Source organism: Candoia aspera, chromosome 3 (assembly GCF_035149785.1).
Source record: "Candoia aspera isolate rCanAsp1 chromosome 3, rCanAsp1.hap2, whole genome shotgun sequence".
Taxonomy (NCBI): Eukaryota; Metazoa; Chordata; class Lepidosauria; order Squamata; family Boidae; genus Candoia; species Candoia aspera.
In genome coordinates, this window is record NC_086155.1 from 121,118,073 (window position 1) to 121,244,144 (window position 126,072).

General features: G+C 40.1%; 3 protein-coding genes across 3 annotated transcripts; 2 read left to right on the forward strand and 1 right to left on the reverse strand.

The window, feature by feature from the left end:
• Positions 1-12,249: 12,249 nt before the first annotated feature.
• Positions 12,250-37,139, forward strand: SLC39A6 (solute carrier family 39 member 6). Its single transcript, XM_063298737.1, has 11 exons — positions 12,250-12,370; positions 14,299-14,371; positions 14,699-15,316; positions 17,959-18,139; positions 18,453-18,622; positions 19,425-19,637; positions 20,077-20,173; positions 27,113-27,490; positions 28,776-28,856; positions 35,032-35,222; positions 36,298-37,139. The coding sequence occupies exons 3-11, from the start codon at positions 14,708-14,710 to the stop codon at positions 36,448-36,450; spliced, it is 2,073 nt and encodes a 690-aa protein (XP_063154807.1). The 5' UTR covers positions 12,250-12,370; positions 14,299-14,371; positions 14,699-14,707; the 3' UTR covers positions 36,451-37,139.
• Positions 37,140-39,914: 2,775 nt separating this feature from the next.
• On the forward strand, positions 39,915-45,579 carry ABITRAM (actin binding transcription modulator). The gene is made up of 6 exons (XM_063298736.1): positions 39,915-40,084; positions 41,198-41,249; positions 43,208-43,337; positions 44,857-44,933; positions 45,006-45,075; positions 45,175-45,579. The coding sequence occupies exons 1-6, from the start codon at positions 39,934-39,936 to the stop codon at positions 45,334-45,336; spliced, it is 642 nt and encodes a 213-aa protein (XP_063154806.1). The 5' UTR covers positions 39,915-39,933; the 3' UTR covers positions 45,337-45,579.
• Positions 45,580-46,704: 1,125 nt separating this feature from the next.
• CTNNAL1 (catenin alpha like 1) lies at positions 46,705-105,179 on the reverse strand. Its single transcript, XM_063298735.1, has 19 exons — positions 104,906-105,179; positions 83,266-83,455; positions 81,723-81,910; positions 80,724-80,843; positions 79,186-79,275; positions 78,695-78,865; positions 77,111-77,311; positions 75,876-75,962; positions 73,206-73,364; positions 65,431-65,523; positions 64,540-64,690; positions 56,291-56,328; positions 54,555-54,605; positions 54,301-54,455; positions 50,451-50,499; positions 49,705-49,761; positions 49,421-49,540; positions 47,418-47,501; positions 46,705-47,330 (listed from the first exon to the last, which is right to left on the reverse strand). The coding sequence occupies exons 1-19, from the start codon at positions 105,050-105,052 to the stop codon at positions 47,172-47,174; spliced, it is 2,310 nt and encodes a 769-aa protein (XP_063154805.1). The 5' UTR covers positions 105,053-105,179; the 3' UTR covers positions 46,705-47,171.
• Positions 105,180-126,072: the final 20,893 nt, after the last annotated feature.

Below are 126,072 nucleotides of genomic sequence, written 5' to 3' on the forward strand. Positions count from 1 at the left end.
TGACCTTGGGCCAGTCACTCTCTCTCAGCCCTAGGAAGCAGGCAATGGTGAATCACTTCTGAAAATCTTGCCAAGAAAACTGCAGGGACTTGTCCAGGCAGTTGCCAGAAGTGAAGACTGACTCGAAGGCACACACACAGGCAATGCATAGCAATTCAAATGTTGTTCACCTAAAAAGGCAAAGATAACCTCAAGCTGAGCTCAGCTCTGGTGACTTCATGGGAGCATTCTTGTAGATTTCTTGTCAACAATACATGAACAGTTTGCAGTTGCTTTCTTTTGACATATTTGGGTTTTTCTGGCTTCCCAGTCTAGCCAATAGCTCTTGTCTTCTTTGAAGGCCTCCCATCCACTTATCAACCATGGCTGCCCCAGGTTAGCTTTGAAATCCAGATTAGATCTGCCCCTTGCTGCTACCATTTCTACCACAATTCCTTCCTAGTAGACATGATGAATGATGGTGATGGAAGTTGGAATTTAACAATAGAACGTATACTCTCCAATGCTTACCTAAATGGAAAATTAAGCACACTGTTGTTAGATATCCACTGTGGCTATCAGAGTTAATAGCTTTCACAACAGCAACAAGTTTTCTTTGAATGTGGTACTCAGAAATCTTCTTTTCAGATATACAGTTCTTCAGTGGTCAGACCTATTGAAAAGCTCCTCTTCCATAATGAAGCATCATTAAAATGTTGGGAAGGAAAAGGTGAAGTGTGAGCTTAAAACAGTAACCTTGAAAAGCAACATTGTTTCTAAGTGGCAAAGACTACACACACAGACACAGACACACAGATTCATGAAGCACACATTTGAGAATGATCCGGTCTGAGATTTTACTGACTGACAAAAATAAGTACAGCAGGATTCATTTTATACAAGTAAGCCATAACATATTTGAACATTTCCCACTGCCTTCTGGAGCTATGTTTCATTCCCCCCCACCCACCCCCGCATAAGCTTAGTAAACCCCAAGCAAAATTGGACCTGAGAGCTGACAAACTTCAGATTGAACTGGTTGCAGCAATTACTTCTTCTGACAAGGGAATGGGAAGCTGCTGACTTATGGTTCCATGGCAGCATTTATTATGGTCATGCAACATCTGGCAAGCCCTAAGTCTGATATTCCAGGGTTTGGGAAAGCTGGAGGGCAGGAAGGGATAATACAAGACTTGCAGTACTGGAATGTTCTGCAGAATTATGGACCGAGCCTTGGCTTTGCTGTTAATCACAACTGAAAGTATAAAAGGAATTATTAATAATAACTGCAACTGACAGAATAGAAGTGTGTGTGTGTGTCTACATATGCGTACACAGAAGCTAAGAGCAATGATGCATATTGATAATTAACATACTTCAATGCCAATTGTCTCTTGGTGCGAGTGAACTAGTTAAGCTTAATGTGCTTATTATAACTAGCAGCCGATCCTCAGAACTCCAGAATTGGTTCCCAGCAGTGTGGTTAATGGAACTGAGCAGAAAATACAATGAACACTGAAAATATTCACAACCATTCATGAGAAAGGCATGATAGGCAAAATATCTTGTTAGGCCACTCTTTTAAACAAGACAGGAGATTGCTCCTTGGTACAGCATTTAGCTATGGTTGCAGATGCTGCAGTAGAATGCATGCCCAGTATAAAAGCTGCCCTAATTATAACTGATCATCAAGTCTGAGAGTGCGGTGATTAAGAATGTGCTAGGAGAGCGGATAATAATTTTTCCAACAAGTATCATTAGGTTATGATGATCTGATTCCAACTTTGCTTGGAACTTTGTTTATAATTAGGATGTGGTAATAATTAGGAAGACAAGTATCCAAGAGAAACTACCTGTTTATTTAATAAGGACATGCTAATGAAGTAAAGGAATCATCCAAGTTGAAATTTTGGTAATTTGTCTCCAAAATGAGATGTAATTCTGCTGAAGATTCCCTTCCTTATACAGTATGAGAAGCATGTTATTGTGAATGCTGGCTATTCTGTGCCAGTGAGGCATTTTACTAGACTGTTAATCCTGCTAAAATAGTAAAATATTTGCTTTAATCCAAAGGAAATTTAGCATTCTTCAGCTAATATACACACAAAGCTTAGACCTTACCAGAGATTGTAAACATAATGAAGCCTCTAGATGAGGCTTTAAAAGTTTTAATCAGCCAACTGAAAAGCTGAAACAAGCTAGTCCCTGGTCTTTAAGCACTTTCAAAGTCATCCAGGGAGCTTCATAGAAGTGAAACTCTGAGATGGCAAAGAGTTTTTTTTAATTCTCAACAAGACAACTCTGTGAGCAGAATTACTATAAATTAATGTCCACATTTTTAATGACAGATGGTCATTCAACAGTAAACAGAAGTATCAAGGTTACTGATCATTATCCAGTCATAACTGATTCAGGACTGTCATCTGTGGCCCCTTCTAATCTGCAGTGGAAATAAGTGATGCAAGAGCATTTAGGGATTGCCCTTGGAAATGACTTTAAAGAAAATACCATGGAGAAGGTCTTGAGTCAATTCTATGGGAGGCATCAAAGGCTGCCACAAGGGATCGATGCATGAAAGAATTGGCTTCTTTGAAATCTAGAAGTAGAGTTCAAATAGTTAAATTAGAAGACCAGATCAACATTTGCAAAGAAAGACTTCTGGGGAAGAAATAGCGAACTGAAGACAGCTCTGCTAAAACCGGGAAAGTACTTTTGTTTTGGATTCTTTTAAAAGAAACATGATAGGATGGGACTTTGAAGGTTGGATGCTAGAGGAAACTAGAAGGAACTAAAGATTACAATTAAAGAAGAACACTTAAATTTGACTTATTAATACAGAATGGAGCAAAATATTTTAACATTGGACATATTGAAGGATATTTTTGAACAATGGACTCAGAGGTTGATTTTAAGAGTGTCTGCCTCTATAGATAGACTGTATGTAAAAGATGTTATGGAAGAGGAACAAGTTTGACCAGGCAAGACTGAGATTGATCTGAAAGTGGATTTAAAAATGACAGACTACAAGAATGACATGGAAAAAGATGTTACACTGGACTTACAAAAGAAACCGGCTGATGTCTTAATAATTAACAGGGATATACAAATAACAAACCAAGACAGTGACCTGGATAATCTTCCTATACTGGATTTACAAAAAGGCTTGTTAAAGCTTTGAAGAATTTTGTGAGAAAGGATAAAGGAAAAAATGAAAAGAAATAAAGTTTTAGGAGATTATTTGAAAAGACTAAAGATCAAGATCGTTACAAGTGAAAGGAAGGAATATAAAGTTGGTTTATTTGATCAAGGTTAAAATAGATACGTTGTTATCTCTGGCAACCTTAATGGACTTTTGCTGATCAGGACTGAAATGACAAAGCTTTTAAGGATTTGTTTATAGATAAGAGATGGGATATGGGAAGAAGAGATCATTTGTTGTGTTTTAAGAGAAGGTGATAAATTACTAAAATTGTTTATACTTGTGATAAAGGGGGAAGTCATTTCTTTATTTCTTTTCTTTTCTTTACTATATTCTTATTTTTTCCTTCTTTTCTATTTTTTTATTTTCTGCAACTTCTATTTTTTCCTTTTCCTTTTTCCTTTTTTTAATTTGTATTGGATTTTTAATTACAATTGGAGTTGTAATTTTTAATAAAATTACTATTTTTAAAAAATTGCAAAGAAAAGTGCAAAAAGGACAAACTGTTATGAAATCCTTAAACTGAAAATAAAAGGAAAATACCAGAGCCATGGAAATGATTTCTACTGTAGTAAATATTTCCTCTATTAAGCAGTACTAACCCAAGTCTGACAATGAATGTTCTAGACTTTTAGCTATCATATTAAAAATAAACATAAAAATAAAAATGCAGCTCATGGCAGGGTTCAGATGGCTTTAAAACTTTTAATCCAATCGTAGTTCATGAGGTGTTTAAATATTATTATGTGGCCCTATATAAAGTACAATCATCACGGAAAGATAAAACAAGAACTTATCACTTGTTATAGTACCTTGTCTTCCATTTCTAAGCAACAGAAAGAAATATAGAATGAGCCAATATTATCACAGGAACTGAAAGAGATAAGGTTTAAAAGGTAACAAAGCCACTAGCCTGCAAAGAATTGTGTAAGTCATGTGCTGATTTACTGATTTTTCATTTACACATACCTGTAACAAAATTATGGAATATGATCCACTCAAACTCCATCTAGTATTATATTAATTCCAAACAGAAGGAAGGAGCCATTGATTCCAGAATCATATAAGCTGATCTCTCTTTTGAACCAAGTCTTTAGAATATTTTCTTCAGTTTTAGCTATACAACTCAAGCAAATAATAGGCAGTATTGTCTATGTAAATTAATCTAGCTTAACTCTGGGGCCTTTCATTTTCAAACCCACCAACAATTACTTAGTAAAATTCAGATAGTAAATCTAGCATTTTCCTGTAACAGTGTTCTCTTTTGATATACAGTTTAAATTGTATCCCCAATTGTTTAAATTGGGCTTTGGTAAAAAAATAATTTTGACTATGCTAATGCAGCCATCTTATGACTTACTTAGGATAAATTAACTTAGCTCATATCTCTGTCATATAAGTCAGGGAACAAAACCTGGATGTGCCTTGTCCTTATTATTATTTATTCTGACATCAGAACCGCTGGCATATTCTTTGAGACTAAATACTAATATTTTATCTGCCAGATATAAATATAAAGATGACTTCTTCGATATGTATGCATGCAATATATTTCTGATGACTTGTAATGTCACCAAGGCAGCAGTAAAAGTTTTAAGAAATGCTTCTAAGATCTGGAGAGATCACATGATTTTAGGGGAGCAGCAAGGGCAAATTAAAAAAAAACCCCTAAGGTTGGCCTTGATAAAAATTTTTGATGGAACAATTATTTACTTATTCATTTATGATGTTTATATATTGCCAAACCTAAATGAGTCATGGAGTTTTACAGTGCAATACATCATTAAAATTAAATTTTACAATTCTAAGACCATAAAACCATAATCACAATATAACCAATGAAATCCAATGAAATCAATGTGCTTAAGGCAACCATAACTTTTAAAGGCCTTGCAGATGAAGTCCATTTTGGCAGCCTTACAGAATAATGCCAAGGTGGGTGCAAGTCAGACCTCCGTGGTGGGAGGCTGTTTCACAAGGTGGGGGCCACCACAGAAAAACTCTGTAAGCCCCCACTCCCTCACTTCTTTTATGTGGGGAACATAAAGCATCACCAATTGGAATGAACATATAAGACAGACAAGTTCTACATGAAAGAGGTAGTCCTGAAGATGCCTACTGTATGTGTTAAGCTGTGCAAGGCTTCATAAGTTAAAACCAGCACTTCAGGTGTTACCTATTGGGTAACTAATACAGCAATGTAATAGAGATATTACATGTTTGTTACAAGTCTCAGCTGCCAGGATGCAGGCTATTGTACTTTGTACCAATTGCACTTCTCAGGAGACTTCAAAGACAGTCCCAAATAAGGCACACTGCAGTAGTCAGAGTGGTGATGAGGGCATGAGTTGCTGTTACCAGAGTTGGGTGAGGGCTTTTCTGGGCATGGTGTCCAACTGCAAATTCACTACTAACTGTAAATCTAGGAGGACTCCCAGGTCATGGACCTGCTCCAGAGTTAAAAGCAGAGCAAAAAGGGAACCAGAAATTCCATCTTGTTAGGGTTCAACTTCAACCTGTTTTGACCCAATTGGCTCCCACAGCCTGTGGACATCAGTTCAAGATTTCCACAGCCTGAACCTGGGCATCATTAGCATGCTGATAATTCCTCACCCCAAACTGACAGATAACCTCTCCTAGCAGTTTCATGTAGTTGTTGAAATGCAGAGCTGAACAGTGCAGGACCTACTTCTTTTCTCTGACCACCACCACCAGGTTTTGCCTACTTAGAAAGGAGCAGAACTACAGTAGAACAGTAATACACCCACCCCATTTTCAGTCCTAGTGGGCAGTTGAGAAGGATACCATTGTTGATGGTACTGAATGTCACTCAGAGGTTGAGTAGAACCAAGAGGGGCACATTCTTCCCATACACATCCCAACACAGGTTATTCCCCGGTGATTAATGTAATTTTTAAAATATAGCCTACCTGTTTATATGGTTATTGCTTGATATTGGTGCGATCTATTTATATATATTGGTATGGTATTGGTTATCTATTAATAGCTGGTTTGAAAAGTCTGACTTATTGCAATAATGAAAAAACTAACCTCCAAACTTCACTTTTTACATAATATTATAAATTCAGGTATCGTCTAGATAGCATGGTTTTCTTTCATTAAATTATAAAAGTCAACTGAAATTATATATGATGGCTACTGTGACCTTGGATAAATTTAATTGGTAGAACATTTACTGACAATTTTTATCATTATACTCCTTTCTTTCTAATAGTTTAAATTAATGTATTTAAATAGTATTTTCTAAGATTATAATTACTTGATACCCTCTAATATGTGTCTATCATGATAAAGCAGAAAGTGTTCTAATTGGGGTCCTTTTGGTAATCATTTTGTATTGTTTTGGTAATTCTTATGTTACTATTCTTAATACATTTGTCAGGTATATTAAAAAGCTGCAATTAAGAATTGAGTATCCCAATTCCTATTTAACATTACTCACAGTACCACACTACGTCTAGGTCATTAGTCTTCCATTAGTGAGCTAGAACCCTCTACTGAGTTAGTCTCATCTATCACTGATCTCAGGAACAGCACTACTGTCATACTAATACAATGTAAAAAAAAAATTAAGAAGTGGATCCTTAAGTACATCTAGGCCCAGAAAACAGATTCTAAATCTAAAAAGGGGGAAGATTACTACTCTAGTTTAATCCATACTCTCCCTTTCTATATTATAACACTTCTTTAAAATGATGAATTTGGTTAGTTGAGTACCTATCTGTCTAGAAGTAAAATAAGGCCATCCAAAAACAAGGTAATTTTTTTAAAAAAATATTTGCACAACTCCTTATATCCATAGAAGTATATATAAAGTTTAAAATTAAAAGAAATGTATTTATCCAAAGGTCAATGAAATACTGGTGAGTTTTTAGCTAGTATGGAATATGGAGCAGTCGGGTTACTGAAGGTTGTGGAGAGAAGAATAAATTAATCTGTATAAACCTCTTACTTATTTATTTAAATTTATTGGCTGCCCAACTCCAGTGGACTCTGGGTAGCATATAAAACTAAAAAACCCAACAACATTGAGAAAAGGGCAGCTTGGAGTAAAATACTCTGCTAACAAAACTCACAAAACAAAACAGGGGCCATTAAACAATGACAAACATCAACCCCAGGCCTGGGACCAGAGCCAGGTTTTCAAGGCTTTCCATGAACCTAGGAGAGAGGGTGCCATACTTATAGTTTATAATAAGTATTTTGGGAGAGAATTTGGAGTTGGGATTAGATACATATTATTTCAGCAGTTCAAAACCTTTTATTTTATGGTGATCACTGAATATTTTTGAGGGCCACCACATAAGCCAGGGTCTGGCATTAAAGTAACAGTGGGCATCATGTCACAAGTGACTTCTTCTAAATGACGTCTGTGGGACCCCCAAATTAACAAGGAGTTTTTAATATTTAAAAATTTTAAGCCTGTCCACCCAAATATCTAAGTCTTGGACCCTCTGCTTAAATTATCAGGGCCTATGGTAAGTAAGACTGGTTTTGACAAACCACAATATATCAGATCTTGCTCAATTTGTCTTTGCAGAATGGATTCAGATCTAATGTTCAGGCCATGGGAAACCAAAGAAGTCCCCAAAAGTGTTTGCTTTGCTCAAGACTTTAAGTGGCCTAATCTTGTGTGAACCTTAAAAGAGATGCAGCCCAATTCTAATTGCATTAGGGCATTAGAAGTGGAATGAGTGATGCATGCTACTGTATTGGTTTAAGAAATTTAGACTGTATGGAATTTAAGACTGAGATTTTCTTATAGATAGACAACTGAGCCCCATAAAGCAAATTAACCAGAACTTTGACCTTGAATAACTTAATGGCAGCCAGGTCAAAATTATTCCCACGTCAGCTTGCAAATTTAGTAGTAGCTAGAAATACTTTTGGGGCCTTTGTAGATAATGCCTTTGCTTGATTTCCCCAACAGGTAGAAGATTGAAAATAAATGCCTAAATCTTTAAAGGATTTCACCTACTCAATAATTCTACTGGAGGAAGAAACATCAATTATCTGTGTTACTCTGTTGACACTACTCTGATAGCTGAAAATGCAAATGATCTGCAAGCTCTAGTAATGAAGATCAAGGAGCAAGGAGCACAGTGAAAAAATAGGACTACAATTAAATAGAAGACCAAGTTTTAAGACGTTCAGCAGTAAGCCTTAGAAGTAACAATAAATATATTGAACTGGTGGATAGCTTCTGTCTTTTAGGATTGATTATCAACCATAACAGAACCAGCAGTCAAGAGACATGCCACAGGCTAGCTTATGGTAGAACAGCAATGAAGGACTTGGAAAAGATCTCAGATGCCATGATGTGTCTATATCTACAAAGATCAGAATTGTGTAGGCAATGGTTTTCCCCATGACACTTTATGGAAGTGACAGTTGGACTGCGAAGAAGCAGGATAAAAAGAATATTGATCCTTTTGAACTTTGATGTTAGAGAAGTTTCCTGAAAATACCATGGATTGTGAGGAAAACAAATGGATAATAGAACACATAAATCCAGTGTTCTTATTTAAGACACAAATGACCAGGCTCAAATTATCATATTTTGGACACACTATGCAAAGACCTAGCTCTCTAGAGGAATCTACAATGCTGGGAAAGATGGAAGGAAAAAGAAGAAAAGGATGATCAACAGTAAAGTGGATCGACTAGATTACAGCGACAATAGCTGTACCACTGGAAGAACTGAAAGCTCAGATCTGAGACAGATCATCCTGAAGAAGTGCTATCGATGTGGTCACTAAGAGTCAAACCAACTTGACAAGTTATAATCAGAAATCAAAACATCCTTGACAAAACTCTTTCTCTTGGTTGTATATATAAGCTTCAATATCAAGGGGAAAAAAGGGGGAAACAAGGACACTTTTACCCTTTCCAACTCTCTAATATTCTCCAAAGATGTTCCACCTCAATTGCATCCTTTTATTTCATCAGAAGATGGCATGAGATCTGTTTGTGTTCATGTGTGTGTGTGTGATGTGGAGAAAGGAATATTATTTTTCTTTCCTGAAAAACTACAGCTCATGTTCCTCACTACTGCCAATTCTACAGGGACATCAGCCATCAGTTGATCACTCTTATTTTATCTAAATCTCCAGGCCTTCTAATTTGTATTATTTGCACTACGTACTAGTCAATAAAGATAATTATATTTCCTTAAATGTCACAAAATTCTGTTACCTTGTTTGCGCACAGATGGATAGTAAGTCAGTGATTGTAGCTGGAGAATTTTTTTGCTGTCTTATGGTCCATGACTTTAATAAAGTAATTCAGTTATTCAGTTCTAAAACACCCCACCCTGGAGTTTAAGGCAAGAATAGCTGGAGCACTGAAGAACAATATTCTTCTAAAGGGATTAGGGTATTACAGCAATATTTTGTTTTGTGTTCAAGTTTTTCCATTTCCATTATTAGTTTAGAAGTAAGCCACCCAAAAGGAAGACAATGTTTTCAGCATACCCCTTAATTATTAAAAGAATGTACATTTATATATACAAAGCATGGAAGCTGTTTTACAAAATAATATTAATCATCATTATTATCCCTCCCAAACAAAATGCCATATGTCCCCCCCTCCCCACTAGCTTTGAATCCCCAGGATCTATGGAAGGCTTAGGGAATAAAGCAAACAAAATATCCAAGTAATCCGTCTCATTATCTGGAGAGGAAATGTCTAGATTCTACCGAAACATTGCTTGATCTTCTCCAAGACACCTATACAAAACAATGAAAGAAATCTAGTGATTTCTTGACCTAATGAAATCAAGTGAGAGACACCTATACAAAACAATGAAAGAAATCTAGAAGTTCAGAAGAGCAGTGTGAAAGGATATCAACCAGGAAAATTATAACATATCATACATCTGATGGCAAGGGGACCAAAGAAGGAGAAGTAGCATTTTGATCAACACAACATGATAGGACATCTGTCTGTTGCTCCTAACTAGCTGCTCCCTCCCAGTGTCCCGACAGGCTTGAGGTACAGAAGATGGAAGTTGGCACAAGCCAGGTGGAGAACAGTTACTGGTCTGCAGTTGTTTTTTCTCATCCATGACTGCTGGTTACCCAGGGACTGTTAGAGAAGACTCACTTGTGTAGATGGATGCCTGGTGGCAGGGTACCCTCAAGGGGATTTGTCACTTCATAGAGGTCTTGGAGATGGGATGCCCTATTCTATTCAGTCACTGACATAGTCTCTCATCTTTCTAGGTTGAAGCCAGGTGGCAGCTGTGGGAAAGCTCTTCTAGAGTGGAAGTCAAGTCTGGGAACACTGCCAATCTCTTGGAGGTATCCTTAGTGAGAGAAAGCACCACACTGAAGGGAAATGTGGCCTTGAGTTCCTGGTAAGAGCAGGATTTGGAGAAGGAGGGATGATGTGTCCTGTAATTGGCTGTGAGAATAACCTTGGGAGATAGGAGGAAGAGCCATAATCTAGGCAACGGTCTGATAAATAAAATCGGAGTGCAAAGAAGGGATGGGGTGGAGAAAGCATCTCAGAATTGAACCTCCCTAGTTCTCTGGAAAGTAGGTGGTGGTGGGGAGTGCTTTCAGACTTGCAAGATTCTGCTACCGTAACCTTACAATAAAAGTAGTGTTAGTACTTTTGGTTTCCTGTCTGGACTACCTCGAAGGGTTGACATGACAGAGCCTTACTAAGTTCTTTGTCCATATTTTTAGTATCACAATCCACCTTCTTGCTTAGGAAAACTGTAAAAGATGAATTGCTGTAGGCTGGGTAAAATGTGCAATTTTCTTGTATGCTTTGCATCTGAATGAATGGGGGATGAGGGAAGGAATCCAAGGATGCTACCATGACCAGAGCTGTGGGAAAGGATAGGGATTAAAATCGGGGCAGGGAAGTAGGGCAACCTAGATGTAGAGGTGTGAGGTAGTTGATGGGTTGCTGTGACAACTTCCCCTTTCATCTGGTGGTGCTGTTGATCAATGCCAGCTCAGTCTGGAATAAGACAGCATTCGTTTGGTGTGATGATCAAGGACAGAAGGCCTGACCTAGTTTCGTTTCACTGACATTTGGCTGAGTGAGTGTGTGCATGTGCATATCTGACTCAGTCCTGCTCAGCTGAGTATTTGGTGCAGCACTAGGTATGACAGTGCCAAAAATAGTCAGATTCAGGTCAGGTCATTCTAAAGAAGCTCACGAGAAATGAGAATCCATGCTTTGGATCATATTTGGGACAAACCAACAATTGTCAGATTCCCAACCGTTTTGGCTGCTTTTATGTAGATGGTTGTGATTTGTCCGAGGTTTCTGGTTTCATGTCAAAGCCAACGAAGATTTATGCTTTGGATTCCTGCTCAGTATCAAGGGGCTGCCCAGAAAGTGTCAGATCCATGATCGTAATTGCTCATTCTAGGCAGATAGATGTGATCGGTTACAGGGAGGCTTTCAGATACTGTAGATCCAATGTAAGTATCGTGAGGGCTGATTGGATCTGGCTTACGGGGTTAGTTCAAACACCGAAACTGTACAGATCTCTCTCACTTCCGTGGAGGAAAAAAGTTTAATTGGTGTTAAACGTTATGTCGCCAGCTGGATGGAAAGCCCGTTTCTATACATATCTAAAAGTGAGGACTGGCGCAAAGAAAAGTTCAGCAAGCCTCAAATATAAAGCGACCAATTTGCCCACTAAATTCCTGCTAAGGAATTACTTCATTCGCTAACTTTAAAGCGCCTCCCAGCTCACGCATGCGCAAGAGGCCACCGTCCTCCCACGTGGGCCGCCCAGTATACGCTTTTGTCTTGCTTTTTCGCCTTCAAGGAAGGCCCTCCTCCTTTCTGAGGAGGAAACGCGATTGAATATTAAATGCTTATTCGTTCTTAGTAGCCCAGCTGACCAGAAACCCCATTCTGATTGGCTGCTCTGAGGGATGGCATCCGTCTTCGTTCAGAGGCCGGCTTGCTGCTCCCCTGCTCTGGGTGGTGAGTGAAGGCGGTTCCGCGCGGGGGGTGACCGAAGTAGTTGGTGAGGAGGCATGACTTCGGGGTTGGTGCTCTAGGTTGGGGAGGCGTTTTTGTCTGCGGAATCAGCCCGGCAGCGCGGTTGCCCGGCAGCCGCTCATTTGATGGCGGAGGGTCTTCAAGGATCAGCAGTGATCAGTGAACTTTTCTTTTCATCAGCCTCTCTCAAGGGAATGGGTGAGAACGTGGCTTTAGTTGGGTAGTAGTAGTTCAAGCTTCAAAAACATCCATGTCTTGTGGTAGTCCGTCTGGGTGATATATGCTGGCGAAGGAGGAAGGAGAGGGCTATTGTTGCTTGTGGCCTTTCCTTGGGGCCATCAGTCTGAATAAACAGGCTCTTCTTTGGTTTTAAACAGCGATGCAATTCTTGCATAATAGAGGGCAGCATATCTTTCTAATAGTTGAGAAGGAGGAATGTGTAGGAGAGGAATTTTGCCAGGTGCAGGATTTGTCCACTCATGGCATGGTGTAATTGCCAGAATATTATATTCTTGGAAATCGTTGAAGGAGGTCTAGGTGCCTTCCACCTGCTCCCACTGGGACTAGACTAGAATCATGAACTAGTAGGATGCTAACTGTGATATGCCTACCATCATATACATATTTTTTAACTATGAGCAAACTGAATTGTATAATTTGATAAAATAAGTTTCTAACAGCTGTTGAAAAAGTATGTGAAAAAAAAGCAAATACACGAACTACTGGTGAGAAATGAATTTACAAAATGGTGAAATCACATCTTTCAAGTAGTAAATCTAAATGGTAGATTGCACAGAATGTAAGTTACAACCAGGGAGACCTAAATTCAGTCTCCACTTTGCCATGAAACGTACTGGATGAGTGTGGGCCAATTATGAACTCTGCCTAGTTCACAGGATGGATGTCAGGAATAAATGAGAGGGATGAGGATGTATGTTAACTTGGAAGGTTTGGAAAATCAAAGATGGGAAATCTGGAAGAAAGAAAAAGGAAGAAATTAACCCAGAAGTGATAAACTACTCTTGCCTCAGTCTTTTAATGAGGGTTCATAAAGATTATAGATGGATAATAGATACATAGATAGTATTTATGTATCTGCAAATAGGTCACACACAGTGTGGGATATATTCCTTTTATCTGAGTGATGTAGCATTACCAAACAGGAAGTGTTTGCAAAAGTCCTAATGTATTCCCAGTACAGTGGTGCTAAGTTACTACTCAGTAGCTGTTACAAGTTCTATTTAAAATATTGAAATTCTTATTTGAGTCATATGCCACTTTATTATTGGTGGAAAGTAACTATGAAATGCTTATTACTGTTGGACTTAAATACTTGCATTTACTTGTGACTGTCCTATCTCGTCTCTAACCCTTCCCCCAAATTATTACAAGTTGTGTATACATTTATGCTTCATCTTCCCAAGACATTAGATTGTTCAGAGTGCAGGAGAGTGTTTTGAGTATCATAAAACTGAAACCTTGTTATTTAAAGTAAAATTGATAGAAAGGGATTAAATAAATATTTGAAAGTATTAGACAAAAATTCAAAATGATTTTTATTCAGGCTATTTTTGGTGGTGTCATGCTCCCCAATCAAACATTCCCAGAACATCTGATTGGACTCACATGCATGAATGGACTTGACACGTGTTGGGACTTGCGGGTCAGTAGAGTTGGGAGGGGGAACATGCCAGGAGTGTGAAAATATCTTGTTTGGACTATCCCTGGTATCCAAGGTCAAGCTACTGAGCTGTTAGAGACATCTGCGTAGAGTTGAGCTGGCTGGCACAAAGAGATGGGCTGCATGCTTGTGAGAGGGAGGGGGCTTGTACTCATTGGGTCGTTTAACTTGGGGAGAACGCGGGAACTTTCATTCGCAACTTTTTCACTTATCTGTGTGCTACTTTCCATTAAAGAGATTTCTACTAGAATCATGTATGAATCGAACTTAATGGTAAATTGAGTAACACAGTCATTACAGGTGGTGTGTTTCTTTTGGAAATCTTGAATATCTATGCTGATAATAGAGGAGATCTGTATGTAATAGTGAGTTGGAATAAATAATTTCCTCAGTGTCTTACCCTTTCCAATAATATTGATTTTTTTTTTTTTTGGTCTTTAAGCAGCAGTATCCATGTACAAGATATCTACAAACCCCAGAACCCCAGGCTTCTGAAAATAAAAAATAGAATTGTTCAGGTATGGTGTTAGAAAACAAAATAGTGAAGTTTATGCATGTTCAGTGGACACAGAATGCTCATTGACAGTTCAGAAACTGGGAAATAGAAAATTGAGGATGGGAGAGGAATGGAGTAGGAATTCCAAAGTAGGAATACTATATTATGCAACTTTTTTTCTCAAGTTTCCTTGTAATTACGTAACTTTCATATAGTAAAAAGTGTGCAATTTACTATTTTAAATTTGCAGTAGTTTCTTTTAAATGTTCATTTTATTTTCTATTGAATTAATTGAATAGCATATTTGAGCAGTTTTTAAAATTAATTTTATGTCATTCTCTTCTTACAGGACCTTACTATGGCAAACAAGCTTTATATAAGTTTTTTTCACCTACTTTCCACATTCTTGTTTTGTGATGCTTCCTACCCTAGCTTGGAACCAGCCACAATTTCTCAAACTACAGAGAAACTCATTCCCGAGAAGACAGCTGGTATCAATATTAGCTTAGCTTTATGTAGGCAGAGATATCATCTTCAGGAGCTCTTCTCTCGTTATGGGGAGAACAATACATTGAATATTGAAGGGTTTAAAAAATTGCTACGCAATATAGGCATTGAGAAAGTGAAAAGACTTTCTCTAGATCACAATCATTACCACCATCATCACAATCATGCTACGCTCAGGACAAACTCTGACAAAACCCATTGTCATAGTGATGAATCTGGTAGTGGTAACAAAGATTTTTGGAATAATCCAGCAAAAGATGTGCCTAGAACAGAGAATATGGAGCACCACCAGCAAGAATCCATGAATAACAAGAACACAACAGTTGCTATAACAACATCAGCCTACACCACGACTACAGAGGGCAACCCTCTGCTACAACACTCAGAAATTGCAGAATTGTCAGCACGCATAGGCTTTGCCAGCCCCAATCCCAACATTGTTCTAGGAAGCAGCAGCAATGTGAGTTTGCTTGCAAATGGAAAAGCAAATGAATTACTTGTTTTTGTGAGGGAGTCTGAAACAGGAGACTAAATATGTTCTAAAATTAGAAAACAAATTTCACAGAAGATACTTGGAAATAGGCTTTCATTTAAAAAAAAACCCTGACATTTGATATACTTAGATTTTATTCTTTTAAAACCTCTTTGGTTATTGAATTACCTCTTTAATTTCTGGGTGTTCTGCACTGTGTTGTACCGCTTCCAAAGAAATACCATCTAAGAGTTGGTTCAGATGCTTTCACACAGGATTGTTTTGCCTAGAGCTGCATGCTGAAGTTCCCTTTGTCATAAGCCTGGTTAAGTGTTCTGGATTTCTCAAAGGCGTAGATATTCTATCAAGATACCCATAATTTAAAACAATTATTTTAGAAAAATGGGATAATACCTTCATCCTGATATGAATATTATAACTAATACATTTTTAATGGTAAATCAGCCAAGAAATTAGCAATTTGCTCTTTCTTGATTGCTAGAAGATTTTCAGCTTGGTCACCTTTACAGTATATAAATCTGACAATAATGCTTTTATTATTTTTTAAAGATTTTCATGGTCATGAATAGGAGACAAGATTAATTTCAGAATAAGCTAAAATGCAAAAGGTTCTTATACTTTGTAAAATAAAACATGATAAAATAGTATTGTAATCCATAGCTGGAAAGCCTACTATATTACCTACTCTCTGTCAGTAAACCAACGTAACACAATATTTCACTTTCAGAGTTAACTGTAATCTCATTCAGGCATTCTAAATAAGTATGCACTTCATCACTTAAGTAACAGTGAACAAACCATCCCCTCTATAAAATTTTTCTGTTGTTGATAACAAAAAACAAAAACAAAAAAACATTTTCAGCCCAAGGTAGCTTACAAAGAGGAGGGATTACTACTATTATGATGAATTGTACAATCCTCTGTAATGACAGAAGTGGGCTTCTAAGTATTATAATTCCTTGTAAAATATTACCTGCCAGAATTCTGTAAAAATACTTGTATTTCCCTGGGTCTCATCTAACTGTATGGTGTTTCGGATGTATCAAAATCTTGACTGAATAAGCTTTCGCTCTCCCCTAAAATATTTAAAATGCTGATGAAATGGAAGAAGAGGCTTATTATAAAAGTTATGTGGCCTAAAACATGATATTTGGCCAAGGCATTTGAGGTCTGAGCCATTAAAAATAAGAGTAAAGCTTATTAAGTATTAATAATATTCAACATTTTAACCTTGCTCTTTGAGAGAACAAAGTTCTCGACCACTGGATTTTTTTCCTTGCAATATATCTCTGAAGTATTTCAAATTGATAAAATTTGGTGAATTCGAGGCTGCACTATGATTGAGATTTGATCTGATCCTGACCTAATGAATAGCTTTCTACAACCTTTTCATGCTCACATATAAATGTACTAAGTATATTAATGCTTATGTGCCAACAATTGGTGATCTTGATGAGTATTGAGATGTTTAGACAACCACAGGTTCACCAGTATATAGAAAAAAAATACTCTTAAACTCCATAACTGATTTATCAGCTCATGGAGACAAGAACTTATTTGGCCTGCTTTGCTTATATTTCAGGAGAGAAACTTAAAATATGGTTCTTTTGGGAATGTTATAGCTTGAATAAGAACATTTATTATATCACTACCATTAAAAAAGTATGAGAGCTTTCCAGTTGCATAGGTCACCTAAACAGGCAAAGGATGGTTAATTGCTGTATTAAATAGCTTTGCCAGTCCCACCCTTGACTTCTGAAAGTTATTGGTCTTCTAAATTTTGAAGACCATATACCTATATTAGAAATTTTTGACATACTGGCCCATGATGGAGGAAAAAACCCTGTATCCATCCATTTTGCAAAATCTTACCTGATGCTTGTTGAATAAATTATTTATTTGCCTGGAGATCAGCTGAATTTATAAAGCTAGTTTGGCAGATTTTTTAAAAAAGCATTTTAGTTCACACTTTTCCTATGCTGCGAGCCATGTTTTAAAAGATGGTTGTAATATCCTTGATTGTTAAGCACATTATTACATTATTTCTGACATACAAATGAATTGGCTCTATAGAACTAGGCTGCCTTATTACTTCCTATGATGCTATGAAATGATCAAATATACATAATCCAATACTGGCACATCTATAACCATCTATAACCCACTTTTTAAAATCGCTTGTGTCTTGTTTCTGGACTTCCTAGTATTTCTGGCATCAACAGTGGACATTAAACAGCTTGTTTGACTATAGTCCAGTAGATTTTTTCTAGTCCAGTAGATTTTTTTTCAAAGCTGTCACTCTCAGCAGTTTGCCACGTGTAGGAAGTGATGGGGAGGGGAAGAGTGGGGATTGGGGAGGAAATAATATTCAAGTATCACTTTGGGCTTAAAGAATAGATTGTGCAGTTCTTTCTTACATGGGCCGTTAATGCTTGATATAGGAAACCAATTTATTTTCTTTGCTTTTCCATGACAACCTTGCATTATGCTTGTTTTTATTTGCTTTTCTGAGGAAAAACATGAAGTTTATCAGTTAGTGGAGAGAAGAGCTGCTACGTTTTAAAATTATATCTCTTAATGTGTGTCTTTTTCTAACACTTCTTTTATAGTGCTTTAATGCATCAGAAATGATGCTTTTCCATGGAATAAGTACTCAAGTGTCCTTGACAGCCACAGAATTTAGCTATCTTTGTCCAGCCATAATTAACCAGATTGATGGTAGAAACTGTATAATTCATGCAACAAGTGAAAAGGCTGAAACGGCTCCAAAAACATATTCATTGCAAGTGGGTAAGTTTGATGGTGGAATCAGATTTCCCATTTAATGCTTCCACTTTCTCTTGTCTATGATGATGTAATACGTTCTTATTCAAGAATTGGCTTTATTGTGGATGATTTATCTGAAACAAAATATTTGTACTTTTTGTCTCAAAGAATAGGTCTTTTTATAAACAGCAACAATGAATATACAAAATGCTGTATGTAATCTTTTAGGTTAGAAAATTCTTTTAGCTAGTTACCAAAATGGAAGGAAGAAGTATGTTATTCAATAAAGAATGTATGTTTGAATCATTTGATAGAAAAAAGTTCTTCTTCTTTTCAGCTTGGATTGGTGGCTTTATATCCATTTCCATTATCAGTTTTCTTTCGTTACTGGGTGTTATTCTGGTGCCACTTATGAATCGTGTATTTTTCAAGTTCCTCTTAAGTTTCCTGGTGGCATTAGCAGTTGGAACACTAAGCGGAGATGCTCTTTTACATCTCCTTCCACATGTAAGTACAATGGTTTGTCTATTAATAGTGTATATGTCTCTTTGAAGCAGAGTAGTGCACTGACACAGTGCACATCCCCAGCTGCTAGGAAGACTATGGGGAAAGGGGAGTTTAGCCAGCTCAGGTCCTGTTGAAAAACCACTATTCACTCCCAGTGGAAATACTGCTTGGGGGGCATCCTTACTATTTACATTTTAAAAGTCGCATTAATTCATCCGTCCCTTGGTGGGTTAGACCACAGGTATGGAGCAAGAGAAATATACTTGCTTCAATTTTATTTCCTTCTCTCCCCTGAAGTCACTCTGATTCTACAGTTTTCCCCCTTGTGTAGTTGATCTTATGCTATTAAAACTCAGAAGGTCCCACTGTGCCTGGCTCTCCTCAATTCTGTCTTGTCTCCCTGGTTCTGCTGCCTCTTTGTTCAACCTGTAAGCATTTACGGTAATACAAAACCTGTCAGTTACTTTGTAAACTGTAGGGTTGGTGCACTTTGTACAAGGAAGCATTTGACTATAGTCTCATCTATTTCCATATTCTTATCTATATTCTGAAATTATACAGTTTACTGTTTTATGTTCATCTCTCTTAATCTTCTGTATTTGTGGTCAAGGCCTTAGTTTGTCAGTTTTACTTGTGGCTGGTCACCAATTGCAATAAAGTTATGCAAGTTTCACTTTTTCTATCTTGTTGTCTATATATAGTTCTGGGGCTGACAGACCTCACTATTTCTCTACTCATCCTATCTCATCTTCTTCTATACAGAATGTTATCTAAACTTGTTTTTTTTAATTTCCAAATTCAGTCTCATGGAAATCACCATCATCATCATGAAAAACCTTTAACGGAACACAGTAAAGATCTCCCTTTTAAGCATCTAGTTTTCCAAAGTTCAGAAGAAAGTGCTTATTTGGATTCTACATGGAAAGGCCTCACGGCCCTGGGAGGACTATATTTTATGTTTCTTGTTGAGCACTTGATCACATTAATTAAACAGTTTAAGGATAAGAAAAAAAAGGTAGGACACCACTGGTTTCCTAGGAATTTTTTTTGCTTAATTTTCCTCTATTGAAATGTTTGAAAGTAATGCTTATAACGAATTTGTAAAATGCTACTTTCATTGGATATTGCTTTTCTGTAATCATTTACATGGATTTTACTAATACAGAAGGGTTTTTTTAAAAGAAAAAACTGATACGTCCTTAAGTATTTGAGATTAATAGCGAATTTTAAGTCTTAGCTGATGTAAGATTTTAAAACTAAATGAAATATTACAATTGCAAAAAAAATGAATTGTGTTTTTTCTAACCAATCTGCTATTGGGATTTCTCATGTATTTCAACATTTTTCTATTCCACATTCTATATTGATACTTTCTATATTCTGTTGATGCATGTATCCATTCAGGAGGTATAGCCAAAATGTTAACTACTTCAATGTATTTTTTTTGGAGCCAGAAAAAAAATGATGATGATGAATTAGAAATCAAGAAACAGCTGTCTAAATATGACTCTCAGCTTTCAGCAAATGAAGACAAAATAGATGCAGATGATAGTAAGTTTCAGTGAAGTTTGTTTAAATATCTTACAAAGTTTTTGTGAATTGTATTTATGGCAATATAAAAGGGATGTGAGCTTATCCAGTACACCAGTTTGAAACTTTCAGAGTTTAAATAGCAGGAACTGACACAAATCCCTGTATACAAACATGCCTCTAGGATGGATAAATACTGTCTTTCAGTTGTCTTCTTAAGCATCAGCAGTGTCAAGAGCCTTCCTCTTGCTTTGAAGTTTTGAGAAGCTTTTTATTTAGCTTTATATTTAGTAATAGTTGATGGTTACCAGGCCTTCATCCGCCACTTGTACAGAAATGTACCTGTATTTACAAAAATGAACAAATATGTGGCAGAGTAAATCTAGGAATGAAGAGATTTTTCTCTGAGGTGAGATGCATGTTCAGTTTGTGCACTGAACTTAAACAAAATGGGGAAGAGCTGCTTTACATGGGGAAAATCAGTTTGAAAAATTGTTCACAATATTTCAAAGTTTATTTAATCTTCAATAGAGAAACTGTTTGAGCAATTTTCCTGCCACTTTCATATCTGGCATTTTTCTCCTTCTTAAATAATTATTTAACATAGCCTGCCAATGTTTCCTTTCTTGGCTATGGCTTCCATATCTTGACTGCAAAAATCCACATGATTTCTAGATGGCAACAGAGATGTAATTTTTGGTATCTCTCTGGTACCATCTAGTGGTTGTCTTTTTTTAAGCTCATGTATGTTAGCCATATTCTTGACAGCAACAATAAATAGATATGTAAGCTTTAAACACCTGAATGCCAAAATCTAGCTTTCAATAAACAAGCAGCAATTATTGTTTCAACCAGAGTGAATAGTTAAAAGCATGGCTAGAAGATCTGAGGTGCAAAACTCTGGATGACCCCAAGATGGCAGCAAAGAGGTATGGAAGCCCCCAAACTCTTTGCTAATGGTCATCTTGAGGTTTGTAGCCTGGATTTGGTACCTGTAGTTAAAAGGTAAATTAGTTGCTTGATACATTCAAACAGAAGTTCTTGTATGTATGGCTACTGTGTGCCTTCTTTTAGTTACTTACAAACCTTTACATCATTTTAAGTTCACCTTTTCAAATACTGCATTTACTTATTCCTCCTGTTTCCTGAATTCATCAAGTCTTTTCCTCTGTCCTTTCCTAACTTTTTTTTAGCCACTCACTAAAAACAGCTTTGACTACCTTGCAAATATTCTTCTAGATCTTAACCCCTCAATTGTGAACTCTCCCTACTTGCATCTTTCACAGTCTCCTAAACTGACTGCAGCTGACCAGAGTATTAAATTCTGGGTTCCTCTGTTTAAACAATGTCATCTACCGGGACTCCAGAAGCGCATCTTCTCTGTAGCAGCGCCTGCCCTCTGGAATGAGGTTCCCCCCGAGATCTGGATGGCCCCCACTCTGTTATTATTTAGAAGAGCCGTAAAGACCTGGCTCCTCACCCAGGCCTTTGGTGAGGGAGAGTGCCATCCTTGCTTCATCACGCTTGCCATCTTTTATCTTTATTTTTTTTGTTTTATTAAAATTTCTTTGTTGTGAGCTACCCAGAGTCATTGAGAGTTGGATGCTATACAAGATGATGATGGTGGTGATGATAATTCTTTGAAGATTTCAGCTGATGTACAGATTTCCACATTAAAACAATGTTTTGCTGGCTTCTGGTCATAAAGATTTAATATTATTACACATTAAAACAGAATAATTATGTATAAACCCTTCACATATTTTTACTTTTCTACTTGCATAGCACTGTCGTCCATTTCTGGATGTAGTTAGTTAGACACATCATATCTGAGGAACGCAAAATTTTCCAAGTTTTGATTCCAGTGTTCCTCCTAGAAAATGTATCTTCTGCCTCCCTGGAAGAAATCATTGATTAGAAATTTAGTCTTCCTTTATTGTGGAAATGGTTGAACCAGTATGCACTATCCCTGAAATAATAGCATCTTTTACCACAACTGTTTGTCTAATTTTTTCATTAATTTTCTATCAGTTATTCTAAAAACACAAATATATTTGTTCCTTCTTTCACCTTATACAGTTCATACTTTGTGGTACAAAGTCCATAAAGGATTGCCTTTTAAAGGACACTGAGTTCAGTAACCTCACTTTCTAATCACTTTCTAAACTATTCCCCCCTGCCCCTTGCCCTCAGGACTATTCCTAGGTATTTCTTCAACATCTTGCATACCCCATACAGGAGATCTTTTTCCCTGGCCCAAGTTGATACATTACCTGTTAGGGTGACAGTGGGCAGGTACAGCAGCCCTCCCTTATGAAAACTGCATTTGTGTATGTTCAGATACAGGTACAGAATCTGTATCACATGTGCTGCTAAAGTGCCTACTGGTGAAGGGATCTTGATAACACCCACTGTCAGACAGTTGAACTTCTCTTAGGATCTAGAGCAGGCCTGTACAACCTACAAGCTGTGGGCCACATACAGCAACTAAAACCCCATAAATCCACTGCCGCCAAATGTCACTGCCACCCCGAAAGGTGCCAAGCACCTTCAACACCTCCCTGATACCACCAGCTCCATCGCTGCTGCCATGTTGCTAGCCACCGAACAGCTGATCAGCACCAACTATTCCTTTGTGCCCCGTGATTATTTTTAATTTATCACACTGGCTCTTTTCCCCTCTATAAGTTCCCATCTACAAATCTCTAGCAATAGCTAGGACGTATGGAAATAATTTGGTGCCTTCCTTACTTTATTAACTGTTCAGGCTTGCTTTGTAACTTTTCATTTATTATCCATGGTATTTCATGTATTTTTATTACTGTTCTTGGACTGTCGATAAAACAAACTATTTAGGCTCCAGCTAAAACCTTTTAAATACAAGATTTTAAAATTAGCATAGGATGCCTCTGTGGAACTGTCATGACTATTCTCAAGGTTGCCTGAAATAAGGCTGGGATAGATCTCAAAAGTCTTTCTCTTGAAGTTAGCAATTCCATGCTGCTTTCTGAAAGAGTAAAGAAGGAGCTGCTTTGGATTTTATCCTGGAACCAATCTTGCTAGCGTAACCTGTCTACTTGAATAATTTTGCCACAGGGTCAGTTCTTTCACCTTCTGTGATCACTGCTCTTCCAGCTGAAATTTGATCTGAATTCCTACTGCTGGGACTCCTCTTGCAGATGCTGCTCTTCCAATTCTAGCTGACTTTCTTGCTGTAAGTCTCCCGCTTGTAGACACTTGTTTTTCCAGTTGTACAGGTAGTCCCCAGTTAATGACTATAATTGTGACTGGGAACTCTGTCGCTGAGCAACGTGGTCATAAAGTGAAAGATCGTGTGACCCACGCCGACTTACAACGGCAGTTCTGGCAATTCCAGTTGCAGTAGCTAAGCGAATCGTGCTCAGCTGTCAAGTGCAACATCATGTGACTGACTCGCGACTTCCTGCCAGTTTCCCCATTGACTTTGCTTGTCAGAAGCCAGCAGTGAAGGTCTCAAATGTTGATCATGTGACTGCGAGACGCTGCAACGGTCATAACTGTGTGCCGGTTGCCAAGTGCTCTAATCGGGACCACATGACTATTGGGATGCTGTGATGGCCACAGCTTCAAGGACCAGCTGTAAGTCTCATCATTCAGCACTGTCATAACTGCAGAATGTTGCTGAATGAGCGGTCGCTAAATGAAGACTACCTGTAGTTACCTTTCTTGCTGCTGAAAGAAAATCAAGCAGCTAATCCTGACGTTCTCGTTCAGCCTTTCTGTATCAAGCAGCATTCACTCCAATTCTCTTTCCCTAAAATGCAGTATTATAGACTCATCTGTACTGTACAGAACATTTCAGGGACACACTGAATCTCTGTAGACTTTGCCTCCTTTAGATGTTTTGTCCTCAGAAGGCTCGCCTGGATCTGAGCCTCTTTAGCCAGGCTGAATAATTTGTTACTTTCCTAATGCTACTTCATGGAAAGTTCTCAACAATTCTAATAAATTCCTTTGCTGTTTCTTTCATATCTTAGAACTACAACCAAGGCATGTAATGGATCTTTAGTATTGCCATCACAGTTTTTCTGCTGAGTCTGCAGTGTTACTTATGTGGGGCTGGGTAGGCTAGCAGGATTATCAAACCATCTGCTGCCCCAATCAACAGGAAGATGCTGGGAAGATCAGGGTAATGGACTGGTAGAATATGCCATGCTATGTTGGCAGTGACAGCAGTGGAAAATTGGCAGGAATTCTACTGGGGAGATGCTGTCCTTAGCCTCTGTGTGCAATGCACCAGGACACTTTAGGCTCGACTTTTAGGAGATCACACAAGTCTTTCCTGCTCCCATAGAGCCAGTGAACTCATTCCTCTTGGTTGTCTCCACAGCAGCTGAGGTACAAGACAGCAGCTACAGTATTGACTTCTGCCAAAAACCCAATACATGTCAGATTTAACAGACATTTGGGTTTAACTGTCACCCCTTCTCCTTGAATATGCCATTAAGTGGAGATTTTACAGTAGTCCGAGACATTCAAGCTATTCTTGTCTAGTAATGTTCAATCTATTGTGTGAAAGAGATCTAATTTTTCAAGGTATGATTTTCATTGTTGCAGGCAGAATGTTTGTATCTTATGCTAACAGAAGTTACCTTTTTCAGAAAGATGCTGAAAAATCTTTTCCCTGCTTTTAGAACAGGAAAAATGTGCAGTTCATTTTTAGTGTCGTGTGGCTATTGATTAAGGAACAATCATTTCATAGAATTGCCTGTGAAAATATCTTCTAAGTTGTCTTGATATTAGAAAACTTACTTTCAAATGTTGCAGTGTTCGTTTTTCTGTAAAACAGACTGTGTTTGTTCTTTCTTAACTATCTTAACATGCTGCTTTGGTACGCAGGATTTTGTTTTCTATTTTGCATGTGTTTATCTGCAGTTTTAAGAAACCTATGATTTTCCTGGTTAACAGAGCAATAGAGAGTTCCAGCAAACCTGGAATACAAATGGTATTTGTAATTCAAGCCAAGAATGAACAAAAATAAAATACATGATAATTAGTTTCAAGCTTAAATGCATTACAGAGTTCACTTTCTAGTATCTAAAAAAGCATTTACTTTTTCTCATCTAACAGATCTCCCTTGCAGCAGACTTTCCCTGTTGTCCTCCCATCCCTGACAAATAAAGTAAAAGGGAATGAGAATTGTCCTCTCCTTTCTCCGTTAATAGAAATCATTCCATCAGAGAGAGAAATGAATGAGATGCATTTCTTTAAGACACATTTTCTGTTGTCATAAGAGTGTTGTCTTAGCATTGATCCACAGTTTTTTTTTCCAACCCCTTTTAGGTTCCAAATATTAGAGTAGGGAAGATAAATTTGTAGTGTAGCCTACATGCAACTTAGTTCCTGACAGTTTAGAAGCTCCCTTCCCAGTCCCAGGTTTTGAAAAATGGCCCCTACAGTTGTACAGAAAAACCTTACAAAAAGTCTATTCATTGTAGTAGGGAGGGTTGTTTGTAAGTGGCTGCAGGAATTGTTTTGGAATATCCCTGACTATGCTTAATTTCTTAATTTTTCATCATTATGCATTATTACTATAATGATTTAGACTTTATTGGCGGTTTCCTGCATTTTTCCACTAGAAGCTAGTAGAGCCATATTGGCAAACACAATGTTAGTTTTTCTTTATTGCAACCTTTTCTTTATTCCTGCTTTTTGCTCCATAAGAGCTTCTCTCCTTTGTTGTTTGTGTGTGCCTGCGTGTGTGTATTTGTGCCTTTGAGTCAGTTTTTGACTTCTGGAGACTGCCTGGACAATGCCCCTTGGCAGCTTTTTTTGGAAGTGGTTTGCCATTGCCTCCTTCCCAGGGCTAAGAGGGTGTGACTGGCCTGAGGTCACCCAGCTGGCTTTGTGCCTAAGGCAGGATTAGAACTCATGTTCTCCCAGTTTCTAGCCTGATGTCTTAACCACGACATCAAACTGGCTCTTGTGTATGCCGTCTCCTTTTTCTCACCCAGAGTTTTTGCAGATAGAGGATTCATGTTTACTGCCCTCACGGATTGCTAGATTATTCTTTCATGTGGCTCTGGATTCTGATAGTAGCTATATGTGCATGCTCCTAATAAATTATTAGTCAAATAAAAAATGTAGTGAGGCCTACCTGTGCTATGTTGATCCATCAGAAGTTGATGTGGCCTTTATGAGTAAGAGTATGTTTTGAATATGACTGTTCAGGTTGCACCACTTCCAACAGCAGAGGTTTTTCTCAAATTGATTTCTGCATGCTGTTGGACAAGGGTTTAGAACCATTTATGGTGGTGGACATTCTGGGAATTTTGAAATCATGCAATGGGAATTGTTTCTAAATAGTTCCCATTGTAATGGACAACTTTCCTGTTTAAAAAAAAAAGGTTGCCATCATGGTCATGACAAAATCAAGTCATCAGGATGTTCCTGGATGATCCCTATTATCCCCATTTTTATTTCCAGGCATGTGGGCATACCTGCAAATGAAACATGTGGGTTGCAGTCATTGCCATTTTTGTTTTCTAATGAATGCCACTTTTCTTTTTTATGAAGGGAATCTATTTTTTTAAAAATGAGGTGGGACAGGAAACCTGATGGGTATCAAGGGAGTTGTTTGTCTTGATTATTATGGGCACGTGTTGTGAATCCTAACTTTAGATGCATTTATGCATAGCCCAGTTTTTAAACTTACTATGATCCTAAACGTGTGGCATAATGTATGGGTAAAGTGCGCCTGGCTTGCATATATATGTTTGTCCTAAAACATAAAATAGAGCAGAACTCATTTTACCTACCTGCATGGTATACTTCCAATAGAGACATGTGAAAATAGAACAGCTGAAGTCTTTTTAGCTATATAGCTATATAGCTATATATATTATACTAATTATTTCTGAGCTCTTTTTTCTTTAATTGGATAATTACTTGAGTTGTTTTCCTTTTTTCTTTTCCTCCAAGGGCCTGAAACTTATTTGGGGGTACATTCTCAGGAGCCATCCAATTTCCTGTCTCAGAAACCAGTGGTACAAGAAGAAGAAGAGGTCATGATAGCACACACTCACAAAGAAACTGCTGATCATGAATATGCATCCAGAGGATGTAGAAACAAATGCCATTCACACTTGCATGACACTCTAGGGCAGTCAGATCATCTCAGTCATCATCACCACGACTACCATCATATTTTACATCACCATCACCATCAGAACCATCACCCACATAGCCATAGCCAGCGGTATTCACGTGAAGAATTGAAGGATGCTGGTATAGCTACTTTAGCCTGGATGGTAATAATGGGAGATGGCCTGCATAACTTCAGTGATGGTCTTGCTATTGGTGAGTGCATATGTGTAGCCTTCCCTATGACTGTTAGTTCATATGTGTAAATGGAAGCTCCAATTCAGCAACTTTTTATGTAAATGCAGAAGAGGAATAATGAAAGATTTCTGTTAGAATTAAGCCTGTCAGGATTCTCAGTACTTTCCCAGCCAATTATTTATATATATATATATATATATATATATATATATATATATATATATATATATAAAATAAATTGCAAGTTCATTAAAACCTGATATATATATATATATATATATATATATATATATATATATATATATAATAAATTGCAAGTTCATTAAAACCTGTGATTTATTTCTTAAATGTAACTAGCAATTAGGTAGACATCAGTCTTATTGTCTGTCTATCTGCTATAAGCTCTACTAGTAATTGGTTACTTTTTCCTGTTATAGCCAAGAATCAAGATGACTTAGTTTGAAAGTACATAAAATTACAGGTGGTCCTTGCTTAACGACCACTCATTCAGCAATCGTTCGAACTTACGACAGTGTTGAGTGAATGGTAGGTATGACCAGTCCTCATACTTACGTTAGTCGCAGTGTACCCGTGGTCACATGATTGCCATTTGTGACATCATGCTTTACGACCATGTTGCTTAGCGACAGAAATTCTGGTCCTGATTACTGTCATTAAATGAGGACTACCTGTAGTTATGTTGCTAGTGCCTTTGTTCTTTACCTGATTATGTATTATTAAATGCTATCGTTTTGTGATTTTCAAATACCTGTAAACTATTCTTCATTTAAATCTAAATTCTAAACAAGTACACAGATAGGAAGTTGATTCTCCTCACTAAAACTGAAATGGAAATAAGAATGGCCTTTTGGGGCTAGCAGAAAGTATACGGCTTTTGTTCAGTAAGTAAATGGATGTAGTTTTTAAACCTTTGTTTATAGGGAGCATATTCCTTACAACTAGTCATTTCTTTCTTGTTCTTCCTTGTATGTTTTTTTATTCTAATCCATGGTTCTTGCAATGCAGCAATTATACTGTACACTTGAAGTGAATATTTGTAGCTCAGGGTTGAACTGTGGGGTCCTTGGTGTTCTCTGAACCCTGTTGTTTTCTTGCAGACATTTCATTGCCTAGTCTGGCAATGAAACGTCTGCAAGAAAACAACAGGGCTCAGAGAGCACCAGGGACCCCACATACTCTAACTATACTGATTTGAAAGCTTGCTTAATTTCAATGTATTTATGGATTTGACTGCGTTTCCCAATGTTACTGCTTTTTAGTAATGTTGTTTGATTTTTCCTAGGGGCTGCTTTCACTGAAGGTTTATCTAGTGGCTTAAGTACATCTGTTGCAGTCTTTTGCCACGAGTTGCCACATGAACTGGGTAAGACATACGTACTGGGGAGCAGTAGAATATAATTTCATGCTTGAACTGGTACATCAGCTGCAGTGAGATAGTAACATTGACAAAGCCCAAATTCATATTGCTGGCTCATTAGTATTTTAGCTTTGGTTTTTTAAATTATTGAACAGTAATCGACTATTTTGTTTAGATTTATCACAATATAAAAGTGTACTTGGATCAGAGAAAGCACTTGTTTCTTACAGCAACCTGTCAAGCATACACAGTGAACTCACTAAGTATGGTATCACAACAAAAATCTTCCCTGCTCTTGTTCCTTTGCAACTGCTATTCCTCTGATCCTAAATATATAAAGCCCTTGTATCTAGTAGTTGTTGACAAGCTTGGTCTCCATTGATTTTTCTGACCCCCTTCTAAAGCTAGGTTTATGGCCATCATTACTTTCTTTCTTTCTTTCTTTCTTTCTTTCTTTCTTTCTTTCTTTCTTTCTTTCTTTCTTTATTTATTTATTTATTTATTTATTTATTTATTTATTTTTCACATTTCTATCACTGCCCATCTCCCCCTAAAAGGGGGACTCTGGGTGGTTTACAATAAAATTCACCTTAAAACCTCAACGTCATAAAATCACCAAGTCCACACCTACAATACTAAAATAATAAATAAATATAAATATAGAATCCAAGTGAGAGATTTCCATTCAGTAGGGAGAACTCTACATCACCAGCCACCCACAGGAAGAGCTATTGCCCTTCCCATCCCAGGTGAGGCGGCAGAACCAGGTCTTCAAACCCTTCCAGAAGGTCGGGAGCGAAGGGGCCTGCCTCACCTCGGGGGGTAGAATGTTCCACAGGGCGGGCGCCGCTGCAGAGAAGGCCTGCCTCCTGGACCCCGCCAGATGAAATTCTCTTACAGACGGGGTCCACAACATGCCCTCTCTGCATGATTGGGTGGGGCGGGTCGATGTTATGGGGATGAGATGGTCCCTCAGTTAACCTGCCCCCATGCCATGTAGGGCTTTAAAGGTGATAACCAACACCTTGAATTGGACCTGGAAGCAAACTGGAACCTAATGCAGCTCACGCAGTAAAGGTGTTATGTGTGCTGATCTTGGAGCACTCATAACTGTTCACGCAGCCGCATTTTGGACCAACTGAAGCGTCCAGATACTCTTCAAGGGTAGCTCCATGTAGAGCACATTGCAATAGTCTATATGGGAGATGACCAGGGCATGAGTGACTGTCCGGAGGACATCTCGATCCAGGAAAGGGCATAACTGGCGCACAACCTGAAGTTGTGCAAAGGCCCTCCTAGCCACGACTGCCACCTGCTCTTCGAGCAGGAGTCTTAAGTCCAGGAGGACCCCCAAGTTACGCACGGGTTCTGAATGGGGCAGTGCAACCCCATCCAGAAGTAAAGATGACAACTTCCCGGATACCGAGGAGCTGTCAATCCATAGCCACTCCATCTTACCAGGGTTCAGCTGAAGCCTGTTGTTCCCCATCCAGACCCCCACAGCCCCCAGGCACTGAGAGAGGGCAGTGACCGCATCACTTACTTCACCCGGGATGGAGATATATATCTGAGTATCATCAGCATACTGATGGTACCTCATCCCGTGGTGACGGATGATCTCACCCAGTGGTTTCGTGTAGATGTTAAATAGGAGAGGGGAGAGAACGGAACACTGCAGCATCCCGCACAGCAGGGGTCGAGGGTCGGATCTCTCATCTCCTATCACCACTGACTGGGACCGGCCCTGGAGGAAAGAGGTGAACCAGCGCAAAACCACACCGCCCACCCCCAACTCCCTGAGCCGTCCCAGAAGGATACCATGGTCGATGGTATCAAAAGCTGCTGAGAGGTCAAGGAGAGCGAGGATGGATGCACTGCCTCCATCCCGCTCCCGCCAGAGATCATCCATAAGCACGACCAATGCAGTCTCTGTCCCATATCCCGGCCTGAAACCTGACCGAAAGGGGTCCAGATAATCTGTTTCATCCAGAATCTTCTGAAGTTGTAATGCCACCACTTTCTCAACCACTTTCCCCAAAAAGGGGAGGTGGGAGACTGGACGAAAATTGTCCAGAACAGTAGGGTCCAGCGATGGCTTTTTGAGGAGGGGGTGTACCAGTGCCTCTTTAAAGGCAACCGGAACCACTCCCTCCCTCAACCATCGCCTGGACCCAACCATGTGTCACCTCCCGGGCTGCTTTCACAAGCCAGGAAGGGCATGGGTGTAGATGACACGTGGTGGCATTTACAGTCCGGAGGATCCTGTCCACTTCCTCAGGCCCAACAGGATCAAACTGTTCCCAGATAACTGGGTAAGTACGTTCCCTCAGCATCTCCCCAGACTCTGACCCGTGCTTAGAGTCCAACTTGGACTGAATCTGAGTGATTTTACCCTGCAGATGCTCAGCAAACTCCTCCGCACAGCCCTGTAAGTGGGAGACAGAGCCACCCCACCTAATAATGATTGTGTAATTTTAAACAGGGCTGTTGGGCGGCATTCTGCGGATGCAATAAGTGTGGAGAAATATTGATGTTTCGCCACTCTTACCACCACAAGGTAGGCCTTAATAGCGGCTCTAGCTTGTGTTCAGTCACATTCAGTCTTTGTCTTCCTCCAGCAGCGCTCTAGGCGTCTCTTAACCCTCTTCAAAACCTGCAGTTCCTCAGTAAACCACGGGGAGTGCTGGGTTTGAGTGGGCAAGAGAGGCCGCACAGGCGCGATCCTGTTCAAGGCCCTGGCCACTTCTCTATTCCAGGTTGCAGCCAGGACCTCTGTTGGACCGTGCAGCAGATCCCTGGGTATAACCCCCAGCTTCTTCTGAAACCTCACCGGGTCCATCAGTTGCCGGGGGCGGACCAATCGAATGGGTCCTGCCTCCCTGCGGAGGGGGGCAGCACAAGAGAATCTCAGGGCCACCAGGGCGTGGTCTGACCATGACAATGGGGACAGATCTACCTCTCCCCTCAGATCACATTGCCACTGCTCTGACAAGAAAACCAAGTCCAGAGTGAGGCCACTTAGTGTAACTACATGCTGTGGGTGGCTGGTATTGTGAGAGATTGAGAAATACATCTGTGTGTTCGCTTCCTTCATCCACATTCTCCACACATCAAATTGGCCCCTTTTTCTAAACTAATCCTGAAACTTGTTATGTTCTTCATAGGAGAGTTGTATTAGTTCTCAGATTATTCTAGATGTCCTTTCTGTACCCTTGTTACCACATTTTTTTTGGACGTATAGCATTAAGAAGTATGCATGGTATTCCAAGAGTATTCCAAATTCCTAAATTTGTATGAAGTCATTACATTATTGGAAATTAAGTTTCTTTCCATTTTCTAATGATTTTTGTTGAGAAATGAACTTTTTGCTTTTCATGTACTGAACTGTTGTTTTATTAAACGGTCAGTTTCCAGTTCAAGATCCCTTTTACATATACAGGTTGTCCTCAATCTAAGTCCACTCATTCAGCAACCATTCCAGGTTACAAGGGCGTTGAACAAATGGTGGTTACAATTGGTCCTCAGAATTCTGGCTGTCCCAGCACCCCCACATCATGCGATCATAATCTAGGTGCTTGGCAACATGTTTGCACTCTTGCACCCCCTTGCACTTTCCCCAACTTGCAGCACACCCCTCGTGCACCCCCTCACAAATCCCCACACCCTCAACTTGCACAGTGCCTCTCATGCACCCCCTCGCATCTGTGCCGATCCTCCCCGACCTGCATGGCACCCCTTGTGCACCCCTCATGTTCCCTCCCCGACCTGTGTGGCACCTCTCACACATCCCTATGCACCATCCCCAGCCCTCTCACGTACCTACATGTACCCCTGCTTGCTCCCTCCCTCACCTGACAGCAGCCACTTACCTGCTTGCAGGCCTGGGACTTGCAACTTCCTGCCAGCTTCCCCACTGACTTTGGTTGTGGGAAGCTGGCAGAAAGTTGCCTCGCCTAAAGACCATGGGATTCAGTTAATGATGACAACTGGGACTGCAGGGATTGCCATCGCTAAGCGGTGTGGTCATGCTTTACTTGTCCCAATTGCCCAATTCTGGTCCCAATTTCTGCTATAAGTTGAGGATTACCTATATGGCCAACATAGACCCTATTGGTGCACATGTGAAGTTAGGATTTATTAAGTCACCACCCACAGTTTCAAACAATGATCTGGTGATTCAGTTTTAAACAATGCAATAAAAATTATCAATAGAATAAAGCAGAAATAAACATTATTTAATAAAAGACAAATACTCAAATCCATCAACAATCTAATATAATTTTATTGCCTGTCGAAAATGCAGTTGCAATAGAGCTCAATCTCTGTGTTTTATTTAACTGCAAGAGCTAAATAAACTAAAACACAGGTGATAATGCTCTTTTATTTCAAACAAATGAATTGTATCTTGCTTCCAAACTACTAGAGGAAATTAAACCATATGAGTAATACAGAAATTTCCACACTGCATAATGTAAAATAGGAGTCTCTCATCCTTTAATGCGTATTAGCTATGATTGTTTAATTCTGGAACTTATCCATAGTTAATACAATTGGATAAATCATGGCAAATGTCATGTTTGATTTAAATTCACCAGTTTAAATTGATTATAAGATTCAAGTTGGGGTGATTCCATGTTTCAGTATGTTTAGAGCTGCCTGATTTGATTTGGGTCCAGGTCTGGAGCAAGATTCAGGTCTCCCATTGACAAAATTGGAAGGTTGCACAGATGTAAATTATCTTTGCAGTATGTTTTTAAAAGTACAGGCACTGTAGATGCCTCTAAGGAAATTACCCCTTTCCCATTTTAGAAGACTAGATGAGGAAGTTTTAAGAAATCCTAGCTCCAAATGTTATTTGTTTTTAAAAGAAAGTGCCTATAGCTTCATTGTTTTGGGAAAGTATAAGGTAAAAGTTGTAGGCATAACTGCTTCTGTGGGGTTTGGCATCGGGCGAATTGAAATAAATAAATAAATGCATAAATAAGCAAGCAAGTTGTGACTAAGTCCAAAATTGTATTAAAGAACTACTTCAGTAGTTCCTACAATTTTCCAGTGCAGACCTGTCAGTTCCATTAATCTCTTTCTCACCTCTCATTCTGTGCATCGCAAACAAACATAATCTAAATGTAGCCTATGTTACATTGTCTTTTTTTCATAATTTTATTAAAAAGTTTAAGAAAACAAACATACAAACTAATAAAAAATAAGAAAGAAAAAAGAAAAAAAAATCAAAGAAAAAGCTAAAAGTGCAAGAAAGGGAAAAAAGTAAAAGAAAAATAGAAAAGACAGAAAAAAAGATACCAAGAAGTGGCTTTTGATCTTTTTATAGCAGTTATAAGTAAAATTGTAAATTTACCTCTTTCTCTAAGGTTACAACATATCTGTCTTCTTTCTATAATCCATCCTATCTAATCAAAACCATAACTCATAAGTTCATTTTTTATGTTTTCCACAAAAAGTCCATGAGGGGTTTCCTGTTAGCAATAAATGTAGATATTGTCTTTTCTCTAATAAAAGAGAATGTTCATTTTTACAATGTTCGGAAGCACCAAAACTCATACAAACCTAATCTGATTTGGTTCACTTTGTGAGGATTTCACCCAATTCAATTGCACGCTTCTAATTTAAAGGGTTTTAATAGCAAATAATTTCTAAGCGTTTTATTCCACATTAATATAAGTTGTAGGAGTGTCTGTTAGAATAATGGAAAAACTTCTGTTTGAAGAGAAATAGGTCCTTTGCCGTGTCTGTGAATACACAGAAGTGAGCTGCTTCTGAAAGCAACTTTTGTCTTCTTTTTTTGGTTTTGTACACCAGCTGAGGGGGACAATCCTGCAATCTGGGGAAGAGATAACAGTTGTTTTAAGGAGCTGCTGACAGATGCTCTCAAGCTCCCCTGTGGCACATTTTGCCTTTCAAAAGTGAAGCATTGCATAATCCTAGTTTGTATATATCTGTGCATCTGCACGCACATACAGAATTAGAAAATTTGACAAAAGTAATTATGCTTATTCTTGTCTCTACTCTTCTCATGAAGTTTTGAAGTACCTGATTATATGAAAGCAAGTAAGTTTTTTTAAAAAACCCTCACAATTTTGGAAGTGAGTTCCATGTGGAGTGAAATGCTGACATTTTAATATAAATGCTTTGATATAAACATGTTTGTGCCTCTCTTTTGAAGGAGATTTTGCTGTACTTCTCAAAGCCGGTATGACTGTCAAACAAGCTGTTCTTTATAACGCTCTCTCAGCTATGCTGGCATACCTCGGAATGGCTACTGGAATACTTATTGGCCACTATGCTGACAATGTTTCCATGTGGATCTTTGCCCTTACTGCTGGGCTGTTCATGTATGTTGCTCTTGTTGATATGGTAAGTATATGCTTGTTAATAGATATTAATAGATACTAATAGCACCCTGATAAGCCTCATGTGGCACAGAGTGGTAGGCGGCAGTATTGCGACCGAAACTCTCCCCACGACCCGAGTTCAATCCCAGTGGAAGCTGGATTCTTGGGTAGCCGGCTCAGGTCGACTCAGCCTCCCATCCTTCCAAGGTTGGTAAAATGAGCACCCAGCTTGCTGGGGAAGGTGACGACTGGGGAAGGCAATGGCAAACCACCCCGCTATAGTCTGCCAAGAAAACATCACAAAAGCGGCATCCCCCCAAAGGGTCAGACATGACTCAGTGCTTGCACAGGGGACCTTTCACCTTTCTCACAGCACCCTGATACTAAATAGAAACATTTCCTTTGGAATGCCAATGCAATATCCTTGAGGGAACACTAGCCTGGCATTGACTTTAGAATATGCTTATTAACTTCTCTAGCCACTAGAAGTTGTGATTAGAGGAATGGGGGTGGGGAAATAATATTAGGTTAGTAAAAACTTTACCCAAATAATATGCAAATTCATTCATTCCATTGCTGTTATTATTTATTTTTCTGAGGATCATCCTGGATTCATTGTAAGAATGAAGCCTTGGCATGTACATTCTTAAGTAAGATTCCTTCTGATTAACACATGAGGAAAAAGAAAAGAAATAGTATGCTGAGAAGAATCTCAAGATTTGTTGAAGCACAAACTTTTAACTCGTACTTGATCAGGGGCCACCAGCCACAATAGTCTTTTAAGGGTCATAATGATCAGTGGATCCAGGAGGCATAGAAAATTAAGTATTTACTGAAAAACAGAAATAGATATATAAGGAGAAAGAACATGAATTTAGTTCTTTAATTTTCTAGATATAATACATGTTGCTGGCTGGAAGTAAGAATAGGATCATCTTTTATAGATGAGAATATACTGCAATATTTTCTAGCAGGTTTCACATGTATTATAATAGAGGATTGATTAATATTACCAGCATTAATCACTGAATATGTGGAAATATTATTTTTATAATATGCATGACTTAAAAATTATGTATTTGTGTCTTTAAATATAGGTGCCTGAAATGCTTCACAATGATGCTAGTGATCATGGATGTAGCCGCTGGGGATATTTTCTATTACAAAATGCAGGAATTCTATTAGGTTTTGGTATCATGTTACTTATTTCTGTGTTTGAACATAAAATTGTGTTCAGCATAAACTTATAGGGTTGTATTCAGGCTCAGAGCTGCACTTGAGGAGAAATTTTTTTTTGCCAGTTTCTTGTGCCTCCTGAAAAATTGCTGTAGAGGCTCGGTGATCCTCCAGGGAGGTATGAGAGATGCAGAGGTGCAGGGTGATGGAAAAATTTGTGAACCCACCTCCCTTTCTTCATCCAGCGGTGAACCTCTGAAGGATCACAGTTGCTTTCATGAGGTTTCCTTGTTCATTGAGCACACTGCTTCAAATGCATGTTTTATTTTTCATATTATTAAAATTGTCTGTACAGTTTAATTGTAGGCACTTTCCCCCTATGAATTAGTTATAGAGATTTTAATAGTATAAACTTGCACAAATCACAGTGGATTACCAGTAGCAAAGTGAGAAAATTGACTTATTAATTATTGCCTTTTACCAAATATAGTGAAAACTAAAACTATAAACAGTTTGTAACTTGCAATTTCTTTTAAAAAAGAAAGTAATATTGCAAATCTAGTTAGAGCATGCACTGTCAGTCTGTCTTGTATGTGTTAAAGTGGTACAAATGTGTCAACTGTTGTTGCTTTTAATAGGGCTGATGTAGAAAATCCTAAAATTATCACCTTTATTCTTGATAGTGATGGGGGAGAACAGTTATGTTACTGCAACCATGAAGAGATCTAATATTTTGTTTGCAATTAAAATTACATGATCCTTATGTCCAAAGTATGTTGTGTATGTTTTGATACTGGGAAAATTTATTTTGCTTTGGGAATCTAACTATAACCAAATTTCAATATTGAACACACATCTGCAGCTGCTTTTTGGAGTTTGGCATCTTTTTAACAAGTGATGTAAAGATTTAGATGGAAGTGTTGGCAGAATCACAAAACAGGTGGAAAAGTAGTAAAGAATGAGCTAAGTAGATGACCATCTGGAATAAGAAATATATCATAGGATATTGTGTATTTGTATGGTTATAACAGTTGCAGTTCTATCTAAATCTAAGGGTGCATGTGAATCTTCAGCAGCCATTTGGTAGATGATGAATATTTGAATCAGAACAACTTTTTCACACCATGTATGCTCAGAATAGAAGTGACAGAACTTTCTTTGCTTTCTAAGGATCTGCACTCTTGAAAACCTGCTATTATGAAGAACATATGTGATAGAAAACTGCCAGAGCCCTAAGGTAGCTGATAAAAGACGTTTGTTAGCTCAGCTTCATGGACAAAGTACATGTGACTGTACAAAGTAACATGTACAGTCTGATCAGTCTTTTAAGAAGAAAATGCACACAGGCAGATGCAACATGTTACTTAGTTACACAGAAAAAAGTACAGATAACTCCTATGGCCATTGGTGGTAAAGGGGTTGTAAAGAATTTCAGGAATGATGCTCTGAATGCTTTCCCTACCTTGTTATTGTCACAACAGTTACATGACGTAGATTAGGCTGAAAGATTGTAACTAGCCGGAGTCACTCAGTAGGATTCTCCTTGGGCCTTGTCCAACATTGCTAGCCATTACCTCACACAGATAACATGTTTTAAGCAGGCTATTCCTAAGTTACCATGATCATTCAGAACTGAATCCTGGAAATGACTTGCTGCTAAGGATTTTTGCTCCAAACTTGAAAGTGCCATCTTTTGTTTTTTTATTCTTATTCAGAATATTTTAATATTTTATATGTAAAAAGAGAAAGGAAAAACAAATTTAAAATTTGCAAATACTAATAAAAATCAGTCTTACATGTATTTCAAAATTAAGTTATATCAGCATACTTAACATTAGTAAAAATAGGAAGTTAAACATAAAAATTAGTATATGCAGATCAAATTTCTAAAATAGTCAACTCATCATGGCAAAGCATGCATTCAAATATATAAAGTTCTTCAGGCCATTTGTATAACAGAATTTGTATTCCAGCTATGCAGGTTTTTACTTTTTATTTTTAGATCACATTTGGTTCTTATCTACAAAGAAATGAAATAGATTTGTTATGCTGTATAAATGTGAGTTCATTTGCATATTGTAGCTAAATATGCTTTAAAATATGAGATGAAAGATTTTAGAATTGTTGCAAAAAGGCTGCAAGAACTATGCTAGCATTCCAGAAAAGCAATTTATGAAAGAAATCACAATGGCAAAACAAGCTCTTACAATTTTTATTTTATTTTGTTGTTGTTTAGTGGGGAGGGGAAGCTGCCCAAGTCCCAGGAGGACTAGGAAATCTAATTTGCACATTAGAGACAGACCTTTCAAAATATCAACTTGAAAGCCGCGCAGGTAAACCAACCCCATAAGCAGCGTTGGCTGCGGAAGAAAACTGTTGATTGGCTGCAAATCAGAAAAATAGAATATCCCTTGATGCAAGTTCAACTCCTGGCGACTTCACAGTGCGTTTTAGGTCTTCTTGCTGGCTATTTACTGAGCTCTTCGGCTAGAGAGACCGAATACAGGTGTGAACCCTATACACATTTGCTGGCTATCAGTTTATCCAGTAAGGTGCACAAACGCACGTAAATTCAATAAAAATAATCTTTACCGATTCATAAAATGAAACCAGTGACATACTATTATTTAAATCCTAATCTTGAACCCCATTACCTATAATTACTTTTCTAAAAGGCATGAAGCTTCGCAGAAACAGCAAGGTCTGTCTCAAACAAGGCTAGCACCGCGGTTAAGGGGAAGCAGTTCGGAGAGCGCCTACAGCTCAGCTGGGGACGAAGCCTATGCTTATAGAGCCATGAAATAGGTAGACCGACCGACAGAGACTTTACTTTTGGATTGGCAGCATTTTCTCTCCCCCCGTTTTTTTCCCCGAGGGTTTCTCACGAAAGTAAAGGAGATGTTAATTTTACCATCAGCGTGATTAATTGGCCCGGCCCGAAAAGAGAGAAGTAAAAACTGCCATTTGTTTTCAGGGCTTGTTCTATCGTCGTTATTCAAGGATCCAAACATCAAATGGAACAATGCGCCCCCGCTTGTCAACGCGGTGCAATGTTTCCCGTGCCATTTGCTCCGCTTTCGAGAGCGAGTTTAGAGAATCGACCGTTATAGACAGACTTTTTCCTTCCATCAATGCGGCGTTTTTCATGAAAACAACTCTGAAAAGCTTGCAATACTGGAAAAGCCGGACTTAATTTGCAGGGCTGTCGCCAGCCATCATTAATGCATCCTACTCCGTCCTAGTTTTTCAAAATCCTAAAAAATAACACGCGCGACAGAAAAGCATGCATTTCGGTCTTTTGGGAGCCTTAAACCAGTTTTCTTCTGAATAGACGCTGATAGCATTGTATTGACTCCTTGGGGCAGGTCAGTCGGATTTCTTCCTTGATTTCTATGGACAATTCCTACCATGGCCGTAAAGAAAATTTAAACTGGCTTTCTCACATGAACTCGGAAATTCCTACCATAAAATGAGGAGCTTTTTGTCTACATGTATATGTCTACGGCGATGACCTGATTTGCCCCGAGCTTTACGCCAGGCCTCCGACGGCCCACTTGATGCAGGCGTTGCGGGACCGGAGGCGCAAGCGTGGCTCTTTCGCCCCGCCCACGGTTGGAATCATGGCGGCGGTCGTTTCGGAGGTCGGGGCTTCCATGGCAACGGTGCCCGGCGTGACGGAACGGTATTTCACCCGCTGGTACAAGCCAGGTAGTTGATCCCCGACCCAGGCCCGTCTCCCTCGCCTGATAGGAGGCGAGCGAGCTGAGAAACTGGTTTGCATTTTTAAAAAAACGCTTTTTGTAGCACCAGCTATTTCCGCCTCTATCGCACCCTTCCCCGACTGGCTCCCAGCTTTCCCCTCGCATGGGGTTGCTGCTTTTGTTGGGGTTGGGGATGGAATAGAGGTGTTTCTCAACCTTGGCAACTTTCAGATGTGTGGATTTCTGGGACCCTGCAGTTCTGTACCTATTTGCTGGCAGCGAAGTCTTTTATGGCTCATGCCTCTCTTACTGTAGCAACGTGCCTGATAGGTTCTTAGGAAAGATTTAAGCCTGTGGTTTGCATATGTGACCCTCCTGTAAAAGCACCTCATGTAATAACTATTAAAGAATTAAGCACAGCAAGGATTGTTACTTAAGTCACTACGCTGCAGGTATGATGCTACCTATTAAGGCTTCATTATTTATCTCTGGTAATTTGTGAATCGTTTGTGCAAAGGTGGTCTTCGTTTAGCAACTGCCTTGTTTAATGATCATTCACAGTTACAACTGTGATGAAAAAGTAAATTTGTGACCAATCCTCGCATTTATGACCTTCACAGGTCTGTAAAGGAAAGCTGAAGTAAGATCATAAGCACAGTTGCTGGTCCCTATTGTGGTTGCTAAACATGGGCTACCTGTACATTATTTTACCTTAATGTCAGCTCTTATCTCTGTATTTCTTGCATTTTATTCTGTTCTGCCCCTTATAGGCAGGGCCGCAACTAGGGTCTGTGTCACCCGGGGCAAACATGGATTCCATGCCCATTTTGGCACCCCCCAGCATGGCGCCCGGGGCACATGCCCCGATTGCCCCCCCCTAGTTGCGGCCCTGCTTATAGCTAACTTTTTTCTCCCTCTCTACATGCCTATGCTATATTTGCCAGCTGATTCAGCATTTTGTTTATTTAAAGAAGTGGGCTCTGGTCCACACAACTGATGCTAAAATTAAGTTTGTTAGCTATTAAAATGCTACTAGTCTTTTTTGGAGAGAGTTTCACATGCTTTCAGTCAGCCTGAAATCTGAGTAGAAGTTAAGTAATGGCTAACCTTCTTTCCCTAGATGTAAAAGGTAACCCTTGTGAAGATCATTGCATATTGCAACATTCTAATAGGTAAGAATTCAGGTTATATGTCTGTTTATACAAAACTGCCTCTGTATTCAATTAAATTATCATTCAAAAGAACTTAGTATATGTTTTTACAAGCCAGGTGTGGAAACCTATTTTTAAAAGGACACTTTCAAAAGGCAGGTAAAATCTGAGAGCTTTTCACTACTCCAGAGTTAACACGCTATCCTTCTGTTTTGATCTGGCAGAAAATTCTACCAATTTGCTGTTCCCATTTCTGATCCCTATCCTGTGCAGTTGCCTGTTCTGGGCTGCCACCAAATGGTTATGTTCTGATTTATCATGTGCAGACATGTTAAGTAAAGTTACTGGTAGAATCCTTTAGTTTTGTTTCCCACCCCCACTTCTCCAAATACCACCACCCAGCAGGAAGACGTTTAATTAGAACACCCTATGTAGATAATTTTCATAAGGTTATACTTCTAAGTATCTTTGTAGCCTATGTTACTATACAAAATGAAGTCCTAGAACATTCAGTAGGATTTACTCTTGATTAATGTGTAATTGAATAATTTCTCAACATAAGAAATTAATGAGTTTTGTAAAACTAAGGAATATAAAACACCAGCCACATCTTATTTTAAAGACAGAAAACTGTTTGATTTGAAATCTGTTATACCCCTTCATTTTTCAAATAGAGATACAGTGGGGTAGTTGATATTTAATATATGCTACATTATTTTGTATTGATGACTTTTTCCAAATACAGGATTAACTGCTGTTACCTTCTGGAAACCAGAAAAAGGAAAGAACAATTATAGACCAGCTCTCAGATGCGTCTAAAAGTGATTAGCCAAATTTATGAAGAATAGATCAATAGCCATTGGATATATTAACTTCCATGACCTGATATACTGTATCTCTAGATAATTGACACTGGGGATAAGTGGGGTTGACCATTGGCCTGCTTGAGTGCACTCATAGGATCGATTAACCTGATTGCCTAAAACTATAGATAATGCAGTGATAGAAATGCTTTGGCTTGAATTCAGTGAGATAAATCTTGTGATTCTGAGTATTTTAAAATTTGTTCAAAAGAATCTTTACCTGTAACGGGGGCATCTGCAGGGCCTTCAAATTCAAAATGATAGATATCAAAGTCAAAGCCCCATCCCTTTTTATGCATTACACAAGTGAAAAGGGGTGGAGTTCAGTCAGAGTCACATCTGCCATTTTGATGTCATTGACAGCCCCTGCAGATGCCCCCGCCCTGTGGTAAGATCCCTTGGTTGAGGTGGAAAGGAATTCATAAAGTAATACAATATTCATACTTTAGATCAATATTGTCAATCAGATTTTTACATTGTTTGAATTGTAAGTCTTTTGTTTTTAATTGTGTGCACCACCCAGAGTCACAAGTATGAGATGGGTGGCTATATAAATTAAATAAATAAAGTTTAAAATTTAATATTTTCTTTAAAAACCAAGATTTTTTAATACCTGTATTTTGTCCTTGTTTGGTTTTCTTCTATCTTTTTCCTTCCCTCTATATACGAATGCAATTAAAAAGGTGTTTTGCAGTTGATTTCCACACCTAAGCAGACTTGTGGGATTGAGAACTGTAAGCGTAAATGAAATGCACATCTAAATGACAGCAGTTATCTAAATATTATAGCAATGCTACCTTCAGAGAGAGCTTTTTTCTCTTCACTGAAGCAAAACTCTGGCTTTCTTAAAGTAAATTATAATAGAATGATTTTCTAGACTAATATTGGTTACTCTTATATGTGTGTGTTTCTATTCTCTTCCTGCCCTCTGTGCTTCAATTTTACGCTTTGCATTTTTTTTTTTTTTGCTTTATCGAAGGTGTCTATTTTATTAATTCACTTATTTTAAAATTAATTTTAAAATTATAATTTTAAGTGTTGCAGGTGGTTCTGGGAAGTCTTGTTTTGAAAAATATATAAACATGTTTTGAATAAACAGAACTTCTTGTCTTGTAGAATCTGTGTCATCACTATAGCGGATGCCCATCCTCTTCTTCAAAATGGAAAACCAATTAAGAGTATTAGTTATCAGATTAGTGCAAACTGCAGCAGGCTGCAAAATAAAGTTTCTGGAAAGTCTAAACGGGTATGGCTCATTTAATTTTTACCATGACCACAGATCCTAGTTTGTTTTATGTGACAATCTAGATTTTGTTTTAAAATCTGAAAGGATTTTAATATCGAGTTTGGTTATATACTCAAAAGTCTCAAAACTTTTCCTTAACTCTATCAGCATGCGCCTTGTTGGCAAAACACTTTTATCAGCTGACCAATTTTAAAATAAAAGGGGCCAATCTCAAAGGAAAGGCAGATCAGTAAGAGGATGGCCACTTTTTGGCATGTCCAGTCTGTCTGAATTTATTTTGGTGTTCTGGCTAAGAGAAGGGAAACTAAAAATGTCAGCACTTACTTTCCTATGGGCAAGATAGAACAGCAGATTAGGGTCAGGGTAGCAAAATGTGCAACATTCTTCCATTTGTTTTCCGTTTGAAGAGAATGTAAACTAGAACATGTTAGGTAGAAGAGTAATTCTCTTGCATCCATGCCTCATTAACTTTCTACTCATGCTAGCACATACCATTAAAATAGCTGCACACTCGTGTAAGTTGACAGCTTGGAAGGAAGTGCAAATTTGGGCTGTAGAAATTGACAGAACAACTAGATGAGAGCAAAGAAATACAGGAAAGTGCCATCTAGTGCAAATTTTTGCTGTCCCAATGTTCAGTGGGTCCTGTCCCACACTAGACCTAGTATAGTTAGCACCCATTGAAAATAGCCTGACAGCACCTTCTCATTAGTATCTTCTAGCATAAAGTTATTGAAATCTGTGGAATTAGTTAGTTGCATGACTGATACCAGTCTTTTAGTTGTTCAAGGTACTGGGAGGGCCAGATCAGAAATATCAGGACGGATTATAATATGTATTACCCTGCAAGGTAGGTTTTGCTGAGAAACAGTAAGATGCCTAAGGCAGGAGTTGACTATAATTTCAAATATGGGGCACAATCTTCCCTTGGCAATGGTTAACAAGCAGCTGAAATCATGTGATTTCAGCAATTTCATTTATAGCATGTGAAAATGTGAAATCTCAATAAATTTCATTAGTTTTGTGCAAGAGCATCTAAAAATTATTTTTGGAGTTTGAGAAGAGCAACCCCTCAAGAGATTTGAATATCCCAGCTCTGTTCTTTAAACAAGCCTTGAAGACCTTGCTCTTTGGACCAGGGTGGGATGTATGACACGGTTTGTCTGTTCCACCAGAATGACCATTTTTTTTGTTCCCTGGTATTGTTTTACTTCTTTGGTTTTAAATTTGTATACTACCCAGAATCATCAAGAAGTTGGATGGCTTTAGAAATGTGAAAAATAAATAACACTTATGTTACAAGCCTTGTAGATTTCACAAAAGACTAGGTTTTAACATGGGTCTTCCTACATCTAAAAGTAATCAGTTCTGCCTACATTAAAGGAGGAATCATACCGAATAACTAAACACTTATTTCAAATGTTAACATTGTATGTGTTGTTGTTGCACAGTGCTCAGCCTCTTACTACGTTATCATTTTCCAAGAATCCTAATTAAGTTGTATGCTGTTTCCCTCCAGGGTGCTCAGTTTCTAACAGAACTTGCTCCTCTATGTCGAATTCTCTGCTCAGATGGAGAAGAGTACACCATCTATAGGTAAAGAAGTAAGATTTTGTTTATACTGTATTGCTTGTACTGTTCTTTTAATAAACTGCCAATTCTTTGCAGCTGTATAAGAGGAAAATTAATAGAAGTGAATGAAAACATTCTGGACAATCCATCTCTTCTACAAGAAAAGGTCAGGATTTCAAACTGTTATTTGCTTTCTTTTCCTTCTTCCCCTCTTAATTTTCTCACAAATGTGTTTGTATTTGTGTCTTTGTATTTGTTTTCCTAGCCTTCCACAGAGGGTTACATTGCAGTTGTGTTACCAAAATTTGAAGAAAGCAAAAAAGTAACTCAGGGGCTTCTGACAAGGGAAGAATACGAAAAAATTTTGTCAAAGCGTTTTAATTCCAAATTATACAATACAAAGAATGAGAACTTAGCAGAAATATGAAATACATCAGACATCTTCCAGTATAGCCCATAATAAAGTGACTTTATGGATTTTCATGCTTAAAAGTGGAGTGAGAATTGGATGTTGGAACAATTACAATCTTAATTGTTCATTTTCAGCCAACAAAGTCAGTGTTTAAGATCTTCAGAAGTTCTAATCTGTAACTTTACTATTGGATTTAAGGACACAGTGCCAAAATATTGTCCTGTTCTTTATGTCAATAAAAGCCTTTATTTACTTATATTTCATCCATACATTATGTTCACTTTCTACAGATTAAATCCCAATCTGACAAACTTCAATCTGACAATACTTTTATTATTTTGTTTCTTTGAGGATTTTAGTGATGAAGCATAGACTCAGTGCAGTAAGATGGCTGAGCAGCCAACACTAAAACTATAAATTAACTAGCTGATACCCCAGTCCTTACCTGTGTGCCTTAAGGTTTGCAAAGTGAAGGCTCAAGGTTTTATGGGACCAAATGTTAAGATGATGTTTTGACACTTGCGACATTTGTATAAATGTCACAGATAGAAGTGGAGGATAGGACAGGGGTTACAGAAGAAAAAAGAGGTAAGTAAGAAGGTTAGAAGTTTTCTTTTTCTGCCTCCCAGCCTCTACATTGCATGATGCAGTCAAATACGATTGAGAGTCATGTGTTTGCTTCTACCTTCACAGTTGTCATCTTAGAAAAATGCAAAGGACATGGGAGTAATTTACCTTAGCTGTATAATTTTCCAATATAGTCAGCTTATAGCACTTCAGACTGGCAAGGAGTTATTAAGTGAAAACATTACAATCTGAAACATAGGACCAATGTACTCATTAAAATACATACAGATCTTGGAAAAGAACTTAGGAAATAGGTAATGCCCTCTTTGAAATAAGTATTTTTAATAGCTGCAACTTATTTCCAAATAGAATGATCAGGCTTAAGCTTTCCTATCACGTGCTCAAGCTTTATGTTTAAGGCTGTAAATATAATCACATTTATTAGGGAGTTAGGTCCTAATGGCTTTAGAAGAGCTATTTCTGAAAAGATTCTTTAGATAGTGCTATAAAGATTGTAATATAAAAATATTAAGTAAGAGGGAATAAGATAAAAGCAAGCTTTTAAGTATAGCTGATTTTATTAATGCTGTTATTGATCTTTAGTTTTAATTTTAAATATTGCTAAAAGTGTTTTAATGAAAATGAAATTACTATCATCATTAAAATTTTATTGTAACTTAGGCATCCAGTAGCAGCAACGTGGATTTCTTTGACCACCTCTAGCCTGGTTCTTTTCCTCCCCTTCCTTGTCCACCAAGAAAGAAATGTGGTATCTATGGCAACAGAACTTCTTGGCAGGCCACTTTAGGAGGCAAGGACTGAGCGGCTACTCAGCCAGTTAGGCCTTTTTTCAGAGTAGATCTCCACAGCAAATATTATTGGCAAGGGTCAAAGGCTCACATTAGCAAGGGCTGTTAAACAAACAAACAGCAGCAGCAGCAACCACCACCACCAGTAGTTTTCCATGTAGCATATCTGAGATTATCCAGATCATCTGCATGAATATCCAAAGCAGCATCTTTGGGGTTTGAAAAATAAGACATTCATAACGTACTTGATTACAAAAATAGCAGTATTAATAGTGAACCAGAAGTTATTCACCATACAAAAATATGCAGCCATTAAAGCTGACTTCCTTTTGCTAATTGCTAAGTACCATGACATCTATTAGATGTGAAAAGATTACATCAGCTTTTTCTAACCCAGTTTTACCTTTCTCAAAAGAAAGCAATCAGGAGAGACTTAAAATACAAATCCAACATAGAAATGTTTCCATCTTCACATCATTTGTTCTCCAAAACAGTGAGGCTTGCTACGTGTTGTTCCAAGGATCTGATTCCAAAAGTGTCAGTCCTCCCAGCCAGAGCACTGTTTTCTCTTGATGTTGCATGTTGGCCATTCCAAGAGCAATGGGCCATTAGATACCCATTTCCTGCGTTGTGCTGCAAAACAAGCATGGAATAAAATGGAAGTGGCACTCTACCCAGAAATGGTTTATTTTGCCATATTTGTACACATTATCAGCTCACCTTTCTTAGTAACTTGAAGCTAAGTGGCAGAACTTGTGAAAGTATATCCAGAATATGCTTTGCTTTCTGAATACAGGTATCCACCTAAAATCATAGTGCAATGAAGCAAAAATAATTTCACAATTACTGTTGAGAAAAGATAACATTCTTTAACATTTCATCACAACTGTAAAGCAAGGAATATGCTGGGCCCTATGGAGTGAGCTTAATAATGTAAGTGAAATAGCCAGTGCTATGGGTGTATACCACCAAATAGTGCTTTAGCTAAAACACAAAAACAGTGCTTAATACCGTTTTTTATAAGGTGCTAATTATACCTTAATCCTTTGTTTCTTTGTTAATATAGTGGCACATTTTGAGCACAACCAGTTACATACATCTAACTGCATTTTTTTGAGTGGTCCCTTGTGAGTTCGCACTTGGATTTTGTGCCTGTGTAGAACACTATTCAGATCCTTTAAAAACAGGTGGTCCATTCCAAGAAAAACATGTCTACTTGGAGTGTATTCTGCCCTTGCCACAAAAAATAAAATAAAATAAAATAAATAAAATAATAAAATAAAAATCTTCTGTCCATTATGTGAACAGACCAGTCACCTTCTCACTGATTTCATTACATAAGAAATACATTGGTGCCAAAAGTGGCTGAGCTAATAGTCTAAGTCAGTATTGGTTCTAAGCCAATGAATGTCCAGAATGAAGATGAAAAGGTATATAATCTAGTGCCAAATCACAAAGTACAAAAGAGGGAAAGACATTGTGTCACCTTGTTGGTACTCAACTACCAAGGAATTACCCAATATAACCTCAACAGTCTAGCCATGGAGATTGCTTTGGATGGCTCACAGTACCTTTCAAATTCAAGTGATGAGATGCTTTGCACCCAAACATCTTAGATACAGAGAACTTAGAAATGAGTGCCCTATCTGGGCATGCATGTATCAGTGGAAAGTGTCAGCCACAGGGGAGGGATTTTTTTTTTTAAATACAGAACAGAACTGAGGAGTTGTTTTACGTATGTGCCTGGGAAAGTTGAATGGAGGGACCTCTTCCTAACGCAAGGGAGATGTGCCAATTGCTGAAGAAATGTACAGGTGTTCCAGTCCTGCAGTATTTTGCAAACTGCCATTCCCATTCCTAGACTCAGAGAATTCCATTATAAGATACTTGGTTCAAGTACCTAAAGTGTATGCGATCATGGCAATGAGTAGTTTTATATTGTTGCCACAATGAATTGTATAACCTGCAAGACAAGTAAACAAAACTTCATGTAATTGACCCAGAGGCCCAGAGGCTGTAGGAGCAGAAATACTTGAGCTATGTGGTAAGATAGCTTGGCATAGGAAACCTGAATTAGACATCAGTCTTCTAGATAAGGGAACATAATGATACCTTGGAGGAGGAATGCAGTAACAGGAGCCATACATCTAGATAAGTATCTCACAATTATGAAGAAGCCAAACACTAAATACTAAATTGGTAGATAGACCCACCTATTATAAGGTATAGGAAGGAGTGATGGTAGGGTATCATACTGTAGATATGTCAAATTATGCATCCTGCATAATTTAAATTATGTATACTGCTATTGCTTCTCTTAGATATAAGTATTACACTGTGTAATTTTTTTTGTGTTCTATTGTTTTGCTATGGAATAAAGCTTTGATAACCCATACTGGTGTGCTCATTACCTCTGAATCCAAAAATATCCGTAGCCCAAACAAGACACTATGATGAAGAACATTTGTTTTTAATGAGTTGCCTGGTTAGCTGATATGCTATTTTAATCTGTGCTTCAAACCTCACAACACAACTGCAAACTGGCCTCTCATCCAGGACACCAACTAAGTTGAGCTCTCCTTAATTCAGCAACTCAGCACTATTATTCGTGCATTCTGTTCAAGATTTATCACACAGTTACAAGGTTTCATTATCTCACTCTACAAAGATAGGGAAACAAAGTTTACAGAGAATGACTATTAAAATTTTTTTAAATAGCTTACCTTTGAATAAGTTGCAGTTTTGCCCTGCACAGGGGCTTTAGCTGTCACCTGAAGCTGCTGACATGCAGGGACCATCCTCTCAATCTCCTGCAGAAGCAGTGGCTTGTCATCATCTTCCATCTGAAACAGATGTTACTTAGGCATGCTAAACATGATGAAATACATACAGTACAATAAAGTTATGGGAAAAGTTAAGAGCATAGATATCTACTATTGTATTAAAGCATGATGTCTACACATTTTAAAAAGTATCTGTCTTTTAAGATTCAGAAGCTGTACCATACCTGACTGGAAAATATGTGGAGAGCTGAAGTAAGCTTTAATCCTTCTGTAGCAAAGGCCTAAGGGGGAAAAGGATAGAAAATTAAATGCAAAGCCACTAAGGGAAAAAAAAAGCCTTGCTCTTCAAATGTGTGTATGCCCAGTCTGTAATCTGATTAGTCAAATGGAGCTCAGAATAAGTGTAGTTGACAAAACTCCTTTCTTTTCTCCATTTCCCAACAAGAAAGGGTGGTATATCAACCCATGGTGAGTGATCATAAATGGCTTTGGCTGGTGATGAACTGGATTGATTCATATAAATAGTTTACATAAATATTTGGTTTGCTGCCACAGATTAGATAGTTCTGGTATAAGAAATTCAGAGTTCTACAGCATTTTTTAAATTGGTAATAATAACTGTACTGACATATGCAAAATATAATCCCCTTTTATAATCTATCTCAGTTTGCAAGCAAGAATGCAGTCAAGAATAAGTCAAAGGTATAAAACAAAAAATACAGCAACATGTCCACATCCTTCCCCCCAAAACCAAATACAGTGTAATCAGGTAGATGCATGAAATAATCAGATTTTCTTTTATTTCAATTGATTGGTGTGAGAGAGGAGGTTCAAGGAAAAAATAATTCAAGCTCAGAACAGCTGTTTTTAATAAATCAACTATGGGGCTCAAAGTATGCACTCAGAAATAAACTTTTTCTGACAGCAACTTCAAAGTAGTGTATGAATTCTCTTTCTGTTGCTTTATTACCTCTGCCTGATGGAATAAGTCTTGGCTAATTTTCAGCAGTCCTTCCCCTCTAAAAGGCAAAAAAAAGAAAGACGAATAAAATTTCATCAACAACCTACAAATAGTTTACAAGCTGTGTGGCTATGACTTTGGAGTACCGAATAGGTAGAGCAGCATAAAAAATAAAATGATTCTACTGAGAAAAAATACAATATCCTGATGGATGAAGAGGGAAGATTGTCCTAGGTTAAGGTTAAGGATCAGTCTGGCTGAAGATGCTGGAGCACAATGCTTCATTTTGTTGCATCATTTCACTAGGTAACTCCCCCCCTCCCCCCCAAAAGAAAGCTGTTTCTATGGTAACAAAGTTGAGGATCCTTTATTTAGGAAATAATCCTCTGTATCACTGCTTCTCAACCTTGGCAACTTTAAGATGTGCGGACTTCAGCTCCCAGAATTCCCCAGCCTGAAGTTGAGAAACACTATACTACAGTTGTAATCGAAATTATTCAACCCCCGTTGCAAATCAGGTTGATGTCAAAATGTACACTTTCAGCTGTTTGCAATGAACAAATCAAATGCAATTGAAGTAGCTCAACACAACAAATGTTTCAAGTGGTGTCCCCAAATTCAACTGAAAATGCAACTTATAATGACATCTCCAGTCTCAAAATTATTCAACCCCTTCATGGCAAGCATCTTCAGTAGTTAGAGCAACCTTCTGCTGTTATAACTTGCTGCAAACGAGATGCAAAGCCAGACACCAGCTTCTGGCAGAATTCCTGAGAATTCTTAGCCTATTCCTCACGAGCAACGGCCTCCAGTTCAGTAATGCTCTTGGGTTTGCATGCTGCAACCGCCTTCTTCAAATCCCACCAGAGATTTTCTATGGGGTTCAAGTCGGGTAACTGTGATGGCCACTGTAGAATCTTCCAGGACTCCTTCTGCATCCAAGCCGTAGCAGAATTTGAAGTATGCTTGGGATCACTGTCCTATTGGAAGGTCCAATGACGCCTAAGCTTCAGCTTCCTTACAGGTGGCATGAGGTTTTCTCCTAGGATTTCCTGATACTTCAATGAATCCATCTTGCCATCCACACACTGCAGGTTTCCAGCGCCATAAGATGCAAAGCAGCCCCAGAGCATCATCGAGCCACCACCATGCTTAACTGTAGGCAGAGTGTTCTTTTCAGCGTATGCTTCATTCTTCTTCCTCCAGACATACCGCTGATCCATCAGGCCGAAAAGTTCTGGTTTGTTTCATTGCTCCACAGAACAGAATCCCAAAACTTCGTGGCTTATTTATATGATTTTGAGCATATTGGAGCTGACTTTTCTTGTGCTTTTGGGTCAGTAGTGGTGTACATCTTGGAGTTCTGGCATGGAAACCTTCTGTGTTTAGTACGCGCCTTACTGTGCTCACTGAAACCTCAGTGCCTTTTGCCACCAAGTCTTGCTGCAGGTCTTTTGCAGTCACTTGAGGGTTTCTTTCCACCTGCCTTCTCGGAAATCTGGTTGCAGCCATTGACAGCTTCCTTTTTCTGCCCCGTCCAGGTAGCGTAACCACTGTTCCTTTAACTTTGAACTTGTGAACTATGCTTCCAGCAGTGCCTTCGGTATCTTTTTGTATCCTGTTCCTTGTTTGTGAAGGGTGATGATCTCTTACCTTTTTGGACCATTCTTTTGAAGTAGACATACTGTATTTCTAACATGCAGTCAAACGTGACTAACAACCCCCTAGCCAGTTCAGGTATTTCATGTGTTCCAGCTCAAGCACACCTGGGGCAACTAATGAAGCCCTTGATTAGTTGCATCAGGTGTGCTTGAGACAACACCTGTTTTGCATACTGTATGTGTGTTGTTGTGACGGATTCTATTCAGGGGGTTGAATAATTTTGAGACTGGAGAAGTCATTATAAGTTGCATTTTCAGTTGACTTTGGGGACACCACTTGAAGCATTCATTATGTTGAGCTATTTCAATTGCTTTTGTTTGATTTGTTCACTGCAAACAGCTGAAAGTCTGTACATTTTGACAATCAATCTGATTTGCAATGGGGGTTGAATAATTTCGATTACAACTGTATATAACTGGGAATAAACCTACTACGTTATATTCAATGGCATTTAACAAGCAACAGACCAGAGATTCAAGATACATATCTCCAAAGCCCATTCAATTATTTTAACGATAACGAATTTCTTCAATTCATTTAAAATAGGCATTAACAGCAGCAGCAGTAAACACTAAAAACAGACATTAACATCAGCAGCAGTAAAATAGAAGCATACTGCAAAATTTGTAAGAGCACAACGTTATTATCCTTACCCTAGCAAGGAAATGATATGATTTATATACTTCAGTTATTCCAGCAGCAAGCAGAATTCTTAAATGCAACCATCCTTCCCTTATATTCAATATTTGCATGATTTATACTGAATTTTGTACAACTAAGGGGAATTTATAAAATTGAATGGATTTTTTACTTCCGGGGGAGGTATGGTGAACTGAAGACGGCTCTGCAAAAACAGAGCCAACAACCGCAACCAAGACCAAGGAACTGGTGAGTAGACTGGTTCCTTGGAACCTCTTCAGATAAGGAGAGTATGGAAGATGACCCACATGTGCTCTGTATGGCTGCTTCTCGTGAAGGACCACAGGACAGCAGTTTTCCAGTTTGAGCACTGGGAGATGACAGGAGCAGCCATCTAGTTCGCAACTGCGGCGGAGCCTTTTAAAGAAGACTAAATTTGCAAACCTCACTTTCTATCACTTTTGTTATTAGCTATTAGAGACTTATCTATTAATATTAGCTATTACACACTTAACCTATTAGCTATTAGAAACCTTTGGAATAACAAGTTAAAAAGTCTTCATGTGGTGAGTTTATCTACAACTCTGAACAAAAAGAAAAATTAATTACAAGCTTAAGAACTTAAAAGAATTTGAAATAAACAGCAAAGAACTAAATTAGATTTTAATCTAAGAAGGTTATAAATGGAATAAAGGTATAAATTCCAAAGATAAATTTGGAATATTGACTTTAGTATAAGATTTTGGAATTAACTATAAAAAATAAACAACTTCTTGTGCGAAACAGACTTATTTTGGTCATCCTGGCAATTGCAAAGAGATAAGTAATGATTTTAGAAACTGGACACTAGAGGGGACTAAAGATTTTAAGCAGAAGAAAAAAAAATGCAAAGCCTGATGTCACTTACTGGGACTTAACAGAATGATACAAAACATTGTAACACTGGAAATATTAAAGGGTGTATAATTTAAGACATAATACTAATATAAAGTAGGAATGCTTCAAAATTTATAAATGGGGCAGTGTAAGATAAAAAGCAGATTATTGTTTAATTATTTGTACCTTTGTACTCTGATGAGAACTCAAAATAGCTACATTTATTTAAGTTCCTAATGGGTTAAGTAAAGTCTAGTAAAATATATAAAACTATGTTCATATCATGTCCTTGCAAGACCTAAGAATGCTTTTTTATAACATTATGTAGAATCTGCAAAATTTCACAACATCGTGACATTTTTCAAATCCCCTCCCCATTAACCAATAGTCAACATATCTGAAACAGAATGTTGTTATATATATTAGCCACTTGTTCTGTGTGTGTGTACACACACACACACAGAGGAGAGAATAGAATGAAACAGTTTCCATTTTTGGATTTACGCTACATGCTTGAGTAGTATCTAGATGTGGCTTTCATTTAGACAGATTCTAATCATCTAAAGAATATGGTTTAGATTTGATAGAGGAAGGGAAAAGGTACAAGGCCACTTCTACAAACCATTTTGTCTCTCTTTTTTTTAACGTTTTATGTTTCCCCTTCTGCTACTCTTGTTATTACCTTGTAAATAAATACATGGAATAAGCCATACTGGATAGAGCTTGTCCGTATCTTACAATCTCATTTTCTGAGTCTTCCCATTTCTCCATTTCAGAGTCAACGCGCGCTGTTAGCTTATGAAGTTCTAAGCCTAATTTTCCAAGTTTTGTTTGCTCCTGCAAATGATAACAGAAAGTATACCATTTTTGCTCATTATGTAACTCAGATGAATTACTCGAATAAATTGGTACCAATGAATAAAACGAACGTCTTACCTCATTATCAAGTCTGACTGGCTTTAAGGCTTTTAAATTTGCATTATGCTTCTGTAAAAATATTTTTGAAGAACAGAATTTGATTTTAATGTTGTTATAAATCTACCTAAACTAAACACATTTACTAGCAACTTGAGTCAAGAGCAGCATGCCGGAGAAAACAGGATTATTTCTAAGAGGGTTGCTTTTCAAATAAACCCCTCCTTCTAATTCCAAATTCAAGACAACTGAGCACAATGTTAGAATAAAGCAACTGTTCTTCTGCTTATATGAACTTATTTCCTTTTAAAAATTGTGTAGTCCAAGTTACATTACTCCTACACATAACATAGCTTTTACACCTAACATGGCTGTTGCCTGTGTTAAAATTCATCCCACTTCAAAATAAATGAAACAGCCTTACACTATATCAATCATATAGCTCAGTGCTGTGAATTAGCAGTATCTTCCAAAGCCTCAGGAGAGGTCTTTTATATAACCTATTACCAGATTCAATTTTTAAAGATGTTAGGAACAGAGCTGCAATACCATCTAGCTATGCAGCTACAGTGGTTATAGGGATTTGCGCTCAGAATGGCATTATGATGGAAGCTTCCAGTGTCTGCCCTAGGAAATGGGAACACAACAGTGATACTTTCCACATACAATTGATTAATTCCATACAAATGGACATACTGCCATTGATTACATATAGGAGAATAGCAAAAGTAATTTTTGATTTAAAGATGTGTTAATAGGACATAGAAGATCAAGCCACTTAATTTAAAATAGTATTATTTTATCTGCATTGTTTCTAGCTTTTTTCAAGCTTGCAAACAAGCCTGGAAAAAGATCTAGATGCTTTAAAAGTCATTTCAGTAGAAAGACACTGTGCTTATGCAAGGTCCAAGGCACTTTTTCCAAATCATTTTTGAGTTTATACATCCTTATTTATAACATCAATAAAAACCTAACTTACTAATAAGAGACTTCGAATTATCCAGATATTTTCAAACAAGAAAGCTAAACTCTTAGTACAAAAATGTACAAAGCTGGACATTTTTGCATCATAAGCCATTACAAAAAGTAACTGGAAATGGTCCTTTTTCTTTTGCTCAATAACCTATGTGATATTCCATAATAACAGTAGCCATTAGAAAATAAGCTAGATGTATCTTTAAAATTTTGAAGGACTGTCACATATATGAAAGACTAGATCATATATTATTTATCATTGTTGCAGAGAGTTGACATTGCAATAAAGGAAATTTTGACCAACAGAAGGAAGAAATTCTGAGGGATGAAGCAGACTGGAAAAATGTAAAACACTGGATGGAAACTGTAGTTTGGATTTCCTACATTGGTGTTCCAACTCTCTCTCCTTCCAACTCTATGTTTCTGTCATAAACAGAGAATTCAGACATTTCCTCTTACTACTCTTACACAATCCTCAATATGGGAAAGATATTGCAGCAGCATCCAGAAATGTAGTGATGCTTGCAGAATTCAGCCTTATTATTAGTGTTCTAGAAAGATCTGTCTTTCTCTGATAACTTTAGTTCACCTACAATGCTATGCCATTATGTGGTTCATTTACTTTTTGCTTAGTGTGATATACAAACCTACTTACAGTGTTACATATGAACCAGGCCAGTGTAGCTTGTTAACCAAAACATGAGGGCATGAAGGCTCTGTGAAATGAATAATTAACTATGAAAAGTATAAAGACATCACTAGCCCCACAAAAATAAACTTACCGCTGGCCTGGGTAGTGACAAGTATGCACGCTTCTCTCCTAAAAACAATACACCAAAATTGGTTACGTACTGTACTGTACTTGTATCATCTCTCCAGGCTTTGGAAAAATCTTTCTATAAAAAAAATGTACCTACCCTTATTGGTTCCTCTTCATAGATCACACAGGTTTTGTATTCTGCCATGTGTTTCATAATAGAAGGGAAATTCTGCTACTGCTTATATTTGTGTTTATTGGAGACCTTGGCAGATTCATCTAAAACCTTTCCATTTAATTGATAACATTTCTGAAATCTTCCTTTATCTTTCTGAATGCCCAAGATGAACAGCTACGTGGGAATGGGGGTGGGGGAAGCAAAAGTTACATCTAACCATAGATACAGATAAGCTTCCATAACTGCTAGTAATTACTAGTTCTCCTTGTTAACTACCACTACCTAAGGTCATATTATTTGGAGAATTCTGATGGCATCCAGATTTGGTATCTGAGCTTGATATTTAGATTTGAAATAGTTTGGTCTGATATTTAAATATCCATTCTGTAATTGTAGGTGATTAGAAATACAGATAAATTAAAGATCAGACCACCACCCCCACACTTGGTTTCTGTTTGTCAAGAAATGAATTTTATTCTTTGGTCATCATAGAAATGCAAAGGCTGACACTTCTACTTGCCAACTTGAGAGATGGCCATATAAATATGTATTAGGGTGTGTGTGTGTGTGTGTGTATCCCCATCCATCCATCCATCCCCTAATAGGAAGCTAATGCACTATATTTGCATGCTGTCTGGTGGGGAAGGTAGAAAACCTCTCCTATTCATGGCCAGCAGGGAAATGCAGGTGACCGAGCTCTTAGCAGACTATCAATTTTTCTTCTTGCAATCCAGTAAGTTTGTTGGCTTATTTACAAGGCTGATATAATTACATCTCACCTGTGTATTATCATCAAATAGATCTGACAACTGAATGTCTCAAGTTGATTCAAAAATTGCATTTCCACAAGGATTAAGTAATGATTTTTGTTAATACCTACGAAGGTTTACAGAAGATACAAAAAGATTTGCTACCAAAAATCTTTAAATACAACTGCTCTATTGAAACATGTTTACTGGGTGGTGCTCCATCAGCAAAGACAGAGGTTGACATTTTTCCCTTCCCCTTCCCCACAGTATTATTATAGAAATTCACCCTTTTAAAAAAAGGAGGGAAATGCATTATGTTTGACTTTTGATGGAAAAGAAGGCAGTGTATGCCATCTTACTTCTTCCTAATTATTGACTCCAAATGAGGCCACATGCTGATTCCATATAACAAGAAATAGAGTACTCCTTGGTCCAGCCATTCTGTCTTTTACCCCTCCCCAAAATATTCAGAATACCAGAACAAAGATTTTAAGTCTCATGTTTTATGATAAGGAAAAAAGAACAAAAAATCATGGCCTTATTGGACTTGCCAATGACTTGCTCCAGTTAATACCAAATACCAAGTCCTTCAGCAGAAAACACGTAAAAGTAATTGCAGCTATGCATTTCATATCACCTTAATTCATTCCTGGTTTCTGCCAATCAATAAAGGACTGAGAGATCCTGAATATGCTGATGAAGCAATTTAATATATGGGCAAAAGGAAAGTAAGAGAGGCAACATGGATAAGATTGAGAAGAAACTTAAGTATCATTATAGAGGACCAGGGTGGGGCGCAGAAGCAATTCAGAAATAAAGCCATTACATTCCTTTTATTTCCCATGAAGTAGAGAAAACAAACCAAAATGGAGCCAAAACGATTCATTGTAAAACTGCACTTGGTTTATTAGAAAGCGTCCAGCACGTTTGGTTGCTCTTTAGCCATCATCAAAAGCAGAGGGCTATTGTCTCACAAGCATTAAAATATACTTATTTCATCACACTGCCAATGCTAAGCTCAACATTTTAAAGTGGCTATTTAAAATATGACATTACCATAAAAATATAGTATATGTAAATTAAGGGGTGGAGTGGCTAGCTTGGCATAGCGCAAGTTATCAACCTGATATGCTAACTGCATCTATCTCTCAATCAAAACCTTAAAGATATACTTCCCATTATCAAGGAAGCATTCCCATTTTTCCACAGAAAAAGGCAGAATCAATTACTATGATACTGAAATTTAAAAAAATACCTAGGAAAATAATGTGTTTTTATTACTAAAAATATAACCTAATTGACTGCCAAGATACTAGCCAAGTAAACATGTTAAACACAGATTATCTGGACCCATTCAGTCAGGTTTCAGGCCAGGATATGGGGCAGAAACTACACTGGTCGCACTTACGGATGATCTCTGGTGGGAGGGGGATGGAGGGCGTGCATCCATCCTGGCTCTTCTTGACGTCTCAGCGGCTTTCGATACCATCGACCATGGTACCCTTTTGGGACCGCTCAGGGAGTTGGAGGTGGGCGGTGCGGTTCTGCGCTGGTTCACCTCCTTCCTCCAGGGCTGTTCCCAATTGGTGAGAGATCCAACCCTCGGCCCCTCCATTGTGGGGTGCCACAGGATTCGGTTCTCTCTCCTCTCTTATTTAACGTCTACATGAAACCACTGGGTGAGATCATCCGCCACCATGGGATGAGGTATCATCAGTATGCTGATGATACCCAATTATACATCTCCATCCCAGGTGAGGTAAGTGATACGGTGACTGCCCTGTCTCAGTGCCTGGGGGCTGTAGGGCCCTGGATGGGGAACAAAAGGCTTCAGCTGAACCCTGGTAAGACAGAGTGGCTGTGGGTTGACAGCTCCTCAGTTCCCGGGAAATTGTCATCTTTAGTTCTGGATGGGGTGGCACTGCCCCAGACAGACCCGGTGCCTAATCTGGGGGTTCTTCTGGACTCACAACTCCTGCTCATAGAGCAGGTGGCAGTTGTGGCCAGGAGGGCCTTTGCTCACCTTCTAGTTGTGCAATAGTTACGCCCATTCCTGGAGCGAGAGGCCCGCCGAACAGTCACTCATGCCCTCGTCATCTCCCATATTGATTACTGCAATGCGCTCTACATGGGGCTACCCTTGAAGAGTATCTGGAAGCTTCAGCTGGTCCAGAAAGCAGCCACGCGGGTTATTTTTGGTGTCCCTAGATCGGCACATATAACACCTTTATTGTGCGAGCTGCACTGGGTGCCAGTTTGCTTCCGGGACCAATTCAAGGTGTTGGTTATGACCTTGAAAGCCCTACATGGCATGGGGCCGGGCTACCTGGGGGACCGTCTCATCCCCTCAACATCAACCCGCCCCACCTGGTCAAGCAGAGACGGCATGTTACAGACCCCGTCAATAAGAGAATTCCATCTGGCGGGGTCCAGGAAGCAGGCCTTCTCTGCAGTTGGCCCCGCTCTTTGGAACATCTTGCCCCCAGAGGGGAGGCAGGCGCCTTCACTTTTGACCTTTAGGAGGGCCCTGAAAACCTGGTTCTGCCATCTCGCATGGGGTGGGAAGGTGGGCAACCATTCATGGGGTTGGCTCGTGCCTTAGACCCCCTCCCACCTAATCAGAATTTTTAACCTCTTGGATTTTATACTTATTTATATTGTATTTTATATTTGTAAATTGTTTTTATAAGATTTTGGTTGTTTATTATTGTAGTTTTAACTTCTTGTAAACTGCCCAGAGTCCCTCTTTTGGGGGAGATGGGCAGTAGCAAAATTTGAATAAATAAATAAATGTTGTCCCATTAATTTAAATGGGAAAGTTAAACACCCCTGAGATGTCAGGGACTTAAAAATGCATCATTCTGTCAGTCCATTCTCTCTTTTTAAGAAGTTCTTCTAGGCAATCACAATGTAGCTCTTATTCGGTAGCACTTATTAATTCCCAAACATTCTACAACATCAGATCAACTTGTATTCCTTGCTCACATAATCATTTAATTCAGTCTTTGTCAACTTAGTGCCTTCCGGACATGTTGGACATCATAATTCTCAGCATGGTCATGCTAGCTGGGGATCTGGGGAAGTTAAAAGTCCACCATACCAGGTTGGAGAGGACTGAAGCAGTTTAAATGACTAAATGAACTTTCTCAAAAGGCCAGGCTTATACACTCCCTCTATCCTCCATATGTGTGATGGAAGAGGAAAAGGAAAAGCTTCAGAGAGCAAAGGCCCCTGTATTATATACTCTCAGGAAACTGATACATTCAAAGTACAGATGATTCAGAATCAAAGTAACTTCTGAACCTAGTTGGTATTAGCACTTTTTTGGGGATCAGGGAAATTACTGCTGTAGTTTGTTGTAAGTGAAAGCAGAGAGGAAGGGAAGGAAAACACATAAAACCAAGGCTCTAGCAGATAATTTACAGTAATCACACCATCCATATTCATCTGAACTCAGCCAGTGTTTCACTTCCGTCAGAATTCATGAAGCAACTTGATAATGTGAAATGAGAGTGTTCTTTAAGAAGGGACAATGAGGCAATTACACCGAGTTTGTATATCACTCTGCATAGGTAGAGGTCAAATGCTGACTTTCTAAGCAACATATCCACTTCAGAAAAGGCTAAGCAAATTAGCTAACAAAAGAATAAGATTGATTTGATAACAGTTCAGGTTTTACATTGAATTCTTCCTTTGTTCTGATATAAAAATAAAAGATAGCAAATTACTTCATGAAAGTTTACTTTCTTCCTCCTTTGGAGTAACTTCTAGGCCATTTCACAAATGAACAAAAACTCAGTAGATTTTAGCTGCATTATATTTGTTAAGTCTATACTTAATAAATAGAAAACATCTCAATGGCAGTATCATACAATATATTTTAAAGCGCAACATTATTTGATCACTTCTAAAGTAGGTAATTGGTTTAGGTTTAGAATCTGATTGTAAAGAGCTATAGAAAAATAATGGTGAATGCTACTTTCTGCTTCTGAGGCAAGGTGTATCTATCAAGTGGGAGAAACATGGCCTAGCGTATTCTTTACGAAGAAATTGTGTTTGCCAGAAGTGCTGACCATCCATGGTGCTGACAATGAATACTCAGTCATCAAGATGGTTTGAGAAAAGGTATCAATGATTTCAGTGCAGATTCTCATCTAAGACATAATTTGCTTTCCATCTAAAAGTGCAAATCATGATTGGTCTCACTGATGTTAATGTGGTTTCAGAATCCCAGCAAAAATTGCTTTGACCTCAAAAGGAAAAAAAAGATGGTCTGATCCAACATGTTGGTGTGTGGTTACTGTATATAATCTGGTTAATATATATAATAGTAGAGAAATCATTTAGCTTCTATATATAATCATATATAATCATATAAGATGAGAAAAGTATGAGAGGAACATAATTTCCTTGTTCCTGTTCACAATGCAATTTCTAAAAAGCCCTTAAGAACAGTCTTTTATCACTTTAGCACATACTTTTGATCTGTTTCCTTTACAAACAAGATATCAGCTCTAGACCCCACCATAAGTCAATAATCCTATTTCAATGTATTTCTTCTTGGTTGTCCTATGGTGAAAGCATTATCTGCAATTACAATAGGATACAAAACTCTCCTTTACCTAGGTTGGATTAATCGGTATAACGGGCATTCTAAAAACCTCTCTTCAGTGAAACTACATTAGGAACCACATATATTTCCTGTTTCTTCCTGCACAGAAGGAAGACTTTTGGTTGACGTCAACTGTACAGCACAGAGAAACTGCACTTGCTGAAGTTCTACATAGCTCTTAAGAGCACAGGAACCCTATCCTCCAATACACCTATGAGGAAGTCTGCTGAAATATGACTGCCTATAGCGAGGTCCTAACCAGGGTGACATAACTTCCAGGGTAACTTCTACTTTTACGTGATTTTAATTTATACGAACATTATTTATATTATAAATAATTAAAATTGTCTATACTATAATGAATTTATAATTCAAATTCAATTTATATTATTCAACACCTACAAAATTAAATTCTGGTTCAACTGCCACGCTTGGCCGCCCCCCTGCTTTTCAAGTGCCATTCATATGCTTTATCATGACCTGACTTGAATCACTCTAGTCCTGTTCAGGCAGTTACCTAAATGTGTGAAGAGCTCAGTAGAGGGAGAGGAATGGGCCTATATCTCACTGATAGCTGTCCTTGTGCAATAATTATACTCATGTTCAAGTATTCACAAGTACAGCTCCCCTACAGGTCTCCAGCCTGAAGGAGGAAAAGGCTGGGTGCGTGGTTTTATCTTCTCCTACACTGGACTCCCCATAGATAGTCAGAGACTGAGTTCACCTATCATGCTAAGCCTTTTGATTTATTTTATTGCATGAATCAGGTTACTGTGGTTTATAGTCTATGGCTAATGGCTTAGCAGGTGGTAAATGAGTGTTGAACTAGCCCAATGTTTGAACCGAGTCAGAATATAAAAACATTCTGCAAAACTAGAGTAAAGATTGTGTTGATAGAAGACACTTGATAGTTAGCAATCATAGAAAATTTGACAGAGAAAAGTTTTCTGGGGGAAGAAAACATTTCCATGAATTAAATACTGTATGACTTCTTCCTAAGTAGCTTTTCTGCTCCATAAACATTATCTGGCTCTTTGCACTGTATACATATGTCCCACAAAAGAGAAACACAGGCCTCCATTTTTCATTTTTGCAAGGGGTCTCCAAGTTTTGCTTTCAAGCTGAGGATAAATCAGCACATGAGGGCACTAACAGGTCTTGCCCCTACTAAAAGCAATACACTAGGAACTGAGGGATATAATGGGATATGTACAATTGTCTACTTTGGCATTCTGCAGTGGTTTTTTAAGTTAAAAGCTACTGTTACTTGTCTGATTTTTCTCTAATGTCAAGCCTAGTACATGGTTTTGTCCTGAGTGATTATGTTTAAGAAAATACACAAAAGAATCAATTCATCAAACATAACATTTCTATCACAGGAAGAATGGCAGAATTTAGTGAAAATGTTTTTTTCTGTAAAACTGAAAAGCTTTCTGAAGAAAATTAAATTACACAGAAGAATGAGAAATCGCTCAACAAATACTACAGTGCCTCTGGCAAGGATATTAAGAGACTGATTTGCTCTTTACAGTTTTTTTTCCAAATGCTACACAAATAGCAGGTGACTTACCAACCACAGAATACAGGCCAAAAGTTGTGGGCAGCATCAGAAAGATTCCATCCAAGCAGAAACGATAGCAGTTTAAAAATCAGATAGCTAAATTCACTACATTGTGAAGTCAGCAGAAAGCATAGAAAATAACGGTTTCTTTCTTTTGAAAGAACAGTAGACAGTTCAGGTCAGACTGAAAGAAGAACTTTTTATGATTCCATCACCAAGAAAAAAAAAGGATTTCAAATGCTTTGAATTATGAATCACTTCCTTGAATACTTGAAAATGTATTGCTGAACCTCCATAAAAAGCAAGATCTACGTACACAATAACCTCATTGTACAACAATCTCTATTCCTTTAAAATTCCTTTGAAGGAACTCTATCGCTTAAAATGGTGGCTTTCAACTGCTGTCTGAGGAGCTCTGAAGAGAGCTCCTCAGACATGCTGCTTGACATCTTTTTCTGTAACACGCAAACAAAAGAGACAGCTGGGTGCAGAATGTAGCATATACCCAACTTATGTACAACTATTAGAAAATGCACCAGATGACCCACATGATCTTATGTAAAGGGCAAGAATTCCATGTCCGATAAGCAGAGATTTTTCCATTATCATCTAAAAGTAGAAAAGATCAAACAAAGGTTGAAAACCATTTAACTAAAAGCAGTAACTATGGGCGTACTTAGGCAAGAGTGTGCCATCCTAGTCTCACAGGATTCCACTGAAATTAAAACTAAAAGATTCAGCCTCAGCATGATATCCATTATCTCCTTGAAAAATTGGAGACGGTGGTTTGAGTTATTACCTACAGTAAATACTTAAGAAGTGCTCCCAACTTTAAGCTACATCACAGGTACTCTAGTATTAGCTGGACTGAGAACTGTGAACTGTGTCTCTCTGAACACAGGCTGGACACATTCCGAGGACCTGTCATGTTATTTATGGGTTTTGGCAGTTGTATGTTTGCCCTCCATAGATAATATACTTTAGTGTAGTCAACCCCAAAGTACCTACAGAGTAGCAAAAGTGTTAAGTGACTGCAAGTTGTCTTTGTTGACTTTTGGAAGAATGTAGACCATCACATCTCATAGCCAGAATACTCAGAATATGCGTGCACTGTAAGCTGGAAACTTGTGTTTAAGGATAGTAGGTTGTCTGTACTTAGGAACAACCCACTCACCTCGTCTTCCTTCAAACACATCATTGATTTCTCTTAAGAGCAGGGACATGTCATTCAGCTGAGATTCCCAAGCCTCACAGAACACATCAAGATTTTCTTTTGCAATTTTACTGGAAGGATGCAATGTCAGGGTTTCAGCAGCAGAAATTATCTGAAGGAAACAAAACAGGCTGTGTCATAAACATACAATTGTGTATCAGCATCCACCTCCACAGGACAAAAGATAAGCTGTCTCTCATTTGTATTAAAAAGGACTGTATACATTTGCTAACAAAGCTTTATAAAAACCAAGGGATTTTCACAGGGAATACTATTGTGCTAAATGATATTGAACAAATGGCTGTTTTAAAATAAGTAAACTGAGAGAACTGTATTATAAGAAATCTTACTTTCAAGAAGATTTTGAAAAGAATTATAACCTTATTCTTTTTATGTAGGGAAGGTCTCCCAATAGAGTGAAATGGCTCTTAAGAAGCACTTTATTGCATTATGCTGTCCAGTACAGCAAATGTGAATCTAGCATCATACATTATTCCAGCCATGATTATTGGTTACTAAACATGATTCCTTACCTAGAACCCTCTTTGGTTCAAAGCGTTTTTTTACTTTTTGTTTAGCTACCAAGGTATTTAGGAAGTCTATATGAATATTGAACTTGATAGTTAAAACACTATTATTCTAAGTCTAATATACATTTTCCATTATGAAGTTCTGATCTATTTGCTCAAATATTGGTGGAATATTGACCTATTTCTCTGTGAGAATAGTACCTACTATAGACAAAAAAAGTTTTCAGTTTCTGGCACCTGAAGCTAAAGGATTTGAAGCAGAACTGGAAAAGTCTTCTGAGTTTATCAACTGGAGCAAACAGTCAGCTAAAATTATACATACCTGAGGCCCAGTCACATGAAAAGTATCTTCTGCATGGAGACAAGAAATTTCAAGTGGCTCTGTTCCAGAGACATGTCTCAATAGATGGCATATCTAAAAAGAGAACCAAAACAAATCAACATAATTATAAAATCTATGTATGAATTATGGAATTCTTATGGAACACATATGGTGAATACTAAATGAAAGCTTCGAATATTTAGAAATGCATTTAGAGACCCAGGTTTAATCTTGACAGAGAGCTGGACATTTGCCTGACATCTAAGCCAGAGGATGCTTAACTATTCCTCTGTCAATCATTTGTCATCTGAACTCTTCTTTCTCCAATCTTGATCTTTCAATCATCCTAAATAGGCCAAGGGAAATGTGGCTGGGGCAAAGAGTGAAAGGAAGCAGCCAAAGCTAGGCAAAACTCTTCCCTGAAACTTTACTTCTTGCTACTTTTTAGAAGACGTTTGATGAGATCCGGAATCCATTTCTAATTTTCATCCAGTGTCGTTGAGACTTGGGTGGCATACCAGTTTAATAAATTGTTGTTGTTGTTATTTTGCTCCATGAACATTCTCACTATTCTCCTTTTGAATCAACGGTATTAAAAATATGGCAGGATTGGTCTAACAACCACTTGGGTTTTAGAGATCAATCACAGAGTGTTGGTTTTAAGAACAGATACCCTTAAGCCTCCAAACAATTTTCACCAGAAGGACATTCTAAAGAATGAAGCAGGAGCATCAACATAGCATCTCAATTCCAAAAATCTAAGATATTCTGTGAATACATTCTTTTGCCAGAGTTGGGAACTTTCCCTTTTACTCCCCTGGGGCAAGGGGAGAGGCTGCAGTTGGTCATTGAGTTATGGTGGGGGAAGGTCATATTCCAATGAATGTCATGCGCTGCCTACCTCTGAATAACACTCAGACACTGGTTCGCGGATCAGGCTCTGGTTTATTTGCAGGGCAGGTACAGCGTTGGTAGAAAAAAGCTGAGAGTGACAGGAGCGCGCCGGTGCGGGGTTTAAATACCCCGCGCCGGTCAGCGCCCCCTCGCTCACGGTCACGTCACCCCCCTTTGTCCAATACGTTGCCCTGCCGGTGGGTGAGGGTTTCCGGGATCGCCCATCATCAGGTTTCCATTCCTCTGCTGATTGCTTTCAGCTGGGCGATCCCCGTTGTATTGCCGCTGATGGCTTGGGTGGCTCCGTGATCCGTTTAGCTATTGTTTGTTGGCCGTTAGTCGTTGTGGGTTGATGGCTACTTATCTTGTACCCCTTCACCTATTTCCTTGTCATTGTCATGTGTGCCATTGCGCTGATGACTTTAGCTCAACGGCACTCATGACATACTGCCCCCTTTTCGAATAGTGTTCTCCCCCGGTTTTCTGGGTTTTCCCCGTGGAGCTGTCAAAACGCCACATTTTTTTTTTTTTTTTCAAAGTTCCCGCCGGAGTAGTTGTCGCCCCTCCCTTTGCTCCTCCCTCTACCACGTGCCTTCCCAGGGTGTGTCCATGGTACGCATGCTCGGGTCCTGACCTGGCGTGCGCATGCTCCAGCCACACCCTGTTTGTTTGGCTCAGTTCGGCGAGGAGAGAGGCGTGGCTGGTCGGGTGCTTCTCAGCTCCAGGTAGGGCCCTTCTTTTTCTTATTTAAAGTGCGTCGCCTTTGTTGTGTCTCCTGGGCGTTGCCCCCAGGTTGCCCTGTTGACTTGCTTGCCACTCCCCCGCGGCCGGGGGGCGGGTGCTGGCGAACGTTTGTCACCACCCCGTGGGCCCGGGGCGGGGGGAGTGAGTCCCGGGGGGGGGAAGGTCCACCCAAGTCGCGGGCTTGGGGGGGGCCCTTTCCCTTGGGGCACGGGAGGCGGGGGGGGGCCTGCGGGGGGGGGGTTTGGTTTTGCTGACCTTGGTTGCGGTTTGTCGGGGTATGCCCGGTGAAATGCTCTGGTCAGGTCAGGCGCGTTAACGTTGTGCGCCGCCACCCATTCCGGGTGGGGGAAGTGTTTCCACCTGACCAGATAGTGTAGAGTTCCTCGTTGCTTGCGGGAGTCGAGAATGTCCCTTATCTCGAAGTGGTGTTGCCCGTCGATCATCACCGGTGCGGGCTGTGGCGTGCTTGGGTGCCATCGGGAGGTGGTTGCCGGTTTCAGGAGGCTGGTGTGGAACACCGGGTGGAGTCTCCGGAGGTTGTGTGGCAGGTCCAAGCGTATTGCTACCGGGTTCACTATTTGCGTGACTCGGAACGGCCCGATGTACTTAGGCCCCAGTTTTTTCGAGGGTTGGGTTGACTTTAGGAACTTGGTGGATAGATAGGCCATATCCCCCGCCTGGAACGTCGGTTGTTGGCGCCGGTGCTTGTCGGCCTGCTCTTTGTAGGCAGCCTGTGCATCCTTCAGCGCCGCCGTGATTACTGGCCATGCTTCCGCGATCTTCTGTCCCCAGTCGCTAGCGTCCACCTGGGGTTCCGGGGGTTGAGGTAGCTCCGGTATGGGGACGAAGTCGCGCCCCGAGACTACTTCGAACGGAGTTTTCCCCGTGCTCGTGTGGACGGCGTTGTTGTATGCGACTTCGGCGAACGGGAGCAGTTCAGCCCAGTCGTCTTGGTGGTAGTTAGTATATGATCGTATAAATTGCTCTAAGGTGGCATTAAGAACCTCAGTGGCTCCGTCCGTCTGAGGGTGCCAAGCCGTAGATAGGGCCTGTTGGGTCCCCGTCAGCTTCAGGAAGGCCCGCCAGAATTTGGAGGTGAACTGTGTGCCCCTGTCGGTCACCACACGTGCGGGACATCCGTGTAGCCTGTACACGTGGATGAGGAAGAGTTTGGCTAGCTGTTGTGAGGATGGGACCGACGTGCAGGGGATGAAGTGGGCCTGCTTTGAGAAGTAGTCCTTCACCACCCAAATGGCCGTTTTCTTCTGGCTGGGTGGGAGGTCCACTATAAAATCCATAGAGATTTCCTCCCATGGGCGGGAGGGTTCTGCCACCCGTTGCAATAGCCCCGCGGGTTTGCCTGGTGCCCGTTTGGCCCTAGCGCACGTTGGGCAGGACGCCACGTAGGTTTTTACGTCTCGCCTGAGCGCGGGCCACCAGAATTGACGCCGTGTTAGGTGTAGGGTCTTGAGGAACCCAAAGTGTCCCGCTTGCTTGGCGTCGTGTGACCTATGCAAGATCGCCTGGCATTGCGAGTCCGGGACGTAGATTCTGCCTTCCCCCCATGCCAGGTCTTGTGCCATCGTTACCTTGTCGGGGTTTGCCAGGAACCAGGGGTCGGTTTTGAGGGCGGCGGCGAGGTCCGTGCGCATTCCCCCTGGTAGTTGCGGTTGGCTTCTTTCCGTTGCCGGTTGTCCCGCCGTCGGCTGCGCCGTAGAGTCGAGCTGCCTCCGTGCGCCGCTTCGGGTGGTCACGGCCATCCCCAGTTGCGAGGCGGATAGGACCGTCCCAATGGTGTCTGGGGCGGGCTCTTCGTCTTGGGGCAGTCGGGAGAGGGCGTCGGCCAGGAGGTTCTTCTTGCCCGGCATGAACTTCAGCTGGAAATCAAAGCGGCTGAAGAATTGGGCCCATCGGACCTGTTTTGGGCTAAGGCGTCTAGGCGTTCGTAGGGCCTCGAGGTTCCGGTGGTCAGTCCAAACCTCGAATGGTTGGGTGGCTCCCTCGAGTAGGTGTCGCCATGTCTCTAGTGCCGATTTCACCGCGAAGGCTTCTTTCTCCCAGACGTGCCATCGCCTCTCTGTCTCGGAGAACTTCCTTGACAGGTAGGCGCATGGTTTCAGGAGTCCCGTGGGGTCTTTCTGTAGCAGGATGGCTCCCAGGGAGAAGTCTGAGGCGTCGGCTTGGACCACGAACGGCCGTTCTGGGTCCGGGTGCGCGAGGATTGGCTCCGTAGTGAACAGCGCTTTCAGCTTGTTGAATGCGGTCTGGCACGCGGGAGTCCAATTCAGCACTGTGCCTGGGTTCTTGGCGCGTCGGGTGTCCCCCACCCCTTTGGTTTTGAGGAGGTCCGTTAAGGGGAGGGCTATCTCAGCGAACCCCCGGGCGAATGACCTGTAGAAATTCGCGAATCCGAGGAAGCTCTGTAGTTGCCGTCTGTTGCGGGGCCGCTCCCAGTTTAGCACCGCTTCGACTTTTGCGGGGTCCATTTCGATGCCGTCCCCGGAGATTCGGTACCCCAGATAGTCTAGGCGCTCTTTGTGAAACTCGCACTTTGTAGGCTTTGCATAGAGCTGCGCCCTTCTGAGCTTGTCGAGGACTTGCCTGACTAGGGTTACATGTTCCTCGTGCGTTTTTGTGTAAATAAGGACGTCGTCGATGTAGACCAGGACCCCTTTGAACAGATGTTCATGCAGTACCTCATTGATGAGCTGCATGAACACCCCAGGGGCCCCCGCGAGTCCGAAGGGCAGTACCTTGTACTGGAAAGCGCCTAGGGGGCAGTTAAATGCCGTCTTCCATTCGTCCCCCTCCCTGATTCGGATGCGATAGTACGCCTCGCGAAGGTCCAATTTGGAAAAGACTTTGCCCGTGGACAGGTGGGCGAGCATGTCCTTCACCAGGGGTAAGGGGTATTTGTTGGACAGGGAAGCCGCGTTTAGGCCCCGGTAGTCGGTGCAGAGCCGTAGGGTCCCATCTTTCTTCTCCCGGAATAAGACGGGGGCTCCGACCGGTGAGCATGCTGGCTCTATGAATCCCCTGTCTAGGTTTTTATCGATGAACTCCCGGAGGGTTGCCATCTCCTTCGGGGTCATCGAATAGATCTTTGGTCTAGGTAAGGGGACGTCGGGCAGTAGGTCGATCCGGCAATCCGTCTTGCGGTGGGGGGGTAGTTGGTCAGCTTCTGCCTCTCCGAAGACCTCGGAGAAGTCGGCGTATTGTTCTGGTAGGTCTGCTGTGGTAGCGGCGTTGTCTTGTGTGGTCGCCTCCGCTCGTCCTACCGTGGGGTTGCTTCTGCCCGCTGGAACTGGTGCTCGATACTCGCCGTCGCCGAATGTGAAGGTGCGGGTCTCCCAGTTGATCCGCGGGTTGTTTGTCGCGAGCCATGGCATCCCCAGGACTCCAATGGGCCGTCCGATGTGCGTGACTACGAACGATGTGCGCTCGGTGTGAGTGCCCATTTGCAGGGTGACCGGCTCGGTTTGTAGCGTGGCTGGTTTCCCTCCCGCTGTAGAGCCGTCCAGCTGGTGGAATGCCAGCGGCGTGGGGAGGGGGAAGCAGCGGAGGTCGAGTTTGGCGACTAGGTCGGGGTGGATGAGGTTTTTTGAGCACCCCGAGTCCACTAGTGCCGCGGCCGTGGTGGCTCCGTTGCCGGCAGAGAGTTGAATTGCTGCCAATATTACGGGGCTTTCGTCGTTTCGTTGAGGTGGTCCGCGTTGCTGTCCCCACCGCCTGCCTCGCCACGCGTCTCAGGGCAAGCGGGGAGCATTTCCCGCCGGCTGGTCGGGGTCTGTATTGTCCTCTTCCCCCCAGTAAGCGTCCCAGCCCTCTTCTGGTGTCGCTGTGGCCACGGTCATTCGGCGGTGAGGGGGCGGCCCCGGGTTGGGTGGTTTGGGGCTAATTTTCGGAGTGGGTTTGGGCGCGCTGGTCGGCGGTCGGTTGGCGAAGCAATCCGCCGTCTTGTGCCCTAATTTGCCACACCTCCCGCAGGGCTCCCGGTTGAACTTCTTTTTTGGGTATATGGGGCCGGCCATCCCCCCGTGTGGTGCGGGTACCTTTTTCCCGGCATAGTTTGTGTCTTCCGTGGTTGTCATGAGGAAGGTGCGGTGCGCATGTTCGGCTTTCCCCGCGAGGTGGATCCACCCGTGTAACGTTTCTGGGTCGTCGCGGTAGAGGGCCCATTGGAGAACGTCGCGGTTGAGCCCCCTTTTGAACATTTCCAGCAGGGTGGTCTCGGACCAGTCGCTGACCTTCCCCGCGAGGGCTTTGAACTCCAGGGCGTAGTCAGGGACCGTGCGTGTGCCCTGTTTAAGTCTTTGGAGTGCGCTTTTCGCCCTTACTTTGGCTAGGGGGTCTTCGAAGTAGTTTTTCATCTCATTGATGAAAGCAGGGAAGGTGGCGAGGGCGGGGGAGCTGGACTCGTACAGTTGGACGTACCAGTCCGCCGCCCTGTCTTGGAGTTTGATCGCCACGGCGGCGATCTTGTCGGCCTCGGAGTCATAGGAGTGTCCGTGCCTCCCCATGAACTCCCTAGCGTTGGTCACGAAAAACGAGAGTTTTGTGGGGGTCCCATCGAAGAAAATGGGGAAGTCCTTTGGGGCCCGGGCGTTTTGTGCGGCCCCGCCTCTCGCTTCCCGGGGTGTGGTGTCGGCCGCCTGTGCCGTCTGCTGACCCTCCGCTGGCCCGTGTGGGTTCGGTGCTTCGCTCGGGGTGTGGGCTTGTGCGGGGACGTCGTTGGGTGGCGCGGGGGGCATAAGCGCCTGGAGCATGGTCCGGAGTTCCGTCAGTTGAGCCCGCATGGCCGCGAGTTCAGCTCGTGCCTCCTCGTCCACAGCCCGCGCCGCCGCTGGGGCCGGTTCCGTTGGCGCGTCCTCGGGGGTGGGTTGCCGGCGGGGTTCATCGTCCCTCTGCCGCGGGTCCGCTTCCTCCGCCATCTGATGGGTGTCTCCGTCGTCCTCCTCCGTGTTGACCGCCGTGGGGCTGTCGCTCCACGCCCGTTGCTGGGGTGCGATGTGGGGCGCGGGGTCCTCCGCTGGTTTCGGAAGTCGTGCTGCTCCCTCCCGCGGTCGGGTTGCCTCCGTCGCCATCTCCCCTTGGGGTTGGAGCTGAGGCTCGGGTCGGGTGGGGTGGGCGTCCATGGCTCCGGGAGTCCGCGGTGCCTCTGGCCTTGGTCGGTCCTCCTCTGTCTCTTGCCGCACGGCTCGCCCTCCTTGCCCGCGCCGCTCCGGCCTCATCTTGCTGGTCTTCTCGCCGTCTACTCCTCCCGCGGCTCGTTGTCGTCCGGTGGGGCTCGGCGAGGCTGAGTTTATGACTCTCAGCTTTATGTCATGCGCTGCCTACCTCTGAATAACACTCAGACACTGGTTCGCGGATCAGGCTCTGGTTTATTTGCAGGGCAGGTACAGCGTTGGTAGAAAAAAGCTGAGAGTGACAGGAGCGCTCCGGTGCGGGGTTTAAATACCCCGCGCCGGTCAGCGCCCCCTCGCTCACGGTCACGTCACCCCCCTTTGTCCAATACGTTGCCCTGCCGGTGGGTGAGGGTTTCCGGGATCGCCCATCATCAGGTTTCCATTCCTCTGCTGATTGCTTTCAGCTGGGCGATCCCCGTTGTATTGCCGCTGATGGCTTGGGTGGCTCCGTGATCCGTTTAGCTATTGTTTGTTGGCCGTTAGTCGTTGTGGGTTGATGGCTACTTATCTTGTACCCCTTCACCTATTTCCTTGTCATTGTCATGTGTGCCATTGCGCTGATGACTTTAGCTCAACGGCACTCATGACAATGAATGACTGGTAAGGACAAAGAAGTGGGCTGGGCCAGGACAAAAATTAAAATGTAAATGTAAATTAAATACAGTTAATCTGATTATTCCCCATGCCAATAGTAATTCCTGATACATTAAAATTGTAATTCAGCAACATTTTTTGGAGGGATTGTAGGCTACGGGCACATATATGACCATGCAAAGGGTATCCCTGTCCAAGGGGTATGGTCTGCAACTCAAATAACCCAGCCAGCTGCAGAAATCTCTGTGGTAGTAGCCAATTACTAATACCTCTATTAAGAAGGAAAAAAGTAATTTCAAAGATGTGTCCCCAAATAAGCTGAACTTAGTTGTCTTTCTCAACATAACCTAAACTTACTTCAATCAATTGGTCTTTCTGTTCGGAGAGCTTATAGCTATGCTCTGCAATAGCTTCTATGTTTCCTTCTGCTCCGCAGGCTTTCAGCGCTTTCAAAACAAGGTGATCTGAATGATACTTTATCAGGTCTGCTGCAACAGATATTGCTGCACCGTGGAGCTTTGATATTGGAAAAATTAACACAAACAGTAGATATTACAATGGGTAATTTATAGCAAGCAGTAGTTATCTCCAGGTGATTAGAACATTTACACGAAACCTACTGATGTTTTTCTTTTGGAATTTGGCGTAGTTGTTGAACATTTTTTATGCGCAACTAACTTCTAAACTAATGTTCTAGGCTGGGTCAATATAATGAATCCAAAAAAGAACTTTGAATAATGAGGAATAAATAGTATCAAAATTCACTGATACATTTAGAGATAGAAGAGGATAAAGATGCTTACCAAGAGCTGAATTAACTGTGGCTTAGTTCACAAGTTGCATTAAACGATAACCAAAAAATTCAATAGGGCTAGGCATATTAAAAACTCACACACATGTAGTTGATCACAAGAAGTTTGCAGTTCAAGTAGAAAAAATATGAACTAATGTAGGGCTTATGGAACAAAGTCTATTTCCAGTTTGAACTTACTAAATCATTTATCACTTCCCTTCTGAATGCTGGCATCCTATTAGACCGGTTAGTCCTACATATCAGCAAATGATTATACCTTCTGATAGGCAGAGGTCTTGAACACAAACCTGAAAAGTTTCCTGAGGGCAACACATTTAAATTTAAATTTAAACAACATAGCAAGTGCCTAATCCTTATGGTTGCAAAGATATATATGAAAAAGTGTGGGTGACACTACGAAAATCTCAAAGGCTTGCATTGAAGAGAGGAAGAATAAAATTTCTGTTAGGGGTAGGCTTTCTGTGCACTGTACAGCTTCTAGCAAAAACAAAATGTAGGCAGAACAAGAATTCATTGATATAGGTCTCATAATTAAATAAAATATTCTTAATACAGAATTTAGATTACTTTGGCACATAATTATAGTGTTCTTCAGCATAGCGTGTTCACATTATTGTTCATAATTCTTGCATCATTCTTTGCTGCTACAAACAACCAGTCGGCCAGAAGAAGGAAGAGGATTAAGAAGGGATAACCCCCACTTTATCCTCATTCTTCTTCTAGGAGGGAACTGAGTGATCTGAAATAAAATCAAGAGTATGCTAAACAATCTACAGGGCAATATATAACACCCAGGGGCAGACAATTAAACTCATATGAGGCTTAGTCACAAATTCAGAGGATTTCCATGGGTATGTACCCATCAGTCTTAGAAGTCTCTCCAATTTTAAAAGAGAGCAATGGTGGTTAATACAATAGTTGTATTCCAAGGACAGTAGAGCAAAATTGCTTCTCTTTTTGTTCTTTTCTTAGACATGCCCATTCTTGGGGAGAGACCGTCACTCGACAGAAGAGTACACACTTTGCATGCAGAGATTATTAAGTTCAAATCCTAGCATCTTCAGCAAAAACTAACACTTGCTGGGAACAAAGGCATCTGCAGGATCTAATGCTTTTGTCAAAATGTGACATACTGTATGTACAAAAGGGACAGAGCTTCCATCACAACCCTGCTTTCATCACTTGACTCACTCTCTCTCTCTCACACACACACATGCACAAACACACACGCCTCTGGTTGGGAAAGATCTCTCTCTACCCAAATCCCTGATAGATGGAGACCTTGTTGTGGCATTCAGAGGCATCTGAACTACAAGTTTCAACATGCTTCAGCATGGGTCTTACTGACTGGAGCTGCTGGAAATTGCAGTCTGGCCACAGTCGGAGGGCCACAAGTTCCTTGGCCCTGCAATGATGGTTAGACAAACAAATAATCTGTCCTGGTATATTGAAGGGTTTTTTTGGGAAGAGGGGTAGTGGTGGTGGAATTACTTATAATAGAAAAAAGAAAAAAAAATCAAAGCAAAAAATGAAAAAGTATTAATGGTAATATGGTTCTATAAACTAAGATTTCATGCACATCTTGCTATTTTTGATTAAACTGGCTTCCATAGGGCTTTCAGACCAGCTCCCTCCATGGCACACTGCTTCCATAAGAAGCTCCCGAAATACTTCCTGGGCAATTATGTGGTGACCAAGGACTGTGTTTAACATGGGGGGGGGGGGAGCTGAAGGTTGTATCACACCTGTGAATGAAAGGGATTTTGAGGGTAAAATTTGGGAGGATTTCTTTGCTTCTGAACTGTAATATCCCTGTTTTACCATTTCCTCTGTTCCCTCCACCCCAGGCAGGAAACTGTGTCATCGGTTTGCAGCAATCAAGGCCAGAGGGGACTCTGAGGGCCACAAGAAAGGCTGACAAGTTACCCACCTCTATGCTAGACCATAAACTGAATTAATAAAAGCGTAAGAGACTCATTGTGAATAAAAACCATCCTAAGCTAGATTCTGAAACAATCCTGAACAATTTGTATTCTTGCATGAAAGTTATGCCTGCAGGCTTCTACTCAAAACAACCTGCTGCTTAAATGGCAAATACAGACAGCTGGAAACACTATTTATATCATATCTCTGCTGAGAATAATTCATTTTGAAGAAGTTGTACATGTTATAATTCCAAAACATATTCCAGATTGTACTGGGTTCTAACTTACCTCTCTTTGAAGCTCGTTCATGCACTGGCACATTTTTAGTATGAATAATTCCAAGTCCTCTGTGACTTCTCTTTTCTTCTGATTTTGCTTTTAAAAAAAAATCCAAATCCACAAATACATGACTTTAGGCTATTTGGTCTTTTAATTAAAATCTTAAAATTAAAAAAGCCAAACATGGTTTTACAATTTCAATCTAATGGTAATTTTATCTGGAAGCAAGCTTCATTGAACCCTGAAATTTGGCTTTGAATAGATATGACTAGAACAGAGGTGCACAAATTCATACATCATGCTGAGTTGTGGTTTAATCATAGTTTGTTGACTAAGAAACAACTGACTGGCTCACACAATGTGCTAAGCTAAAATCAAACCAGATTATGATTTAGTGCAATTTGTGAACTCAATAAGTTTCCATATGACAGAATTAACAACAATCGATTTTGTTCCTTTTTAGCAAAATTTGTTACAAGTCCTGAAGTTTATGGTTGATATGACAAACCTGTTGCTTGAAAGTTTAGCTGGATTAGTATATCACACTAATCCAGTTTGCTTACACAGCCTTCCAAACCTCAATAGCTGTGTTCATACATCATACTAACTCAAAACCAAACAAAACATACTTTAGCTTAGGGCAACATATGAGCGCAACCATTGTAACTTGTAAACAATGGCTTTACAGGTTGGCATACAGAAATATATACTGCTCTAATAATGGTATATTGTAAAACCAATTAAATATATTAGATTTGCTAAGGAAGTATAGCATATACTACTTCAGTTCCACATAATTTCAATTTCTTTCCTACATTTTGAGAAAATTTAAATTTGTAGAAGTTTTCTGGAGTTCTCCACCTGTATTGGTTTAACATTTCCATGTTGCCCATATTAGCTGAGAACATTGGGTGCTATAGTCCCACTCTCTAGAGAGATCACTATGTAGGATAAATTATTTCGGTAAACAAAAATACTATACCAGAGGAAAAATATGTGCTACATATATCTTTTTCTGAATCTGACCATTAATGATGGGAGAAGAGTTATATTTATAGAAGGAATTATATTGGGATTTTATTCTGATTTATGTAAATGTAAAACTCAAATTCTGTTTTAAATGGCAAGGATGTTGACCCCACTGAATTTGCAATACTGCGATGATACACGTCATCATATAAAGTGTATAAACTGATTTAGTATTCTCAAACCACAAGTTTTGCTGGGAAAAAGGTGTCTCTTACAGCACTGATCCAGGCTGACACCAACTGCTCCAATTCCATCTTTGCTTGCTTGGAGAGCTCCAAGATGTGTCCCCGGGTTTCATGGCTTGTATAAGCAGAATCAGTAAAATCTTCTGTGAGTTCAAGAACAAGATGCAGCAATGCTCTAAGGTTCTCCTTTGACAGAAGGTAAAGGTTTTCTCGCAGACCTTCCACCTTATTCTGAAAAGAGGGGAAGGGGAGACATGCTAAAAAAGGGAAGACTGAAATATCAGTGCAATGACAGCATGCCAGTTAGGAGAGAGAAAGGGCTGGGAATCATTTCCCATTTCAAAGCTCTCTTCTATCACATGACCTAAAGCAAGCCATACATTCTCAGCCTCCCACCTGCAATATGGTAAATTCACTCAATATTCTTTTAACGTTTTTAGGGCTAAAGTTATTAATACTCTGTATTCCATCATATAAGCTACTGCTTAAAATCTTCTGTTAATGGAGTGAAAGATGGCACCCCAATGTCTTCATGCTGACTGCACCTGTCCCACAATGGAACTTCACATACATCGGGGCAGTCAATTTGGTGCCCTGTCAATGTTTTGGACCAATTCTCACAATCCTTTGTTGTTGGCATGCTGGTTAGGGCTGTTGTGAGTTGGAGTTCAAAACATCCAGAAGGAATCAAGTCTCAGAATACATGTACATGGTTACTTTGCTTCAACTACAGTTTACAATCAGAACAGCAGTAGGAAAATGTAAATCTTTAAACATTTATAAATATGACCCATGTCAAACACATGGAAGGGACAACATTCACATCCCGCTGGATTCTTCTGAGAATACACATGCATCTCTTACTGAAAGGACAGCAGGCTCCAATGGGATAATACCAATTCACACATGCAATAACCTAGACAACCATCTATGTAAAATAGCCAATATGAATAGGGAATTGTACCAGATATTTGTGCGAACCAGCTTCCCAAGTGATCTGTCAAGCTTTCACAAACCCACCTCCCCTCAAAAGTTGGGCTGAAACAGGAAAAATTGCAGGAAAAATAATCTATACTGCTCCCATAAGATATAACACTAGGAAGATTGTATTATAGAAAAGCCATCCAGATGGCACGTGTTACTTGCACAGTAATACCTATTATATAGTTGCCATTTTTAATACAAACTAGAAGTTACCAGGATATTGGGTTGGAGTTACAGTACATTTCTGCTTCAGCATGTTAAGTTAACATGTGTTAACTTAACACACATTACCATTGGATACAACTAGTCCAGTGGTCTGAGTTGTATCCAATGGTATCTATCTTCTGACTAAACCTCATCTACCAAGGAACAGACGCCTTCCCCTCTAGGAATTGTCAAATTTCAACCACACATATACATGCAGTTTTTAGTTTACAAAATTCCTAAAATAGGAGAGATTACGAACAAAGTGGACTGGAAAGTCAGGAACGTACTGAAGTATTTGAAAATCATTGGAAAGTTCTAATCAAAATCACAGAAATGGTTTTTCCCCTTGCATGTAGATAATCCACTTACAGGCAGGTGCATTCATCTAGAAATAGTCTCCAAAAAAGCCACATCTGTCCTCACCTTGAATTCCTTGATGCCAGTATAGATGCTCATTGGGCCCGGTTCATTTTCTCCACTGGGCCGAGTGTCTGCTACAATCTCTATAACCTGCTCCAAAGCTAGCCTCATTCTGTGGAACACTGCTCCTTTGTTCACACGGGCAGATTCACAGTCAGGATGCCTTAAACAGGTCTTGAAAATCAACAATTTGAGCAAAGAAGGCAGTAAGCAAGCAAGTAAATAAAAATATATCAACGTTATCTGGATGCTTCTGTGCTATCTACCAAGATGAATCCCCACATGCTCCCCCCCGCCTGCCTCAGGCAAATCAGCCAAGGCTGCTTATCGGTTCCATCAGTGAGTCAGGCACTGCATTTGTCAACATTTCTTCTGGTGTCCTCCGGAAAGCCTTCCAGCCTCCCTACATGACTGATGTGGCTTTGGTCAATGCAGTCCCCATGCAGCTCTCAAGTCTTTTGCTTTGCTGATAACAAACAGAGAAAATGAGTTACCTTGGAAGCAGTAAGAAGCATCATAGTACATTTCTCGAGAATAGACCTAGCAGCTGCCATTTTAGCTTTCTTCTTTTCATCTTTCAGATCCTACAGAAAGAAAAGGAGAACTCTCCTGATGGATAACAATAATTCTTGTCAAAGGGAGATGCTAGACATCTACTGATAAAAAAAAGCATGTCATATCTTTTAATTTAAAAAAAAAAGAGACACCTTTTGCTCTTGATAATGGGATATAGAGAGACATTTGAGCAGCTTTTCTGTCACTTCTGAAATATTAGATTCATGTGATTTCAGTGTTAACACCTTCTGCAAGCATACCTGAACATGCATGGGTTCTGACCACTGTGGGCATATACGCATTACTATTTTGCTTTCAATAACTAATATCACTGCTTGTTATAGTTCACCTCTCTCACCCTGATGAAGATGTTAATTCTGCCTGATTCTTAGAATTCCATGTGGAGAGGGTATGACAACTGAAATAGCTTTAGTCAGTAAAGGAGACATGTTTCACATCTCTGACTCATCAAAATAAAACCTTCAACAGATGTAACACAAACATTTCCTTTTACAACGCAGAAGTTACTAGGAAGGAATCCAAAAGATTTAATAATTTAGAGGTAAGATAGACTTGGTTTCAACAGACAGAATAATTAAAGGAATTGTTTGCTAGTCTAGATCAGGAGCAGGTAGCCTTTTGGGAACCATACTTTTCTACCACTTTTTTCACGGCAGAAAGCAGCAAAGGGCAGGGCAACAATGTGATGATATGTCCAAAGGATCTGGAACATTTGTAAACACACCATTTTTTCCTATTTGGGACTGGGTGTGGGGCTTTCTCTTTGCTTAAATAACATTGGTGTCTTCAGCCTGTCAGAAACATCTCATTTTCCCAGAAAATCATGGTGTTCTTCAGTGGTTTGTCGGCAAATTCTGGCATTGCAGTCTTAGGTGCTTGAGTGGGAAGCTGCTTGCTGACTTCCCACCGTGATCTACGTGCTGAGAAAGAACTTCTGCTGATCTGGCAATCCATTTAGGAACACTCTCTCTCCGATGGTCAGTCAGCATTCCATACTCAGGCTGTGGTGGGGTTTTGTTTTTTGTTTAATGATGGCCGTTTCCCAATGTATTTCTGCCTCTTTCTCTTTCTCTTTCTTTTTCTTTATTTATTTTTGTACTTTTGCAAATGTTGGGTTCATACAAGACTGCCAGTCCTTCCCAGCTGGGAGCAAACACTGCTGCTGTGCCTCAATTAGGACAGATGCTGAGACCAAAAGTCCCCATTATTACTGCAGTCAGTTGTATCCTGTCTTTTCTGGTTATTAACTGTGACAGTTCAGATGGGATCTCACTGTTCAGAGGCACTTTTATGTCTTACAATACCTGATAAATTGCAGTTGGGATACACACAAAAAGATACTAAACAGCAATTGTAAGTTTTTAACCAAGTGACTATTTTTCCTGTAGGAAGGCAGAATCGTTTGCTAATGTTTTCTACAAAGCATTGAACAGATAGCATTTTATCTAGTACTTACATTTTGTCGATCTCCAGTTAAATGGGCAAATTCCACCATTTCATTTCCAAATTGACTGAATATTTGCACAAACTCCTGAAAACTACTCACTTTCTCTAGCTGTTCCATTGTCATAAGGACCTGCCAAATATGTTGAATGAAACCATCAATGATAAATGTATCACTGACAAGACAAATGTAGAATTTCTCCAAAATTAAATTGTTTTCTATTTTAAGATGCAGCCACATATTCTACATTACTGTAAGGATTGCCTATTCTAATGGATATCAGACTCATAAGCAGGGTTTCAAAGATTTATTGAAGAATAGCATGCAGGATCGCAAAGAAAGCTGAGAATGATGAAAGTGCGGCAAATTCAAACTACAAACCCTCGGTGCAAACTAAATCCCTCCCCCCTTAGAATCTTCTCAAGTCCACAATCCCAGGTGCTCCTAACGGTTTCTGATGGTCTGCGGGAAAAGTCCTCGAACAGAGAAAATAACCCAAACACATTCCATTGTCCTGATTTCACATACAGAACTTGGTACAAGGTCTCACAGCAGCTCCCTCCCAAACAGAAACGCGCGTCAGCGCCATGGCATGTGAAACGTTACGATGTATAAACTACATTGAAACAGTGAACATGACAATTACTTTACTTGGCCATTCAGTTAAGATTACTATATTTATGTATTCTTACTATATACAATGCAGTTCAGCTCTATGTGTTACTGGATGAAAGGCTTATTTATTGCTCCCATAATGGCTACACATATCTATTATGTATTATTTGGCCGAAGTTTAGCATTTAGCTTTCCTATTAAAATAGTAAATGTGTACGTGTATATGTGCATGTGTATGTTTATGGGTATGTATGTGTGTGTCTGTGTATACTGTATATTCTTAATAACCTTGGACTGAACTCAATGCCAGTTAAAAATAATAACTATCACTTCCATAAAATACAATATAAAACTGTATGCAAAATGTATAGTCAGCATTCACAAAATCCTAATTACCTTATTTCTAGAAGTTATAATTTGTTTAATAACTATTATGTCAGCCAGAACCAACACTTTAGTAACTGAAGAAAGCAAGAGCCTTGCAGCCTTTACCACTCCTGTTTTGTCTGTAAAAATTGTTATCTGGCCATCAGATTCTGGACGATCCAAGGTTGCAACGTCTGTAAGCTGTGCAATGGTCTCACCTAAAGTGAAAAGCAGTTAGTTCAGCCCTGCTCCAAATACAAACAGTTAGATGCTATCTCAAATCAATTGGTGAAAACCAGATTTTCAAAAGAGATATAGGCACTTACCAAGATCAGTGATGCAGTAAGATAATTTTAAATTCTGGGCATTATGTTTACCATGAGATGGTGGTGCTGGTTACCACAAGGTGTGGTGCTGGCTACCAGCTTGGCTGGCTTCAAAAAGGTGTTGGGTCAATTCAGGGAAATCATGGGGATCAATAACTGGTAGCTTTGATGGCAGTGTTAACTGCCTCTGAAGGCCATCTGGTGGGAGATTAATGGGCTTCTTTGTGCAGTTAGTTGGCCACAGTGAGAAGAGACTGCTAGACTTGATGGGACAGTAAGACATTGCTTATGTTTTGGAAGGAAGTGAGGTTGTTCATTTTTATTTTAAAGCATTTATACCCTGCCTTTCCTTCTTTTAGTTCAGAGTGGCTAACAATAACAAAAAACATGTTTAACAGATAAAAACAAAGCCTCTATATAAATGTATTGTCATAGTGATTGCTTCCCTTAAAGGAAGCTCTTTGCTCACCTTTGAGGCTGAAACTAGATATTCTGGAGATTACCCTAGCTATTTTTTGACCATAATAACTAATAATCTAAAACACTTGACATAATGTCACTGCATTAGGAATTTTCATAGTCTTCCTCATTGACTACGATTTTGGGACCAAGGAAACTCATTAATGTTACAGCATCATGTACTATGGCAATTTACTGGGTAGGACATACATATATACAGATCTCTTTAATATACATGTCCTATTAAGTCATTCTTACGCTTACAAAATGTGGAGAACAGTGGTGTACCTTTTTTACAGCCCTATCAACAAGGCTGCTGTAATCATAGAATACTCCTCACCAAAAAAAAATTTGTCCTACCCATTTGAAGTGACCAAGCATCTAGAATGGAATACTGCCCATCTACATCATACAACATTCTGAGAAATTAGGAACTGCACTTCATGCTCCAAAGAGCCAACAAAATGATAATCAGAGTTACTGTTTTAAATCACAGCAGACATTTTTGAGAAATATGACTATCCCAGTTTCTTTGTGGTAATGCTTCCCTACTGAATGCCACAGATCAGCAGCAGGAGTTAATACAATTTCAGCAAAACTGGAGGCATCCTATCTAAAACAATCTCCTGTGGCATTTCTCCAAACGTTTAAGAGATTTAAAATGCAAGTCTCCACTGCAGGTAAATTCAAAATCAGAAGGCTTTACCAAATCCGACAGAATAGAAGGCAAGCAGGTATTTTCACAGCAAATGATGCCCTGCTTCTCAGGTTCAAAAACATTTACCTACCTGCTTGCTTTGCTTCAGTGCAGGCAACCTTCATTTCCTCTTTCAGTTCTTGGTTTTCATTGGCTATAGCTTCACCCACCATGACAAATTTTCCAACAGCTAGGTTAACTGCTTGGCCCACCTGCTGGACTGCCCTCAAAGTCTTATCCGACCTCTTTGGTTTATCCTTATGGTTAATCAGAGTTGTTATCTGAAAGCAGAAAGAGGTGACAGCCAAAATCACATATTAAATATTGTTCTGGTCTTTTTGTGCCCAAGAATTTCACTCCAAATAATATCTGAATAACAGATTGTGAAACCTACTCCTGTGCCTTGCATGTGTTTGGCCAGTGCCCATGGTGTGTTTTTTTAATTTTACTTAAATGTCCCTTCTTCTTAGTTCCTATGAGGTCTTTTAATTTTTGTTGTTTGAATTGTTTATGCAATGTTTGTACACCAGAACTTACTCTCTTTTTCTTTCCATCTTAATGGCTTTCCTTGTGCAAGGGAATACAGACAGAGTCCAGGCAGAACCCAGCAGATGATAAAATACAACAATCCAAATCCCATTAAAATTCTAAGTCTGATAAGCAGAGCAGAAAGCAATATAAAACAAAATAGATCAAAATAAAAGTGAACACTAACTAAAAGGACAGTTTATAAAATATGTTGGGGAGTACCCGTAAAAGTGTGCTTCCATATTGCCAACTTAACTCCACCTCCCCAATCTAAGATGATTGGTAAAATGTACCTGCAGATCATGTTCTGCAGACTGGCCTCAATCTGAATCTATTCTGGGTGATGAACAGGCAGAGTTCAGGGAAGGCAGATCTACACTAGACAATGCTATAGTGCTCCAGTATCTGTATTTGTGGCTTTCACTGATTTTAAGGCTGCATTCAACTTGATTTTCAGGATTAAACTATGGTGGAAACTTAAAGATACCACAAATGATAAACGTCTGCTTCTACTAATATCTAGAATGTATAAAGATACAAGAATGAAAGTCAGATGCAATGCTCAAGGACACATATCAAAGAAATGCCAGTGAGTAAAGGAGTAATACAGGATAGTGTGTTAGCTCCAGCACTGTCTAATGTTTACATAAATTCACTGGTGGCCAGCTTAACCAGCCCAAACTTTCATCCTCCTATATTGGCCTAATGGCATATTAATTTACTAACCTATACTGATGATGTGGTTGTTTTGTTCTTGACTTCCATCGGCCGTCCAAGAGCCGTGACTGCTCTTTTACTTCACTGCAATACCGTAATGAGGACCTAGTCATAAAGTATTCCAAGTCTAAGATGCTTATATTTTCCAAACTTCCCAAGTTACGGAACTGGCAAATAGGAGGGCACACCATCAAACAAGTCAAAACTTTTAAATACTTAGGGGTAGTTTTCCAAACCTCTGGAGCCTAAAATGCCAACTGAGACTACATATCCCAAAGGACAGAGATCGGTCTCAGCTATACAAGCTTTCTATTTTAATCAGGTAGACAGTTCATTCCAACTGCTTTAAATTCTTTACAGCTAAGGCTTGCACCCAGTTATTGCACAGGGTTCAATTAGGGCCATACAGCAAGAAAGTAATAATAGAGGAAGTCCAATCCAAACTTTTGGGAAAGATTTTCCAGGGCCCTCACTGTGTCCCAAATACAGTGCTCCAGCAAGGAGCAGGAGTCACTAGAGTTGAATCTGGCCTTTGGATTATAATCTTTAATTGTTGGCTGAAAATTATTCCAAGGTCCAGTTGGATTGGCCCCTTTAATTATAGTAGATATTTCTGACTCTACCTAAAAAAAGCCATTTCCAGGTAATTACATTTCTATGGCTTTTCTTGGGATGCTCTTTTGCCAATGGGGTTAGAACAAGCCAACCCAGTTTTGAAACAAAGGATTTTAAACACAGAAGATCAATTGGATTCTGAAATTTGCCCCCATGATATATTTATTAACAACCTGTTTAATACAAATCAGCTAGTGATCTGGGCAAGATCACTGTTTCAAAATTCAGAAGAGCATTATCCTTAGCTCATTTTATGGCTCTCTCCACAGCAGTGTTGGAAGGGAATTACTCTTATAATCATACAGAATGAAGGTGGAGTTATTTTGAGTCTTTCTCACACTCTTCCTTTTTCAGGGTTGAGATGTTGTTACCTGTCTCTTTTATCTGCTAACAGTTCTTGTATTTCTTTGCCAGCTTTATCTCTATTTTCCTCTACACAATTGTCTTGCTGTGCTACTTTCCATGTCTATGAAGCTTTCCTTCTGTTTTTAAAATATATAAGAATAATTAAAAATGCCATCCCACCTTACCTGTAATATGAATTATACTATTCAATTCTACTAACTCATTTTTCTGTATGAAATATCAAACCAGGAATCTGGGGAAACAAGAGATTACAAGAATGTCAGGCTCAAGGGGACAAATTATTGTGTCCCAAATGTATGGCACCCAGAAAAACATAACAAGGTGACGGTGCTGGGGAAAAACGACTTATGACCAGTCCTCACACTTATCACTGCTTCAGCGTCCCACGGTCATACGGACACAATTTGGGCACTTGGCAACTGGTTCGCATTTATAACTGTTGTGTCACATGTTGATGTGATCACCATTTTTGACTTTCCCTGCCGGCTTCTGGCAAGCAAAATCAACAGGGAACCACATGATTCTTAACTATGTGGTCTGCTTAACGCCAGCAGTGATTCACTTAACGACCACCACAAAAAGGTCACAAAATCGGGTTGAATTCGCTTAATGACCACTTTGCTTAGCAGCCAAACTTCTGGCCACAACTGTGGTTGTTAAGGGAGAACTATCTGTATGCCTTTCCTGAAACATATCCCGGCAAGATTCATGGTACAAAGGGGCAGGTGTATACTGCTAAACGTAGGACAAATACAAAAAGTCAAAAGATTTTAAAAACCTTCCAAGTGCTAAAAGCTCTTGATTCAATCTGTATAACCCAACTGCAGACAGAGCAATGAACACAGAATTACTATTTGCAATGAATGAACGTTTCAATCAATTGATTGATATTTAGCTGTCAGTATTCAGATATATTTCTCAGCCTTGGCTTAGGGGAATACAGTACTGCTTCCACAGTGGCAAGTATTCCTTCAGCCCAATTATTCATGTATATGAATAATAATAATAATAATTTGAATACTACTAAACCATTCAGCCTGATGGCAGCTTACAACGATATAAACATTAATATGTTTTTAGTCTTAGAGCTATCTATTTAGAGCTTCAGAAACAAAATGCATGTTGGGAGACAGGCATAAATAAATCTTTTTTCCCTCCTTTTTAAATTAAATGGTTAATAAACATGTGCTTTTCTTGGGTTTTTGCATGGAGACAAGTTGAAGGGAGAACTCCTTAAAGAAAAGGCTATGAATTCCCCAGGGGGACAGACTAGGTCATGTCAGGAGATTCCGCCTGACTGATGGCAGCCTATTTACTGGAGAACCCTTGGAAGGAGTGGTCTGCCAATGAGATTTTAAATTATACCTTCTCCTTGTTTGAAGCACAGGGCATCCTTTTGGAATGTTTTTATATGCCATAACATTTCTTTATGTTTTGCTATCTCGATCTGTTGTCTTTAATTGCAGAAAGCAATGCAAATTCATTGAAAGGTGTGGTAGATTCTTTCTAGAAAATAATATTTAAATAGGTATTACTACAATGGGGAGGAGAAACCTGCAGCCCTAAGACTTTTTTTTTTTAATGTTCCCTGGGGCTCCCTCTAATCTGATTGCAAAAATGTATAGCTGTTCCCTGATGGGAAGCAGATAAAAACTGTTCTGTGCATTCAGCCCCACCAAAAACTGTTAACTGCTGCCCTTGACTCCAAAAGGTGGTCCATTCAATTTAAAAACCAGCTTTCTACTCACAGCAATAATTACAATAACATTTACACTAATGGGATTAATCATTTTAAAAAAGAAACATATCTGTAAATCTTATTTAGACAAGTACAGAATTGGATTGTTTTCTTCCAAATTATAAAGGCACACTCAAGACAATCCAGATTTGTTGACAATATGAAAAAGGTTTGCTGTTATCTTCTGGACATTCCCCCCCACCCAAACGTCTCAGTCTAGCCTACAATTCTGGAAAATTGAAGCAGTCCTTCATTCAAATACTAACCCGGGCTGATCAACTTAACTTCTGAAATTAGCCAAGGTTGGCTACATGCTGGCACCTCTGGGGCACATATTTATATTTAAGACACTTTTCTGGAACAATGAATAACAAAAGCAATCAGGGTGCATTGTTTGAACTGAACTAAAAGTGAGCATGCTTGCCCCTAGCACCAGACCATTCCATTTTGTCTAATGACAATGGCCATTGCCTTAGAATTGGAAATACATTTATCCTCTCTTCTCTCTTATCATGCATTTCGGTTATCCTGAGGGTACTATATTGTTCTTGAAAAGATGCTTGGACGTGGAGTTCAGCTTCTCCAACCTCCTAAATTCCTTTCATTTTTCTAAACAGCTCCAATAAGAAGTGAGCAACAGTGCACTGCTGATGCTTGAATTTATCTGTATTTATTTCCTCCTGTTTCAGAGGACTGTAGCTGAGTTTGTGCACTTGCTGGAAACAGAGGCAACAACAATACTATTGGAGTCAGCTTATGATATAATGCAACATCTCTTTCGGCATTCCTATCTTCAAATGGGGACCAGCAAAATACCTTTCTGAAACTCACAAATGCAACAACAATCCTTGTTTATTATCCCAAGCAACAAGAATTAGATTTATTAAAAGAACTTCATTTCAGAGTTCGTGCCAGATAGCTACTGATATATCTATAATCCAAAAATATGTCTAGTATTTGCTTTTTAAGAAAAGCATTTAAATGACATCTCAGTACTATTTTTTCAGGCAATTACTTCCTAATGTGTTTCATGAATATTAAAACAATTCCATGGCAAAACAATCCCCACTCATGAACAATATAATAATAATTATAATAATAGCAGCAACAAGTGCACATTATATCTTTGCATCTATGCATTTTTAATCATTTCTGTTTATAATGAACTGGGGACGAATTTCAGTATAACTGAATTCAGTGTCCAATAAAGGCTGTGTCTGAGATTACTCTCTCTCTCTCTTTCACATTCATACATGCATAGGCACTTACCATTCATTATTTGTACAAAGAAACATACTCTGGCCTGTTTCTAATCACATATTCTATGCATGGGCCTGAAAGAACCAAGTTTCTTGGTCTTCATAACTGAAACTAAGTTGTATTATACACTGAATCAAATTATGCCTGAAGATCCCACTTTCAAAAACATGTATTATGTGTAACCGTCACTTGAAGATGTGGCAAACTGATACTCTGAACAGAGCCAACATTCACTAGAGTTCTATTCTTCACTATTCTCCAAGGAATGTGTCAATCAATAGGCAAATTGTTATCTTTCTTCCCAAAATTTACATCTAAAAGTTACTTTTTTTCTAAAACGCTAGCTTTTTTGATATATAAGGAACTGGCAAGTTCCAAATTATTTTATGTATCAGAACTGAACAGAGCTCATAGTTCTCCCATTTAAAAACCAAAGGCTATGCTTCCTAGCCTCACTGATTTCACAGTACAGTTTTAGCAAGGAAGAGAGCTCTTGTTGCTACACTCTTTTGAAAATTATCCAGAAATCTACAGTAAATCTAAACCTGTTAAATCAGTAAATCTAAATCTACTTTCTCCTCTTAAATTTGCAGTGAAACAATCCTCCCCAATTCCCTCTCTCTGTCACTATCAGCATACTTGAAACACTTATTTTTTCCCAAAATGCTGCATTTAATTTGGAACTTGCCAGTTCTTTTGATATATAAATTTGGTTTACTAAGGCTCTGGATCTAGTCCTTATCTAATATGATGATTGGCTGAAGAGTGGGTCAGGCAGATTTCCTTAGGCCTGCTAGATTATTTTAAAATTTATTAATATTAGAACCCAGAAGTTCACCAAGTACAGAATGATAGCTTGGTAGAAGGGGGAAGAATATAAAATAAATAGTTCATCTGATTAAATTAATCCATTCTGATTGATTTCGTTTGTTTTTTGCTATTAGCCATTCTGTTGTTGTTATTATCAACCACAAGAGAATCAAAACCTATTGCTATCTACTACAAATCACCCACAGTCTTATTACTGGATGCTAATCTTCCTTCTGCTTCATGACCTTAGAAATGGACTTCACATGACTGAATGGAAAACCATCAGCCTCCTTTAAGATTTCAGATTTCCATAAAAATACAGACCTCACTTGTTATTTTCCCAGCAACACCTAACCAAATGTTCCCAGACCATCCTTTCAATAAGGAACAGTGTGCCTCACAACCCAAAGTCCTATGTCATTAGATAAAATATATTTAAATTGTTTTTTATTTGGAATTGTATGTGTGCTTTGTTTTTAATCCTTTTTTCCTCCTTTAGCCTGTCTTCCTAACACACTGCTTTTTTTTTATTCTTCAACACTTGGCTCTATTATTTTAAAAGATAATTTATCACATAGAAAACCTTTCCTTTCTTGGCTGCATTATTGTCAAATTATCCCTTGTATTCTTAAGATATTTTACAAGCAAGTTTTCTGTCTTCTGAGCTCTGGGCAAATAAATCCAAAGATTTCCATACACAGACCCACCTCCCAGATTTAGGATGACAGAAGAAAACTCAGAATTCCTCCAGCTGTATAGACTGCAAGTAAATCAGGAGGTTTGATCTGATTAATGGAAGTCTACTGCAATTATTTTTGAGGAAGAATCTTTTTAAAAAAGACACCACATATGAAAGTCATCCCTCCTCCCTCATCTCTAACAAGGAACTACTTCAAACTAATTAGCTAGGACTATTACAGACCTCAAGAAGAAATACTTGAACCAATCACATTTAAAACCAATCATTCTATTCAGAAAGCTAATGGATTCCTAAATATAAAAACAGCCATTATAGATTTTAGTTGGAACCTGGGAAGAGAGAAATCACAGAATAATACCTGGTAGAGATCAACTGTACAGGCAGTCTAATTATAAAAGTATTAACTTGCACAACTGATTATACTGGAAAAATAATTCCTAGTATCTATCTATCTATCATATTTCTTCACTGCCCATCTTGTGCTGTGACAATTCTGGGTAGTTTACAAGTGAATAAAAGAATAAAAGATTATAAAATATAAATATACTGTACATAAACATAAGAATAAAGAATATAAAGTCCAAGACAGTCTTAGTAAAATTTTCCAGGGCCACATCAAGGTATCAACCAGTATCTGATCAGTGGAAGTTAACATAGTTCAAGCTAGTTTAAAACAAACAAAAGAAGCTCTGAATAACCATAAGCACTTGACTGGACCTGTTTCATTCCAGAATAAACCACATGTAACAGAACTATGTCAATGTACACCAAGATGGCCTCACTTGCAAGCACACGCTTAGCTTGGCATAGTTCCCAACAGAAAGTGTTTCATCTGGTACCGCCTACATAAAAATGCCTGCAGTAAAGGCTCAGGAAACCATAATTTGACCATGTATCTCAGAAGGATAAAGAGATAAAATTGACAGAAAATGGGTAATTAGTACTAGGGATTCAGAAGGCAAACATGAGATAGTTCCTTCAAATAGGCAGCGCTATCCCCACTCCCCATGACAGCAGAAATTATCAAATTCTAGCTGTCTCTGGTATACTGACAGAATTACAGTAAATAAATAAATAAAAAAGTTCATTACAATAGGGTACTTTGCATGTAGTCAGTCCTTGTGCAAAAAGCTTACCTTGTTAGTCTGACATTATCTGACAGGTTTGTTTACAATAAAATAAAACTCTAAAAGAAAGAAAGACAGGTATAAATATATAATTATGAAAACTCTAATTTTCATTTTGAAAATAGGATCCTCATTGGGGTTATACAGAAAGCTTCTATAATCTTATTTATAAAAGGCCATGCAAGTAGGCAGACTACCAAAATTGTTATATGCCAATTAAGTTTGCTGGAATGTTTTTTTCATCAATTCTCCTTAGGCTGCAACAACAATTTTACGCTGACATGAGCAAAAGCCAGTTTATGCATCCTGATATACTTACCACCTACAACCCAATGTAGAAGTTCTCCTAATTATTTCTAAGATGAATGAAATGTGCAAATCAATATTCTTCCTTATCATTACTACTTAATAAAAACGTAACTGCACCAGCCATATGAGAGCAGATTTACAGAGTGACTCTTCAGCTGTTCAGCTGATGCTCAGACGATTAAGAACCACAAAGACAGCAACATTAGCATGCTGAGAAACCCACAGGAAACATTCTAACTAACTCAGTTTAAACTGTTTGTTGCTGTTAGGGCCTTGAGCTGCTAATAGGAAAAGAGAATAACAAAATGAAACTCAGGTGGCAAGAGAACGATTAGAAATAAGGACTTCCCCTACCCGCATGATCAACTCACTTCCCATGGTACGTAGCAAGCTTACAGAAGGATAGATATCTTCAACCTAAAATAAATCCAAAATGATGTCTCTCCTGAAGGTTCAAGGTATGTCCAAAAAATCATCACAAACAAATACACTGATATGCATTATGAGATACACTTTCACTCATTCTACAATTACAGTCTTGGAGTATTTCAATACCCTCCAAATTATAATACTACATTTTGGAAGATTGTTAACTTCTCATTTAATAATCTTAGGTCTTTAAGATAGAATTAATTACTGTTGTTCTTTTAAAAAACTTCTTAGCTAAAGAAAGGTAGATGAGGACATAGAACAATACACAAAAAGGAGAGAAAGGTTTCCTCTATACAAGATTGGACAAGATGCTCTTAATCCATGCTTATCAGATATCCCCTTGGATTCCATCAAAGTAATTAAAAGTGTAGCCCTATGCCCACTCATCTGGGAAGAAACCCCACTGAATATAACTTACTTTTGAATAAAAGCCTCAAAACCTTGTACTCTCTGACATTCTTCCCCTGCAGACACTCAGCCAAAAATATGCCCTAGAACACAACTGTTTCCATTTGTTTCCAACTGTTTATCACACATAACAGAGGAAATTAACAGTTTTCTTACTGACTTCTAAATAACCCAGGCTTTCTAGAATAAAATATTTAACAAATCAGAATGACCTCTAAATTTGTGTCTTCAGCAAGTAAGGGCTCTTCTAGATGGAAAGGTATATCCATCAATGGAGAGAGGGAGGGAGAGAGAAAGAGCACCTATCCATGTTGTTTCAGTGTTGTCACAAGGTACGTGGGATCACACCAGGTCATGACTTCCTCCTGCTTCAATTGAGTAAATCTGACTATTCTGTAGATAAGTTCCTGAAAATGGTAGACTCATTTTGAAATATCTTACAACAGTGAATAACATCCCAAGGCTCAGAAGTCTACAAAGTGGGCTGGTTCTCATACATAAGGCTCACTCACAATGCAGCATTGTATGCCTGAGCAGGAAGGAACACACACAATACTTGGCACTCTACCCCACCCACCTTTCCTCTCCTCCCATGCAACTGGGAGATGGAATAAACCAGGACTGAGTAGTTTATTTGCAGATTCCTATTTGCTGTTATATGCAGATTGCAAATTATGATGTAAAAATAGTATCATCTGCTCAATAAATCATCCATGGAAATCTTTTATGATTTATCTAACTAAAGAGTTTATAGTTTAGCCTTCTAATCCTGGTTTACACAAAACCACAAACCAAGAATCTGCTGAACTGAACTGAAATCTGCTTTAGTTTGCCTGCTGAAATAAATTCCTTTTAGCAGAATAAAAGAGGGGGAGGAATGCTCAAAACAAAAGAGATAGCAGAGCCCTTGAGCTCAACATTTCATGCAAGCGCATTACACTTGTGCAAGGATACTAAATCATGGCTTAGAATCACTTAGGAACTGTGTGCTCCACACACACTTAGGAATCTTAGGAATTTCGGTACATGTTAATTCTCGATTCTCTCTATACAGACAGTTTAGAAATGATCCTTCTCATATACAGTATAAAGAAAAAAAATCATGCTATTATATTAATTCACAATACTTAGATGATTAGCCTGTATTTTTCCTTAGAAAGACTTCATTTTACTTTTTGCTGTAATGCAACACATATAAATTGTTAACTTTTTTTTTAACTACATCTCATTATACTTCACCTTTGGCATTAAAACACCAGGAGCTTATTCCTCAAATAGTCTTACACTTCTAGAGTTCTTCAAGGGATATTAATATTCCCAAGGGTTAAATCCATTACTCAGCAGCATACCTGAAAGATTAAGTCTATGTTAAAAATCAAGGAAGTGTTCAGTTAATCTGAGCACAGCTGACAGGAAAGGAAACAAAACAGCTTCAGTCATTCAGTGCTCGGCTACTATCCATATTAATGTAATGAGGGGAGGGGGCGCGGAGGTGTTTTATATGGAAAGCCATCAACTTTTATGCTAAAAATGTTCATATGGGAAAGCATTTCCATATATTCAAAACCTGCAAACCTGAACACAGGCTGCCTGAGTTCCTCTGAGGACATTGACAATTTGAACAGTGAATAGGACTACAGATCAATATAACTTTACACATATCACTCATATCATACTAATCTATTTTAATTTGCACAGTTTTGCTCAGTGGGAGTAGGAATATGAGGTCTGTGACTCTGCATCATACTCGTAGCAGAGTTTATTAGATCGTTTCAAGGAGCCCTTAATTTTCTGGCGGGATGGGGTCACCTGGGGCGGGTAGGTTCACCTCTCTTTCTGAACTTGGCAGGTGGAACAAAGGGCTCTTTCAAGTGGGATGGGAAGACCCATCTCACTGCAGATGCTCCTCTTCTAGCCAATGGGTGGGGTCAGGCTGGGCTTCTTTTGCCTTTCCTTTGCCTCCAGGAAGGCTGGAGATGCCACCTGGTCCTGAGTTAGAAGCAGACGTCAGGGTGTACACAGTGTGTATTCCTTCTCATCTATCATCAGTATGATGAAGCATTTTTTCCCTGCCCTGATCAGTAGTTATATTTGACAGACCTCAGTAGCGGCTGGTACCCATGGAAGACAATAAAGCAGAAGGCAGGCAGTCAGCAGAGCAGAGAGACCACAACCTTCTTTTAAACATCCTTAAAAGCACTTAAGCAAAATACATAATAATTCCACAGCACCTAAGTAAACTGAGGAATAGTGTCTCACTTATAACAGCTCAAATTGATGTCTTAGTAACACTTCACTACATTAGCAATATTTTTGTATGGCCTCTGCCACCTTTTACAGCCAATTATCCTAACCCTCCAGTTAGCTACATAATTCTTTGAACATGGAATCTGACCACAGAATTTTCAGAAGCATCACTGTTCAAGAATGAAACAAAGCCTGACAATAAAATAAGCTTTTTCTCCCCCCTCCCCACTCTCCATGCTTTCTTCACTGTGTGTTATGTACTGGCAAGTCTGAAAGTAGAGACTGCTTGCCACTGATGCTGTGAGTTGCATTGGCAGTCTCTTTTGTAAAGAGTGTGGGGAAAATATATACAAATAAAACTTAGCTTTGCAAAGGCCCTTGGAGCAGTTAATATCTAGGGAAAAACAAAGTTTGGTGGAGGAAAGGGGCGGTTCACTGAGCACCACACTCAACATCTTTTGATTCAGAGCAGTTACCTCTGCATGAAAAAGCACAGTTCAGCCCCAAGTTTTTCTCATTCAGCAACTGAGCAACATAACCTCTCTTGCACAAATAAGTAAACTGAGACATGTAACTCTAAGATTCCAAATGTCCAAACCAAACAAAAAACAAAACAAAAACAAAAACCATCCTATAATCTGAACCTGTTTTTTTTTTCTGATCTAGCAACTGAGTGACACAAATCACACACACACAAAATTATATCAAGGCAAGTCTATTCTTTGAGTATGATTGCTGATTGCTGGTAGCTGCACCTAACAACTTGTGGTGTCCAAGGACAGCAGAGGCTGAGGAGATAATACAGAGCAGAGCCAAGGTTTTCTGAGTTTAGGGAGGAGAAAGACTGGAGTTCCCTTTGTTTCTCAAAGTAAGTTAAGCCACTTCAAAGCTTACACTATATTTGCGTGCATATCATTTTCCATTTCAAAATGGCAGGAAAGCACACCACCAATTTTTAGCAACTATGGACAGAAGTGTTTTGGGGAAATGCACAAAGGGGGTTCAGAGGTTACATGCCCTCTGGGGATTGCCCATTCAGATTGCCCACTCCTGATCTACAAAGAGTACATGGAGGAAAGCAAGGAATCCACCAAGGAAAAATATTTACATATATCCACACAAGCTCCTTTTTTTCTTTCTCTCTCTTCTTTTCTTTCCTATGCTGTGCCTTAGAAATCCTTTAATAGGAAAAAAGAAGAGAACATTCTGTCCACACTGTACTTTTCAATAAACAAGAGGACTGATGGAAATCTGGGCTGATCTTTGTGGGCGCTATTATGCATGTCTTAAACCAATGCCTATTTTCGTTGAGAAAGAAGGTGCTGTCATCTGAATCAGCTCTGCCATTATTTTACTGGAAGAAGAATGTTGGGACCACCCTGCTTCACTCCTAATTTGCTTCCAAAAAAACTGATTTGAGCATGGCTACCTCATGCAGATACACCATCAAATGTTGTAAGATCAAGATATTCTTAACAAATGTCACCCCAGAGTTTGCACCATACAGTACTGGGCAGTGAGCAGACACTCTGCTGGCCTGGAACTGAGTGACTTGATTGAGTCTGGGGATAAGAAAGCTCTAGGTGGCCAGTGTCATAGCTAATTTTCTATCACTAGAGTTTTGCCTCTTATTCCAGGATGGATGGATGGATGGATGGATGGATGGATGGATGGATATAAAAACTAAAAGGTTCCATAGCCTGAAAAAGTTTGAAAATTCCAGCCTTAGAAATCATTATTTAGGAGCATAGCAAAAAAAGTTTTAAAGGTCAATAAATAAAGTCTACCTCAAGAAGTCTCCTGTCATATTCAATTCTCACAAACATGCTATCTGCATTCCCTGTTCCTTCTGTTCTGTGTGCTTTCAGAAAGCATATATTCAGGCAAAGAACCTGCAGGAACACATACATTTCTTGTTTTGCTTCCATTCTCTATACAGCTTCTCTCTACTTTCTTCCCATGTTCTAATACACTTCAGGGAGTGAAATGGGAAGATCTTGCCTTCAGGGGCTAAGCCCAAATCTCTTAAAAAGCAGGATTTAGCCTGGAGATTACAAGTTCCTGAACACTACAAAAAGCTTAGCTGAAAGGCCCCACAGCTCCAGTTTTTAAAAACTGAAATGACCAGAAGTTGGCAGGAGCTCCCAAATCATTTGTTAGATGTTATATACCACAGGTTCCCAGCAATCCTTTTTCCCAAGAATCAGCACATCAATTAACCATGATGCAGACAGTACAAAATACAATTCAAATAGTATACATGCACAGCAGAATGTATCTCTTGGGGAGATACAAAACTACCACTGTACTAAACTGATTTATTTATTCATTTGTTGTACTTACAGACTAGCATAATCAGATAATTCCCAGGGGTGTGCAAAACAATTAAAAGCAAGCACATAATAAAATAAAAGAGTAGAAGAATAGTTACTAAAGTAATGCAAAGCGACAAAAAAATGATGAATCTCAAAATATAACCCTAGCACCCACTCAGCTGAATAGCAGTAATAATTAGATTTCAAAGACATTCCAGAAAAGCTTTATCTTCACAAACTTTAAAAGATTTTTTTAAAAATATCTAATACAGGTAGTCCTCACTTAGCAACCACTCATTCAGTGACCATTCAAAGTTATGATGGCGCTGAACGAGGAGACTTACAACTGATCCTCAAAGTTGTTGCCATTGCAGTGTCCCCATGGTCAATTTTTTGCTTTACAACCATGTCACTCAGTGCCAGAGTTCCCAGTCCCAATTACAGTCATTAACTGAGGACTACCTGTAAGTAAGATAATGAATAACTAAATATAAAAAAGACAGATAAAAGAATAAATGCCAACTACACCTCTGGTGGGATGATTCTTCCAAATGGGGCTGCCACCAAAAAACACTGCTTCCAGGACCCTGCTCCCTTTCCCTCATACATATATAGGACACCCTAAGCATCCCTACTCACAATGAGCATACAGGGTGAACTGGCACTACATGAAGGCAGCAGTCCTGCGGATGACTGGGAGCCAAGCCAAACAGGGCTTTAAAGGTTAAAACTGGGACTTTGAATGGCCTCCTGAAAGCCAGCACAGTGCCCACTACACAGGCTGTAATATGGCTGTGACGGACGACACCTCCTAGTATGTGGGCCGCTGCCCTGCTCCAACTGCAGTTCTGAAGCGGTCTTTAAAGGAAGCCCCATGGAAAGAGCACTGCAGTAATCTAATCTTGTGATGCTGAGGGCATGAGTCACTGTTGCCAGGGCTTTCCATGACAAAATTGCACTTCTAAGAACCCAGAAGGTAATGCCAAATGTTGTAAATTGTTGATTTTGAGCCACTCGTTATGCACCACTCGTTCTCTACTGGCAGAGTAGCTAAACTGTTTTTTACAGGTAACTAAATTCACCTTATGTGACTGACAGTTCAATTTTCTGCATGTCAACTCAAATTCAATGAGACTTGCTCCCAGGAGAGTTACAGGTAGGACTGCAGCTTGAGTTTATTGATATGGGGAGATAACTAGTGTGGCCCAAAGGACTGGGCCACACTAGTTATCTCCCCATATCAATAATTTGAGATTTCAGAACATCCTTTTACCTCCACCCTTCCCGCTCCAGTTTCAAAAGCAGTTTATATTGCAGCTTGAGAAAAGACTGCTATTTGAGGAAAACATACATTATCTTCTCTCTCCCCCCCACTTCCAAATCTCTCTCTCCCTCTCTCATAACATACTCACACACTTCATAACAATCTTCCAGTCAACTTTACAAGCTACCTATTTTCAATACTTTGTAACAACTACAATTATAGACACTTAAAGCTGATTCACATCTGTAGATAAATAACACTACGAAGTGAGTTCCTCAGTTTAATGAGACTCATTCCCTAGTAAAGATATCTCAGTGGTTCAGATTAATGCAAGAAATTGCCCATTAAAAAGTATCACATTTGGAAGAAATAAAAGATATCTTTGAATTATTTGTACAGGCTTGTACTACTTGATGTTGTTATATATTTTGATATTGCAGTTATATATCCTGATGTTGAATCAAAAGAATAGCTTCTTTCATACTTTAACTCTTGCAGTTATGGTAACATCTTTTCAGATATAATCTTGCCTCAGCCAGTATTCATCGTATAATTGCCCCTTTGGGTAGTTATTTATAGTGAATTGTGTACAGTCTTCTAATTACAATCTTCCAGTGTGCAGTCATGTACAAGGTTCCAATAAATATAAATTTATTTGATAAAGACCCTAATGAGTATATACTCAAAAGACAACCCAAAGGTCTGATGCTTACCTCTGAGTCAAGAAGTATAAGAATATGCATTGGTAAATAAATCTGGAATCATTTCAACATTTTTTCTTCCCTGAAAATTCATTTAATAGTTCATGTCAAAAACCATGATGGCATTGAAAGCTCAAAGTCTTGATAGACATACATCATGAAAAACAAAACGTTCTTTCTTCCTCAATCCTGCAGCAGGAATGGAAAGTCTATAGATATCATGCCACTCCTGAACTCCTTTCCCGTGTCTCTTTTTAGTGGGACATATACAAACTAACCCCCATATTTGCTCCATCCCTTTGGCATATTGGCTCCCTCCCTTTGGAACATCATCCCTCCAGATATAAGATTCGCCCCCTCCTTGCTCCTGTGCCAGAAGGCCCTGAAGATGGGGTTCTGTCAATGGGCCTGGGGACCCCAAGCTGCTTCAGAGCCAATCAAGTGGCTGGTATGAGTGTGTTTGCTGCCATTGGGGGTGGGGGGGGAGGGATAAGTTTTTAATTCTGTAAGGTTTTTAACTCTGTAAGCTGCCCAGAGTCACCGTGTGTGAGTTGGGTGGCCTTATAAATCTGTTAAATAAACAAACAAACAAATAAATAAATTTCCTTTTAAAAAATCAGAAAAAATAGGAAATCTGCTCCTATCTTCTTTACATCACTGTCCCATCTGATCTATATCACCAGCCTCCTTACAACAGCTTTCCTCAAACATTAAGTGTATTTCTTCTGCGATAACAGCTTGTCCACCCCTAGTTAACATCATCAGCCGGTCACTCTGCCAAGTAGCATATGCAACCTTTACCACCAGCATCACACATCATGCTGCCAACATTTAATTACTTTTCAATGCTAGTTTTATTTTCCTGAAATAATTATTACTGTTACAATTTCTGATTCTTCAATCTATACTGTTCAGGCACAGATCATAAATACTGTAATAATTTAAATATGGCTCTTTTTTTGTTAAAGCAAACATTTTCAGGCTGTCAGCTCGGTTCCTCTATGGCAATGGTTTCCATTCTGGAGACCACTGGTGGTCTCTGAAAGTACTACAGGTCATTTTCTGGAATTTGTAAAAATAAAATATATATTTCTTTAATGGCATCCTTGGTTTTAAGCAGAAATACTATTATCTCATGAGATTTGGCAATCTCACAAAATTTCTGTCATTTCTTTAGAAAAAAAATTAAAAAGCAACTTTTACCTGTATTCAGTGTTATGGTCTCATTAACACTATCTGGCTGCACTAGCAATCTGTAACTTATATGCAATATAGTGATCCATACAAATGAAAATATTGAGAATTGACTACCACTGTTTCACCATCAACATCAAGGCAATTTTCTATGATAAAATAGAGACTAGGGCCCAGCAGGTCAACAGAACCCTCCTACCTTGACAGGATACTAAGTTCTTCCCAAATATTCCAGTTCCCATTCCAGACAACCACCTCTGACATTACTACAGAGACCAGGCTCAATAAAAACAAGAAATTATCTACAAAAGAGAGGGAGGGAGGGAGGGAGAGAACTAAATCTTGAAGCAGATGTGGGCTAGAGATGAATAGCCAGCAAAAAGAGTCAAGACAAGAAACAGGTACACTGCAGCAGGAGGGGAAATGATTTGACAACAGTAATAATTTTAAAAAGATCAAGCATCAGATAATAGTGGCAAGAAGACTGCTGTGATGATTCAGTCAACAGGTTATTAAGATATGCATAGGCTTTAGCAGCAGATGCAGTAATATTAGAATGGCTACTGAACATACTAAAAGACTACAATGGAATAAAAGGGGAAACATTATTATTATTATTATTATTAATTATTATTATTATTATTATTATTATTATCAAAAGACAATACTGGGCTAAATGGTCAAATTCTCTGCCCTGATATAAACCAGTTGTCTATTCTCCAGCAAACATTCAGCAGTCTCACTCATCTGCTATTTTGCTGCCACCCAAACCACCCATCCTTTTGCTCTAGCTGGGCTGTGCCTACTCTGCCATTACCCTCACCATTTTGTTATTTGCAATATCTAAATATGAGCAGAAAGAATTATCCTCCCTTTTCAATGACTTCAAAGGCTATAACACAGCCAAATTATGCTGATGATTATGCTGATAATACTCAATTGTACATCTCCATCCTGGGTAAGGTAAGTGATGCTGTGACTGCCCTCTCGCTGTGCCTGGGGGCTGTGGGGGTCTGGACGGGGAACAACAGGCTTCAGCTGAACCCTGGTAAGACAGAGTGGCTGTGGGTTAATGGCTCTTCCGTATCTGGGACTTTGGTTCTGGATGGGGTTGCACTGCCCCAGACAGACCCAGTGCATAATCTGAGGGTCCTCCTGGACTCACAGGCTCCTGCTCAAAAAGCAGGTGGCGGCTGTGGCCAGGAGGACCTTTGCACAGCTTCATGTTGTGCGACAGTTACGCCCTTTCCTGAATCAGGAAGCCCTTCAAACGGTCACTCATGCCCTTGTTATCTCCCATATAGACTATTGCAATGCACTCTACATGGGGCTACCCCTGAAGAGTATCCAGAAGCTACAGCTGGTCCAGAATGCAGCCACGCAGGCTATTTTTGGTGCCCCTAGAAGGGCTCATATAACACCTCTACTATGTGAGCTGCATTGGGTGCCAGTTTGCTTCTGGGTCCAATTCAAGGTGTTGGTCCAATTCAAGGTGCAATCATGCAGAGGGGACACGCTGCAGACCCCGTCAGTAAAAGAATTCCATCTGGCAGGGTCTAGGAGGCGGGCCTTCTCTGCAGGAGCTCCCGCCCTCTGGAACATCCTACCTCCGGAGGTGATGTTAGGAAATCTGAAGTCATGGCTCTGTCACCTGGCTTGGGGCAGGGAGGGAAATAGTTACGTTTGGGGATGGCTAGTGCCCTAGAGTGCTCATCGCACACAAGGACTGAATTAGATCATCTGCCATATGGATTTTATTTTTATTTATATTTGTCTATTTGTAATTGCATTTTTATATATCATATTTTATATATTGTAATTATATTGTATGTTTATTGTTTTATTGATTACATTGTTGTAAACCGCCCAGAGTCCCTCTGGTGGGAGGAGATGGGTGGTAACAAATTTGATAAATAAACAGAAATACATTTCTCCAGCAATATTTTTATTTTATTATTACACATATTCTATCTTCACCATGGGAATTCACACTGAGACTCCCTTTATTTTATCTTCATCAGAACCCAACAAAGTATGCTGATCTGATCACTAACACTGTTACCTGGAACCAAATCAGAATGAAGCAGGAAGGATTACCCCTATTTTACTGGCTGATGACAAGAATAGAAAAGTTGTGAGTCAGTGAGGGGAATAATTCAGCTTAATATAAATTTACAATCTGGGCAAACAGTCTATATTTGCTATTCCTGCTCTTGTAATCCAGTATTCCACAATTTCAAAAGTTAAGTTTATTCTGTGCAATACAGAGCCAAAGTTATATTTGTCTCATGATGGTATTTGGCCTTCTGTACATCCATATAAAAAGGTAAAGGTTTCCCTTGACATTAAGTCCAGTCGGGTCCGACTCTAGGGGGCGGTGCTCATCTCCGTTTCAAAGCCGAAGAGCCAGCGTTTGTCCGTAGACACTTCCGTGGTCATGTGGCCGGCATGACTAAACGGAACGCCGTTACCTGCCCGCCGAAGCGGTACCTATTAATCTACTCACATTTGCATGTTTTCGAACTGCTAGGTTGGCAGGAGCTGGGACTAGCAACGGGAGCTCACCCCGTCATGCGGATTCGAACCGCCGACCTTCCGATCGGCCAGCTCAGCAGCTCAGCGGTTTATTATCTGAACAAGTTCATTTAAATTCAACTTGAATTCCTGGAAAAGCTAAATCTGTATCACTTGTTTACTCAAATATACACAGAATGGCTTATTAATTGTAGCTTAAAGTGATCATGTATACATCTTGTACTTAGTAATACTGTAGTCAAATCAGAATAAATGCTTGGACTACTTCTAAATACTCCTAAATGTTAGTTTTTAAACTATTAGTTCATTTCCTGTTTCCAATATTTCTTAATTTCCTACTTTTTCAAAGCCAGTCCATAAACCACTGAACATTGTGTCTCGTCTTACAGACGCTTCCAAAATCTTAATGCAAAACATGCTCATTTGTCCTGTTTAACTCACTGAAATTTACTTTCAAACATTCCATGCTTCAGAATGCAGTGCATGATATAAACTATTACAATATTCTTACTGGGCCTGATGCAACCAGTAAACAGCCGCTTTCTAAGTTACCCAGTGGAAAAGGGTACGCACCTAGTACAGCAAGGAAGCTTTTGAATAGCTACAGAGGAATGAGGGAAGGTAATCTTAAAAAATGGAACACCATCTTCTATGAGTCTGTTAAACTGTTTAAAATAATATTTAAGCAATATTAACTATCCTTTAGTATGAAAGTAGCAGAGCAACTTTTGTTCCAAATCAGTTTACTCTCAATAACCACAATAAAGTCAGAAAAGTTCTGTCATGTTCACTGTTTCAATGTACAGTATACATCCTAAGGTTTCACATGCCATGGCGCTGATGCGCGTTTCTGTTTGGGAGGGAGCTGCTGTGAGACCTTGTAGAATAGGCAACCATTACAAGTTCTGACAATAAAGTCAGAAAAAATATATAATAATTATGAATCATACGCATTCTGTAAATAAATATTTGATACAGGATAAAGACATAGTAGTTTACCATCCAACATAACCAGCACTCTGCATAGAATTTTAAAAAGAATCCCTTCACCAAGAATGTCAAGTATGTTTATGAAATCAAGTATGCCTGTAAAATCCAAATGTGTTTTCACTAGTTTTTTGCTCGTTTCCCACTCATTCTGGCTTCCAACTGAAATGTCTGAAATTCTGTGCACACCCACAGACTTAACATTCAACAAAATTAATGCTGCAATTCAGCAACCTTCTTAGTTTCCTGCTGGAATGCACTGCCTGAACAGGGATTAATCCAGAAGCAGACTGACTTGCCCCCTTGCTTTTGACAAGCACTGACAGCACTAAACCCAATCCACCATCATGATCAAAATGCTCCCTGTGAAATGAATGAGAACTGCAGAAAACCAAGATACTCCTTCAGCTCCTTCAACTCTTGCCTCAATGGCAAGCCATGATTTGTGTGCTCACATATATTCCAAACTTAAATACATTTACTGGGAAATAAATTTTACTGATTTCAAAGGCACAGATTTACCAGTGGAGATACTCAGTCGTATTTCCAGAGCAGGCATGTTTCCCGACACATCTTTATTGTGAAGACATATTTTATAAAGTCTATGGAGCGACTTGAAGAATAACTGTTTTGAGAGCTGCAGCTGAACTACTCCTATTGAAGTTGCGGCGGTATCTGTGAAGCAGAGACTGGAGTAAGTGCTGCCTACTGTATAGGAATACGAGCAGTGCATCGTCCTCGACTAAGGTAACATTCATGCAATATATATCTCCCCCTCCCTCGTCATACAAAAACTGTGAACGAAGGCTATACGCGACGCGATGCTAATCCTCCGGAAGGCAGTCAAAATTCTTTCAAGGATTACAGCTCGTGAGGGTGAGCATTAAAAAGAAAAAAAAGTTATGCACGACTTCTGGGCCCGAGAAGACGACAAAACAAAGCACAAAGGCCAGGCTGGAATTCCAAGATGTTGTCTCACTGGGCAAAAGACTCGTAAACCCTCGTTTGCACTCTTAAAGTCAAGTTGTTTTAAGCGGGTTTTCGTTTCACCAAGTTGGGCTGAGACCAAACCTACGTTCCGAATCGCGGTTCCGGGCGACGCTTCCAAGTTTTTTCCGGAGAGATCGAAAGCGCGCGCGCAGGGGAGAAGGGGGAGAGATTCTTGCTCCTGGCTACTTTAAAATGCTTTTTAAAAGCCACCCCCGCCTTCCGCATCAGTCCCCAACCTCCAGGCGTCTTCCAGCGGCACCCCGGAGGGCAGAGCCACCGAAAATGTAAACCAAAGGTACTTTGCTTGTAAAGCCATCTGTTAAGGCCCCCATCCGGAGTGACTCTGGATAGCATGCAACCGAAATGAAAATCAGGACTTCAGGAACGAAGCCGAAGGGCACGCGGAGAGAGAAGGACGGAGCGACCGACCGGGACGGAGGTACCCGCGCGGGAGCCAAGCCGCCCGCTCGGCTTTACTTGGTCAGTACCTGCGCCACGAGCGGTACCAGCGTCTGCTCCACGGAGCGCGAACGGATCTGGAGCCCCAGCATTGGCTCCCAGCCCAGAGCTGAGGCGGGCGGCGAGCGCGGCCACGAGACTCCGCTGCTGCCGCTGCCTCCGGGAAACGCGGCCATTGCTCCGGCGCTGTACAGCTTGCTCTTTCCCGACTCTCCCGCCCGCACGGGACCTGCCGGGGAGAGGAGAAGGAGGAGGCGGGAGGCGAAGCCAAGGCTCTCTTGCTTGGCTGTGCTCCGCCTGGTCTCCTCCTCCTCCTCCGTCTTCCCGCCTTCTGCTCTCGCCCTTCCCTCCAGCTGCAAGCGGGACATTGGTCTCTCTGGGAGGATTGGTGTGATCTCGCCGGTCCCTCGGGCGTGACTCGCGAGCGGGAAAATTACACAGTACTGTAACTGTTATCAACATCCAGCCTCCGCGCGTCTGTTGGCAGAACCTCAGTTTTTATTTCCATCACACGCACGCTCTTCAGTATTCTGGATCCTAAGTAAGCAAAGAGCTTTGGAATCGCAGCAAACAGAAGCCACCACAACAAAAGTAACTACAGTGGTCAAGATTACACCTGATCAAGCTTAGCATATTGGGCAGATGCAGCCAGTAAATTTGCAACTGACCTGATAAAACAAAAGTGCATTGTGTGAACACAAATATCATAAATTACTGAGACATTGTGGATCCTTCTTAAAAAACACGCACCCAGGCGCGCACAAACCACTGACAACAATATTTCTTTCAGAGACATTACTTTACATTCAGTTAGGCCAAGTGACCCGATGATGGTTACATGGCAGTGTAAGTGTGGTTTATTTGTTGACTAAACTGATAAACAGAGACAAAACAAATTAAACATACATAGGGTGTACCAAAAGTCTGGCCCCACAGACTATTATATAAATTATGCTAAATGTGTGAATCGGTTGCCATTTTGGTTCAAACACTTCCTTATTCTTTTGACACATGACCTTTGAACATTCCTAAATACAGTAACACTTTCTCTGAAAAAATATTCATAAAACATTGTGATTGGCCTATTGGGGCTGACTTTTGGTACACCCTGTATATATAAAATTTAAATGTATAAGGCTGCCCAACTCAGTGACTCTGGGCAGCGTTCAGATTTTTAAAAAAAGCCAATACATGAAATCAATTTTAAAAATAAGGGGAAACAGATACCACCAATATGCTAAACATAATCCCATTCAGGTGAACACCCATCCCAACCTAAACCAGACCCCAGGGAAAAAGGTCTTCAAGGCTCAGGGCTGATTAAACCTCCAGGGGTATACTATTTCAGAGCCAGGTAACAGGACAGAGAAGGCATTAAGGTCCCATTAGATGGCATTGCTTAATAGATGGGATTTGGAACATGCCCACTTTGTCAGATCTTATGGTATGGGAGATGCAATGGGAGAAATCCCTCAGTCCCTCAGATAGCCAGATGCTATGCCATGAAGGGCTTTGAAGTGACAACTAGCATCTTGAATTGCATTAGTAAAGTGTTACATAGGCATGCTGAGGCATACCCATAACTACTTGTACCACCATGTTTTGGATCAGGTGTGCCTTCTGAGTGGTCTTCAAGGGCAGCCCTATGTAGAGCACATTGCAGTAGTTTACCTGCAAGGTAACTATAGCATGAATGACTGTGAAAAGGCATTCCTGGTCCAGGAAAGGGTGCAATTGGTGCACCAAATTTGAGCAAAGGCCCTCCTGTCCACAGCTGCCATCTGCTCTTCAAGTAGGAGCTGTGAATTCAGGAGAACCCTCAAATCGTGCACTAGTTCTGCCTGGGAAAGTACAGCCCCTTTCAGAGCTACAGCACTGAAAGAATCAACAATACCAAGCCACACAGTCTTGTCAATGTTTAGCCTATTCTTCCCCATTTAGATCACAATAGGTACTGGGAGAAGACCCTGACAGCATCACTTGGTTTACCCATGACCGAGATACACAGCTGGATAACATCAGCAAACTGAATCTCATAGTAAAAATTACTTCAGTGTAAAGGTGTGTAGGATTGCAATCATAAAGCCTAATTCCATGCATATTTATTTGGAAATAAGACTAATTGTATTCAATAGCTCTTTCTTGCAAGTAAATGTACATAGGATTGTGGCTTTAGAATTCAGTTATTGGCTGAGTTTTTACCTGTGAAAGTGTTAATACATTATACTGATGATCCAAGTTTTATTGTGCCTCATTATTCACATTGTAAATTATTTCATTATACTGTCTTAAAAAGTGATGCATATGCACTAGAAGAGCAACAAAGATTTAAAACAAATAAAATTATCTTTTAAAAAAAAAAGAACTAATACAAATGTGTATTTGATATTCCTAAAATCTGCTATGGAGTAAGAGGGTTTAAGTTACAGGTACTTCTGGAAGTACATAGAGATCCTCATAATGTAAATGTCTGTAATCTTAAGCCCTCTTATTTTGAAGCACTGTTACACAGAATAACATTGCTTGAAGGGACTGAAATTAAGTAGCATTTGTCACAGAATGTGGCAGCAACTGTCTGATCTGGGTGATCCCCAAAAGCTAAGTAGAGTCAGACCTAGTTAATACTTGGATAAGAGACATCAGGAAATTTCTGGCCTGAAGGTTAGAATGGAAGTAAAACAAAAATATTCCAGAAGCAGGCAATGGCAAACCATTTCAATACTGCTGCCAAGAAAAGTATGTATTTGTGTTCACATACTTACCAGGAGTAAGCTGGGAGTCTTTACTTTTACCTGATGTCAGACTTTTTAAAAAATAGCCATCATAATACTTGGAGAGCTTGTGAATGTTTTCATCAGAGAAAGGTGAGATCTGCTGCTGATGCTTGGCATTGGTACCATTACAATCACTTTGCAAGGCTGAAGGAACCATACTGAATCAGGCAGCACACACAGTACATGAATATCATTTTGTACAATGCTTTTCACTGAAGTCCAGTTACTCATTCAGCTGCTAGCCATCACATAATGAGGGAGAATCTACTAATATTGACAGATATGAGAAGCCTCTGTTAAATTTCAATGGCAGAAGCATTGTTTCTGGTTTCAGTGCCAGCTGAGTATTCTGCTCTTGGGTGTATGAGTGTTTACAGTGCAAAGAAACAAAAATGAAACAATTTATTTAAGAGCACTCAGGCTATGCTTTCAATACCTCACAACAGCCATCAATATAAATGCACAGGAAACACAGGGAGCTGCCTTTTATTAAGGGCAACCAGTGGTCCATCAAGTCTTTTCCTATCTGGGGAGTCCAATGTTTTGGACTTGAGCTGTTACTGTGCAAGTGGTTCTGCTAGCTGAGGTTAACAGTAATTGTAATTGTAGTCCAGCATTTTGAGATGGTATCAAATTGAGGAATACTGGTCTGCAGTAAACTGTCTGGCAGCTGCTCTTCTGGCTTTTATACGGAAAGCTTTTTCATACCTACCTGGAAAAGTTAGGGACTGAATATGAAATTTTCTACAGGCAAAAGTTATTTCTTTTATGTCCTTTATATCTCATAGCACATATACAAATTGTATGTGAAAAAGTCGGGGGAAGATACTAAAACATGTCGCTAGAATTTTCTGGATTTTAGGCTAATAATAATGATAAAAATAATAATAATTTAATATTTTAAACATGTATAATTATAGTTCATCCATAGCCTTCTTAACACAAACATGAAAAGAGTAATTATAAAAGGATATGGGGAAAGCCTGTTCTGACCCTACCAAAATTCAAACAACCCCCCCCCCCCCGGAAACTAGTCACTTACTTTGTTCTTTTGAATTCCTTTTACATAGATATGTTTTGTTTTGTTTTTGTTTAATATTGGGGATATTAACTGTATATTGCGACCCTAGGAATCCCAGGAATTAAAGAACCTCTTCTCAGTACTCGCTCAGAAAATATGTTCTCACAGCATGGGCACTTCTTGAAAAACAATGAGTAAAAACTGGTATATATTACCAGTTTACACAGATACAGATATACAGTAGATATAGATATATTATGCTTAGTAAGTAATACACACAGAAAAACTGTTCTTTCTCTTCTTTTTGTTGCTGGATTCAGTTTAGAAAGCATTAACTTTGTTATCGAGAACATTTCAAGGCTTACAGTCACCAACATTATTAAAGTCACAGATTCTGCTAAATAAGATGACAGCACTGATGGCTTTAAACCAGTCTAGTGTTTTCATTAATGATTATATCTGTAGAAGTATAAATGGATGCAGACTGCTCTCAGAGGTTCACTGATATTTGATGATTTCATGCAAGTGATAATACTTTGAGCATTAGTGGCTTCTCCTATAGGAGCTGTGATTGGCTATCTTACTTAACATCAGGTTGTCCTGATGATTTAAGAACATTAGTTAATTAATCACATATTTGGTCCAATATGTTTTCTTTCCATACTTTTCCACCTCTTTCATTTTTATTCACCATTAAAAAAAAAATCAGTGAAAGAGGGAAAAGGTAGAATAGTCATACAATGCTTTTTGACTTATAATGCTTGCAGCTATCAATCTGGAAGCAGTCTCTCACTTTCTGACACTCATGAGTGCCACCACAGTAGGACCTCTAGCCATGGCACTGGGCCTTACAGTCCTAAGGGCCTTGGGTTCAGCACCAGATTTTTAAAAAAATCAAATGTGGGAGACTGGGAACTTTGATGGCACCAGAAAGGGCAACTGAGGTGACAGAAACTGTTGATGGACCACTCAAGACATCTTTCCTGGGATTCCCTAAATCCTGGCAGCAAGATTGTTCTCTCTGTCTTTTTCTCTTCCCTCCCTGATCATTGCACTGCTGGCAAACAAACAGATTATCCTTGGCAAGGTCTTAAGTGATCAATTTCAGAGAGCTTTTGAACTTAGACTAAGGGCTAAGATGTATAGCTGTAGAATGGCTGCAAGAACTCAGCTTTTTACCCTAACTTATTTTCATTTATTTAATTACAAATATCTACTAACCACTTCTAAAATGATGTGGATACAACACCACAAAATGTTCTGTACAAATAAACAAGAAACCATACATTTATTAGAAAATGTATAGCAGCACCTGGCTAAGCTTATCTGGACTTGGAAGCTAAGCAGGATTGGACCTGATTAATACTTGGATGAGGGATCACTGGAATTCCAGAGCTGTTGGCTTGACTGAGAAACTGAAAACCCATCTTGGAAGAAGTTGTGGCAAACCTCCATAGTGCTGCCAAGAAAACATGATATATAAAGACTTTGTTACAATCTTGGACCAAAATAAACAAAATAGTACAATCAGAAAAGCTATAAAGCCTGATGCTATGCCCTACACTTCATAGTTAATAACCATACTAGTATACTTACTACTGGCTGTTACATAAAACAGATAGAAGATTTAAATACAGCAATCTACAGTAAAATCCACAGTACACATCTAAACATAACGTTTTGTCTATGTTTGGGGGAAAGATAGGGGAAAGAGTTTGCTGAATAAGTCAAAGAGGTAGAACACTGGGCAAGAGCTTAGGTATGCAGGTGTTAATTTAAAATCTGCCTTTTTACCTCCACATAGGCTCTTGTGAAACCAACTAAACTTAGATATTGAGTACAGAGGCCACGGAGTTGTAGATCCTGATTTATTTTCTTTAACCATGAGAACAGAAGCTTGTCACAGACAACCAGACAAGTCATACATTAATCTGAGTCAGTATTTTAGGTGGCAAAGCTACATACATATCTCAATACACATCAGGCCACTCTCCAGCCTGAGTAGAAGAATAGAAACATGGTGAAGAACATCTAACCTCAAGAAATTTTGACTGAACAGTTTCAAAGAGAGTGATAGCTCAGGTAGCTCAAAACCTTTGTCCTACATATCTTAAGAGTTGCCAGCAGATACTTGTGAGCTACTCTGGCTCAAAATACTAAATGATGTTTGCCAGGCTTTGAGCCTTTTTGGACACAGTCTGTTTGTTTCCCCAAGACTTAGAAACATAAAAAGAGACCCCAAGATGTTTAAAGCAATTAACTTGATTAATCCTATCTATTGCCCACAAATGTTGACATTTAACAGGACTTCTTGAGAACACTGTGGCTTTTATTTTATCATGATGCAGGAAAGAGTGATAGACTTCTCCTCAGACCTACAAAGGACATTTGTGGGATGACTGTGTTATCTAATTAAACCAAAACCTAAACAGACCTCAAGGGGACACGGTGGCGCTGCGTGTTAAACCGCTGAGCTGCTGAGCTTGCCGATTGGAAGGTCGGCGGTTCGAATCCGCATGACGGGGTGAGCTCCCGTTGGTAGTCCCAGCTCCTGCCAACCTAGCAGTTCGAAAACATGCAAATGTGAGTAGTTTAATAGGTACCGCTTCGGCGGGCAGGTAACGGCGTTCCGTTTAGTCATGCTGGCCACATGACCACGGAACTGTATACGGACAAACGCCAGCTCTTCGGCTTTGAAACGGAGATGAGCACCGCCCCCTAGAGTCAGACCCGACTGGACTTAATGTCAAGGGAAACCTTTACCTTTACTTTAAACAGACCTACTGGCCAACAAGGGCTGCGGAATATTATGCAGAACATAAACCATTAGATTTCTATAATAGTTAAAAAGATTAGGGTTAGGATTAGAACTAAGATACTTTGAATTGGTATAGGGAGGTATATACAGCATATCTGTCATGTTCACCATTTCAATGTGCATTGTACATCGTAATGTTTCGCATGTCAAGTTGCTGATGCGTGTTCTGGTTGGGAGGGGCTGTGAGGACTCCTTCTCCTGGGCTTGTTATCTGTATTCAGTTGAATGGAATGTGTTTGGGTTATCTAGTGTGTTCAAGGTTTTCTTCCCAGGAGATCAGCAGAACTCGTTGCCAGTACCTGGGGTGGGGAATTTGAAATGGTTGGGCGAGGGGAGGGATCACGTTTGCACCGAGGGTTTTTAGTTTGTATTTGGCGCGCTTTTGCTCATTCTCAGCTTTCTTTGTATTTGCATGCTATTCTTTAATAAACCAGATATTATTAAGCTCCTGCTTGTGAGTCTGAGTATATTAGGATAGGCAATCCTTACATAAAGCTGAGAATCCCAAAGTTTTACTGTTAGCCCCTTTCCAGATTTGATCTTGTGAGGGAGTAGAGCTAGTGATGACCGAACCCAAACCCAAGACCGGTGGAAATGAGGAAACGAGCGACGGGGTGCCTGATTCCACGGTTAGGAGAACAGAGAGGAACCCTACTCCAGAACCATCAGGGGTACAGGAGGGTTCAAGTTCCAGCCTGGAGGAAGAGGAGGTTGGAGAAGGAAGAGCACCCGAAACCACCAGAGAGTCGCCAGGCGAGCTGATCACCTGGGATGAGGTGCAGGGACCCCTACCAGGGACGTCCAGGATGTCCTGGAAGCAGTGGTACCCGTTATCCCCAATCATTGTAAGGATGGAGGGGAAGCAGCAGGACAGACAAGGGAAGGAGGACTCCCAAACCCCGGAAAGGCTAAGGGTAGTGGAGGCAAAATTGGAGTCGATGGAGTATATGTTTAAGACATGGTCAATGGCATGGGGGCCCCAGGTGAGGAGAGAAGGGGAATCAAGCGCCAGGTACTCGTCCCCTTCCCCCCCCCCCCCGGCAGCACCACTGCTGGAGAGAGGCAGGAGACGGCACAGGGCTGAGCCAAGACCTCACAGAGTTCATCTCTCAGAATCCCCTCCTCGAGAACGGAGATCCCCAGCAATCAGGGGCATGACCGGCCGACCAGATGTTGTACAGGGCCTGCCTGGAGCGGGAGTGAAAGACTTTGCAGTCAAATTTGATGGGGATCCAACTAAGTTGTCTTTCTTCCTCACAAATGCAAGGAATTATATGGATGAATTCGGACCGTATTTCCGTTCTGAAAGGGCCAAGATAAATGCCATTGCCAACAAGTTGAAGGGGAGGGCAGCTGACTGATATGTTCAGTTAAGCGAGGCAGAAGCTCCTGAGCTTGATGAGTTCGAAGAATTCCTGTGGGCATTGAAGTTGCACTTTGTAGACCCATTAGCCAAAGAAAGAGCAAAAAGGGCTTTAAAGGAGCTCAGCCAGGGGCAGCGGTCAGTAGCAGACTACGCCCTGGAGTTTAAGGCTTTGGCTGGGAAGGTTGATGACTGGTCCCAGTCTACCTTAATAGAGCGATTCAAGGAGGGTCTGAATATGGAGGTCCTGAGGTGGGTGTTGGGCAGAGACGACCCAGACACCCTGTATGAATGGATACAGCTGACCGGGAAGGCTGAACATGCCCAAGAGACCTTCTTGCAGACCAAGAGGGCAGCAAGGCAAGCAGCGATCGTCAAGGGACCCCGAACTGTTGCAGCGGCTGTGAAGCCTGGGTATCAAGCCTGGGAGGAGGAGAGGGAGCGGCATTACGCCAAGGGGCAGCGCCTCTGGTGTGGGAAGGAGGCCCACAGGGCGGCTGCTTGCCCAAAAGCCAAGGCAGTGGATCGGTCTGGAAAAGCGGCGGGCAAATCGCCATCGCTGACCAGGAGAATGACGGCAGCCAAGGGGGAGACCGAAGTTGAGGTACCCTACTTCAGTGGAGAGGAGGAAAGCAATCCTAAAGAGCCGGTGGGAAACGCCAGCCACCTGCTCTAAAAAGCACCTGTGGGCAGGGTGCGAAGATGTTTTGGTGAGTGCTAACTGTCCCACTCTGAATGTGAAGGTAAAGCTGGGCTCCCGCACAAAGACTGTTGAGGTTTGGGCATTAATTGACTTGGGGTGTTCACGGTGCTTAATGCACCCAGACGTGGTTGCTGCTTTGGACCTACCCAGCTTCCCCCTTCAGCAGCCCATGGTTTTCACCCAACTGGATGGTTCAACAGTGGGGGGGCGGGGCGGTGACCCATTTCACAGGAATGGTGGCATTGCAATTAGGTAGCCACCATGAGGGGTTAAAGTTTGTAGTGGCACCTGTGGGTCATCCATTGGTCATCCTAGGGATTCCCTGGTTGGTCCAAAGAAACCCCTACATAAACTGGGAACACAGGATTCTGACTTTTCCAGATGGCTTTTACCAAGCCCCTATGGCAGACCGAGTTCCTTGTGCTGTGGTGGGGAGGGCTGCGTCGGCAACCCCACATTTCAGTGTGATACCACTGGAGGGCTTACCGGAGAGATACCAGGAGTTTGCTGATGTGTTTGGGGAGATGGAAGCGGACCAACTCCCTCCTCATCGAAAAACTGACTGTGCGATAGAGTTGGTCCCCAATGCTCAACTGCCCAAGCCGAAGATTTATGCAATGACTCAAAAACAGCTTGAGGCACTGCGGGACTTTGTTGAAAAAACTTGGCCAGGGGGTTTATCGAGCCAGCGAATTCTCCAGTTGGAGCCCCCGTGCTGTTCCGTGACAAAAAGGATGGCATGCTAAGACTCTGTACAGACTACCAGGGGTTAAATGCCATCTCAATATCAAACAACTACCCATTGTCGCTAATAAAAGGCATGTTAGCCCATTTGTCAAAGGGCAAAATTTTCTCCAAGCTGGATTTGCGGGAAGCCTATTTCTGCATCCGCATACGAGAGGGGGATGAATGGAAGACTGCTTTTAATTGTCCATTGGGTTCTTTCCAGTACAAAGTCCTACCTTTTGGGTTGGCGGGAGCACCCGGGGTGTTTATGCAACTGATTAATGAAGTGTTACATGACCATTTGTTTCAAGGGGTATTGGTGTATCTAGATGATGTTTTGATTTATACGGAGACTGAGGAGGAGCACGAACACCTCATTAGGCAGGTGCTTAGCAAGCTGAGGAGTGCCAAACTTTATGCCAAACTTTCTAAATGTGAGTTTCACAAAACTCGACTTGACTATCTGGGGTATAGGATATCTGACAAGGGCATTGAGATGGACCCCATTAAAATTCAAGCGATCTTGGGGTGGGAATGCCCACGTACCCGGAGGCAACTCCAAAGTTTTCTTGGGTTTAGCAATTATTACCACCAGTTTATCCAGAGGTTCGCTGAAATTGCCTTGCCCCTTACTGATTTACTACGTACCAAGGGGTTAGGAGACACACGCAAGGTGAAGAACCCGGGGGCAGTGCTCAGTTGGACCTCTGACTGCCAGGCAGCTTTCAAAAAATGTAAAATCCTTTTCACTGCTGAACCCATTTTGCAGCACCCCGATCCCACTAGACCCTTTGTGGTTCAAGTAGATGCTTCTGATTTTTCAATTGGGGCACTCTTGCTGCAAAAAGATTCTGATAATCACTTGAAGCCTTGTGCTTATTTGTCCAGGAAGTTTTCTGAGACCGAACGGCGGTGGCATGTTTGGGAGAAGGAGGCTTTTGCAGTTAAGGCAGCTTTAGAAGCTTGGCGCCACCTTTTAGAGGGGGCTAAATGCCCTTTTGAAGTTTGGACTGACCATAAAAATTTAGAAGCGCTCCGCACCCCCCGGAGACTCAGTCCTAAACAGATTCGCTGGGCTTTATTCCGGGTAAGAAGAACTTCCTTGCTGATGCTCTCTCACGGTTACCCCAAGATTCTGTCCACACGACTGAGATCGTGGGTACTATGTGGACGGAGCCACAGTTGGGTCTGCAGGCTGTAACTCGAAGCCAAACCCATACGCAGCTGCCTCCAACCCCGGTTTCGCCGGCCGGGAGGAGGACACAGGTTCCCTCTCAATTGCAACAACAGTTCCTCCAGATACTGAAAACTGATACTTGGTTGCAGGTGAACAAAGACAATGTTTCCTTTGACAATGGTTTAGCTTGGAGGCAAAACCGTCTCTATGTGCCTGAACAGTTGTGGGCGGAAATCTTAACCCGTTCTCACGATGATAAGGTTGCTGGGCACTTTGGGTTTGTGAAAACGTTGCACCTGGTTCGGCGCCAGTTTTGGTGGCCCACTCTGAGGCGCGATGTGAAAGACTATGTCGCTTCTTGTCCTGTGTGTGCCATGTCAAAACGAAAAAGGGGTAAGCCGCAGGGACTCCTGCAGCCAGTGGCGAGCCCATCCCGCCCTTGGGAGGAGATTTCTATGGATTTTATTGTCGACCTTCCTCCCAGCCAAAAGAAGACAGTAGTTTGGGTGGTCAAGGATTACTTTTCCAAGCAAGCCCATTTCATTCCATGTGCTTCTATTCCTTCTGCCACAATTGGCACGCCTTTTTCTAATACACATCTACCGGCTCCACGGTAGCCCCTCCCGTTTGGTCACGGACCGCGGGACACAGTTCACTTCCCAATTTTGGGAATCATTTTTGAAATTGATTGGCACTAAGCAGGTATTGTCCACTGCTTCGCATCCTGAGACTGACAGATCTACGGAGGTTTTAAATTCAACCCTTGAACAATTTTTAAGGGCATTTATAAACTACCAGCAGGACAATTGGGTTGATTTGCTCCCTTTTGCTGAGGTGGCTTAAAACAATGCGGTCCATCAGAGCACGGGGCACACCCCTTTTCAGGTGGTTTCTGGGCAGGACTTCGTCCCCATTCCTGAGTTGCCACAACCTCCTACCCAGCCCTGTTCTGCTTCTGATTGGGCTGCTCAACTGGCTGATTTGTGGCCGGTGATTCAGCAGGCTTTGGCCAATGCCCAGTCTGCTTACAAATTGCATGCGGACAAGCGAAGAGATGTTCAGCCGAATTTTAAAGTTGGCGATCAGGTGTATCTTTCCACCAAGTTCATGAAGTCCCCACAGCCATTACAAAAGTTGGCCCCGAAGTTTATTGGCCCTTTTCCCATTATTGGCATTGTGAATCCGGTCACTTTTAAGTTGGATTTACCTCGCAATCTGAAATATTTGCATCCTGTTTTTCATTGCAGCTTGCTCAAGCCTGTCAGCCACTCTTCCCATTGGCATGCCCAGCCTCCCCCCCCTGCTCCGATCACGATTGACGGGCAGCAGCATTTTGAGGTGAAGGACGTCCTTGATTCCCACAGGCTTCGTGGCACCCTTCAGTACCTTATCCACTGGAAGCACTTCCCTCAGCCTGAGTGGGTGTCTGCTCGCGACGTTAACGCTCCTGTTTTAGTTAGACGCTTTCATCTAGCTTACCCTTTGAAACCTGCTCCTTGATGTTTTCACTTTGTTTGGGGGGGGCGGTATGTCATGTTCACCGTTTCAATGTGCATTGTACATCGTAACATTTCGCATGCCAAGTTGCTGATGCGTGTTCTGGTTGGGAGGGGCTGTGAGGACTCCTTCTCCTGGGCTTGTTATCTGTATTCAGTTGAATGGAATGTGTTTGGGTTATCTAGTGTGTTCAAGGTTTTCTTCCCAGGAGATCAGCAGAACCCGTTGCCAGCACCTGGGGTGGGGAATTTTAAACGGTTGGGCGAGGGGAGGGATCATGTTTGCACCGAGGGTTTTTAGTTTGTATTTGGTGCACTTTTGCTCATTCTCAGCTTTCTTTGTATTTGCATGCTATTCTTTAATAAACCAGATATTATTAAGCTCCTGCTTGTGAGTCTGAGTATATTAGGATAGGCAATCCTTACAATATCCTTGAGTGCCATAACAACCTGCATGGTATTTTTCTTGTAAAATTTCATGACTAGAGCTAGTGGACACCAGCTGGAGTCTGGTGATGGAGAAGAAGTTCAGTTTCTTCCATAATTTATTTCTGGGGGTCCAGTTGAAAGCTTCCTTCCAGTCTAGGAAAGCAGCATATATTTTTCCCTGAGGATGGGAAGTATTGAAAGAGATTTTTCTTTAATCTTTGCCTATGTGGATCTTTTGGGGGTTAGCTGAAATAATTATTTGCAAAGATTTAAAGTGAACAGAATTCTTTTGTTAGAATTACAGAGCAAAACAGTAGTTGCTCACAAAGAGCTAAATACATAAATTATATTTGAAAAAAAAAAAAAGGCCAATTCCTTTGCAGTCCAAAGAGAAAATTAGATTATTTGTGCTTGCAAACTTTGTAGCCAGCACAATACAATACAATACAATACATTTTATTACCATTATTGAGCACTTCAAAAAGAAAAACAAATCCTGTGATAGCAAATAAAAATGACAATAAAACTTAATAATTATAAAACTGATGCAATTGAAATGCAATGTATCTTATAAGTGGTAAAGCAACAGTTAACCATCTTCAGAGAAATAAAATCACATTGATCACACAATAACAACTGTAAATAAAATAATCCAGGTGGCCCAGAAATCTGACAAGATGGGGTGTTATTAGCTGCAACCCAGGCAGCTTTATAATGAGGGCAATATAGGAAAACATAGTGTAATATTTCAGTTACGCCATCACCACGAGGAAAAAGTCTTTGTTTGAATGGTATACAGTATCTCATAATCTCCACTCAAAAGCAGCTGTTGGAAGGGCATTAAATCTTGTCAGATTTAGGACTCTTCTGAATTTGGAACCATTATTTGGCCTAAATATCTAGCCAGCTTGAAAAAAAAAGGGACTATCCAGGAACACATCTTTGGGTATGGAATCCAGATCTAACTGGCCTTCCAAATCCATGGCACAATGTTTAAGGGTGTGCTCCTATCCCATCATCAGAATTGCATCCAATGAGAAACCCCTACCATTTCAGTTTCTCATACAGTATCCTGCCCCAGGATGAAACAAAACTATCAGTTAAAACCAGGGGGGTTAATCCCATAAGGAAATTTCTAACCAGCCAATCCACCCTTCCCTCTATTCAAGCATGGTTCACAGCAAAGTTGTTTCTTTACAAACAACTTTGGTTCCAGAGCAGCAGCACTTCCACAGAAAAGGATAATCTGATCCATTCCACATTGAAGACTGTGGGTTTACAGTAACAATAGAAATATAATGAATTTCAGAGATGCAAATATTTGATTCAGCCTGTTGTTTACTCCTTCTCCATCTACCTGCCAGTGAAATGCCTGAGTAGAATTCTGCTTACAGTTCTCCAGTAAGAAGGGTGGTTTCACCAAGCATCTCTTTATGCAGGTCATCCTAAGGGCATCCCAATTGTTTGTAACATTTTATTAATGTTGTGGACAGTATGAGGTGAGGAAGAAATAAGTGGCTATCACCTCCTCCCTATTTCAATTAGGAACTGCTGTTTTTGTGGACAGAAGTCTTTCATTCTACAAAAGGCAGCTGCTGGATCTATGCCTCTGATTTCCTAACCCTTTGTAAATCAACCATGCACATACAATACATCAATTTAATTTACTTGTACAAGTAATAAGAACCCATAATTACTATTCAGCACTCCAGTAGAACAAATCAACTCTTTTTTCCCTAGCTCTTCCCTGTGGGATTATTCAGCCTCTGCAAGTATTAGGTTCAGATGGCAGAGGGAGGGAGGAAGGTGGGGGGAGTTGATATCTTGCTTAGCTGGTTATATTGGTGGTGCCCAGAGAATTTGAGTTTAACAACCATTTATTCTGTGGATTAAGAAAGTTTTCTTTAAGGGTTCTATGGCAGGGGACAACAGAGGGCCTCCAGGGAGTAGGGCTGAAAGCAGCTGCCTGAGAGATACCAGGCTGACCCCAGTGACACAGGACAAGTTACTATCTCTTCATATAGGATATTTGTGAAGATAAAACACATAACTCCATGTATGTAATTTTGAGTTCTTTGGAACAAAGAAAAACATAATGTCTCCTTCAAATTTGACTGCTGGTGACTTCACAGAGATGTCAGTGTAGTTATCTTGACAACAGTATAGAAGAGTGGGATACAATGTGTTGATGTGTGTACACACAGTCACACATACACACAAATGAATAAATAAGTACAGTAACCACCAGAGTGCCAGTTCTTGGTATAAAGATGGAAAAGGAAAGGAAATAAAATAGGACATTTACTTTGGGGGGGGGGTGAAATTTACTGTTACTGCCCCATGAGTTTTAAGTAGCACTACAGGTTCCCTCAGCTCATATTCTTCATGCTGTTCACACCCTTCCATCTCTGGAATAGTAGCCTTATTGCAAAGGCAATATGGAAGGATTAACTTTTACATTCACATTATTCAGAGAAAACAACTGAATGACAGAGACACTCCAAATACCAGATACTTCCAATTATAACAACATTATACTGTAATCTCCATACTAGCTAAGAATGAGGAATGCTGTAGTCCAACACATCTGGTACGTTGGAGCGAGGCCATTTTTTTTTAATGAATGGTAAGCTGGAGGATTCTCTCCTCATCTGTTTCGTCTCTGTGAACAACAGCAGAGTTCTCATAATGTAGTTTTCATTATACAGATTGTACTGGGGCTTGAGAGACAGCATAGCTGCAGCTCTGCTGGTAGCAGGTTTCACTAACTTAATTGCAGGAGTTGCCCACACATACATCAGACTAATCATGACTATCCACTATTTGCACTGGTGGGGATTCTGCTTGCTTCCTAAAGCTCTTCAACTGGTCATTCTTCTCAGTAGGCTTGTAGCCTAAATGACCAGGCTATCCAATAGATAATATAAGTAGCTCAGGATTGAACTGTATGCTCTCTGAGCTTGGTTGTTTTCTTGCAAATATTTAATTACCAAGCTAAGTAACATCATCAATGCAAGGAAGAATAGGGTTTGCTGGTTGTTTATATATGGTAGCTTGCCCTGCCAGTTTTGGTGGAGGCGTGGCTTCCTCCTTGATTGTTCTTTGATTTGGGTATTGTTTCTTTCCTGATTGTTTATCTCATGCTGTTTCCTGATTATCTGGGAGTTGGTGGCAGGCAGGATGTGTTCTAGGCTGTTTCCTTCCTTCCTTTTGATTGTATCTTGTAAATGGTATATAGATGGGGATTGTCTCTATATGTCTGTTGATGGCTGATTTGTCTGAATGCTAAGCTTCCAGGAATTCCCTAGCATTTTTGGATTCAGCTGGGTGCAAAATGTTAAGTTTCCTGGTTGAAACTGTGATTGTATCTGTCCATGTGTGGTGAGATTAAGGAGTATTTGTCATGTCTTCTGACTGCCAGTTGTGTTTGTGGATGTGGTCTGCCAACCTTGTACCTGACTGGCTGTTACAGTGTACAGTGGCTGTTACAGTCCTTACACTGTATGTTGTAGATGACTTCTGCTTTTTCTTCTTTGGTTACTGGGTGTTTTGGTTCGCTTAAGATATTTTGGAGATATGTTGTTGATTTGCATAGTACAGTGATGCCAAGTGGTTGCAGTAGTCTGTTGGCTGTCTTGGAATGTTTTTGATATACAGGAGAGTTATCCTTTTTGTAAGTTGTAATGATTGTGTTGTGGTGGGTTGTGTAGTCAGGCACTTTTTGATAAAGTTGGGTGGGTATCCATTGTGTTGGAAGATGTTGTGTAGGTGGTTTGTTTCCTCTTTTAGGCATTCTGGGTTACTGCAGTATGTTTCTGCATAATGTTCTTATGCAGGTTATTTTGTGGGTGGTTGGGTTGCTGCTTTGATAGTGAAGCACTTGGTTAGTGTGAGTTGTTTTTTGTTTGATAAACATAGGTCTCTAATTTGCCATTGTTTTCTCTGCTGATGAAAATATCCAGGAAGGGTACTATGTTGTTGTTGTTTTCTTCTCTTATAAATTTTATTCCTTTAACGATGTTGTTGATTGTCTCATGTGTCTTGTATAATTGTTCCTTGACAAAGGCATCCTCTAAAAAGCAGATCCATAATTTTGGTTGTTTGGGAGTGCTATTACTTCAAGATGTATCACAGCTATGAATCCTGACTGGTGATTCCATGGGTGTTGTTCTGGTTTGTTGGTATATTTGTCCATCAAACTGAAAGCAGGTTGTGAGGCAAAGGTCCATGAGTTTTATAAGTCTGGGTATTTCAATTGGTGTATTCTGTTAGGTTGGGTGCGTTGCTTAGTAATGCTACAGTGGATTCTTTTGCTAGCTCTGGATCTATCAATATTAAGAGTGCTGTGACATTAAATGAAACCATAATTTCATCCTTTTTTATTTTGGGGTCTTTGCTTTTCTTGAGGCGCTGTAGTGGTGAACTGACCAGGCTATGGATGTTAGTTTGCTTTTTCATTGGCTGTAATCCTAGGTATTAGGGATGCGGTGGCGCTGCGGGTTAAACCGCTGAGCTGCTGAGCTTGCTGATCGGAAGGTCGGCGGTTCAAATCTGCATGACGGGGTGAGCTCCCATTGCTAGTCCCAGCTCCTGCCAACCTAGCAGTTCGAAAATATGCAAATGTGAGTAGATTAATAGGTACCGCTTTGGCGGGCAGATAACGGCGTTCCGTTTAGTCATGCCGGCCACATGACCACGGAAGGGTCTACGGACAAACGCCGGCTCTTCGGCTTGAAACGGAGATGAGCACCGCCCCCTAGAGTTGGACCCGACTGGACTTAATGTCAAGGGAAACCTTTACCTTTACCTAATCCTAGGTATACTTTTCTTGAGATCAAGCTTTGTTTGGTTTCTGAAGGTATATACAATTGAATATCTTTTTTGTTTGTGGAAATGAATGGAATACAGATACCTTTTACCACAAAATGGGTAATAGTGTCATACCAAGCAAGTGTTCACAATCCATCTAGGGGTACATCCTTAGTGAATAATTACAGTACTATCTTCACTATAGGCCTCCTACTACAATTGCCATGGGGCTTAAATATTTTATCAGCAGTTAGGTGAAACACTGCTAAATATTTAATCCTAGCTGAGGATGAAGAGAATAGTGCAGGTGGGTGATGTTCTTTTATACTAATTTATCAATATATGGATACAATGCTGGCTAGCTAAGTGGAAAGAGTGAAAAAGATCCAAACTACTATTGCCTATATGTACTCAAGAAACAATTTTGGAATATATTTGATTTAGTTTGACAGATGTGTCTTTAATACTCAGTTATAACTACATTTCTAGAAGAAAATTATAAAAAAGTTTAAGGTCTGGCTTCACTTGTTAATCCTAACTGGGTAAGGAAATTATACTTTCTCTCTAAAGGGAAAAACTAATAGTTCTTCACACAACCCATTATTAATGTTTGGAATTTACCAATTTTATAAACAAAAGAGTTCTTAATGGCTGTTAGGCATGATAACTAAACTGAACCCTGCAAGGGCAATAAAGCTCTGGATGCTCTATGCCAGCCTTTCTCAACCTTTTGACCCTGGAGGAACCCTTGAAATAATTTTCAGGCCTTGGGGAACCCCTGCACATTCAGGCTCAAATATAGGCCAGAAGTTACAAAATATTTGTTTCATGTGTAGGCCTGTATACATGCATTAACAGAGTTCTTAAACTAAAAATAAAGAATGAAACTTCTTTAATGAGAAGTTGCCCGAATTTGAAATAATTTTAAAAATAAATTGTGATCTCTCAGGGAACCCCTAGTGACCTCTTGCAGAACCCCGGTTGAAAAACCCTGCTGCATGCTATAGAAAAGGAATACAGACATATCATCTTCCTGAGTCTGACCTTGAGTTAAAAGATCAATCATCAGAACAAAGAGCCTGCTGGGTCAGGCCAGTGGTCCATCTAGTCCAACAGCTTGTGGCCAACTGCTGAATTCAGTTCTGTAGTGTACATTCCAGAAGCTCAAAAGCATAAACTGGGAAGTGAAACAGTTTTCCATTGCTGCTTCCAAGCAGCTACCCTTGATTCTGTAACAATAAGGCTGTGCATGCTTCACAGACTATTCAGAAGGGGTGCTTCAGAATGTGCAAGCATATGAATGCAGCCATGTCCTTTTTCAGGTTTCCATGCTGACTCATTAAAGCAATCAAATCTTATAAAGGAGTATGGAAATAACCTTGAAGAAGATAAGCAGGAGCTGTTAGGAAAATATGAACTTAGCCCAGAAAAAACAGGAAGGGATAAGAAAGAAACTCAAGATAGCCCTGCCTTGACTCTCTTTAGTATAAGTGGAAGGACAAGAGAAACACTGTCAGACTTTCAAAAATCTGATATTATAGGCTATATCAATAACATAGATATAGTATTTCCTGTGGAGTCTGTTTCCTGACCTGGTCTACCTTGAAGAGCTGATAAATCTTTATTGCAACTTCTTAAAACAGCTGCCTCTATTTTCAGACTTAAAGGTATCTCTTCCAAATAATTTCTGAAGGATGCACAGCCCTAACACAGTCAAGAACTTTACTGTTTACTCAGTATGTACTTTATTGCTTTCCCCCCCTGCCATGTAGTCATTTATTTTGCTCCGTAAATATTTCAAAATAAATTCTTTTTATTTATTTATTTATTTGAATTTATTAGCCGCTCAACTCCAGTGGACTCTATTATTTTAAATGTTTTAAAATAAATTTATTTTTTTTTAAATAGTAGACATTGCCAGCTTTATCCTCCATTAATATGTCCAATCCCCTTTTAAAAATGTTTAAATTGGCAACCATCGTAACATCTGATGACAGTGAATTTCTTTGGATGTACTGTATTAGACCTATATCTCTCCATGTTTAATTTTAATGAATGACCTAGAATTCTAATATTATACACTTATCTCTTTATCCGCATTTTCCATATCATGCATTATTTATATACCTCTGCTATATACATAGAGGTATATACAGCTAAAAAGCATCAGATGCAATTAATTGTTCTTCATAGTAGAGCTGTTGTAATGTTTTATGCATTTTTTAGCTCTACAATATCTTTTTCAAGTAGTGGTGACTGGGATTGTATGCACTATTAAGTGTCGCCTCACTATACATGTATGCTACAATATTTGCTGTTTTCTTTTCCATTTTTTTCATAATTATTTCCAGAATGGAATTTCCTTTTTTACAGAAATCCCACACTGTGGTCATTTCTACTGAGCTATTCAGATTACTCTAAGATCTATTTCCAGATCAATCATTGCCAGCTCAGACCCCATTAATATGTATGTAAGGTTAGATTTGTGTGTGTGTGTGTGCCAACATGCATTCCTCATCACACAACTTGTGCTAGTAAAGCATTTATACTTGAACCAAGCTATAGCTCTTTTTTACTAAGTATCGCTTGGACTCAAAGGGAAATAACTGAACTTTGCTCACGTGAGGGTTCCGGAACTGATGCCAAAACAGGTGCACTATCAGAGAGAGAGAAATTTTTGATCCTTAATTATGATGCTGAAAAAATTGCATGCTATGAATCATTTACCAAATGGTCCCTTCAGTCTTTCTAACAAAGCCTTAGGTTTTTATATCAGGATCAAGTAATAAAAACTTAAAGTTTTTTTTTAAACTTTGGTCTAGTTCTCATGGAGGTATAAATCTGCACCAAGACATTATGTGTTCGTATCACTGAACTGTTGTGCATGTATATATGTGTGTATATTATCATGAGCCCCAATTAATCCTCTGCAGGATGAAGGCCTCTTCATTGAAGGTTATGGACAATAATCTAAAACACTGCCCCAGCATGGGTTGGTAGATAGATGTTTTCTGACTTCTCAGTATAGGTCAAACGTACAGAGTGACTGGCCCAAAGTCATCCAGCTAGTTTCCATGTCCAAGGGAGGACTAGAACCTGAGTCTCTCTGGTCTTTGTCCAGCACTTCAACCACTACACTATGCTGACTCTCATCTGTATCTGTGTCTATGTCTGTGTGAGTCTGTGTAGGAAAAGTGGGGAGGGGGCAGTGTGAGAAAAGGCAATTCATGCATTTAAAGATGGAATAATTCCATTTCTTAGTTTTTAAGTAATAGCAATAAAACCCAAATAAACACCTCCAGCTGGTGTGGTTTATTATTTGACAATGCATTCAAATTACTTGTTTATATAAGATTTTTTTACAGTTGCAAGTCACAACTGTAATATTCACAACGTTTTCAAACTTCATTATCTATACAAAGTATTTTTGATGGTGGTGAGGAGTAACGATTTCCAAACTGAAATTCAAATATAACGATTGTATTTGAGAAGGGCAAATTGCTAACAAGGAGAGGAAATAAATATTTATATGTTATATTTTCAAGAGGGGAGGAGGGATTCATTGATATCTCCAAAATTATGATCCAGAGGGCAACTAGCAGATGTGATTGATTTATTCAGTGATTATTGTGTTTTTCCACCTAGTGTACACTACCTTATAATAAACCATAAAAACCAAACAGTTTTAAAGCAAATAATAATTTAAAAATACAAAAGGCAGATGCAGAAGGGAGGGAAGGGACCCCAGTTCTCAGGAGTTTTTAATCTTCCTGTGGCTAAATTTAATGGTTGCAGCCAGGCTAACATTCTGCTTGCCTGGAGGGATCCTGCCTGGGGGGGGGGGGGAAAAACGGTATCTGTGCCCAGAAGCTCAGGTCCT

Coding starts and splice junctions, on each gene's coding strand:
- SLC39A6 (XM_063298737.1), top strand. CDS start 14,708: ATGGCAAACAAGCTTTATATAAGTTTTTTTCACCTACTTTCCACATTC. Junction 15,317..17,958: donor TTCTAGGAAGCAGCAGCAAT/GTGAGTTTGCTT, acceptor CTTCTTTTATAG/TGCTTTAATGCATCAGAAAT. Junction 27,491..28,775: donor CAGTGATGGTCTTGCTATTG/GTGAGTGCATAT, acceptor GATTTTTCCTAG/GGGCTGCTTTCACTGAAGGT.
- ABITRAM (XM_063298736.1), top strand. CDS start 39,934: ATGCAGGCGTTGCGGGACCGGAGGCGCAAGCGTGGCTCTTTCGCCCCG. Junction 41,250..43,207: donor ATATTGCAACATTCTAATAG/GTAAGAATTCAG, acceptor CTTGTCTTGTAG/AATCTGTGTCATCACTATAG. Junction 45,076..45,174: donor CATCTCTTCTACAAGAAAAG/GTCAGGATTTCA, acceptor TTGTTTTCCTAG/CCTTCCACAGAGGGTTACAT.
- CTNNAL1 (XM_063298735.1), bottom strand. CDS start 105,052: ATGGCCGCGTTTCCCGGAGGCAGCGGCAGCAGCGGAGTCTCGTGGCCG. Junction 83,456..104,905: donor TGGTACCGCTCGTGGCGCAG/GTACTGACCAAG, acceptor TTCTGCTTTCAG/ATAACAACTCTGATTAACCA. Junction 47,331..47,417: donor GCTTCAAGTTACTAAGAAAG/GTGAGCTGATAA, acceptor CTTGTTTTGCAG/CACAACGCAGGAAATGGGTA.